General features: G+C 41.2%; 11 protein-coding genes across 15 annotated transcripts in view; 4 read left to right on the forward strand and 7 right to left on the reverse strand.

Moving 5' to 3' along the window:
- Nucleotides 1–6,736: 6,736 nt before the first annotated feature.
- Nucleotides 6,737–9,024, reverse strand: LOC125307472 (F-box/LRR-repeat protein 12-like). The gene is made up of 3 exons (XM_048263477.1): nt 8,866–9,024; nt 8,441–8,516; nt 6,737–8,031 (listed from the first exon to the last, which is right to left on the reverse strand). Exons 1-3 carry the CDS (start codon nt 8,964–8,966, stop codon nt 6,913–6,915), a joined length of 1,296 nt encoding a protein of 431 aa, XP_048119434.1. The 5' UTR covers nt 8,967–9,024; the 3' UTR covers nt 6,737–6,912.
- Nucleotides 9,025–9,239: 215 nt separating this feature from the next.
- On the forward strand, nt 9,240–14,708 carry cops6 (COP9 signalosome subunit 6). The gene is made up of 10 exons (XM_048263478.1): nt 9,240–9,346; nt 9,932–10,057; nt 10,328–10,459; nt 10,673–10,761; nt 11,465–11,527; nt 11,718–11,765; nt 12,038–12,152; nt 12,677–12,769; nt 13,120–13,220; nt 14,136–14,708. Exons 1-10 carry the CDS (start codon nt 9,304–9,306, stop codon nt 14,274–14,276), a joined length of 951 nt encoding a protein of 316 aa, XP_048119435.1. The 5' UTR covers nt 9,240–9,303; the 3' UTR covers nt 14,277–14,708.
- Nucleotides 14,709–15,592: 884 nt separating this feature from the next.
- LOC125307369 (extensin-like) lies at nt 15,593–18,159 on the reverse strand. Its single transcript, XM_048263308.1, has 5 exons — nt 18,132–18,159; nt 17,752–17,814; nt 17,586–17,630; nt 16,961–17,121; nt 15,593–16,651 (listed from the first exon to the last, which is right to left on the reverse strand). The coding sequence occupies exons 2-5, from the start codon at nt 17,801–17,803 to the stop codon at nt 15,914–15,916; spliced, it is 996 nt and encodes a 331-aa protein (XP_048119265.1). The 5' UTR covers nt 17,804–17,814; nt 18,132–18,159; the 3' UTR covers nt 15,593–15,913.
- Nucleotides 18,160–20,377: 2,218 nt separating this feature from the next.
- LOC125307574 (DNA replication licensing factor mcm7-like) lies at nt 20,378–32,783 on the reverse strand. The gene is given in 16 exon segments (XM_048263618.1): nt 20,378–20,623; nt 20,625–20,733; nt 22,122–22,231; nt 23,900–24,068; nt 24,299–24,564; nt 25,458–25,669; nt 26,218–26,301; nt 26,697–26,828; nt 27,205–27,319; nt 27,516–27,665; nt 28,301–28,438; nt 28,804–28,984; nt 29,233–29,357; nt 29,532–29,696; nt 29,873–29,952; nt 32,601–32,783. Coding segments are annotated over 16 exon segments (2,184 nt in total). The 5' UTR covers nt 32,632–32,783; the 3' UTR covers nt 20,378–20,506.
- Nucleotides 32,784–35,479: 2,696 nt separating this feature from the next.
- On the reverse strand, nt 35,480–51,120 carry LOC125307319 (V-type proton ATPase 116 kDa subunit a 3-like). The gene is made up of 20 exons (XM_048263233.1): nt 50,958–51,120; nt 50,064–50,186; nt 49,542–49,620; nt 49,275–49,423; nt 48,846–48,941; nt 48,369–48,557; nt 47,903–47,985; nt 47,676–47,769; nt 45,994–46,206; nt 45,670–45,820; nt 42,431–42,570; nt 42,031–42,188; nt 41,173–41,263; nt 40,184–40,302; nt 38,776–38,989; nt 38,308–38,421; nt 38,068–38,163; nt 37,506–37,626; nt 37,233–37,404; nt 35,480–36,535 (listed from the first exon to the last, which is right to left on the reverse strand). The coding sequence occupies exons 2-20, from the start codon at nt 50,178–50,180 to the stop codon at nt 36,451–36,453; spliced, it is 2,481 nt and encodes an 826-aa protein (XP_048119190.1). The 5' UTR covers nt 50,181–50,186; nt 50,958–51,120; the 3' UTR covers nt 35,480–36,450.
- A 290-nt stretch (nt 51,121–51,410) lies between these two features.
- Nucleotides 51,411–58,233, reverse strand: prpf19 (pre-mRNA processing factor 19). Its single transcript, XM_048262960.1, has 16 exons — nt 58,043–58,233; nt 57,434–57,583; nt 57,096–57,172; nt 56,480–56,621; nt 56,117–56,187; nt 55,703–55,768; nt 55,483–55,524; nt 55,094–55,168; nt 54,871–54,946; nt 54,520–54,629; nt 54,246–54,401; nt 53,616–53,685; nt 53,260–53,433; nt 53,064–53,146; nt 52,385–52,490; nt 51,411–52,118 (listed from the first exon to the last, which is right to left on the reverse strand). Exons 1-16 carry the CDS (start codon nt 58,059–58,061, stop codon nt 52,021–52,023), a joined length of 1,515 nt encoding a protein of 504 aa, XP_048118917.1. The 5' UTR covers nt 58,062–58,233; the 3' UTR covers nt 51,411–52,020.
- Nucleotides 58,234–58,490: 257 nt separating this feature from the next.
- On the reverse strand, nt 58,491–66,339 carry LOC125307657. The gene is made up of 6 exons (XM_048263717.1): nt 66,309–66,339; nt 62,161–62,469; nt 61,776–61,963; nt 61,379–61,468; nt 61,156–61,257; nt 58,491–60,918 (listed from the first exon to the last, which is right to left on the reverse strand). The coding sequence occupies exons 1-6, from the start codon at nt 66,337–66,339 to the stop codon at nt 60,712–60,714; spliced, it is 927 nt and encodes a 308-aa protein (XP_048119674.1). The 3' UTR covers nt 58,491–60,711.
- Nucleotides 66,340–66,803: 464 nt separating this feature from the next.
- Nucleotides 66,804–70,678, forward strand: LOC125307357 (TOG array regulator of axonemal microtubules protein 1-like). The gene is made up of 8 exons (XM_048263288.1): nt 66,804–67,068; nt 67,538–68,003; nt 68,185–68,389; nt 68,688–68,793; nt 68,983–69,215; nt 69,428–69,586; nt 70,209–70,334; nt 70,477–70,678. Exons 1-8 carry the CDS (start codon nt 66,949–66,951, stop codon nt 70,487–70,489), a joined length of 1,428 nt encoding a protein of 475 aa, XP_048119245.1. The 5' UTR covers nt 66,804–66,948; the 3' UTR covers nt 70,490–70,678.
- A 3,707-nt stretch (nt 70,679–74,385) lies between these two features.
- On the reverse strand, nt 74,386–81,610 carry LOC125307436. The gene is made up of 9 exons (XM_048263415.1): nt 81,475–81,610; nt 81,326–81,368; nt 78,930–79,075; nt 78,456–78,585; nt 78,071–78,328; nt 77,614–77,907; nt 77,091–77,239; nt 76,935–77,006; nt 74,386–75,554 (listed from the first exon to the last, which is right to left on the reverse strand). Exons 2-9 carry the CDS (start codon nt 81,366–81,368, stop codon nt 75,357–75,359), a joined length of 1,290 nt encoding a protein of 429 aa, XP_048119372.1. The 5' UTR covers nt 81,475–81,610; the 3' UTR covers nt 74,386–75,356.
- Nucleotides 81,611–81,693: 83 nt separating this feature from the next.
- Nucleotides 81,694–110,185, forward strand: LOC125307434. 5 transcript variants are annotated; one of them, XM_048263409.1, is made up of 13 exons: nt 81,694–81,873; nt 81,988–82,027; nt 94,522–94,536; nt 94,665–94,804; nt 100,782–100,917; nt 101,002–101,271; nt 104,970–105,266; nt 105,372–105,541; nt 106,867–106,917; nt 107,360–107,401; nt 107,762–107,788; nt 108,411–108,464; nt 109,360–110,185. In XM_048263409.1, the coding sequence occupies exons 2-13, from the start codon at nt 81,988–81,990 to the stop codon at nt 109,591–109,593; spliced, it is 1,476 nt and encodes a 491-aa protein (XP_048119366.1). In that variant the 5' UTR covers nt 81,694–81,873; the 3' UTR covers nt 109,594–110,185. The 5 variants fall into 5 exon arrangements, with proteins under 5 accessions (XP_048119366.1, XP_048119371.1, XP_048119367.1 ...); XM_048263414.1 differs by having other exon boundaries at nt 94,665–94,690; XM_048263410.1 differs by lacking the exon at nt 107,762–107,788.
- Nucleotides 110,186–142,021: 31,836 nt separating this feature from the next.
- The window catches only part of chrna5 (cholinergic receptor, nicotinic, alpha 5), a 17,288-nt gene continuing 16,506 nt past the window's right edge, over nt 142,022–142,803 (forward strand). The window contains exon 1 of the mRNA XM_048263039.1: nt 142,022–142,135. The gene's annotated coding sequence lies outside the window, so the exon portion shown is untranslated. The remainder of the gene's footprint in view (nt 142,136–142,803) is intronic.

Genomic DNA, 142,803 nt, shown 5'->3' on the forward strand with positions numbered 1-142,803 from the left:
GCCATGAAATATTGGTTCTGCTTTTTTATTTTTTTGCTTAGTTTGTTTTGCTGACAAACAGTTTCATACAACTGGTACATTATGTTCTTAGATTCTGTCTTTTTTTTCGTTATTTTGTTCAAAGCACATCTCATTTAGCATAACACACTTTAATTCTAACACAACCTTTTTATATCTAAGCAAACACATTTTATGTAAATATTAGCAAAACATTTTAAGTTTTATAAAAAACTCTCTTATTTGTTTAAAGGTGCCATGTGTAATATCCGCCAAAAAATCAATTCATACTCCACATTCCATAAAAGATGGAGGCAGTATACCTCCAGAAAGTGAGTTGGTCTACCCTAGAGTAACAACCGAGAAAACGTGTATTGCAGTTTGGCTCGGGTTATGTTGCCCGTGATACCGCCTCCCATGGCGGCTGGGATTATGACACCTGTCGGGCTGTGGCTAGTAATTTAGCATGCTAATTCTGGTTGATATCTCTGCAGCACTATACCTTGCCATTTTTTTAATGACATCATCACCCTTATTTCTTCTCATTCTTTTGATGCGTGTAGCTCATTTTTTGGATATTTTTACCTCAATTCTTACACATGGCACCTTTAAGCAGTTATATGACTAAAAATCTTTTAATAGTAAATCATGAGTCTGATTATTAATTATTATCACATCTTCATATTGTGAAGTCACGCTACAGTTGCCTCAGGCATACAGCTGGCCAGTGTGAGCGCACACTCTCCACACACACACACACACACACACACACACACACACACACACAGACATATTCACTCAACGCACGTCTGAACTGACACGATGGGAAACAAACACAACACAACAATACAACACACACATTACATAGTCATAATTTTAGGAACATTTTAGGAAAAAGGAATTAATTCAACCATCAGATACCAATCTAAACACCTACATTTGTACATGTACATTTGAAGTTGCTCACATAACAATCGGCTTTACACATCTTTTGGCATGAAGCTGCTAAAATTGCTCTGCACACATTTCCCATTCAAGCTACTTCCATTCTGTTTTGTGGATGTTTTGTCTTGATATATTTTTCAAATAAAGTTTGTGTAAACATTTGTGTGAACAGCTGCCCAGCTTGCACACACACACACACATACACACTCACTCAGTTACTTTCACACACACTCACTCCTAGTTTGGGCAAACAAATTACAGGAAAAGCTCCACCACGTGCACATGTTGACTGACAAAGACAAAATTAGATGTACCGCATAGCGGTACAAAATATGACCGCCGCTCAGTCCTGTACATCCGTTCTGCGAAAATAAATCACACTTCAATTTGTCTCCATATTTAACTCCATCCCCCACACATGAAACTTTTGTGTATGCTTGTTTGGCATGCCTGAGTGTGTGTGTGTGCGGCTGCACAGAAAGTAGCCTACTGGTGCTGAAAAGGTAAATAGATTGTAGAATAGCCAAAGAAGATGTAGCATTGTTATAAAACCTTTAAAATCTCTAAACAATCACAAGTAGGGCAGTTCATCACAGTTCATCCATTGCAACTGGACTGATGAAAGGTCACTTACACCTGTAGGCTACATTGTATTTGGGAAAAGCAAAAGGTATCAGCATAATGTTATTTATTTATTTATTTATTTATAAACAAAAACATCTCTGTCAGTTCCATGCCGTTTTCAACAGCTATCAAAAACAAAGGTCATTTTTGGATGGATGGATTTTTTGTGAATGTTTCTTCTTCTACATTCATGTAATACTTTATTGTCAATGCACAAATTAAGTAACAGTAGTCTGAAACGTTATTGTTAATGCACAAATTAAGTAACAGTAGTCTGAAACGAAATGCTGTTTTACATCTAACCAGTGGTGCAAATAACTGACATGTCCAAATGGGCCTTGATGAAATGCGTCGCTAGACTGTTCATATTTTAACGTGCCAAAGTTGAAGAGCTGTTGTCCGTTATTGTTCGTGCAAATATAGGGTGACTTATGTTCCCTTGCATTGTGTAACTGAGGTCCATGGCTAGTCTGGCTTTCACCAGACCAAGCTCAATCTTTTAAGAAATCAAAAAATAAATAGCGGGCAGATCAGGCTGGGTTCACCCAGCTTAGTCCATAGGCACCCGATATTGTTTAATTTTCCGATTGAGATATCCACGCTCTGGCTATTCTAAATGCAAAAATGCATCAGGGAGTTATGACAAAACTGTAACTAACAAACTAGATCCTAATAGAAAGCTGTTAGCTTCCATAAGCTACAGGTAGGCTTATAAGGTAGGCCTATTTACAACATAAATTGTCAATAGGCTATGCTGGCGACACAAATAAAATCTCCTTTGGAAACCAATGGCTTACGCCTTACAGTATCAAGCGGACTTAAACTGCCATATCGTGGCGAAAAGTTGTAATAAAATTCACGCAGCTCCATGAGTCAAGGTGGAAAGCGCGAATGAAGTAGCCACTTCTAAATGGGACCCACTACACAGTAGCTTAAGGTGTGTTACTAAAGCAGCCATAATGAAATGAAGGTGTCATTGTTTGGATACTTCACACACACATGCTTTTTAATTTCGACTACAACTACCAAGCTGGAATCAAAGCACATCGATTCCCCTCTCACACCCTGCACGCACTTAAAACAAAATAAACAGGCGTCTCAGTCTCACGCATGTATATGCAAAACTGTATCAGACCGGTGTAACGTTGGTAAATCTTCCATTGCACAGAATGATTTTTTGTAGCACGGCAACAAATGATAGTCGAAAAGATACAATTACAGTGCTGCTATCAATTTGTTGGTATAACCGCTGATTTATAGTTTTCTACAAATGCAATCAATCAAATTGGCCTCCATCACTCAACCAACGCTAACGGTAACATTACCTAGGTCCTTATTGATACTATAAGATTAACGTAGGCTACCTGCAGTAAAAACCAAGCATGTCCGATAAACATCCTCAGATTTCAAGAAGAAATGGGAATTACATTTCATGTGAACATCGTCCTATCCTTATTAGACGTTCTCTGCGGTAAACTAAGTCCTTGTAGGAAGCGTCCATTGTTTTTCCAACCCACTTTTAACTTCCAACAAAATTACGTCTCACTGCAACGACGCGCCATCTAGTGGACAAACGACTACTTATCGCCAATACTGGAAATGCAGCCATGATGATGATGATGATGAATATTTATTTTGGCTTTCTTTTAATCCTACTGAATTTGTAATTATGTATTGGCCGTTCTAATACCGATAGTATGTGGGTGCCTGTGTGTGTGTGCGTGTGTATATGTGTGCACCGCCATCTACAGGCCAATGAGTGTACAGTCACTAAATGTACACATAACCTAATTTTTTTTAGACCCCCCCATGGATGAAATTCTACGAAACTTGGCATACCCCCAGAGAATGCCAGGTCAATCATACACATAAAATATGGTGCAGTTCTGAACATCTTAACTGAAGATAGGGGCGATTAAAGCAGAATAATATTGCATTTTCATTTTTTACCGGGGGGGGGTGCAAATCACAAATGAGTGATTATGGGCCAGGTTGATGTGGGCCCTTGAGACCAACATACCATAAAAGATTCTTCATCCAACAAATTTTTCCGTAAAAGTCTAGTGGGGCTACATACCCACCAAATTTCATGTGCCCCGGTGGTTCGGTGTCCCGGGTATCGTTGACCAAAAATTCAGGAAGTAGATGACGGAAAAAAAAAAAAAAACTTTGACAATCCCTATATGACCGCTTTGCTAGCGGCGGTCATAATAATCACAAAACTTGATAATGGCATGTACAGATCAACTGTACTTTTAAATAGATATTTCTATTCCGGCATGCTTCAGGTGACATGAATGCAAAACAATCATGAGACACAAAGTATTTTTCCTTGATATTTGGAAATACAGAAGATATATGCATGATCACATCATACTTTCTCAGATATGGGTTATACTGTCTTGAAAATGATAGCCTAGCCTAGCTATGAAAAGCTCTTTTCCAAAAAGCTATAAATCTATTTTTGAAAACATTAATAAGTCATGTTATTGTGTATTTCATATCAATAAAAGTGCAGTTGTGTTGTTTTGATTGAGTAAATATAAATCGAATGACAACAACCCAATTACAGTTCCACTGAAATTACTTGAAAAAACAAAATTGAAAAAATACACAATGGAGGACATAGCGTGTTGGATCCAAACTCTTAATATATAGATGGCCCTTACAATGGCCAAGATAAGTAATAGTAAAATGACACTGAAAATAGCCTATAGGCCTTAAAGCACTAATACTGTATATGTGATGTTTTGCAGTGGGTAAATTTAAACAAAAAATAAATTTACTATTAATTTAAATACCCAATGTAACACAGTCACAGACTTAATATTGTGAAAGTGAAAATGGCATGGTGTCCCTGTTAATACTAATTCATTGAAGCCTTTTTAAGGTGTGATGAGATTTTTTCACTGCACGCTTTACCATACAACCCTGGGGCTAAGCCCCTCCCCTGTCTTACAATCCTAGTAACGCCCTTGTTTGTGAAGTCGAGTTTCCCATCTCTGCTGACCTCTATTGGATTAACTGTTTAACATTTCTTCACAGCTAATAGATATTGCTTGCAAAATTACCAACTTGTAATGTCAACAATTCATTAACCAAGAGATACCATCTGTGTGATCAGGTGGGGCCACATGCACAACCACTTACTACCCTGGGGAGCAAACCATGGCTGTCAACAAGCACCTGAAGATGAGTGCTTTATTTGTACCAAAACGTAAGAAATAGGCGACAATGTCTTAATGTCAGTGGCTCTAAGGAGCACTGCTGTGTGCCACTATGCTTCGGCTTAAAAGCGCATTATAAAAGCATTTTTCCTAAAAAAGCGTCAACATTTTTAAAAAGGATTTTCGCCAGCTTTGGTTAACAAGCATCTGCAGTGACTGCACAAAATAAGGAGGGAAGGATTTTCGGTGAGCACACGTTTTGGTTCAACTCAAGCATCTTCAGGTGCCTGTTGACAGCAATGTCAATGAACAGGAAACTGGTTTGCCGACTTCAAGTAAGCTAGTGAGCCCAACCTACACATTTGTGTGTGTGTGTGTTAAAGGCAAAATAAAAATAAAAAGGTCCTTCCTGCCAGCTGCCATAACACTGTTCAATATGCATGTATTATTTATTTTTTAGGTGCACCTCATTTTTTTTAAAACCTTCTATTAATTATAAATGTACATTTACAATTACAGCAGACTAATTTATTTTTTACAATATCTGTGCTCTGTATCAATGTACATTCCATGGTCATGGATGCAATGTGTGTGTGTGTTGTGGTGCTCTGATGATGCATAGCTGCTGAAACAAAGCAATTTCCTGTAAATGATTCAATATCAATCAATCAATCAATCAAAAATCCAGGATCTACAATCACGTGCAACAATGGCTGCGTTAACAAGTCTGTCTAGGTTAGCCATGCAAGGTCTGAAAGTAGAAGAGTTGTAATTGTTTCCATCCATTGTCAGGAAACCTTTCCAGTAGTGTGTTTTTTTTCATCCACCATTATTCTTGACCCCTTTGCCCACTTCTGTCCTTTGTGGGAATTTAAGCTGTTGACTTCCTAGCAGTCCCATACAAACTCCACTCTTCGTCCTTCTGAGATTCTCTTTGATGAGGGGTATAAAGATCTTGGAAAACTCATTAAACACCTGGCCAGAGCTCTTGAATCTTTCTTTAAGAAGGAAGGCTGCAGAAGTAGGCTATCCCTTTGGGTACACAAAAATAGCCAATTCTGCCTCTAAAGAGACTAAATGAAAGGTTACATGAAATTTTGAAAATTTCTGCATCTTTTCAGGTACCGCAATTGCATTGTAATCACGGCATCACTGAATATGAAACTTCTGCTGCATCAACAGAACTCCTTCATGAGAGGATACAGGTCTTAATGCATCGTCACTTTGCAACCTGTGAACACAAGTGTGCATTGCAACCCTTTGCCTGGGCACGGTGTACTGTTGGCACCGGGTCTTGTTATATACGGTCCCCCTGGTTCCACCTTCTTCTCCATAGCGATCTTCAACATCTGACCCCCTGTCCAGCCCCCTTTGCTCCTCCTCTTCTTCCTCTTTCTCTGCCACGCCATTTGTCACTTTCAACATTCAATATGTTGTCTATGTCCTTTTTGCAGTTAAATAGGTTTATGAGATTTGCATTTTGCTTTTATTTGCATTTTACACAACATCAACTTTTTCTGATTGGGGTTGTATTAGTTTTCTTGCCAAAGATTCTAGCATCACCGTGTTATCTTTGGTACTAATCCTCAATGTATCTTGCACGTCTTTGTCAGGAACTGAAATAAGTAACAGTCTCCTGTTTTTTTTTTTAAGTCTTGCTAGTAGGCTATAGCCGGAATTCGCAAAACCGGGATAAGGGCTTATTGGAGACTCTGAAATTGGGATATGTTTACATGCGCGAACGAAAAATCTAAAATTTTAGAATATTTAGATATTAAACAGGATACTCAATGTCCATGTACACGCAGTAACTGATGAAATCTGAGAACCACAAGTGTTCCGTTCAACAATGTCAGACAGATCAAAATAATCACTATAAAAGGACCATATAGGGTAAGAAAAAAAAAACTAGATTTGAAAAAGTCAACATTGAGAGCCATATGAAGTAAATGAAAAGAATTGAAAAGTTAAAACATTACAAAAAAGCAGCCTGGACACATCGCTGGGCAACCCTGTGAAATTTCACAGTTAATTTCTCAGAAATACTTTATTTCTCAGCATAACATCAGAGAGACAGAAATTCCTGTCCTTCATACAGAGGCGTTTGCACTTTGATAGTCATGACAACACATAAATGTGAAACTTCTGCTGCATCCACAGAACCCTTCATGAGAGGATACTAGTCATAACGCATCGTCACTTTGCAACCTGTGAACACTAGTGTGCACTGGGGCAAAAGCTTGGCCAGGGCACGGCGTATTGTTGGCACCGGGTCTGTCTCGTCATACGGCCCCCCTGGTTCCGCCACATGCTCGTGTCCTTCACCTTCTTCCCCTTCTCCGCCGTCGCGACCTTCGACATCTGGCTCCCTGTCCGGCCCCCTGTCCTCCTCCTCTTCCTCGCCCTCCGCTGCCCCACCTCCCCACTCGCCAGCCTCCCTGTCTGGCTGCCGCTGGTGCACCTGGAAGTCCACCTCGCAGAACTCCAGCCGCTTGAGGCCGCGTAGGATGCGGCAGCCGCGGAGCACCTGCATCTCACTGAGCGGACAGCCGCGCAGCCGCAGCCAATGCAGGTCGCGCAGGCGCCTTAGGCACAGGAGCCCCGGCCCCACCTCCCGACCCCCTAGACTGACCTCCTCCAGTCCGGGCCAGCCCACGCCGAGGCCCAGGGAGGCCATCTGCATCTGGGAGCCAGGCCGGCCGAAGTTGCCCATCTCGAGGCGCCGCAGACGGGAGAGGCCGCCGGTGGGGGTCTTGAGGACGAATTCTTTGGGCGCGCAGTTACGCACACCCGCTGCCGTGACGCGGATGACATCACGCAGCTCCAGTCGAGTCAGCTTCTCCCAGGAGCTCAGGCTCTGCAGGTGCTGGTCTGTGAAGGACGGCACGTTGTCCAGGACCAGTGTCTCAATGGCGATGCCTGACGCGGCAGAGCCTTGCCCTTTGCTCAGCTTGCCCTCATCTCCCTCAGCCGTTTTAACGCTGGCCGACGCTGCAGTCTCCCCCTCATCCCCCTCTGGGGGAGGCTGGGTGAAAAACCCAGGGGGCAGCTCGCATCCATGCAGCTCAAGCACCTGTATTGTCCGAGGCAGAAGGGAGCAGCTCCGTAAGCCCCTGAGGTCTGCGTGGAACAAGGACAGTCTGCGCAGACGAGGACACTTAGAGGCCAGAGCCTGTAGCCAGGACTCTGACAATAACTTCCCAGCCCTGGCAGACAGCAGCAGGCCTCGCAGACGCAAGCAACGTAGGCCACAGCCCAGATATTGGCGCAGCAGAACCCACAGCAAGTGCAACGTGATCTTGGAAACATGAGGAAGGGGAAAGATAAATGGAAAAGGTGGGACAACATGGGTTACTGTGACAACATGAATAGCCACATCTTTGTTGAAAGACCAAACATTTTGAATATATGAAATCCAGAAATGTCACTGCCCAGATAGCAAAATCAGATTTACAGATTCGGACTGCCAGTGACATGCCACTTCTTGTCCGCTGTTGGACCACCATCACCTAATTTAACTTATTGTGAATATTAAAAAGAAGAAAGAAAACAGGAAATATTTTTAAAATGCAAGAATAAGTAAAACTGAATAAATATATTTAAAAAGAAGTGTCTACCCTTGGTGGTCCACCAGCCTCTTGCTATCTGGGTGGATGAGGTGAGGGCTAACTGATGCAACTCAAGAGAGACAACTGGTGTTAGCATACCCCTTTCCATGTGGTGAGATCAACAGCACGCCATAGTCTTTGGTCTTTCACTAAACGTCTCCATCTCTTACACACCCTAAGTACATCAACATAAACAGAACTTTCAGTGGGTTATTAACAATAAAACATTTCAGCTGGGATCAAACAGGAAGCAGTACAATGGCATGAAAGAACAAAGCATGTGAAGTAGGCTACATAAGGAGACAGAACCGAGTGAGCATGACATTTTAAAACACGAAGTTGTGTTCCTTAAACAAAAATCTTTTGTGAAAACACAAAAAGGTAGAAAGCCGCCGAGCTCACATCATGCACGAATAGCCTACATATTCTAACAATTTCATCGTGAAATATCGCTAGGCTAAGCACAAAGAGAAACCTTTGAAGAAAACACATGGTGGTTAACAGTTCTGCTACCCATGAATTACCTGCCAGCGCGCACGAGCTCCCTAATGTTTAAATAAGATAAAATGTCAATTAAAATATTTTCAGGGAAGTAGTCCAATGTACAAGTTTTAATGTCAGCCATTTTGTAAACAATATGGCGAAGGAACCACTGTTGACTTGTCGGCAATGATCACACGGTCATTATATGCAGACGGACCAATTTTATATACGTGATTTTAGCCAAATAAAGTGCCTTAGATATCAGCCTTCTTTCAGCTACTGTAGTATTCTGTACTATGCTCTATATTAACATAAAAATTAACTTCTATGTTCATTCGGTTGTTTTTAGCTAAGCTGTAACAACAGTGTTGCAGAACTACTACTAAAGCGGTGTGGCCAGCAGATGGCACAATTTACCGTACCTTATTCTTTCGGCTTCACAAAACCATGCGCGCTTGCGCAGGTGTCAGTCAGACAAGATGGCGACAAGCAATGGTGGTGGAATGGAAGTGGACGGGGCAGGTAAGTGTATTTACATTTAAGAGCGAAATAGTGTCTTCCTCGAGAATATCAGACAGTCAGTCATTCTGCATTGCCTAACGGAATAACGACTTCGAGGCACTTGCACAGTTGTTTCATGAACGTTGTTCAATGCAATGGCTAGCTACCTAAGTTAGCTTAGCTGTTTAACTTACCCGATTGAATGGCAAATGGTTACTGTTAGCTTTATATTGCCATAGCATTTTTTAATGTAATTTATTTCTGCCACTAGATAACTACCGGTGCGTCCCTGTTTAGGTTACAACATGATTGAAATCGTTGGTTGGGCCTATTTGTCCAACTGCCCCATAGATCAGCAAAATCATCAATGACAACAAGCTAGCCACAGTCACACTGTCAACATAAACTCAGATCCATAGATTTGTATGCAAAGTTGTGCTTGTACCACCTCACGACGTTGTATAGAAGAGTCAGTGTTAGGAATGCTGCGCTACTTCTTTATAGTGCACTTCAGCGGAAAACGGGATAAACTTGTTGCGTCTTTAGGATGGGTTCACTATGTAAATGTATGGTAAATGACATCTCACTCACTTCATAATGACACAGCAAGCCCCAGCGTCATGGCCTCCGGAGTGACCGGGAGTGTGTCTGTTGCCCTGCACCCGCTGGTCATCCTCAACATCTCTGATCATTGGATACGCATTCGCTCCCAGGAGGGACGCCCAATGCAGGGTAAGTGGAGAATGGCCTAGGCACTCGCACGTCATGGTCAGTTCATCTTTCTGTGCCAAGTATGATGGAAAGTTTATGATTATTGTCTATTATGTCTACAGAATCTCATACAGTTTAACAAATGGTTCTGAGTGGAATGTGCGAAAACTTGCTCACCAGATAGTCTTTTTATTGATTTGATTTCAGACTAACATTAGTATATAAATTTTAGGTGTGAAGCCTGTTACAAGAACAGTAATGTGATGATTAGTGGTGTATATTCTTTTTCAGTGATCGGTGCCCTAATTGGAAAGCAAGAGGGTAGAAACATTGAGGTGATGAACTCCTTTGAGCTTCTGTCCCATACGGTGGATGACAGAGTACACATTGACAAAGAGTACTACTATACAAAAGAAGAACAATGTGAGTATGTGTACCTGTGTGTGTGTTTTGTATTTCTGTTTACGAATATGTGCACTATATGCATTATGTAACAGGTATGTGGGGATTTAACCCTACCCATATTAAGGTTGAATACATTTTATCTTGAGATTCAAATTAGAAGTAATGTAAACATGTCCATCATTCTGTCACTATTCTAAGACTGTTTGTCCCACACCACCTTTGTCCCTCTAGTTAAACAAGTTTTTAAGGAGATGGAGTTCTTGGGCTGGTACACAACAGGCGGGCCCCCTGACCAATCAGACATCCACATTCATAAGCAGGTGAGTGGATTAGATACAAGACAAGGGATTTTTTCTTTTGGTGCTTTGATGTGTGCAGATGCACAGAACTACACAGAGCAGTTAAGTCTGTTGTTGTAGAAATGTCACTTATATATTATATAAATAATACAATGCATATACTTTAGTTATCATGTTAGAGCAACATAATAGTTAAAGACAAATAACATCACTCAGGATTGGATAAAAGAAAATTAAATGTCTCAAGATGAGTTACAGAGGGCATCAACTTCAGCCACACACCCACAAGTGCCTTGAGTTTTCAGCAAACACTGGCAAACAGTTTGAGGAGGTAGTTTTCTGCAGACATGTAAGAAGTTGGATGAAGAGTTACCATGGAAGATGGAATGTTTACAGAAAATCTTTCAAATGTATCTGTTCATACAAACACGTTCCGCCGCAAATGTTCACCTCTGTTCAAGGAATTTGAACGCACCTCTGGGCTCATTTAATGTCCCTTTTTTTTTTTAAAGTATATTTTTTTTTACCTTTTTATGCCTTTAATGACAGGCCAGTGGAGAATGACATGAAGCGAGGGAGAGAGAGTCGGGGTGGGATCCATAAAGGACCACGGGGCGGGAATCGAACCCGGGTCGCCGGCGTACGGTGCAGGAGCCCCAGCCAGTTGCGCCACAGCCGGGGCTCATTTAATGTCTCTTTATTCTTTCCTCTGTCTCATGTGCAGGTGTGCGAGATCATTGAGAGTCCCCTCTTCCTCAAACTTAACCCCATGACAAAGCATACTGATGTGAGTAGCATTAGGGAGGATAGTATCTAAATGATAAATGAATACATGAATTGTTAGTTTGTGCGTAGTATGATAACAGTAATTTAACACTAATAATCTGTGTTAGTGAATTGGGACGTGTGGTGATGTGAAAAAGTCTGCTTCATTTTCTCAGTTTCTCTTTTCTTTTTTTGTCTTTTTCACCCCAAAGCTCCCTGTCAGTGTGTACGAATCTGTCATTGATATCATCAATGGAGAGGTAATTTACATCTTATGAGTACTTCATACAAAGATGTTAACATAGCCATTTATCACTTGTATTTGGGTTTTTTAGTCCAATCAGCATATGAAGATTAAAATATCCTCCAGAGCTTCATATCATGCACTAAGAATTTCTGATACTACCGGTAATTAGTAATAATAATAATAAATGTTATTTATAAAGTGCCTTTCAAGTCACCCAAGTTCGCTTCACAAATGAAATGTGTGTGCATTAAGTATCCCCCTCCCTCTGTATGCTCTGGGTCCTAGGCCACCATGCTGTTTGCGGAGCTCGGCTACACTCTGGCCACAGAGGAGGCAGAGCGGATAGGAGTGGACCACGTGGCACGCATGACTGCTACCGGAACGGGGGAGAACTCCACAGGTAACTACGCCCACAACTGATAAACAAACAAACAACTAAGTGTAATGAAACACTGAAGGAAGTGTTATTGTTAGTCTGAAAGTATTATGTGGTTGTTGATGAGTATTGTAAAGATATTTTTAAGCCTAGTCCATAGTCGTAATTGCATATATATTGCAATAGAACTACTCTGAGTAACATCATTTTGGTCCCCAAAGAAAGCTTACACTCACTACCATAGAAAAATAGACCCTGGGGGGGCCCTGGGTTTTAAGATAATGATTTTGGATCATGTGCCTGACCACACCTACTGGTTTTTTTAAATGACGCTCCTATGGGTGCAGTTCTGAATTGAACTGGAGTGCATGGCGAAAAATTTATCATTGCCTTGGGTGTAAGAGTGGAACAAGACTTGCGTTGAGCTTGGCGCCACGTTGCACCGGGTTTAAGTTTGGGCCCCCTATGTTATTTTTAGACCGGAGTTTTTCTTTAGGACTCTGCATTTTACCTATAATTGAAATAATGGCCCTTGGTCTGTTTTTTAGTGGCAGAGCACCTCATTGCCCAACACAGTGCAATCAAAATGCTCCACAGCCGGGTGAAGGTGATCCTAGAGTACGTCAAAGCAGTGGAAGCAGGTAGGCAGAATGGAGTATCTCCTCTCCTAACTCCTCTAACAACCCCACACACCTAACTTGCTCCTACCATATGCACTGGTACTTTCTATTGGTGCAGTTTTATGTGCAAATACAACCTTTTATTTTCCACTCACTGGTTGAGGGGAAATATGAAATGACAATTAGGAAACTTTCTGATCTTCGTGTATCTGACATAATCTATTGCTACACTATAGATAGAGGTGCAGTGTTCTAATTTACAAAAGAAGAAGGACTAAATCATTATATTTTTGCTCTGTTTGCCATTGATTAACATAGAGATTGTGGTAATAAACTGCATTTTCTCCTCTCTGCGGTGTGACCCTGCCCAGGTGAGGTGCCCTTTAACCATGAAATTCTGCGTGAGGCCAATGCTCTGTGCCACCGACTGCCTGTGCTCAGCACACTCAAGTTCAAGACTGACTTCTATGATGTGAGTTGCTGCCCCACCAAATGTCTCTTCTCAAACTCAACTCAGCATTTGCCATGTACACAGGGAAATGGAATTTCAGTTGAAGGAAAATTCCGGTTTTTAGCACTTTAAGAGAACTTTAACCGAGTGGTTAGTGGAGTTCGTTGACTATTAAAAGCAAATATATCGGCGCAATGTATGATTTCCAGCCGTCTTATTTGCTAGGCCTATTGTGGAACTATTTATTCAGACACCTCACAACCGTGTATAAACTTCCACTCAATATTTGAACCTGAAGCACAGACGGTGGCGCAGTAATATCAACGTGCAATGAGTCTTCCAACAGAAATCAATGGGATTTTACAAAATGCCAAATAAAACACGACAGAAACTGTATTTCGCTACGCTACTTGTTTTGGAACATCAACGAACACCACTAACCACTCGGTGAGTTGCACAGTTTTGAAAACGAATGTTAAGGGTTGTTTTAGGACATGTTTGAGTAGCCTACTACAGTATGCCTGTTGGCAGCCACCCTGAGCAGTCAAAGGCGATTCAAAACGAGTCAGAAAAGTCGAGACAGGACCAATCGTCAAAATTTCGGTGTCCACCACTCTAGTTCATCCAAAACCAGAAACCAGGGAAATGTATACATTTAAACGATATGTATCTAATTAAGACTAAGCACCACCCTATACACTCACTACACAATGATTATTTCCTGGTGCCTTCCTACTCTTGGTCTGGCTTCCTGTTCCTCTCTGTGTAGTGTTCCCAGGGCTAAACGTGAAGAATGCATTGTATATAGTGAATGTATGTGGTTAAACAAGACTTCTTTTCCTGGACACAGGTTTTATTTCACTTCGCCAGTGGATAAGCGTCTCTTTCTGTCTCTTTGTATATCCCTCTGAATCACTTTACCTTGTTCTATTCCAGCAATGCAATGATGTAGGTCTGATGGCCTACCTGGGCACCATCACAAAGACCTGCAACAGCATGAACCAGTTCATCAATAAATTCAACGTCCTCTATGACCGCCAAGGCATCGGTCGAAGAATGAGGGGCCTGTTCTTTTGAAGGAGGAACAAAAAAACTATTACATACCCCAAGGATGGGAGGCCTTTGACTATAGGAGAGAGAGGATTCAGAAGAGGCAGCATGCACTGCGGATCCTCATTTGCTCGCTGGTGTTCCTTCACTAACAGTTATTTAACAAAAAACAAAAAATCCGTGATTTAGTTGTCACAGTTATGGGGTGATGTAAAGCAGCCAAGCACAGCTAAAGACTGGATGAGTAGCTGTACCAAATACAACATAGGCAGGTCAATTGTAAACGTAATTGCACACAGACACACTCATCTTTTTTATGTGTTCGAGTGTGCATAATGTTGGCATCTGGTACACTTGAACTTACACAAACTTCCATTGTATCCTTTTGCTTCTTTCTTTTGTTGTTGCTGAAATTATTCTGTTTGTTCTTGAGAGAAAAATAAACGTCTACTGATTTTGTTTATGTGTTCTGATGTGAAATGTTTCTGGAGTTATTGAATAGTAAATAACAATTATAAGAAAGTGTTTATTCCAATAAACAGTCTACAGGCTCTTTTGGTAACCTTATGTAAGAATAGGTGCTCATTTTGGATGGGTCAGTGAAGTGTGTTGATATACACAGGCTATGCATAACTTGTGTATTCATAGCCATAACCTAAATTCTATATGTTTAGAATTTCCATCTTTCTTTACATCACTGGTATGACACTACTCTTCATATAGCACAGGAACTAACAACAGGCAGACCCTCTCTTGGGGGAACAGGAGGAACAAAACCCGTAATCATGAGAGCGTTCTTGTAAACCTCACCTGCTGCTATGTCAGCGGCTCTGCAGTCTACAGGCCCGTAGGTGAGAATGTGTTTGCAGTTACTGTTTCCTTTGAAGTCATTTAAGGGCTGTTGTAAGGTAAAGTGCCCTGTGTTCTTTGCAAGGCAGGGGGTAACGAATTACGAGCCACTGCTGGAAAATAGGAGATGGGTAGCCTTATTAACGCGGTACGAGTCAGCTTTTAGTTGGGCATTAAATGCAAAGGTGGCAGAAATTGACCCAAATCCCCTCCTAGGCTTTAGTTATTGCTCTGTTTTTAATAAGCGTCTCGCTTTTTATTTTTGTGCGGCTGTAGCTTGAAAACCTTTAAGACTTTAATATGACCTTACTGCTCCTAAATCACCATCTCGGGTTTAGAGCTTCCCGTTATAAACATTACAGTGGCAACAGTATATTTCATGGGGAAGTCAAAACGTATGGCTGTTGCTCAATTAAAAACATCAATGTTATAGAGTTGTCATATGTTGTAGTCACACAGTTATAAAGTTGTCATATTGTAGTCAGACACTGAAAGAGAGGAAATAAGTTGAATGTTTATTTCTGTTTCCTCAGAATACCTGTCAGAAAATCAGTGGTGGTTGACTAAGACGTAATGCAATTACAGTTGTAGGAGCTCTGGAAAGTTGGCCTAACAACGCCTAACAATTGTGCATAGTAATGTGGGCCCACAATGACTTTAAAATCTCAAAAGAACTTAGTTAATACCTTCATCTGAACTCACTGTGATCTGCATACAGTGTCCTCTTTAGACACTGGCGTTAAAGCTCTTACAGGCTTTCAGTACCATGTGGTCGTCTTCGTCCGCTTCTTCTTGCGGTTCAGTGGTGGCAGGCTCTACTCATTGTCTGGGTCTGGGCCTGGGTAGGAGTGAAGGTACGGGTCATACAGCTCGTGCTGGTAGGGGTAGGGGTAGGGATAATGGTATGGGTACGGGTGTTTTTTGGCCACTGGTGCTGGCGGTGGTGGCTCCTCTACCTCAGGCTCTTCCTCTTCCTCCTCGGGGGGTGGTGGGGGTGGAGGGGGCATAGCCTTGCCTTTGATTGGGCGCGGTGGGTGGTCAATCAAACAGTCGGGATCCCAGTAGGGGTCACAGTCGTACTCCATGCCCTTGTAGCGAATTGGCACGGGCGGAGGGAGGGGCTCCGACTTTTTGGGAGAAGGAGGAGGAGGAGGCAGGGGTGGCAAGGTGGGAGGTGGTACTTTGTGGAGTTTGCAGGATGGGTGGTAACGAGGGTCACAAAGCACTGGAACGGCCCCGGTGGGCAGGTAGACAATGTGGGGCTTGCACAGAGGGTCCTTGGCGTTGCACAGGTAGATCACATCAGCATCATGTGAGATGGGAGGTGGGGGAGGGTGCCCCTTCTGTGGGGCTGGAGGAGGGGGACCCTTCATGGGTGGTGGAGGTGGGCCCTTCTGGGGTGGGGGTACTAGGCACTTCTTGTCCTTCGATGGATCACACCTCAGGGTGGGCATCCCCAGCTTGTTCTGGTAATAGGAGGCATTGGGGCCGTACACATGCTCCAGGTGGCGCATCTGCTGGTACAGCATCCTGAGCCTATCAATCTCATAGAGCTGCAGTTTCAGAGGGAGGCAATGAAAGAGACCGAGAACAGGGAGGGGATGAAACAGAAAGAAGAGGCTCAAAGAATGAAGGAAGAGAGAAAGAGAGAGAGTTGAGACAATGACAGATGAGAGAATGAAAAAGAAGTCCTTTATTGACAATTACTTCACTAATCTGTGGAAGCATTATTAAAGACAATACAACCTTACGCTTTCTGTGCCACATCACACGCTAATGCAGAATTCTTGCTTTCATAACCATAGGCTAACTACAGTCCACTTACTCAACCCAGTCCCTCAGACCCAAGCCCTGCCTCTCACCCCCTCTGTGTGTCCGATGCTTGTGTAGTAGCGGTAGTAGGACTGGAAGTCTGGAGAGGCTCGGTACCAGCGTTGGTCCACGTTCCTCTTGGGTCGGGAGTGGTGGAGGAAGTCATTGGCCTTCTCCGAGTCAATACTCAATGCACTAGCAGGCAGGGTCTCTGGTATACGGAACAGTGGGAGATACATGTACATGCACACATTTTAAAAAGGTACGGTTGGGAAAACCCCTGAGTTTAATCATGGAAGTGAGATTTTTTGCCCAAATCTTTTGCCATGGAGTTTTGTCATGTCAGTTCATGACATTAAGGCAAAGAGGCTCTGTCCCACTGGATAATTAGATTTCAGATTCAGATTTGTTTTGTTCAGCCAACAGTCAAGAGGAAACAGTTTTAGGCTAATGGCATGTTGTTGTTTCGATACCACACCCAGTCCATGAAAACTCTTCATGAAATAATTCCGAGACAGATGGAAAAAAGATTTATGATCAATATTTAATCATACCACCTGTTTTTTTTTTTTTATCTGAACAACTGAGGACATTAAACAATCCCTCCCAAATTTTGTTTTCCCACATCATATTACTTGGAGACAAAAAAACAATCAAAAAACAATGACAAATTACCTTCTGGTTGAATAACGTTCAACAAAGACTTGGCATCAATCCACCCTGTAGTAAGAAGTATTACAATATTACAGTGATGTCTAAATATAGAACTTTGAATAGTTTGCAAAATGTACACTATATTCTCCAGAAATGTATTGTAAGAAACTGTTAGGATTTTGCCAACCTGGCAGTGCTGTGAGACAGCATGCTACCCCCACTAGCCACAGTAGGGACATCTTTGTACCACCTGCAAGTGGGAGGTAGTTATAGCAGGTTTGAACCACTCTCAGAACGCTGCCAATGTCACTATAAAAAAGCAAGGTCTGGCTACATTTATCACCATTATAACAATAAAAAACTAAACCTCAATCTAACAATTTATCGCATGTGATTAAACAACATGTAATGAAAATGTTTACAGCAACAGGTGAATAATCCTAAACAAACGGCAAGAAATTCAAAAGCGTATCATTACGCCGTAACTTTGATGTCTTTTAAACTATTGTTCAAAATATGAAGCATTACTATTCACTGCTCTACAGAATAAACCAGTCAACAACTCACCTGTGTGTATGATGCGAGGCCCCTTTGCCTTGAGCTGCAAACTCTGCACTCTTATACGTGCAGTATAATGTAAATTATTCTAACAAGCGGAGACATGGAAGGCGTTTGTCCAATAGGCTGCAGGTAATCCCCAGCCCTGCCTTCAGTCCCCTCCTTCTCGTCATAAAGAACCCGTACAGATGCCTCTGGTACCAATTAGGCCTACCAGTCTACGTGGAGCAGATACAGCCTAATGGCAAGCATACCAAAATGGACAGAAGTAGTAAAATATAATTAATATAATAGGCTACCTGCACACGCGTCAGATCAACTGACGCCTTGTCTTCCTGGCAACTATTGATGTAGATATGTCTGCTATTTTCTACAGATCATTACTACATGTGTTATAAGAAGTGCTTGTTACAATACGTTGCCAAAGTGGCCTCTCTTTAGGGAAGGACAAAACGTGGCTATGGGGTGACCTTTGGGACTCTTAACATTAACCAACTTATTGAGATTCCACTCAAGGCAAGTGCACGAGGGAAATGAAAGAGTAGGTTATGTATGGACAACATAAGTATGTGATATATTGTTACATTGGCTGTTAGACTGTACTTCATTATGTAGATACAGTACACTGGAAAAAGGACCCTGTAAAATAAAGTGTTATCAAGGAAAGGACACAATTACAAGCAAACCTACACATACCACTCTAGACTAGATCAGAGGTTCTCTCAACCTTTTTGGGGCACCAAAACACCCACTAATGGTTACTGATGATGATGCATGTCAAACACATTCATCTATACAGGCTGTTCATTTGTATACATTTCCCCTATAGTGTTTACAAACGGAGACCATGGCAAGCTCACATGATGTAGCCTGAGCTGTGTAATAAATCTGTAGCCTATTAGGCTATTTTATAACAACCAATGTATGACTACCTAAAACTGTTTAAGGTTAATTTAAGATCAGTCATTGATGCATTTAAAAATGTCCCTCTAGCCTATTTCATAAGCCTGTCACGGTACACCTCATTTGATTTTTCAGTTCGTGTATCAACATGCCCGCATGATGACACAGAAGTCAAGTTAAGCATGAGGGAGAACACTGCAATAAATTGTTGAAAGACATCAATTCTCATCTGATGGACATGTCAAAAATGCCAAAAATGTCATGCCCCAGTAAATGTCAAAACAAACTGAAAGATTGAATGTGTACTTAGGAAAAACAGGTGTTCCTGAGGCACGGGCAATGCAAGTGCAGAAATTATATTTTACTACATTTTCCAAGATCACCGCTCACTGCAGTCCTCTGATGAGCATCTCCTGTCAACCATCCATTAACACTGAGGTCACTCACAGTCAAGACTTTTTCCGTTGGTGGTTCCTGGTTGGAGGAAAGAGTTGCCGAGTGCTCTGCGTTCTTGTGGTAATTTCGGGACATAGCGTTTATAAAGACTCGGCCGTTGTGCCTGGTAGTTTGTATGTTTATGGTTTTTGTTTATGAAAACTAATTTTTCCCCATTGTTGACAATTGATAATAAAAAGTGCTGTGGCCCTCTGCTGATATTTACGGACATGCACGAAAAAAAAGCAGGATTCATTCGTCTAGACCGGACGCCACTTAGTCATTTCTTACACTTCTAATCCGACTCAGAACACATAAGAATGATCAAAAAACATGATTGAAATTCCACGACTGATTTATAGCAGTATTCATGGGCCTTGTAATTATCTGAACTGCACCAAATGGGGCCAGTTATACGTGAGTTAGTCCAGAAATGACAACGTACCGTGAAGGATTTTAACTACTGGCCCGCTGGTATCCGGTGTATGATGATACAGTATGAAGAGCACACCTACAGATAAATAACTGCTCACAAACACTGGCCTTTCAGCACAACTGCAAACCCAGTAGGTGGATATTAAACAACTAAATTCTCCAAAGGAAAATGGTATTAGATGGCATCATTATGGGTTTTTCAAGAAAAACACAAAACACTTCAGTTGTGTGTATACACAAAAGTTTATTTCATTACATAATTGAACATTTCTTTAAAAGTGAAACACTTTAGAAGCAAGCATAAATTCTTCCAGGCTGAAAGAGAAATCACTCATTGCAGACAGCGATAACTTAGAAAACCACAATCCCTTACAAGTCCACAGTTGTCCCAAGACCTACCCATTCCCATGTTGGCATATTCCAGCTACCAAATCCATTAAGAATTCTGTCAGCTTCAGCAAACAGACAAAAAAAATGGCCGCCTTAGTCCATTGATGATCTCCAAAATGGCGGCCCTGTACACTTCCAGTCCTCATAGCTCCTCCCCTTCCACAGTTTAGTCGTGTGTGTGTGTGTGTGTGTGTGTGTGTGATCGATCAGGTAGAGGTCCTTTACACAAAGGTGATGCGTGTATGAGCCTGATTGACCTGCCAGACGTTGAGCTCCTCGTACTCGTCCAGTGCAGACTGGAACTGTGCTGGGGTGAAGCCGCGCGTCACGCACCTCTGCTTCGGCCTCCCCGAGCTTCACCACGCCGCCGGTGCCACCTCGTCCGCCGACACCCTCGCCCGCCAGCTCGCGCACCAGGGAGAAGATCACGTCAGCAGGCCTCTGGGTCCTGCACAGACAAGACGGAGACAGAAAAAAAACATTAAGCATATGAGAAGATGGAGATATATCAGCTGTCAAACTATGTTATATAATTGCATGCCGCTGAAGATTTTTTTATTTTACACCGTCACTTGTTCTGTTGTCAACAATCCTCTTTGGCACTATTGCTATTTATTGGGGGAATACCGACAAAGAAACAGAGTACCAAGTTAGATAACCACATATGCCAAAAATCCATCCCAAGAGGGGGTGGTAGACTGGACTTTGTAAGCCATGGTGAATTCACAGGTGACAAACAACCACATGGGTGAAAAGCAGATTGAATTTCATTTTCCATTTCACCACCCCTCCTCATAGTGATCACTTAGATGTCCATATTGGAAGTGCACTTTGGACAGACAGATAGGTACTTTTATTCATCCCGAGGGAATTTTTTTTACATAAGACACAATGTGCTGGTAAAGCGTTATATATCCGCTCGGATAAAGTTGCATCGTCTGGTGTGAGGTGAGCGTCTGGAGAGGGCCATGGCTGCGAAGGACGGCGCTGGAGGGGCAGAGCAGACAGGCCCCAGCGTTTTACGGGCTCCATCACCTACGCCTCCTGTCGTGTGAGCCGAGTCGGCCGTAAAAACAACCTGGAATTTTAACACTTCCTCATCGGTCATTACTGAGCGCCCCTAGCACACGGGGAGGGGAGCCGTGGAAACGAGGGTGAAGGGAGATTTTTTGGGGGGCAACAGATCATAAACACATCTGTGAGGAGTCTAAGGACACCAGGTCCAAAGAGAAGGGACGACGGAGACAAGGCGACAGAGGGGAGGGGGTCCACTGGGAAAGAAACCCATTACAGACTAAATGTGGAAACAGGAGCCGAGTAGCCATGAGATGACCATCACACAAAGAGATCATAAAAACCAAGAAAAAAGGAAGGAAAAGCCTCCCTAACAAGGCACTCTACATTAAAATGTCTTCATTGAATGGACATGCCCTAAATGAACAGATTAAAAATGCCCATGCATAGTGGTGCATGCCTTCAGGACACGACAACACAAGTGGAGGAAGGTACATACCTGGTGCAGTTAAAACAAACATGTCCATTCAAAAAAGACAAAAGGTGCCTTTGTAGACTTTCCCTTTTGACCCTCTTCCCTTGACACCAAAACAGCAACTGATTAAACACAACAAACTGCTTTGCATAGTGGTCTTCTGCTTACAAAAAAAAAGAGGCAGATTTCCTTTGCCCAATCAGTATTAGACACCAAGCAGCTAGTGAATCTACCTCACAACACTGTGGGTTAATCCAGGACTAGGGCTTAATCCAAGTACGAGGCACTGTGCTTGTGGGTTTGACCCAAACTCCAACTATAGCCTCCACGCCAGTAGCGCATCTCACCTGGTTGTGGATGACTTGTCGGCCTGCAGGGAGTCCTTGGACATCTCCATGAGACGCATGGCCTCGTTCACATCCTCCTTCTCCACCATGTCCACCAGACGCAGACGAGCCTGCGGGGAGAACGTCACAAGAGGTCAAGACACGGCTCATGTCTCTACCTCACACACACACACACACACACACGAGCACTAAGATTGTCAGGCAAAAGTACTAGACCTTAACATGACCAGTTCAAAGACAATGTTACAGACAAAACTACTATAGTTTGCGAATGACATTGCACATTTCCTGGAAAAGCCTTGCAAAGCCCGGGGGGGGTTTTACATCTAATTAACAAATCAGCCATCCACCGCCGAACTGTGCCGGCACTGTCAGACCGAGACAAGTGCAATGCCCAATGAAATGGCCGGCAATTGCCCAAGTCTCCGCCTCTCAACACCAGCTAGACTCTCCACTGGCTGAAGTGTGACAAACAGTCTTCGCCGTGCTTGGTTTCCAAATCCTCCAAGACAGTCCTGCCATCTTCAGAAGGTGTCATCCTAACCTAGAGCACATTTCAACTTTGACACATACACGGCGGTATTGGTTGAACAGAGGTAGTCATGGGCACAGTCAGTTTTGCATGGGTTTGCACAGCGGCACCAACGCACTCAGGCTGACTGCCCACCCTGCAAAGCTGACTGGAGCCATGGCATGTGGACACACACACACACGATAACCTTCAGGCTATGGAAATTAAACAGCAGCTTTTTATGAAGGTGCATTCAAACTCCTGTACATGAGGCACAAAGTAAACTATGTTCCTGAGTCCTGGACAGGATGCTGGGGGCTTCCAGTGTGAGTAACCACACGCTGCCCCCCTGTGGTCAGTCAGTGTAGCATCTGGCACCAAGTGCGTTGTGAAGTGCTGCTTCTGCAGTAGGTATGTGAATCCTCTACCTGCACAAACAGCACTTTTAACACCCAGGGGCAGGATCTCACCACCTCGTCCATGGTTCTCATGCAGGTTTCCTCTCGGTAGGAAAAGCAGATAAAAGCAGGCATGTTATGCAATCATTTACCAGTTAAGAGACACAAAAACAAATATAATGCAAGAGTGAGTGCCTATGACAAGGAGACTGGGAACATTTAAATGGTTTTCACTGGACTCCATTAATATATTTAATTATTTCAATTATTTCCAACGTGATGTCAGTACTGTGCATTACGGCTGCATATGAAAGAAGTGCTCACACTGCGGTAGGCTGGGTATGGCCACTACCTGCACTGTAAGCACTTTACCACAGACAGCCTGCGGTTTCACCTCTTCTCACCCCACCCCAGTCCTCCAACTGCAGCCCAGAGGAGAAGCCCATCACTATCGGCACACCCGGCCACACCAGCAGCAGATGGGCCAGGCCCTCCAGCTGCGACCAACAAAATGTTGAGCTGTCCAACACTGGGAACCAGACACATAGTAGCCCCCAGAGGTGAGGTAGAGTGCAGGAAATGAAACACCTGAAGGTTGCCCTGAGTGCTGAGTTACATACAAGTCAGCACAATTACACCCATGTCATTTTCTATCTTCCTGAGGGTCTAGAAGCAATACTCATTTTTGACAATAAAAGTCTATATGGCATCACAAGTTGGATCACACATTTTTCAGCTGGTTCGGATCCAGCGATCCAATTGTCCCCACTGGGATAGAATCTCCCTTCCTCGCTCTGTTTATGAAAGAATGACGACAGTCTTATATTTTCAGCGTTTGTCAGTGGTTCTGGGTAATTTAGGGGTCTCACCAGAGCAGTGGAGAGGCGCAGGATGGAGAGCAGTGTACGGGCGGAGGTGAAGGTGGTGTCCTTGCTGACGCGAGCCTCCTTCCTCATCTCCACATACGCTGCTGTGATGTAATCAGCCAATGCCTCGGGGACCACTGGCTGCCGGTTCTTGCACTTGGAGATGTAACGCCTGGAGAACAGATGGGATTGGACAGTTGCTTACTTCTCAGAAGCACTAAGGCTACTTTCACAGAACTTTACATAGCTTCTCTTTAAAGATAAGATAAGATGGCCCGAACACACTGCTGTCCCCCCTTTATTCCTGTTCCATATAATATACCCATCCCTACCCCACCACTGACATGCCTGCTCCATATAATATACCCATCTCTACCCCACCACTAGCCCCTGGCTGCTCACCTCATGAGCTTCATGTCGATGGGGGTGAAGTGAGTGGGCGGCTGCCGGCAGTGCTGGTGCACGTAGGTGATGTGCTGAGCCAACCGCAGATCGGCATCAGCGTCGGGCTTGTCCTGGATCAGCCACAGCAGGTCAAAACGTGACAGCAGTGCTGCGGGGAGCTGGATGTTCTGCTCGATGGTCTTGCGGGGGTTGTAGCGCCCGTACGCAGGGTTGGCCGCTGCCAGGATGGAGCAGCGGGCATTCAGAGAGGTCATGATGCCAGCCTAGGGCACAAAGAAAGAGGGAGAAGCCAATTATAGTATATGGCAGAATCTCAATATGCCTCCTAAGGTCTGAGCCATGAACCCTCAAAGACTGACAAGTGATTGGAGTTGGAGAGGCTGTAAGGGCTCAAAATGCTAATAAAAGGACTGCGAAAGCACCCGTGACATATTAAGTTCATAACACCAAAAACATGTTGCAAACATGTTTCATGGCAGTTGTTTACTGATGTTCTCATGCTTCCAGCCTCCCTTTGGGTATAAGTAAGTGTATATATATATATATATATATATATATATATATATATATATATATATATATATACACACTCTTTTGATCCCGTGAGGGAAATTTGGTCTCTGCATTTATCCCAATCCGTGAATTAGTGAAACACACTCAGCACACAGTGAGGTGAAGCACACACTAATGAGCTGCCTGCAACAACAGCGGCGCTCGGGGAGCAGTGAGGGGTTAGGTGCCTTGCTCAAGGACACAGCTGTGCCTACTGGTCGGGGTTCGAACCGGCAACCCTCCGGTTACAAGTCCGAAGCGCTAACCAGTAGGCTGCCCCCATTAAATTGCTGCAGTGAGCAGGAATCGAACCCTGGTCTCCTGCATCATACTTGTTACTTACTGTGCTACATTCCTGTCAACAGGGTAACCCTGTGATCAAAGTCACAAAGATATGATTTGTTGGTAATTCCCTTGGGTAAAGTCTGCATAAACAGAGACTCAAGTGAGTAGTCATGCACTTCACAATTTCAGCGGGGCAGCCTTTGGAATTAATCGGGAACACCCGTAATCAAAGTCGCTCAGTATGTTAGTGTGGACATTAGGATTGAGCCTACGAGTCTAGGAAATCATGGAGACTGTTCCGTCATCTTCATCTGGTTACCTTGGCAATGGAGATGGTCTGCTGTTCCATGACCTCATGGATGGCTGTACGGTCGGCGTCGGCCATCTTGTCAAACTCATCAATGCAGCACACTCCCAGGTCAGCCAGCACCAGAGCGCCACCCTCTAGGGTCATCTCCCCGGTGATGGGGTCACGCATCACAGCGGCCGTGAGACCAACGCCAGAAGAGCCCCGTCCAGTCGTGTACTGACCTGAGAACAGGTGAGGAGGGAGAAGCTCATCATCAGCATTTCCTCCAATTCCCACCACACCACTGTCACTCAGAACTTGTAAATATGGGGCTGTGATAGTGTAGTGGCTAAGGAGCTGGGCTAGCGCTTGTGGCCTTGATCAAGGCACTTAACCCCCGAGTTGTTGAGGACAATGGCCCATGTAATATAATTATGTTTGGGAACGTACGCACATCAAATTAAGGTGCAGGAGCCAAAAGACAAAAGATCCAAAGTAAAAAAGAAGGTCGGCACACTTGTTCAGTTTGCTTTGATTTATTCGATCCCCAAAGTGACGTTTCGAGCACGTCGGCTCTTCATCAGACTTGTACAAAGACCAGGACCATTTTAAATAGGTCATAGGTCACCATATGTAAGTTCCTTTGGATTATTTACATCATTTGTAGTTAATAGTCGTTATACGACGAAGGTAATAACTCACATTAGTTAGAGAGCCTTTGCACACATACTTCCAAGCAAATACCCAAACAACAGTGCAGAGAGAGAGGGGGATTGAGCACTGTACTTACTGCGTGGAGCGAGGCGATCGATGTAGGACAGCAGCTGAGACTTGGCCACTCCAGGGTCTCCCATGAGGCAGATGTTGATGTTGCCTGAGACAGAAGCAGAGGAAACAAATGGATATGAACAAAAGGTAAACTCGCATAATGATTTCACATCAGATTAAAAAGGACTTGTGGGCAACACCGCACAATCACAAAACACCTCATAACACATCATGAACTAGTTATTAAATTGAAAGCATTTATAAAACACTGAAAGCAATACAAAACCTACTGCCCTAGTTTAGAATCCTTGCTAAAGGGCCGTTACCACCAAGAACGATAACTAGAACGATTACCGACAGTGAGAAATCGACGATATCGTTCATGTCATTATTATAGTTTGTGTGGACGTTGTCATTCATAGTAGCTAGAGCAATTCTGTTGTGCCGTTATCATTCTAGTTATCGTTCTGGGTGTGAACCAAGAGTGCATGTCCCCCTTACCTCTGATCTTCATGCCACGCGGGGCCTGTTGAACTCCTCCGACCAGCAGCAGCAGCAGCGCCTTCTTCACATCCTCATGCCCGTAGATCTCAGGGGCGATGGAGCCAGCTAGCTTCTCGTAGAAATCTTCCTCTGTACCAGATAGGGATGTGCCCATTTAGACCAATGATTGACACAGCACTGCCATTATAATGCCATCTTTTTCAGTTCAATTGTCCATACATAACCCATGTATTCATATTTTCCATGTTACATTTCCCGTCTCAGTGCACTGGATCAGATGCTTTTTTAATTCATATGTTGGTCTGTTTATGACTCCTATGTTTGTGTGTGGCTATTTTGTTTTGAATCTACGATCTTCCTTGTCACCAGTCATGTCTCCATTCCCCACTAGGGAACCACCCACGCCACACTTTGAGAACCACTGGTCTAGTGCGAGTGCTAAGCCTCAGATTGCTTCTGCATGCCCCAGTGCAGTGTTGGTTGACTATGGCCTGGGTTCCCTCACCTGTGATCTGGCGCAGCTCTTCCTCACTCAGGTCCTGCATCCCCAGCTCATCATCCTCAGTCTTGTTCATTAGAGTGATGCTGTGGGCCTCCAGGTAGGTCTCCGACAGCAGCCCCTGAGAGTGAGAGTAAGAGAACTGATTTAGCTAAGGACAGAGGGAATGCCTGTGTCTAGTCTATTCCAGTTACACTCTTTTCTGTTTAAAAGGTGCATCAAATCGACAATTTATCATCAGCCCCCCTCATCATTGATCAATCAGAGAAGTTCAGACTCGGCCACGCCACCCCCATCCCGCTGTAAGTGAAGCTCACCTGCACAGCCTGCCTGAAGCCGCTGCGGAGGAGCGGCAGGAATACTCCGGACACAGCCACGTGGTCTCCCGGCTGGGCCACCCTGGTGTTCTCTCCGCGGGCATAAATGGTCATGCTGCGGGGGATGTTCCCCACTGGCACCTGGTCACTCTGGAGGGGGAGGGGAACCACAGGTCAGGGTTAAACACCAATGGACAACACTATACACAGGTAAAAAAAAGTATTTAATAAGTTCCCAGTTTATAGCATTTTATAAGCAGTATGGTCATTTAAATCCCTGTTACATTTTGTGACTTCTCGGTCTACCATCCTATAATTTCCCCATTAATTTTCCTCATTCAATCAAATCTTTATATCACATCAAAAGGGTCCATAGCATTAATTTTGACATCAAAAGGGTCCATAGCGTTAAGAAAATGTATCAAGTGTATAAATACATATACACAGATCCCCACAATGTAATGCCTGACCATTTTACATGGAGTCATCATATTTGCCCAAAATGCACCCTTTAGAAATTTGTAGTTGTATGAGGAAAAGAGATGTGTTTTTACCCCAGAAAAACAAAGACCCTCTCAAGATAAGTGACTGACTAAAGAGATTTAAGGAAAAAAGTAAAGGAAAGTTCTGACAGCTGCGAATTAATTTGCACAAGGTTGTAGCTGCCAGGGGGCATGGCCAAGATGGCTGCTGAGTAGTGTGACTAGCCTATAAGAACTTTGGGAGGGATCCCTTTGATGCATCAAGGCAAACAACTGCACAAGTACTAGCATGAACAAACATACATGTTCCTGTATGCGGAGTTCCTGGAACTTGATGAACTTTGACCCCCTTGTCTGCAGGTAGAGGCGACCGCCGGACTTGTTGGTGACACACTCCTGGCTGGGGCACATGATGAGCGGCATGAAGGTGGGCGACTGGATCTGTTTCCAAACACAGCAGGGGGGAAAGGTCAGTCGGCCAGAGACAAAAACAAACACTCTTTCCGAGATTTGGAGCACACACACTATAGTACATCAGAACATGACCAGTAGGAACCTACAGAGTAAAACTAAATGCTAGATATAAACACTTTAGCTAAACATCTGGATGAAGAGACATTTTTATAAGCAATTACACAATTATATATGGCATAGATTTACTTGTTCCCCAATTACATTAACTAAATAGTTTCTTATCGCTTCAATTCACAGATAAAGCCCCAAGGTACATTATTAAAGATTACCCTAAATCTAGGTGTGGTTCATCACTACTACATGAGACCTAATGTGTCATTTGTCCTTCTTACCGGTTGGTAGGTCTCTGCACCACACTGGTCACAGGTGTAGGTGGCCACGGCCATCATGGGCTTGACCTCCGTGGCACGGGTCACAATACCCCTCACCATCACCAGTTGGCCGATGCTGTCTGCCTTCACGTCACGCACCACCTTGGGCTTGGCTGTGCCAGGGGGCCGGAAGTACAGCTCACTAGAGAGAGCCCAAACATCAATAAGTGTCAGTCAATAAAATGACTTTACTACAGTTACTCTAACGGTAATTACCAGCACTGACACATTAGTAGTACAATAATAGTAACATAATAACACATAGCCAAATACTGACATATTCCAAAAGGTGAAAGACTGTCCTTTGGCCTAAAGACTGTCTTTATACAAAAACAACGTACTTATCTAGAAAACATACAACTGATCAGCAAAAGTTAACGTCACACTCACAATCTCCTCATGAGCTCAGCGGGATACTGGTTCCTGGCGTCACGAGTGTCAGCAGGGTCGCGACCTCTCTGTTCCATCATCAGCCGATGCTCAATGTACACATCCAGGGCATCTTTGGCCACCACCTTCACATGGAATAAAAGCATGCACACACAGAAAGACTGAGCAACCCTTTTTGTGGCAGTACAGAAAGTTTGAAAATAAGTGAGGGAATAATCAGAGATAGAAGAGTGTGCGTGTTTGTGTGTACACAAGCATGAACGCACACACACACACGAGAAAATGAAATCACACACTACCTCTCTCTCCCTGTACTCTGGGAGCAGTTCATGGACAGAGTCTGCAAAGATGGCCGTGTATCGCTTGGCGTTCTCACAGATGCTCTCCACCAGTTCAGGGTCCTCCTCTGCAATGTCGTCGAGCTCCACCACCAGGGCCACCTGCTCTCTGTGAGCCAGGGCCACCTGAAGCAGGGGCAAAAACAAACATTCGCTAAGACCCACCCACGCAAACGAGCATTTTTCAAACAATTCTCTGCATTCTGTGGTGGATGACCATTTTGTTTACAAATTCAGGGTTTACCCAATCAAGGTTATGTAATTCCATGAGTAATGACAATACGATAATCACACTGTCTTACCAACTGGGCTCCATATTTGAAAACCTTCTTTCCATTGTCATCCTCACTGTAGAACTCCTGAAGAAATCGTTTGCACTTGTCTATAAAGAACATGGAAAGTAAAAGGTTAGTGAATGTGGTCACATTTAAAGATAAAAACGAATAGATAACAAATTAAGATGGCCTACATGTTAAAATTACCATGGTCATTGTTCTATGTATTTACACAACAAAATCAATTCACAATGGGCTTAAACACAAATACTGCTAAAGCATGAAAATGTGAATGGGTGTTGCTATGGCACCAAGACGTGCCAGTCTGATCACAGGTTTCTTCCTTGTCAATAATTACATTTCACTAGGTATATAAACCCCCCTCAGTCTCCCTAGCGGGTGTGCCATCATTATGTTTGACAAAAGCCAACAGCGCTGGAGAGCTGTCCACTCACAAACACTGGTCATGTGACCTAACCCCTCCTCCCAGAGGAAGTAACACCACAGTGTCATCAAGTCAAAGACTGATTTACGCCCTCCGAAAACAAACAAGAGGATTTTTCCCCCCCTTGTCTGTTTCCAGGAAAACAAAACAAAAGACACAGTATTCCAGTGCTTTACCAAAACCGTTTCTGTGAAAACATCAATTCAACAACAAAATGGCATTTAAAAAGAACACAACTTTAGATACATTTGCCACTTTTCTATCATAATATTGTCCATGTTGATAAAGTCTCGCTTTTAAGGCGTTTCGATCAAGAGCAGACTTGAATTGCTAGTGTTTGAATACATATACAACGCCATCACCGAGCCCATGGTCCATCTGCTCATTACACCAAATAAGACATTGTCCCTCTCCGACCTCTTTGTTGAGCAACATCGCAGCCGATAATCCCCATGACTCAGTCTTGTTTACAACAAAGCCATACATTGAATTATCAAGATCGTCATAGGCGGTCCACAACGTTCGCAGATGATTAGCCTTTGACAATAAACTGTGTATAAACAACGCAAAATTGATTCGAAACTAAAAATGACAATCGACTTCGCGAACAACGCGATTTCAATACAACCTTCGTTTGAGCTTTGCATACATACCATCAAATGCGCCTGGAAAAGTCCCATCGTGCACGCGACACTTCCCTCTACACTATTCATGTGTTCTTTCGCAGTTTCAGATGCGATTTATAAATGGTATCAACGACACAAGTTTGCGCTCTCTGCTGTTTTTGTAAACAAAGAAGCACATGGCTTTCGAGCCTGGCCACAACTGTACAGACTTACGCTATCCATGCGCATGCAAAATAGTCCCACGTTGTTGTTGTAGTACCTTCTGCAATAAACCAAATACCGCCTTGCTTTAATCCCCACTTGTATATAATAATGATTAAATGTAAACAAAAAAAAACCCTTCGATGCCGGTTCTCTCATTTACACCTGTATCGGACTACATCATAACATACTGAAAAGCGGATGTGAACAAGGCGTTTCAATGCAGCAGTTGCAGCAGCCCTTGGCGAACCACTCCGGACGTAGAGCGTCATTACCCACCCCATCTGCCTTGTCGGACCAACCTATCCCTATTTATTACCATTTTCATTAAAGCAACACAGTTGCAATGCGAGATCTGCCCAACTATTAGTTATGAATCAGATTAGTAAACACATCATTCAAACATAAACTAAAAACGGATCAGAAGTGTGACTTAATGTTAGTGACGCGTCATGGCAGATCGGAAAACAAAGGGTGAGCATGAACATACAAAACGAAAGTTGGCAGAGTTGAACAAGCGAAGCAAGTGCACACGTTTCTATACATTTACCAGACTTATGTAAGTTTAATATAACGAATCCCGGATTGGACATTCGTTTAAGCACTGGAAGGGTGTTTGAAAGAAGAAATTGTAATGTAAAACAACATCGTAAAGCATAACTTACATACCATACAATAACCGCTACTTTTAGGCCTAACCAATTTTATTGGGTGTACACAAAAAAATAGCGATTAACGTAACGTTAGGTCACATTGTTAGGATGGTCATTTAATATCCCTACACAGGAGTGCTAGATGAAACAGTGTGGCAAACACATGTGTAACTTAGTACAAATAAACACAATGTCCATGCATGACTTCAATATCATCCAACGACAACCAAACAGCAGCGAAATATCTTTAACGGTCACCAATTTTCACAGACAAGTTAACAGCGGTGGGTGCTGATGTAGAATGGCCCGACTCTACTCTTGAAAAGACCATGTGGTCTTCGCGCGGAATTCTTTGTCTGAGTTTTCCATCCGGGTATTTTGCACCGTAAAGAAACTTGTCCGAAGCGGTTAGCCAACCCGGCAACTTGTAGCTCCACATTAAGTCATCGTGTTATACCAAATAAGTTAATATGTGCAAGTTTACAAATGCAATGGCTAAATCCCATACAGTTCAAAAGTTCTACACAGTCAACATAAGGCAAGAAGTTATTGTCGATGCTGTGTGAACTTATGTACGTTAATAACTGAACCTTAACGTCAGTAGCCCATTGTTATAATGCACATTAACTTACGGTTTTATGTTTTCCAAGTCATCACGTACGAATTCTAGTAACCAGGCTTACTAACTCCACAACTAAAACAAACTGATTTCAGAGAGTTGAAAGTAGGTCATGGCATAGCTAGCCGAGTAACATTGACGCTAATGTTGCATCGGACTAGTGAGTTAACCTTAAAGCGAACTAGTTCTAATGAATAAAAAGGCCACAAACCCTTCTCAGCCACGTAGTCCTTGGGAGCCATGATTACAGATGAAAACTTGTCACCTCACACGGTTAATGCCTTCTAATGTAAAGTGTCGCAGCACTTCTATAAAGATAAAAGTTTTACAACAATTTGGTTATCCTGGCGATGGGCACACAGTAATTCTTCTTGAAAGAAAGCATGGACGCTGCAAAAACTGGCGCGAGTCTGACTAGCCTCTCAACCAATCATAGTAAGCCATTCGGCTACTATGGGCGCGGTCTCTCTGTGGCGCGAAATGTTGGGTAGTCACATGATCCCATCAACCAATAATATGAGTGTCGGTAACAGCGCGAAAAGTCTCAATGCATGACTGTGCCTTTCTTTTACTGTGCGCAAACACCGAATAATAACTTTAACGTCACTGGCTTATCTAGATGATCAACACTCAGGATAAGTATACGGCAAATATCAAAGCTTGCAATAAACATCTCAGCATATAGACAAGAACTTTCAGTTACTGCTATTTTAAATCGTCCGAGGATATGTGATAGTCTTCATTTACCATTTTCTCTTTATTAATGAACCAATGTTCGCTTGAAGTGGGAATGTAAAACACGGATGAACACTTTAAAGCTGATTAATCAAATTAGCGTTAGCCGAAGTAGGGTTGAATATCGCTGAGCGCTGCCTGTCCTGTACATGAATACTCAATTCTCCATGTCAACATAACAGATGACTAAAAGAGTTTGTTACGATAATTTGTCATCACAAATTTCACACACATTTTTTAGATTATTTTAGTGTTATATAAGATTGTATTGCTAAATAACATATTACTCCATTTTAATGCATTGATCATTTGGTGATAATAGTGCTTCAAGAAGAGGAGTTTCTGTATCACTGAAATTATTGTCCATCCTGTCGTATTGGGAAATTTGCCCCATCCCCTCAATATCAGGACATTTTCTTTTTTCTCTTCAGTGGTGGGAAATTCACCTGCTGAAGTTTGTGAGTAGTTGACCTTACTGACAAGCAATTTTGTTTTGTACACACTATCAAACAAAACGCCTTCATTTCACCTCTTGGAAATGACTTACTGTTTCCCTTAAAAGCCTTCTATAATGAAGTAGTTTCTAAGTAGAAATGTCCATAGATTAAGGTTGATTAAGAAGTTAAGTCCACTCTATCATCATCTGCCCTGTTGGAAATCAGACAGGTTGGACATTTACCTGACAGGGTGAATCTGAACTAGATGTACCGCAGAGCGGTACAAAATATGACCGCCGCCCAGTCCAGCACATTTTTTCCACAAAAATAAATCACGCTGAAAGGCCTATATGATTCTTACTGTCTCGCTAAATTGCATTATCCACACTCAATTCTCACTGGTATCTGCTAGACAACAAGTACCAAAACATGATTAGTTCATAGATTTCACATGTAAATTTCATTTTATACAACCCCACCCCCATCTTGCCTGTTCATAATTCTGAGAAATTATTGTGTGCATGTGTGCGTGTACATGTTTATGTTTATGTGTGTGTGTGTGTGTGTGTGTGTGCGTGCTTGTGTGTGTGCCTGTGTTTGTGCATGTGCATGCATGCGTACATATGTAGATAGATAGATAGATAGATAGATACTTTATTGATCCCCAGGGGAAATTCAAGGTCATTCAAATTCATGTCTACTGTGTGAGTATGTGTCATACGTATGATTACTGTGAATGTATGTGTGTGCGTCTGTTTATGCACATGGAATGGGTTAAGATGACCCCTGGAGGCAAACATACGGAAAAAATTGGTCATCCTAGGCCCTATGGTTCTCAAGATATTCACAGAAAACTGTGTCTGCCCTACCCTCCTTTCGGGGGGTCTAGTCCAGCTGGGGGGCTACAGATCAAAACGAAAAATGATGGTTCCATGCTATCCATGTGGGGTTACATGCCCACTAAGTTTCGTGTACCCCGGTCTTTCAGTGTCCGGGGAATCCTTGTTGGTGTACGGTCACTAAATGTACACATCAATTATTTTATTGTAAGGCCCCCCATGAACGAAAGTTCACAAAACTTGGCCTGCATTCGGAGGGTGTCATAATGATCCTACACTTTCAATTTTGTGCAGTTTTGACCATGTCAGCCAGAGATATTGTGATGAAAACACCTAATTTTTTGCTTTTTAATTTTCAACTAGGTGGCGCTATACATGAAATGAGTGGTTATGGAATGGGTTGACATAGCCCCTTGAGATCAACATACAAAAAAAATGGTCCTCCTAAACCCTACGGTTCTCGAGATATTCACAGAAAACTGTGTCTGCCCTACCCTCCTTTCGGGGGGGTCGAGTCCAGCGGGGGTCTACAGATCAAAACGATGGTTCCATGCTATCCATGTGGGGTTACATGCCCACCAAGTTTCGTGTACCCCGGTCTTACAAAGATCTGACTAAACCTATATCCGCCGCTTCGCTGCGGTCATAATAAGTGGGAGCTAAGCTAATACTCTATATTTCTACAACCTGAGTGTCTGCTAATTCATACATCAAACGAATAGAAAATTAAGACCAAACTATATAGCAATTGTGAGGGTTGAATGGCACTCACCAGTGATATTTACCTATAGTCTATTGCCACTTGGCTCAGTCTTGTATTATTTAATGCCATGGTGGAGACACTTTATAACACAACTTACATTTTACTCTTTTACAACCACTGTGTAATTCTTTGGCTAATTTATAAGTGTGGGTAATGCAGACTCTACATAAAGGGGGTGGAGATGGCAAATCTCCAAGTAATCTAAAAGTCAAGATATTAAAATTGCCAATAGATAAACTAATCAGACATTCACCCAATGTTATCCTAATGTTACAAACTTGTATAGGTTGGTTGACACTGGAAGGAGACAGCTATCTTGTTGAAAATATTCTCTATATATTTAATTTCACGGGCAAATTAGGATACAATCTGACATGTCATAGCCATGCAAAAAAAAATGGAATGTTGTTAATGCATTCATTATTGGGTTCATGCGTGTTAAAGTGGAATTTAACCACTGTAGTTTCAAGGAGAAATTCATGGGGCACATTCACATGATGTTTCTAAAGCGCTGTGGACACACTCTGCTTTCGACATTCGCTTACATTATTCTCAATACAACCCCGCACACTAGCGGAGGTGGCGGCAGAGTTCGACGCTGGTGTGTGGGGTTGTACTGAGAATAATGGGGTCAGAGTAATTGAATGACGAAAGCATAGTTTGCTGCACTCATGTCGCCGTCGGTCTCCGCAATGCTTTAATCAGCATACAAGCAGTTTGTAAAACACTGTCAAGTCAGTCTGCAATGGACATATAGGGTGAGGTACAAACATGTTTATAGGGACTAACAATGTCACTTTTGGTAACAGTTTAGGGATCAGCAACAACTTTCATAGAAATTGCAGTGGCAGGCCAAAGATGTCTTCTGTGAGCTGGCACACCACTTAGGTCAGTCTAAACTCTTTCTATGTTCTGTCAACGATATGGCTCATCATGGAACGAGGAAAGGATATGGCACCGAGAACAAATGCTCATGTCAGCCTTTCAGTCAGTCAGTCACAATCAATGTGCATGTAACAAAATTGGTCAGACAAATATTTTGGTTACGTAAATTATACAAGAATTTGAGAGGTGAATAGGAAATAACAGAGCACAGTATAACACGTCAAAGAATTAGTGCAATTTAAATGCAGAAAATCAAAGCAAACAAAAACAAAGCCAAAAAAAAGGGACTGCAAACTGGATCTTTATAATGGTGGGAGCCCTTAGTACAGACGAAATGCATGATTATGTCACATAATTCTTAGCCAATGTGTAATAGGCAAATCAACAAGTCAAATAATTCCCTTATGAAATGTTAATTAAGGATGTGAATGAGAACGGGTTGAACTTGTAGCCTGTCCCATTGTAGAATTTATTCTGAAACTCCACCCTGAGAGAAAAGGAAAAAGGGCAGCAAGAGATAGAAAGAAATATTATTATGGGTAGATGATGTTTTAAAAGTACATTCAATGTCTATTGACCACACTAACAACCAAAAGTGTTACAACAGTGAAAGCAAAACAACAGGCTAAGTACTGTTCAATGTCATGCATTATTGGAAGTTGCCACATTTGGACAAGAAGGTGTGTATCCATCACTTAAAGGGACACCAGGCAACGTTTTCGTGTTGATTAATCATCTTCGTAAGTTGGTATATGGTTAAATGACTCATTACGGGGCGAATGAAGGCTCTCTCGCCCGCCCCTACTGCTTGTAGGAAGAATATCCCACTTGCAAGTTCGGTGTATCCTACCCGCCCGACCCGAAGCAGGATCAGTTTACAGCACAGAGGCAGGCTAACTAAACGCTAGAGATTGTTGCAAACGTGTGTATAATGGCAGAGCCGTGAAGAAGCAGCTAAAACCCTTGGACGGAAGACGCAAAGAAAAGGAAAAGAGCTTCAGACCGAGCGAGGGGGAGTTTCATAGAGAAAAAGCATCAGGCTTGCCTGGGGTCCCTTTAAATCAGTTGGGCTGTTTTGTTATTATCAACAGGGTCCCATGACGGAGTCTTGTCTGAGCAATTATTGCACTTTTGTGGACACAAATAAAGAAGTAAAATGTGTGTGTGTGTGTTTTGTAGCTCACCAGTGCAACCTAAGTGCATGTAAGAAGGCAGAGAGTCCCTCCATGACCAACAGGATGGACACAGTGAGCACTGCAAAGGCTGCAAATATGGCTGCCATAATCACAGAGCCCACATATGGCTGGGACTTCAGCCCAATCCTCATCACCATGGTCCACAGGACCTCAGATAGCTCTGCAAGGGACAAAACACATCTTACACATGCACATATCTAAACTCTACTCTAACACACATATATTTGTACTTGTGCCTAGCAAAGTGTGTCTGACACTTACGTGCATGGGCCAAGCTAAGAGCCCACAGTCGTAGGTAGGACGCAGTGTTGGAGATGCAGCCAAGACAGTATTCTATGGTGTGGATAGCCTGGTGCATGAACTCGTTGGCCACGTCAAACTCCTAAAGACCAGAAGAGAAGTGCAAAGAACTGGATGAATGGTGGGACAGGCAACCATTCCATGCAACCAACTAATGCATAGTGAGATGGTGAAATACCAAGAAAACACATTAGGAGACAATGGAGTTCTTGGAAAGTCAGCTGACATTATTGGCATGCTAAGAAAATGCTAGCATTGCTAATGGGTGATTAGTGAACACACACACATACACAACAACTGTTCAGGACAGACAAAAAAGATTACAAAGGAGGCAGATCTACATACATATACTATTCTACTACTAGTATTATTAGTACTATTCTACACATCTATACTTACATGTCCTACTCTGACTGCGATGACTGAAATTGAGCAAGAAAAAGTTAAGTTATTACAGCCATCAATCGTCTCTGACCTTTCCTTCATCCTGCATAACTATTGTATTACACTCCTCTCTCCTCACCTCCTCATCCTTCTCTTCAGAATGACTGCTGCTCTCTACTTCCCCCTGCTGGGCATTTATGGAACCATTCTCAGACAGCAATGGCCGCCGGTCTCCCTGAAAACGACAGAATGTAATATTCAAACACACACAAGCAATTTAACAAAATGACCAAAAACACACGACCAACCTCTAAATACACCCAAGAGCAAGTTGTATGACGCAACCTGTTTAAAGAATAAAAGCATTTCTCACACACACCATGACATGGCGTCTCTTTTTCTTGTGCTGGACATACTGGTGAATGGGTTTCCCCAAGAGCAACACAGGAACAGCACAAAGAGCCACCACCACCAAAATCTTCTGCACAATCATCTGAAGAAAGACAGGGGGGCATAACCTTTTAGTCAGGACAGTCTATACCTTTGTGTTCTCTACTACACAGTTTAAAAGGTGTACTCTCTTTTCAAATTCAGCAGAGTGCTCCACCTGGATCTCTAGTCATCCATCAGCTTTTCACACATTGCGCCCTGGCTGCACAACTTTACTTGTTTCAAATGTACACAGAATGAATCATTAACCATTCCAGCCAATCAACATGTTACTTTAAGAGCACCTAGTAGGAGCATGTAAATGTATTGGCTTTTGGGTTTAAATATACACAACCATCACCCACAATCACAGACTCTAGTTTTAAGAGTAAAGAACACATTCATGTAATTGACCCACCTGTCCCTCATAAAGAGGAGCGTTCTCTTTGTTTTCAGCAAACAGGAACATGTCTATGAAGTGGATGAGAATACTGGGTGCTGTGTTCGAGTCGGCAGATCCGTACATCACCCACTTAAAAACCACCATGAACACCAGGTATCCAAATAAACCCAACAGGAACACCAGCTCTGGGATCAAGACCAAAAATATAGAGCTGAATTGCTTATAATGCCTAGAAGAAAAAACAGGGAGATAAAGAGAAGAGAATGTCACCCAATCCAGCAAAAAAGTAAGACTTTAAGTCAATGGCTGGACCAAAAACAGTTCCTCGCATACTGCTGTATATCAAAACTAAAATGGTACATCCCACTTCCAACACCATGTCTTGATCTTACACTGAGAAATACTAAGGTAGCAGGTAGTTTCTAAATAGATCAACTTTATTGGTGCTAACTAACCATGGTAGGTGTGTGACGGTCAAGACATGACCGCACAGGACTTGTGCCCTGTCGGCCCTCATCTTCCCTCCATGTCAGTGGTTATGTACCCACACATGCAGACACAACATTAATATTAACATTCATTTAGCAATGTTTTTTTTTTTTATATAACTGCTAGGGCATAGGTCACATCTGTATGCTTGTGAATCAGGGTCTGTCTTGTCTTTTATGTAGTAATTGATTGTTTATTGTTTCCCCATCTATGTGAATGGTGCTGGTCGCCAGGTATATGTACCCCTCTGTTTCATTTGATGTGAGTCTTGATGTTGTTGTGATGCGCAACGTGAGTGTTACGACCCTGTATTTGGAAAATAGTCACCGGTAAAATCTATCGGAATTTTTGAAGAATTATTGCTAGTTGTTTTTCTTTATTAGTTTGTTAATTTTTCTATGGACCCCTCTGCTTGTGTTGTATTCAAGCCACGTCATTCAATTTTTGGTCCATTCTCAACCACTGCCTCTGCTTCCTTGGCCACACCCACTTTGATTGAAGGTAACTCCGCTTGGTACCGTGACAAGGTGGTAGGTAGAACCGTTACTCTGAGGTACTGAGGTAGGTATCAGACACAGCCCAAGAACCCAGGTAGTGTTCCATAACAGTTTTTAAGGTCTGAATTTATACAAATGTTACAGTACTCAACAGGGTGCATTTAATATCTCAGTCTGGGCAGGGCAAAAAATGCTTCCATGATATTCTCATTTTTTGAAATGCACATGATATTCTGAAACTTGGTGGAAAGGTGTAGCCTGAGCCAAGGAAGAAGCCCCGTGCATTTTGAAAAAAGTGAAACTGGATTTGTGTAGACACCCAGTGAACGCCATATCTTGCAGCTATGTATTTGATACTAGTGTGGTGATCACATCTATCTGTATTGCGGTTTAATGTTGAATGCTCATATGTCTATGCAGATATGCCGAAGACTCACACATAGTTGAAGAAGGACAGACAGACTCCAAAGGACATGTGGATGACTCCAATGATTACAGACATCTTCATCTTGTATGAATTGAGGAATGTTAAGTGATTACTGGCCAGACCCCATATCTGTAGGGAACATCATCATCATCATCGGGTTAGCAAGAAAAGTTGCTAGGAAAATTAGCAACATGTGGAGATATGTAGATAAATTGCAGTTGGTGATGACCATTGACTGTATATAGACTTTACATTGACCATAGACTGTGTGTATGTGTATATTATATTATATATATATATATATATATATATATATATATATATATATAGATAGATAGATAGATAGATAGATAGATAGATAGATAGATAGATAGATAGATAGATAGATAGATAGATAGATAGATAGATAGAGAGAGAGAGAGAGAGAGAGAGAGAGAGAGAGAGAGAGAGAGAGAGAGAGAGAGAGAGAGAGAGAGAGAGAGAGAGAGAGAGAGAGAGAGAGAGAGAGAGAGAGAGAGAGAGAGAGAGAGAGAGAGAGTAGGGCAGCTGTGGCCTACTGAGGGGCAGCCATGGCCTACTGGTTAGGGCTTCGGGCTTGGAATCGAAGGGTTGCCGCTTCGATCCCCGACCAGTAGGAAAAATGTGGGCGGGGGAAGTGGTTGAGTACTGCTCTCCCACGAACACATCCACGGCTGAAGTGCCCTTGAGCAAGGCACCTAACCCCTCACTGCTCCCCAAGCGCCGCTAAAGCAAGGCAGCTCACTGCTCCGGGTTAGTATGTGCTTCACCTCACTGTGTGTTCTCTGTGTGTTCACTACTTCATGGATGGGATATATGCAGAGATCAAATTCCTTGTATACACAAGTATACTTGGCCTAGAAACCTGATTTACATTTATATGACTCTCAATACACTCAATGGTTATGACTTCAGTGTAGTTAGTTTAAAAAGAGGTTTTAGGAGGATGTTGAAGAATGTAATTTATATTATGAAACGTACTGGGTCGATGCCAAAAGGGTATGGTCCGGTGAACACTCCTGTGACAGTGGGGTCCAAAGTAAGGTATTGATTGTCATTTAGATCTTGGGACCTGAAACATTGGGAGAAAAATGGTGCCTTTTAAAGTTGCAGTTTGTAATATAGCTTCACTGAGAAGGAGTGAGGAACACTGACTGTAGGTTTAAGACACCCTCACATAGTGGAAGTGTTCAGAACAGAAAGCTGATATGGTGTGTGTATGGATCTATGCATGTGGTAAGGTTATCAGAGAGAGTGCCCTCAATGTAGTACGTCACATTTGTAGGACTTAATGTATGTGATGCAATATGCGAGAGTGAAAGTAAGAGAGAGAGAGAGAGATGTGTGTGTGTGTGTGTGTGTGGATGTGCATACTAAGTATAAGTATAAGTATATATACTCATTTGATCCTGTGAGGGAAATTTGGTCTCTGCTTTTAGGTGAGGTGAAGCACACACTAATCCCGGCGCAGTGAGCTGCCTGCATCAACAGCGGTGCTCGGGGAGCAGTGAGGGGTTAGGTGCCTTGCTCAAGGGCACTTCAGCCGTGCCTACTGGTCGGGGTTCGAACCGGCAACCCTCCGGTTACAGGTCCGAAGTGCTAACCAGTAGGCCACGGCTGACCCCAAAACTCTGTGTGACTTGGCAAACTCGCTTGTATTTGAATATGTGTGGGCCTTTTTGTGTGTAACAGTGAGAGTGAGTGTGACTGCACATGTATGTGGGAGTGTGTCCGTGTGTGAATTCTTGAGAGAAAGTGAGTGCATGACTGAGAGCACACATGTGCATCTCATATGTGTGTGTGTGTGTGTGTGTGTGTGTGTGTGTCTGTGATACACACGTCCAGTTGTAGTGCTGGGCCATGGGCTGAATGTGCCATCCGGAGGGGAAGGGGCTGAGTCCTCGGCTGAAGCACTCGTTGTAGATGGCTCCAGTGTAGACGGAGAACAGGCCCATCAGTAGGATCAGGTACCGCCCGCCAAACATCATGCGCCAGATCTGAGGATAGAGATAGAGAGATAGAGAGAGAGAAAGAAAGAGAGAGACAGAGAAAGAGAGAGAGGGGGAAAGTGATAGCGAGCGAGCGAGCAAGCGTGTGATAGAGCAAGAGAGAGAGAGCGAGAACAGTCATCTTATGAACAAAATTTGGAGCATGCATTAACAGTCCACTCTAGACTATGGTAATCCAGTCCAGTGGATTTATGTCCTCCAACTCATGCATGTGTGTGTGTGTGTACTACCTCATTAGTGTTGCTCCTCAGTTTGGGGTCATTCTCTTCTAAAACCATCCAAAGAGCAGCTAAGGCCATCAGGATACCATGACCCACGTCCCCAAACATGACAGCAAACAGGAAGGGGAACGTGATGATGGTGTACAATGCTGAGAGAACAGGAAGAGAGGGATAACCACACCGCTATTAGCCGCTATTCATACCAGGTAGAAACACTACCAGGGCTTTTGAATGTGTGACGGCCTGTTAGGCCTTCTGCCTATTGACTACTTGTTGTCAGGTGTGCTCAGGACTTAACGAGCTGCACCTGTACACTGGAGTCCTGATAAGAGGACTGCTTCTTCTCCCCTCAGAAGGGCCATTCTTGCTTTGGGTTTTGGACATGCAACACTGCACTCAGAGACATTGCAAACACACAACATCCATGCATTACTGATGACTGACTTTGACCCACCTGTTTGTTAGGGATGGGCAAAGCGAGGCTTAATGAAACACTGAAACGTTCGAAGCAATTGTGCCAAATTGTTCCGAAGCTTCGAAACAATTCCGACGCCTCAGAGCTGTTTAGGGTGAAACAAATCTTTTAAATGCTTCGTATTGGAGATGTAATCTTTTAAGTCCGTGGCGTTCGCTGTGTTACCTGTGTTCAGTCTTTGTCAAAAGCTAAGCAGTCATGCCCTTGGTCAATTACTGGATGGGAGACCACGTAAAGAGAATCTTATTTCTGCCACTAGTGTTCTCTAAATAACTTTCTTCTTATAAAAACTCTCGATTTTTGACCATTCTGAGAGTTTAGTTGAAACGGTGTGGTTAATGATGAATCAAGAAAACTTATAAACGATCTGAAACAATACCTTACAAATCAAACGGGGATCGAACCACATTTGGGCAGCCTGGGCTACCGTGCAAAAAACACCCTCACTAACCACTACACCATCATGGTTATTGCTTAAGAAAAGTCTACACTGTTAATTGAACGCGCGGAAATGCACCGAAGGTTCACTTAACTTTGGTCACATGACATGGGGATTTTGAACGATGTTTCGAAGCAGTGGTCACATGACATGGCTGTTTTGAACCTCGTTTCGAAGCAGTGTTTCGAAACACTCGACACAGCCTCGACACGTCGGTTTTGAAAGTCACACCCCTACTGTTTGTTTGTTTGTTATTTGGTTAGTAAATCCATATTTTAGTTAAAGATCCAACCTCTCGACTCCCTCTTTTGTTTTGGCCTTACCCCTAGGTCGTAACATGGGGGCTCATCTAAACAAACTTTTTTTCTGTTGTTAGTTTACATTTTAGTCGCACATTTGTTTTTCGTGCATGAGGTAGAGTGAATTTGAAGCCCAGAGTGTCTGGCATTTGGTGCATGTAGCACATTCGTTTGACAATCTGCATGTTTTCCTTTTGGTGTGGGAGTATAGTATGTTGGGATCACCTGGATGTGTCTGCTCAGGTGCAGAGCATCAGGTAGGCTAGCGCTGGAAATCCAAGTTTGTCCTTTGGCGCCGGTAGGTGCAATAATTTGGTTAGCAGTCGTAGCACTTGGTGTCTACTTGGGTGCAGGCCAGCAGGTGTGATTTGGTTGGACTGCTGCTCGCATAGTCGTTCGGTGTAGTGCCGTGGTCTAGTGCGAGTTTTTGGTCTTAGGTTCTCGCATATTAGGCTTTGAATACCATTTTGGAAATGCGAGATTTGTTCTTTGGTTTGCATTATTGGCTTGAATGCCATTGTGCAATAATGTTTATTTTGTCGGCTTTGTTGTTGCTTGTGTGTTTTAAATGTGCGACATGTTTTTCCGTGACTTGCCACAGGCTGGTCTATGGTCACTGGAGCCGTATTAACAAGTTTTGCCGACATTTGTCTCAATATTAACAGGTTTCATTGCCTGTGTTTTGGTGAGTGCGTTGCACTTCTTTGAAGGGGGGGCGAGAGAGGTTGGTTGGATACTTTGGATTTGTTTTGCTCAGGTTATTGGCTGAATTTGTCGGAGGTAAATGGCCTTTTGGCTTATGTCGGTCCTAGCCTTCGTAGTTTTGTGCCGTTGCTTAAAAACGTTGTTTGCCACTTTAATTTGCAATGCACTCTGTTCTCCCTGTTAGGCTTTAGTGGTGTTTCCCCTTTTAGATGCGTCAGGGGGGCTTGTGGTGTTGTGGCAATGCGGTGTCAATCGTTTTTGGATGATTTGTCTCGGGAGCACGTCCGGGGGAATTTGTGGGCTTGCCTATTGCAGGTCGCTTTGCAAACCCGCTGGTTTAAGGTGCGCAACAACCCACCGCAAATCCACATGACTGTAGGTAAGTTTAGCTAGCTTTGGGGATATAGTTAGTGGGGGAAACTCTTCATGCTAGTTAAAGTGGTGAACACTGCGTTATTTTGATTTATGATTTGTTGGTTTTCTTAGATTTGTTCTACATTTGGACTTTCATACTGGCCATTTGATTTGTTTTTTGATCCACATGTTTTGATTTGTTGAGCAAGGGTACATAATTCATTTTGCTGGGGTTAATATTTCCCTTAGTGATCGTCTGCCTGTTTCTTGCCATCTCCTTTTTGTTTTTGTGTTTCTCACCTGGGTACCAGGAGTGGGGAGTTCAGCTGGAAGCGCGCGTGCAGACTTGTGTACAGTTTTAACAATTGCATATTGTAATTTAATGTGTTGTCCATACTGGACGTTTTTTGGGCCCGATTGATTTAAAATTCAGAAACCTATGGTTTCTGTTTTATGGGGGAGGATGTGACGGCCTGTTAAGCCTTCTGCTTATTGACAACTTGTTGTTGTCAGGTGTGCTCAGGACTTAACAAGCTGATGAGCTGCACCTGTACACTGGAGTCCTGATAAGAGGACTGCTTCCTCTCCCCTTAGGAGTGGAAGCTTTGGGTTCTTGCTTTGGGTTTTGGACATGCAACACTGCACTCAGACACATTGCAAACACACAACATCCATGCATTACTGATGACTGACCCACCTCACACTGTTTGTTTGTTATTTGGTTAATAAATCCATATTTTAGTTAAAGATCCAACCTCTTGACTCCCTCTTTTGTTGTGGCCTTACCCCTAGGTCGTAACAAGTGCAACTCACTCAAATGAGATGATGAGGTGGTGATAATTAGTGATATCCATGCTCAAAGCCACTACAGCTAAACAAAACTTTGCTATTCATTACAATTACTACTGGTAAAATGTACAACACTTTCATGAGAAAGATGAGCAGAGAGAGTCTGATGATGGGGTGTGTGTATTACCTGGGTTGACCTCTCTGTAGCTGGCTATTCCATAAGCATCTACAATGCTCTGGAAGCCAACAGAGAAGGAGTTAGTGGGGAAGAGGGTGGGAGGGGGGGCCGTGGTGGGAAGCCTGTTGTAGAATGAGTCCACCGCACTACCACTCTTTCTCTGGAGAAAGAGAGAGATGGAGAGAAATACAAAACAAAAAAATACTCATGCTGAAAACATGATTGATTGAGAATGAAAATTAATTATGGAGTGAGTAAATAAATGTCTGATATCAAACACTACATAAAACAAAAATAAATAATACAAATAAATGCCATAACCCCCCCCCTTACCCCTCCCTCCCTGAGGGCACTCTGGAGAGCGGGCAGCTGGTTCACAGGGCACCAGGCCTCGGCGATGAGGCACTTCTCCGTCACGGACGGGCTGCACAGGTTGAGCACCATGTGCACGGCCTTGCACTTCTGCACACGCACCTTCCACTGGGGGAGCAGGGCCAGAGCCCTCACCAGCAGCTGCTGCAGGTACTGCTCCGTCTCGGACATTACCTGAGGAGGGGAGAGGGGTGAGGAGAGGAGAAGAAAAAAGCCAAAGAAAAAGAGGAAAGACTTAAGGTTGCCACTCTCCTTGATATTAAAGGGCTTAAAGCAAAGGATACTTTTGCTGAAATCTTGGTGGTCTAAATTTAAATAGCCACATGAAAGCAATAACTAAATCAGCTTTTTACCACCTCAAAAATATTGCCAAACTTAGAGGGCTAATGTCTAAACATGATCTAGAAAAACTTATTCATGCATTCATCTCCAGTAGGGTTGACTACTGCAATGGGCTTTTCACAGGCCTTCCTAAAAAGACTATCAAACAGCTTCAGATGATACAAAATGCAGCGGCTAGGGTTCTCACAAAAACTAAAAGAATTGACCACATTACTCCAATACTTTAGTCCCTGCATTGGCTTCCAGTAAGTCACATAATTGACTTTAAAGCGCTTCTGCTTGTTTATAAATCACTAAATGGAATGGGACCAAATTACCTAGCAGACATGCTTCAGCAGTACACACCTTCCAGACCTCTCAGGTCTCAGGAGAAATACTTGTTAGTAAAACCTACTGTTAGAACTAAACATGGTGAAGCAGCATTTAATTGCTATGCAGTTCAGCTCTGGAACCAACTTTCAGATGAGATCAAAGTTGCCCCAACTGAAGCCAGTTTCAAATCTAGACTTAAGACCAAACTTCTCAGATGCTTTCTGCTAACTGATTTAGCATAACTGACACTTATTTTTTACATTTCTAAATCTGGGAAAGTCTTTCAGCTAAAATGTTAATAGTTTCTTTTTTTTGTTATTATTACTTTTTAAACACTCTTAAAATTATTGCCCTTTTATGTACTATCACCTTGTGTGTTTTCTTCTTATTATTATTATTTTATTATTATTCTTTACTTTTTAAACTATTCTTTGACTATAGCCCTTCTATGCTTTTATCAACTATTCATGTTTGCTTTTGTTAATGTAAAGCACATCAAATGACCTCTGTGTATGAAATGCGCTATATAAATAAAGTTGACTTGACTTGAAAGAAAGAGAAGGAGACGAGAAGAGGAAGAGAAAGAAAAGAAAAAGGAACTGGTAGAGATAGTGGACAGGTGTTGGCCCATCCAATAGACCCTTTCAACAATAAAAACAAAAACAATGCTTGAACGTTCTATTTGGGCCCCAATCTACTTCCTCTGCATTAAGATAACATATGGAATGTTAAAAAGGAAGTCTTGTGGGGCCAACTATGATGCTGACAATGGAACTCTCTTGAAAAGGTCCATAGAGCGTAGGAGATCAAAAGACAAGAGAATGACAAAATGGAGTGTAAGAGATAAGAATCAAAGATAGAAAGCACAGAGTGGTGACATATGGTGATTTTTTTTTATTTCACACTAGGCCTCTGAAACACTGTAAATAGAACTTGAACTTGTTGAGTATCTGCTCAACCACAAGTCTCCACCTGACAGCCATACTCACTGACTTGATGTCTTCAATCCTTCCCCCCAATCCACTAAGAATCTCCTCTCTCTCAGCAGCAGTGTCCGGATATGGGAATGTCTGTGTGTGGAAGCTGTGAGCACAAACAAACAATATTAGCTAAATGTCCTTGTTCTTTATTTTTTTACTGTGGCACGATATGGTTACAATATTTATTCGATAGTAGACAGTGAGCATGAGGCACTGCAGCAAACAGTACTACTAACCAGTCACAGATCTTTTTCACTTTCTGGCCAATCTGGTCTCCCCAATAGGAGATGAGAAAGACTTTCCACTGGATCAACTCCCCCTGTGGTTTGAGATAGCAGAATACATACATACATTAATACATTTCAAATGTTAACCTCACTTCAGTGTAGCCCAGACATGCATTATTAACCAGGCAGGCCTGACATCGCACACTTCCTCTCTACTCAAAAACTTTACTTCTCACTTAACACAATAGCAGAGGAAATACATATACCTATATCTACAATGCCCCACTACTAGGCTGTGGGTGGCTTTGTGCGGTCAACAAAGCTTTTACTATGTGACCACAGTGGGCAACATTCATTTATCCAATTTCAGATATCCTGAAATAAATGCATGTAAACTTTAGTTTACCGGTATATTGTTATTATTGGACTTGACTACTAACTAACTAACTCACTCACACACATCTCGGTTCCTTACTGTGTCGGGATGCTCCAGTTGTTCCTCCATATCACAGAAGTTAACAATGATGTAACCGCGACATGCTCTCCACAGCAGCCGTTCAAAGGCCGGCACTTTCCAGGGGTGGACCACGCCGGCTACAAAGCTGAGGTGCACATCCTGCCGGTTCTCTATGAGGCCAGCGTTTTCAAAGGAGGGTGGTGGTGCCTGCTCAAAATGACAGTTGCAGTAAGATTTAAAGAAAATGGGGATGATGGAAATGGTTGAGTATACTGCTTCCTGCTTGAGATTTTGTACATAGCCATAGAAAATAGTGACAAAATGTCCATTACCAAACTGCTACAACTGGCATACTGTCATTGTGATGGCTGGGAGCACTTTTACTTGCAAAGCATGTCAGTCAGTGAGTGTGAGTGTGTCTGTGTGTGTGAGAGAGTATGAGTGAGTATGAGTGTGTGAGTAGAATAGGGTGGTGATAATCACTGTAGTCCTGACCTGTGATGCCATTATAGAGTGTGTCTGGTTGAGCACTCCCCTGTATTGGCACAGTTGGGTAAGCTGGGCACGGAGGCTATCTCTGTTCCTGGACACCTGTGGCATTAAACACACAAACAAACAAACAAACACACACAATACAATCAACCCAACACATATAGTGACCATGGCGTGTACCTACGTGAGCATTATGACATGTAGCAACTTTTACAACATAGAATATGGCACTCAGTATGCTTGTACCGGTGACTGTAAAACATTGTGCTTTTTACAGTGAATGGCTTGTACACTGTCCTGTACAGTAGACACAGAAAGGGTTGAGGCAGTTAGTAATCAAGGATCTTTGGTATACATATCTGTAGGTAAACAGAGGTCTCCTTCAGGACTGATTATCCTGATCATGGATACAATGTCTTTCCCAATAACTACCTCTTTGAGTTCACGGGCCTGCTTCTCACTCTCCTCCTCGATGGTGAGCAGCTCCCTGGGTTGGGGGGCGAGGGGGGTCGGCAGGGGCGGCTGTAGCGGGCTACGCAGAGTGGCAGACAGAGAGCGACCAATCTCCTGCTCCAGGAAGGCTGGAAGGAGAGGGGGGGCATATGATAAGACTGGGTCAGAAGAGACCGAGGGTAAGAGAGCTGTTGGGTGCATTTGTCTGCACACCGCAACGAGGTCAGCAGCACAACTGAAACTCACCGAAAGTTTTCTCCATTTCCTCACAGCGTCTTACCTCGCCCACAAATTTCCTCTGAAATGCATTTACGTTGGGATTTAACTGAAAACAAGAGAAACAAAGACAGAGAAGCAAAGAGTAAAGAGAGAGAGAGAGAGAGAGAGAAAAAGAAAGAAAGAAAGAAAAATAAAGAAAGAAAGAGAGATTTAACACTGCTGATTTGATTTAAAGCTGTCTCTTAGATCTTAGCACTACATATACAAAAGCCCTGATTCAACTTGCATGACCCTCATAATGCCAGCTTAGCAATATAAAGCACAGTTGATTTACATGGCACAGATGAACAGATGATTGCACTTTTTTAAAAAAGAAAAAAAGATCAGTGCTAGGACCTGATCCATCTCAGGGTTTATCTAGGGCAGGGGTGTGTTGGATTTGGGGCGGTATGAAACCTGCTAGTGGGCCCCCAAAAAAGGCTAAGATGAGAGTGTGTGAGTGAGTGCAATCTTTATGTGTAAAGTTTCCAAGGAGCAATTGATTCTCACATCTCTGAACTCCACTATTCCCAGCTCTCCCAGTTCACTGACACAGTTGTATGCAGCACTGGACTGAAGGAAGAGTTGCACCAGGCAAACTTCCTCACTCCGAAACAAAGACCCCATAGTCACCTGAGAGAGAGAGAGAGAGAGAGAGAGAGAGAGAGAGAGAGAGAGGAGGGAGGGTCATATGAAGTTTGTTACACTTACTACTGTGGTTGTTGTAATATACAGTATTTCACAAATGTACCCATCTTGGACTACCCCACTTCTATTAAAATCTGAACTGAAACTCGTGTCAAAAATTCCCATTTCGCAGATACGTGTAGCAGGACACCTAAGTGAAGATTTAACCTACTTTCAACTGGCCTAAGGTGATTTTATCCTCGATGTGATCGTCTGTTATCTCATGTTACATTACACATCAATACGTAACACATAATTACATATCAGTGAGCGTTTAGCCGGCTATAAAGCTAATAATGTATTAAGTTATATCCAATATTGAAAGTGAGTTGCGCTTGTCTTCCAACATTTACTCACTAGCACTATGGGGTTTCATGTTTAGCAGTATAACAAATAACAGTATAAAGTTGGGCTTACTTACTGACAGACAAGGGAAATGCAAATCAGAGCAAGTTAATGACAGTGACATGCTTTGAAGTTACAGTCGTGTAGCGTTACATCGCACTAACTTTTTTTTTATAATCTGAGTTAAGTATGAATTTAACAAACTGTTCTAAACACAGTTCATACGTTGACCTTGCAGTTTCTAAGCGAAACCTAAACTGGATACTTGACTCAGTGAAAACGGAGTCTCGAATAAGACAGGGATGTTACTATTGACACTTGGGTAAATTCAGCGAAAAACGTAAATGAAAGCATTTTAGATCCAAAACTTACCTCCTTTAAGTCTGGCGCCGCTGCCTTTGCCCGTCAAGTTAGCAGAATCGTTTGATTAACTTAGCAGCCACTACCAAGGTAAGTAAAAAAACAAAGCAAAACAAAAGCGATCGTGCCCTACTGAAGTTTTCTCATTTCAGAACACGACTGTAGTTCTCGAGAACCGCCGACATATGATCATGATTCACTCACTTCCCGTTTCTCCAAGGAGTCACGTTACTCCCGTATTCACGTGACGACAGGACGTGTGGTCCGCGACACAAGTTCAAATGTGTATTTTTGCCAGAACGTAAAATCAAACATTTTTAATGAAAGTCAAAATGTCCACCTCCCACATCTAGAATTACTGGTGATTTGGACAGTGTTTTTATGCTGATGTTTCTTTGTGGTGCAAGGGCCTTGACAAAACGATTTGGAGAGCCCTGGCATCTGTCAAAAACAGTGACCATGAAATACAGGAAAAAATGTCTTTATTGAGCTTGAATTCATATTGATATACCAGTCTACAGAAGTAACTATGGTAGAAGACAAAATATACAGGTCTATGAACTCACGCTGACAAAGAGGTTTAGAAGTTGAAAAAGGAAACAAAGGAAAAAAAATGGGACACATTTGAACTTGACAGTACTTTTCCTTGCTAATCATAAAATGGCAAGTACAGACACAAAATGCTTATTTCAAAAGCAGTTTAGTATCAGAGCTAATGAATCATAGACAAAGGGTCTGATAGCTGGACATGTAGGAGCGAATTTCAAACCCTTGCCTCCACAATTCCAAACATAAAAAAAAAGAAAGAAACCTACTTTAAATGCTTACTTAGCACACAGATGCAGTGGGTACCGACCAATATTTATGCAAATACAATTCTTATGATTGGTCACCAAAAATTATACAGAATTTTTTGATTCTGGCTGCTTCACGTCATTCCTGACACATGCTAAAATACAAAACGTGTTGTTGCTACCACTGGACACCTCAATTTCTCATTTCCCCTCATTCTCATTCCCCCCACACACACACACACACACACTTTCTTTCTCTCTCTCTAATCTATCTCTTCATCCTACAGACTGTAGAACTTGAGGCTTCTGTCCATTCCAGTGGAAGAGAGGAACTGTGCATGTTCTCCGAAAGCCACGCCGGTCACCAGTCCAGTATGATCTACAGAAAGAGATTAGAAAACGAGGAAGAAAGCAGACAATGAATGAACACAAGATGGCAGAAATCAGTGAAGAACAGAAGGTGAGAGGAAGTGAGAACAATAAATAAAAAAAAAAAAAAAAAAAAAAAAAAAACAGGAAATGGAAACAGGCACACATTGAGATGATTAAAATAGGGCTGATTCAAACTCATCATGGGAATAGTGAGACAGATGGTGGGAGGAACTGATCTGCGTGAACAAGCATAGAAGCAGGGCGTGGACTCACCGCCAAAGTTCAGGACCTCAGACCATTGCTTGCAGATGTAAACTCTGATGTCAGATCCACCCACGGCCAGGTAGGTACCACTCTGGTCAAACACTAGGGACTTCACCTGCGAGAGCGAGAAAGGATTATTAAATAAGGAAATATGGCTGGGCGTTATAGACTCAAATTTCGATATGTATGCTTTTCAAGGGAAAAGGCACAGGTATGGCAACTAAATGGCAGCTATTGCTGTACTCTTAACAGTACGACTAGGACGTACCTCCCATTGCACAGAAGTATCTTAAATTAGTAACTCATATTTCTCTATTATTGCAGATAGTGGTATTATTGCTTCTGCATTCCAAAATAATTTGCATCATCTCAGCGTGCATGTTTACTTGGACACATTAATACCCTACTATCTACTGTGGCAGTATTTAGCAGAATGCTGGCATAGTCAAAATCCTGTTTATGCTGTATACCATTTTTACCTTCCACCCAAAACTGGAAGGGATAAAACCAATATGGCTTAAGCATTACATTATAACAGGACAGAGAACATTTAAAAGGGCATTTACAAGAATGATGAAGATTGATCATAGTCTATAATAATAATCATTAAGATGAAAAACCTCATGACCGTTTGATTAAATATGTATGTTGTGTGTGTGTGTGTGTGTGTGTGTGTTTGGAGGCTAACCTCATAATTGTTATCCAGTGCAATAGTCTTGAAGTTCTTAAGTTTCCTCAGATCCCAAAGCTTAAGAGAGCTGTCCTGGGCACCTATACACGGAAAGCAATCACAACAGTTAAACCAACACAGTGTGTGCTCATCACTTCAGATGACTCATTACATAGAATTCCAAAACTGCATACATTGCTGGTGCCCAACTTACCTGTGGCCAGGTAATAACCATTCTCAGAGAAGGCAATGGCCGTGACTGGGCCAGAGTGTCCAGGGAAGTTGGCCACATTGGTGCGCTCCTTCAGATCCCAGATCTTGATCTGAGAGTCAGCAGTGCCAGTACCAAAGATCAGACCGTCAGGGTGGAACTGAGCACATGTCAAAGCTGATGGCAGAGGGGGACCACAAACAAGGTTACACTTGAACAGTGCTGATATATATATATATATATATATATATATATATATATATATATATCAACAAGGCAAATAATTATTCTACTAATTATTATTCTACTAATTATTCCTAGTTCTGCTGTAAATTTGCATTTCGCAAAGGCATACTCACCACATCCTGCGGTTTCGTCAGTCACTTTAGTCAGAACACGACCAGTCTGGACATCAGAGAAGGCCCAGTACTAAAACAGAACAGATATCAGTTTAGACAAATCTCTTAAATCACTCTGTCCATTTCCCAAAGTAAATGTTCAAAGTGACATACGTTTATGTCAACTGCTTTCCAAATGGTTTACAAGTGTACTAGTCTTCTACCAACAACTGTCTGGTTCCTTGTTCTGCACCTATTTTAATGATCCAGAACTACTGTAGAACTTGCTGTTCCAAGGATCAGAGGCTAGGGTCAATCCAATAGGGTCTGATTGATGCAAATTTCGTCATCGGAGGGTGTGTCCGTGTACGCAAAGTCGCTTTCCTTAAAGTCCGCCGACTGTGCATGAACTGTGGACCATACCAAGAGGACTAGGAAGAACAATAACTTCGACTCTGTGGTGTCCACAAGTGAGTGACAAAGGCCTTAGTCTGAGATAAGGCATCATGTCAAAATGAGATGTGTGTGTAAAAAAAAAAAAAAAAAAAAAAACACGACCCTAAGAACACATGATCAATTCAACTGGCACAGCGCAGAAGCCTGCACTCACTTTTGTAGTTGTGCTCTTTGTGCGTGTGTGTGTGTTTTTACCTGGTCCTCAGAGGAGCTGAGCAGGTAGTCTCCAGTGGCGTGCAGGGAGAGGCCAGTCACGCTCGCCTCATGAGCGCGCACCACCTGCACACAGTTGCCCCCGGTGACGGACCACACCCGGATGGTGGTGTCGGGAGAAGCTGAGAACACCACTGACTGAGGAAAAAAGAACACAAAATAATACATGAACATCACACAAATGACATATCCATTACGGTCATACCTAAGTGATTTATTAATGTTATGCAGTTGTGCGGTGTGGGGGAGGGATTACCTGAGAAGGATGGTAGATGACAGAGGAGACCTTTTTGGTGTGACCTTTGAGGGTGGCCACAATCTGCTCCTCCCGACGGTCAAACACCACCACGTTCTTATCAGCACCACCTAGAAATAACAGCACACAGGTAAGAGTTTATCAGAGGAAAATAAGAGGGGTGAGGGACTAGAGGTACATTTAGACAAAGGAAACAGACATAGCTATTTGAATGGCACTTGTTATTTGACAAAGTAGGTGCTGCTAAATTTTAAAAGTACAGTCTGGTCCACTTCAAATTACTACAGAAACTTCAACATCCATCCAAAAAATGAAATGAAAATGAAAAGAAAATAAATTGTGTGAGCCTACCAGTGAGTACTTTGTTGGTGTCTGAGGGACAGAGATCCAGACAGAGGATTCCTGGGATACTGGCACTATGCAGCCCCTGGGACAGGGAAACAGACATTATTAATTAAAACAAATCTAACACACGAACATACAGCCACAGGAATAGCCAAATGTGTCTACTGTCAATCCTACATCCTAAAATGTACTGCGTGTCATTTTCGTGTGTGTCTGTGTATACACTTACAACATGAGAAGCCACTTGTCTGTATTTGCCAAGATCCTCGGCTCGGACCAGTTCCTCTGGCACAGTCTTTCCCCTCTAACGGAGGAACAACGGGAGAGTTGGTGAGGGGAGAGGGCACAAAAGACAGCACTCAAGAGTCAGAAATGAGTAGGAGTGAGACTCGAGGGAATCCCCTTCCCCTCTGCGACTAATGTCCAGAAAGGATTTAAAAACACAATCAGGCACAACTCTATTAAAGTTGGATTAATTACTGCAGTCTAGACAACTCCAGGAGCTATCTACCCATGCTGAGTAAACACTTCTATTAAACACTTAAACTAGAGGAGAGTATATTTGGGGGATGAATCACACAAATATGTAATTCTATCAGTCTCTCATTCCCCCCTTACCTTCTTTCTCTCTGTTGTCAGCACAGTGGCCTTGTCTTGCAGCTAAAAACAAGAAAATATCAAGTTTAGAGACTAACTTTTCACACACACACAGCATATATTAAAAACAACTTTCATCTTCAAATGGTTGGAGTGCATAAAACATGCACAGACATGCATAATAGAACTATAGAATACATAAAAGGTGACACGACACTAAGGCACACGTAACGCGTCTTACCTTCTGTATGATGTCTGCTGTCATGCCAACCTGTTCGGTGACCTCCATAGGCTCCCCACCAGCACCCTAACAGGATGGAGATAGAGTGGAGGAAGAGCGGGGGAAACAGAGGGGGAAAGTATAGATTAAGACACTATATCACACACACCAGAGATATGTAACTGGGCAAGGCAGATAGGTTTACACTCACTAGTTCAGTTCCACAATTAAACACTTAATAAACATGTCAAATTTAAAAAAGCCACCACTATGGTTAGATTGGTTTGTTTAGATCCAGTGAAATTGCTGCCTTGAAAACGCTACTCTATTAAAACCCTTAACAGAGAGAATGGTACTGAGAACCTATGAGGAGAAACACAGGAAAAACATTGGAGAGGATTCTTAAAACGACACTGAGAACAACCAATTACATACCACGGCTGGCTGGGAAGCAGGAGCAGCCTGTGGAACCACCAATCCAGCTTGAGGTTTGAGTGTGGCAAGAGCTGTCAGGGGAAATCATGAGTGAGATGGGTTCCTTCTGATATTGTGGTAATAAAACTCAGAAAACCTGCTGCTGCCTAAACAGTTCAGAATTGTTAAGATTTTCTAGGGTTCCATGCAGGCACTCATGGTTTATGGATCACAATTAGCCAGTTGTCAATAAATCGACTAGAGTTTCAAATTTGGCTGATAATGTGAAGTGAAGCATGAGGCTGCCATGCTGCCATGTCTTATATCACGAGTAAAAGACAGATAAGGCCTAATGTATGTATGTGATGTGAAGTTGGCCCTTACCCTCTCTGGCTGCTGTGACCTCTTTGGTGAGGCGGGCGATGACTCTGCAGGCGGCGTCGTGCTGGTAGAGGGCGTGAGAGAGCTCCTGCCGTGTGGTCTGCAGCTGCTGGCGCAGAGTGAAACTGTGCAGCATCACTGCATCCTGAGATACAGAATGACGGAATGCAAGAAATAGAGGGAGAAGACAAGAACAGATGAAAGGCTGTAATATATTTGCTCAAATAATCAGATACATATAAAAATGGCCACACTGTCACAATTTCTTTGCCAGAGTTGTACAATGGACAATAAGAGTAGGTATGCATGTGCACGGAGGTAGGTCAACTTGTGGGTGAATTCTGTGATCACGGTAAGGTGACCTGCACCATACGATATCGGATTTTTAAAAAAGGCATTCAGAACATGTTTGATGATGGTGGCGGTTTAATTCCAAAGTTTATAACAATACCAGTGGTATTAAATGGTTCCTAGTGTTGATGAGTGTACATATTGTGAATAAACTTGAGAGGTGGATAAACTGTGTTTAGTTCCACTGCAGCCCTATGCATAAGTGTTCTCATAAGGCTACTCAAATTGCATGCATTTGTGATACTTAATGGGGTGGGCAAACACTCACCCATTCATCCTGTAGTGACTTGAGGATAGCTGGAATGCTAGTTGCAGATGGAGCCTTGGGGCGGATGGGATGCGAAACTGTGAACAAAACCAAAAGGTTGTTGTGTCACTTTAAAAGAAAAACATCATATTCATACAATTTACAATGACTCCCCCATTTGTGGCGTGAGAGGAGAATCATATTCTGCACAGAGACTTCATGTCCTAAGTTCTGTTTATGTTTCACTTGTGTGTATGTGTTGTCTATCAATTTTATAAACTGCTGTTGGAACACCATAGTTTCCCTTTGGGTATGATTAAAGTAATCTATCTATCTATTACCCTGTTTCAACTACTCACCCTTGATATCGATCAACTGCTCTTCGGACAGAGGTTGGCCGTTGATAGGGTCCGCTCCATTTTCAACAATGTATTTCTCAATCAGCCGGCGCTCGAACACTTGGTTGGACACCGGTGAAACGCAGGGATGCTCAGGAACCTCATTGGAAACTGTCAACATGTTGCAAACATTATACTGCGAAATTACATGCAATACATCTTACTTCACAAAATACGGTGTTGCGATGTTCTGGTTTATCTAACAAATACGTTTCTAATAACACATTATCAAAGCCGGAAGGTAAATAGTTCAGGTGAGTTAGCCACCTAACGTTTGCTAGCGAAAGAAAATAGCTAGCCTTCACATTAACATGGCAGTGATAACTAAAGTTAGCTACCAAAGCTATCAAAGTCAGTCAAATACCATGAACTCGTAATTATTGCAACTGATTAATCTAAAGATGCACAATGATGGACTTCATATAATTTCACATAGACTAGTTTATTAGCTAACAAAAACAGTCAAATAATTCGGCTATATTCATAAAGTTCGCTTTGAATGGACAGCTAGCTAGCGAAGCTAACTTGTACAGAAAGCTAATATGCAACTTCAACTACAGGTTGACTTACTTGCGCAAACCAAAGACATTATTCCCTTCGCTTGGTAGCCTTTTCTGTTGCGTTTAAGGTTAGTGTGGCGTTTAGGTTTTTGTGCAAGCTACCTAAAACGCAAATTAATCGATCGTGATTTCGTGAAGTTGGAGACTGTCCCTCCAAGTCATGCACGTTGTCCTCGCGCTACCGCTTCAAAAGCACTGCATTCTGGGATAGTATGGTCATCCAATGAGTTCTTTCGAATATCTCCACATGGTGGCGCTAAAGTCCGTAGGGTCTGTGTAGGCTTGGTAGCAATTTGGGAAACCTTTCACTTAGTGTTTTTCATGCCCGTCTCATTATGAAATTAGTTTTTTTTGCCAAGGTTTGTGGTTGTTTGTCTAAATAACGTAAACTGAAATGTCATTGTAAATCATCAAATGACAACATGGTAACAATCATTGTATTCAAGCAATACACATTATGAAATGATTAAGTCTGATGATCTTTTTTTAATGGTGAACAATTTTCACACATGTTAAAGAACACTGTGTAAGAGGTTAGTGCAGGTTTGTATGATTGAAAAAAAAAAAGGATATCTTAGAGAGAAACAAATCACCAGCACATAAATTATTCAACGTTTTTGAGCCTTCACATTTCTATGAAAAGCTTGACTGTAACACCACTGTTTTGTTTAATCTGTACATTTAAGATAAAGTTCACTATAAATCTAGATTTTTTTTTAATTCAATACCCAAAATATTCTGGTTCACATAGTGCTCACAACATCATTTTAGTTATCTTTTCCCCAATATGAGGCCTACCTCTCAGATGTTGAGAAAACCTACAGTAGCCTACTATATTCTTCCCACCTAACTTAAACATTTTCATAATAGGAATCTATTAAGTTGAGCACAAAGCAGCATCTCTCAGTGTTAATATCTCAATAACACAATTTCCTGTCTATGATTCTTACATACAATATATGAAGCATGATAGCAAACAATGTATGCTACATATTAAAGGAAACAGCATTTGCTATATTTGAGGCAGAGTCAGGTAACAGCTTACTAGATATGTCAGGTGAGGAGTTAGCTTTTATTTGGGATGGATGGGTTAGACGGGCACATGATGACATGCACATGCATTGTGATATACCCTAAATAACTTATTATTTACAGTAGCCTACAAGCACAAATGCCATCAAACCCCTTTGAGGTCTACACTGACAGCGGCACCATACAGGAAGGGCTCTTCACTGTATCCACTATCACATGTTAAGACTATATAACTCTGCAGGGTAAACCGGATTAGGGCTGATACTATTGCAATAAATGCACCGAGGTAGCCATTTAAGATAGCGAAAATGAATACAGCCAATAGCCATACAGTTGCTGAATGACGCAGTCGATGGTGAGACATGGGTTAGGAGTGTAGAGTATTGTTTTGTTATTGAAAATTGAAAATGAAGTGTAAATATGCTGTGATACAAACGGTAAAGCAATAAGTAACCCTAATTGAGGATGAATTCAATGATTAATACGATTCTTTGTTTTGTCTCCAAACCCATACCTAAGATCCTGTGATGTGCATAGGAATGCAGTTGAGGGATGACATTGAAGAATAAATGTGACACAAAGGATGAATTGACAGACCATGACCATAACCTATTTCTTCAGCATAAGTGGTGCCTCTAGGTATAAAGGCTGTAAAATGTCGGGGGAACACACACAAGTCATCTATATACCAAATTTGAATCAGTGTGTCAGTGACAATTGCCAACAAAAAGGTCAGCTCGAACCTAAGGAACACAGTCCTTGTGATGAGTCAGACATGCAGGAAGAGGAGTTGGGAGAACTTCCTGATCCAAGGAATGCAAGGCTGGAGAAGTGAGGATAGTCTGGAAAAGTCCACAATCCACAAAAATATGGACAACAGGTCTCAGTCAAACAACTCTAACCCCATGACAGCCCTTGTGGTGAATAAGACATGCCATGTAAGAGATGTGGGGAAACTTCCTGAAAAAAGGAACATAGGGAACTGCATGACCGGCCAAATAAAAAAGTTCCACAAGTAAAGCAACATCCACAATCCGCAGCACATTATGGACAAAAAGGCTGCAGTCCCAAGAGTATTTGTTCCTGGGAAAACCAGCAGCCCACTGTCCACTGCAGTCCCTCAGTTCACAAGTGATGAGCCTTTTTACAGGTGCACAGGGAGCTGAGCAGCTGATGTCAAGAACCCAACAATCTAATGAACAAGATCAAAAGTCATACTGTTGGCAGAACATTCTCACCTTGGAGAGGCACCTGGGATCAGACTATGTGATCTGAGGTCCATGTGATCTGGGTGTTCCAGCAATCCCATCAGATGAAGTATCCCTCATACTCATATTGACCTGCATCATTCTGCTTCTACTGTGACTGTTCAGCTTTCTCTGTCATATGTTCTGGAAAACATCTCGTAAAGTTTAAGAACAGCAAATAAGAGCTAATCAACCTCTACATTTTCTGTACCACACTATGCATCTTTCACTCTCCCATCTGTTAATAGAGGACAGGCACAATGGTGAGTCCAACCATTTTCGGATCCCTCACACAAACTTTATCTTTCCTTCTCAGATTTACACATCCCTCTCCTCTCTCTCTCCCTTCTCTGCCTCTCTTTCCCTTTCCACATATAGTATCTCCCTCACAGCTCCGATCCTAGTGGAAGTTCAGCTTGTCTGAGGTATACACACTGCAGATGTCAGACGTGTCCATGTCCAGTGGTAATGTGGAGAAATAGTCCTTCTTGCCGTCCTTGTTCCGGTTGACCTTGCTGAGGTCAAACTGAGCACAGTGCTCGGAGGAGTGGAGGCAGTCAGAGGCCCCGACCAGAGAGAAAGATGTCTTCCTCAGACTTTTTGATTCCTGAGGAGGGGATGAGAGAGAGATGGCAAATGTGAGGGAGGGTTTTATCTGTGTCTGTGGTATGTTTGTTTGTGTGTGTGTGTGTTCTAACATTTATATTACCTCATCGTAGTAGTGTGCACGTGGAAGTGTCTGTATGTGTCTGTATGTGTGTGTGTGTGTGTGTGTGTGTGTGTGTGTGTCCATGTGCATGGGAGTGCAAGCATGTGCATGTGAGTGAGTCCACATGTCCGCTACCTGGCTGAGTAGGTTCTGACTGGGATCCGTTCCTAGTATCTCTGTGCCTCTGACTGGCTCTGGGGAGTCTCCATAGGCTCTCTGAACAACAGGAGAGTAACCCTGCAACCACAGAGCCACACACACACACACACACACACACACACACTCAGACACTCACGGCAAAGAAAAAACGGCTGAGCAAGCACAAGCTATTGCAACCACAGTCCATACTGTAGCTTACACTGCGCGAGGGACTGGGGCTCCATTGTTTGGATGACCTGATTTTGTATGGGGAACTGGTGTAACTGGTGAGGTTGAGCTCACTGTAGTCCTGTGGACAACACAAAGACAGGATTACATTGGTGTCAAATAAATCACACAACTGCATAGACCATACAGAATAAACATGGAAAAAAAAAGAATGAGATGTACATTATAAAATGTCTTTTTTACAGATGTTCTTTTTAAATTGTACAAAGAACAGAACAAGTAGGTAGTGTAGGAAAAGACATCTTTTCAGTGCCATTTAATATAAAGTAGAAAATATTACACAAACACTCACTTGCATACATAATCACACACATATGCATACATGTACAGAAAAGCATACACAAATACACATACACACACACACACACCTCAATGTGTACTCTTGGGGGGACACCGGCAGTGGTGGCATTGCGACGATCTCTCAGGCCACTGAGTATCTTGGAGACACTGCAGCTGGGGTACCTCTTCAGGAAGAGGATGACACCAGCCAGAGACAGAAACATGCCCGAGGGAACCGAGATGGACTTCATCACAGCTCTCCATCGCATATGCTTATCTAGAGACACAGAGAGGGAATGAGAATGGGAAGTCCTTTATCACACAATAATTATACTATGTTATATACAGACTAATGAAAAGAACTAACACTTTACTGCTGTGCATTTTTTCACACTTTTGTCTTTTCAATTTTGCCTTTTCTAGCAAACACATATGAACACATGCCATCAAAAAAAGACAACGGGGGTAGCTTACCAACAACCCTCACAATGTTCGTCGACACAAGGTTCCCTTGGCCATCGTGCATTTCATAAATGCCATTGTCCTTCTCACTGAGACCTGCCATGACAAAGTAGAGGCCTGTGCGGTTCTGCTCCAATGAGAGTCGCCCGCGGTGCCACAGTCTCTCCTCCACGATCTCCCCATCCCGCAAAAGGGTGGTGGAAGAGTGGGAGCGGGAGGAGGAGTGGTCGGGCATGAGGCGCAGCTGGGCCTGCCTGAGCGGTGTGTACAGGCGGATGTAGAGGGATTCCTTGTTGAAAGCGGTGATATTGGACCAGTGGGCTGTGGAGGAGAGAGAAAGAAAGGAGGGATGAGAGAAGGAGGAAGAGAGGTGAAGAGACTACAAATAAACATAGAAGACATAAAGAGAAGCAAATCAGCATGAAAACTAACATGAAGTATCTACTCCTGTTTCTGCAAAACTAACCTGGCAACACTGAACACTTGGGTCTATTTAATGGCAACCACCACACTGAACAGTAGGCTGGCACATGAACTGAATGTGCATGGAGTATCAAACATCCTCTATGGCCATATCAAACATCCTCTATGGCCTTATCAAACACCCTCTATGGCCTTATCAAACACCCTCTATGGCCTTATCAAACATCCTCTATGGCCATATCAAACACCCTCTATGGCCTTATCAAACATCCTCTATGGCCTTATCAAACATCCTCTATGGCCGTATCAAACATCCTCTCTCATTCAGCAGTTCTCCCTCCTGCTCCTGAAGGTTCCCTGACCTTTGTATTTGTCACTGCTCAGAGCAGATATGCCAGACTAACGTCACTGTGATTATGATGTTCTTGAATAGCTTCGAGCAGTGAATGTGCAGCTAGCTAATCTGATTAGCTTAGTCAGCTTCGAGCTCAGAGCAGGGAGTGGTGGAAACAACATGGGGCTGGCTGGCTGGAGGAGCAGGACTGATACACATTCCTCTAAGCACAACTCAGTGCCTAGGCTCACTCTAAATAAAATTTTCTGACTCGTCAGGCTAGTCACCTTGTTGCTTTATTGAGTTATGTCAAAGTGTGTTTATATCTAATAAACCTGGAGTAAACTATAATATACATAAGGATTATTATAAGTAAACAGCACCAAAGCAACAGGAAATATCACTTGACTGGGTCAGCAAATCATTTTGTGTAGGTTTGAAAAGAGTTTTCCACCCTCATGCCCCTTTACAAGCAGAGTCTCTCTCTCTCTCTCTCTCTCTCTCTCTCTCTCTCTCTCTCTCTCTCTCTCTCTGGACTCTCTCTCTCTCTCTCTCTCTCTTTGATCTCTCTCTCTCTCTCTGGTCTCTAGTGTCTCTCTCTCTCTCCACTCACCCTCACCCCTGATCTCACCCCACCCTCACCCCACTCTCCCTCTGCCCCATGTGCTGTCTTTCACTGGTTGCCCTGGTCGCTAGTGTCGGTCCAGCCATGGACCAATGGCAGGATGGGAAATGGAGAAGTGGAGGAGGAGAGAGAAGGGGGAGGAGAGGGAGAGGAGGAGAGAGAAGGGGGAGGAGAGGGAGAGGCGGAGAGAGAAGTAGGAGGAGAGGGAGAGGAGAAGGGAGAAGGGGGAGAAGAGGGGGAGGGGGTCTGAGAAAGAGAAGCAGTATGGGATGAGGAGGGTGAGGGGGGCAGAGAGGTAGAGGAGGAGAGAAAGGAGGGGAGAGTGGAAGAGAGTGAGGGGTAAGAAGAAGAGAGAGATGGGGAAGGGGTAGATGAAGGGAAATAAAGGGGGCTGAGAGGGTTTAACTCCAGGCTTGCTCCATCAGCTGGGATGTCCAGTTTAAAGGTCTCGCCATATGTTTTATGGAACTTCCTGATGCATTCTGAAAGATGAGAATTGTATTATGCAGAAAGTGAGGGACACAAACAGACAGACAGAGACAAAACATAACATTCCATGACTTCACATGCAAGGCACACAGACCTGTAACAATAAGCTCAACCGTCTCAATGGTAAAGTCGTAGGATTTCACAGCATAGATGCCTTGATCTCGATGGGTGACGTCCCTCACCAGTAAAGTCTGGTCACGAGTCCATTCATATCTTGGATCCTTTACCTGATCACAAGTTAGTAATACATGAATCCACATCAACTGTCTTTCAAGGCCTTATTTGGTGCTCTGTTATGGGGTTGGTTACTCAGTGATCTGAACTGAATGTAAACAAAATTTGAGGATTCACAAGACACACACACAGGCACGTCTCACTTACAATATTATTCTCAAGCAATACCCTCTTTGGTTCAGGGGGTGAGCTAGGAGTGAATGTCACTATCCTCGACCTTGAGAAGACGGGTACTTGGAAATTCTTCCCTGAACACACAACCTTCCTGTCTTCGTTCCAGCCTGCAAAAGGAGTGAGACTAGTAAGTCTGGTTAATGAAGAGAAGGATGGGGAGGTTGAAGTGAATGTGAATGACTGTATTGGTTGTAGTGTAGACTAATACTGATGTATGAGATGGAACAGTCATGAGTTCATTGTAGCAATGAATTACTGAACTGAATGAGGTGGGGTGATTCAAAAAGAAAAACACAAAAACCGACAGTAAAGGGCTACTCATTTACAATGGTAACTACTGAGCAATGACGAACACGATGGGGTAACATGATGGTTTAACATTCATATTTGAAACATACACGTACCCAAAGAATACCCTACACAAGGAGAGAGAGAAAGAGGGGGAGGGATTGAGAGAGAGAGAGAGAGAGAGAGAAGAAGAAGACGACGATTAAATCGGCCTTGCTTTTCCAACAACGTTTAAAGTATGTCGTTTGCTCTGTCTGCTGTGCGTTCATTCATACACACACGCTGCACTAATAACAAGGGAATAAAGTAGATAATACGTAGGCCTACCCATGCAATGGTGGGTACTGAGTAACGTCAGTAGAAGCAATAGCATCTTCTGTGGAAGCACATTAGCACAACCAATTAGAACACAATCCATGCTCAACGGTGAGTTTATTTTTATTTGGTCGGCTCATCATCACATAGCCTTATGAAACCAATTTCAGAATGCTTCCTTCAAATAAAAGAAATGCGGACTATCCTACCTGCACAGCAAATAAACGACGTATCCAAATTAATATAGCATTCAACTCAGCAGATTTTGGTATCCATTTTTTTTTTTTTTGGTTTGTAGACCACCAATGCGTTGGGATGTGTCGTAAACAAACAGCAGCACACAGCACCACGCCGTCATTGTAGTAAGCCTACGTGCGACGTAAAGCGGGACTGGACAGCGAATTTCAAGAGGACTCCTCTCCAATGTGATTAGGAGACAGTCCTCTGGCCAACTAAGGGTACTGCAACTTAGTGATAGAAAAACAGATCATGAGTGGCTACTACCTGGTAATAATAATAATAATAATAATAATAAAAAACAGGTAAACAGGTCACCAGTTTGAGGTGGAAAATGGGGAGTGAATACATGAGACTGTGGGATGATTAGTAGACTGATAAGCCTGGTTGGGAATTTAGCCATGACCACAGTGAGTCAGGTATGGTATGCAGGTATGTTTTTCATCCAAAGAATGGCATCTCTTACACAGGGTTCTTGCAGGTTTTAGTAAGTCAAATTGAAAAAGCCTTAATTTAATTTAAGGATAAACCAATCACACTAACCTTCCACACCCAACGTCTACAACCCAACTGCATTTTGACATTGCTCACTCACTGGTATACTCAATCACGTGCCAAATGCCCTAAACCTTGAGTCCAAAATTAAAAGTATTATTTATATTAAATAAATAGGCTAAAACAAACTTGCCATCAAATAGAATAGATTTAATCAAGGAAGTCAAAAATGAGACTGGAGTTGAAACTGGGTGTGAAAGTGTGTTTTGGGTGGACATGCATCTCTCTGCACTACAACACACCGAACCAACGTTCTGAAGGCAGCGTTCTGCTGGTTTTGTTACAATTGTAGCAAAGACGTTAGAGCTCCGCTTTGCAGGCTTCGACTCAATACTTGCTACTTTACTTTGTAGCCTAATAACTTTCTGCGGCCAGCGTTTCTGGAAATTAACCATGGTAAAATAGTTTTTAGACCTGGCTAAATGAAATTTAAGACCTCGGATGAAAGTCTGGGCGTTTTTAAGACCTCGTGGGAACCTTGCTTACAGCACAGTGTCCCGTCACTGCACTGGGGCATTAGGATCGAATTTTGGGCAAAGGGAAGAGTAGCACCTAGCCACCCACCTGCGTCTAGATTTCTAGTTAGCCAAAAACACCATTTTCAGCAGAAAATTAGTTTCCGCCTTAACAATCTTTGATACTAAGATGTGTTAGGTTACGTTAATATTTGATGTAGTAGGCCTAAGAATATAGTAGTTGATTTTCATCTTGGGATTTAACAGGGAACCTGTGCCCACGTTGTTGGCTTAGTAGCCTACTTTACGAGCTGATGTCCGAGTCCCGTTGAGGCTGGACTGTCATTGGCTCATCAGCGTTCTAAGGATGGCGCTTAGCGACAGGTCAATTCTAAAGACTGGTCTTAACAAAGACCAACTTAGCAGTTAATAAGCAGTCGTAGCAAAGAGTTGGTGCAACCGGTGTCTGCTGTCTGTGCCCCTACGTCATAATGGTGAGGTCACCATTATGGGCGAAAATCGTCATTTCAGATCACTTGATGCATCTTCACCTTAGGACTCACCCGCTCGCTTCTCAGTAGCCTAGATATTTGGCTTTTGCTCAGTAGATTATATTTAAGTTCTATACAGTTTATTTTAAATTAGCTCCTGTCGGCGAAATTTGAAGTTCAATGGATTTTCAAAAGGAGTTCGGAAAACTCCATGCAGAAAATGAGGAGATGAAAAAAATTATGCTACAGCTCCTGATTTTACGGCAGGAGCAGAATCAGAAAACGATTTGTACCGCATGTGTGAGTTCCCTCAAACATCTAAGAGCCGGTGTACAGTTTTATATAGCCTAAATTATAACTAAATCTAATATTCAATGTTCCCTGCACTTCATTTGGCATCTATGCTGAAAGGGTAAAGGTCAATGTTTGTTTTGATGATGGGCATCTATGAAGTGACCTTTCCAGGTCAAAGTTGAAAGGATACAGCTTTGGTCAAATCTGACTATCAGTCACACTTTTTGGGTTAGTGGTTACCATAGAGGTATTAGAACAAATTATGATATTGTTCATATAGCTACTTTGTAATGTTATTATAATATAATATCATTAATAATGTAATAATATAATGATGCCTTAGTTATTTACTAAATAGTGCACTATAGTGAAACAGTGAAGATTTCAAACGCAGCATGGCGGTTGGGCAGTTGTGTGTCAGAGGGTGTAGATGGTGGCCATGTTTGATGACATGTTGCCTCTTGCCTCTCTGCAGCCTCATCTTCTGACCTTGCCCCACGATCCCACGTGTTGGGGCCCACCCCAGCCCTTGCATGCCAGTGCGGCACCTGGCCAACGGAAGCTGCTAGCCCCCATACCCCCTGCATCCCCCCACCACCAGCTGCAGCGGTCTGTGAGGTCTACGCTGAGACCCCTGAGCGCTCAGCAGGAGTGCCAGGCTCGCAAGGAACTCCTGCAGGAGGTCCTGGAACTCGCTGAGGAGATCAAACTTGCCAGTCTCAATGATGCTAAGGCCTCGGACCAGACAGGCTGCTCTGTGGGCAGCCTCAGTCCTGTGGATCGCAGGACCCCGCCGGTGCCCCGTACTCTGCCCTTCCTCAATTCGCCCATTGCCCCTGCTATTCCCGCCCCCCCAAAGACAACCAGCCACAGACAGTTCCAGAGTAGACTACCCCGTCTCAAGAACACCATATCACTCAATGGGGTCACTGCTGTGACAGGTGAGTACTCTCTCTTATACTCTCTCTCTCTCTCTCTCTTTCTCTCTCTCTCTCTCACACACACAGTCTTTATTAGCCTAATTAAATATCAGTGCAGATATCAATACAAATAACAAAGTTGTTTGCCAAGGCAAATGTAGACAGGATTTCAGACAAACATATTTGACCTTTGACCTCCCAGAGCAAAAGTCTGTTGAGTCTCTGGCAGGGAGGCAGGAAGAAACGAGGGAGCATAAGGAGGTGAAGAAGAGGAAAGTGACTGAGGCGAGGCATACAAGCAAGACCCAGCCGACCAAGAATCTGCCAGAGTTGGCCAAACTGCGCCCACTGTCCTGTCCTGAGCAGGCCCTCCTGCAGGCCTTTACGGTGCTCAGCGACGATGACTGGTGGGAGTATAGCTTAAATAGTCTAGGCTGATATATCAACAAATGAAAGGCTTTTTGCCAAGATAGGCTAAGCTATTACGCTATCCAGACAAATCGTAGGCTTTTAGCTAAGATAGATTAGACTATGTGATATTGATGTTAAAAGAACAGCATGCCTTTAGAGTAGATAGTCTAGGCTATGCTAACACATAGGATTTACATGGCAAGAGTTGGTAAGTAGCTGGAGATGGAATACTTGAACCAAGTCCATGTATTACCATGTTCCTCTGATGTGAGTGTGTTGTTGGTGCTGCTGCAGGGGGAAGAAGATCGAGGCCCTGATCTCCATCAGGTCTCTGGCTCAGCACCACGCCAACGTGCTGCTGCCCAGGCTGCATGATGTTTGTCTGGCCGTCAATCAAGAGGTGAGAGGCTCTCTGCTGGAAAACATTCTGGAGCACATGTTGTATCTTTTGTCCTGTTTCAAACTAGGCAATATCTATTGAAATGCTTTAATGATGCTACCAAAGAAATGATGTTACCTTTGTCAGTATTCTATACATGTCAAGTCAAAGTGGTGCAAGCTGTCATTCTAATTCCCTCCTCCCAACCAGGTGAAGAACCTGCGCTCAGTGGTGTCCCATGCTGCCATGGTGACGCTGGCCCACCTGTTTGCTCACCTGGGGCATGACATGGATGCGGAGGCCGAGGGCGCAGCCCGGACACTGCTGCTGAAGGCTGGAGAGTCCAGCAGCTTCATGAAGGACATGGATCTGGCCCTGGGGTACATGGTGTATAACACCAACCCCATCCGCAGCATGAACGCTCTCATCAACGGAGGGCTCAGGTTAGGGGGCAGAGAAAAAGAGAGCAGGGTTGTACTGGTTAATTGCTTTCTAGTGCTTCTCAACTTTCTCTGTGTTACCTGGCTATGTAGATGTCTGTATCAGTTGTTACTCACCTAGTTTGTCTGTTGTTTCTCTGTCTCAGCTGTCTCCCCTGGATCTCTGGCTTATCCATTCTCTTGGTGTGACTCATTGGTTCTCTGCTTCTTCTTAGTCACAAACATACAGCCGTGAGGAAGAGCACTGCACGGCACCTGGAGAAAGTGACGGAGGTCATAGGGGCAGCTCGTCTCCTCTCCGGCAAAAACAACCTGACTGCCCGCTTCATCCATACTGCCAGCTGCCTGGCCCTTGACAACACACTGGAAGTCAGGTCGGGAGCCCTATTTTTTCTATGTTTCCTTATCATTTACTGACTGGCTTTGTATAAAAATGTCAGTTAAAATCATAAAAGTAAAAGTTTCTAAATTAGCCAATCAGCAACAGTTTCTGTTCTATTATGAGGTATCCAAAAGTCATCTCATGTCATACAGCAATACTGAATGTAATTATCTGTCAGTGCATGGCATTGAAATAGTGTGTTTACAGCTAAAATATAGTGAACAATTTGTGATTTAATATTCACTTTCCAGTAGTGTCCACAAAAGTTATAGCCTGGCTGACACCTGACTGATTATCAAATCTCCATTGACTCATCTTTCCTGTTAACAAATGTTTTATATATAGTTGTTAACTCAATTCCAAAGTCTCTGAGAATCTGCTGAGTAAATTCAAACATAGATTTGGCAGGGTTCTCCTAGGCTACATAAGTTACATTACATACTATATGAGATCTTTTAGGAGGGCCAGAGGCAATGACAAACATGCCATTTTTCCAATTATAAGTCAGTGTACCATCAAAATGATGTTAAAGCCATAATACTTATATGCTTATACATCATAAACTAATGAATCAGTGAATCAATGGGTGCTGATGTATTTTGTGTCTGAAACAGGAATCAGGCCCGTAACATTCTGTCTGTAGTGGCCTCCCATCCCGACCTCATCAAGATGGTGGAAAGGTTCGCCCCTCTGAGTGATCAAATCCGCATGAAGGACTTTATTAACAAATGCCAGAAAAGGTGGACTGGAAACATCACCGGACACCATAAACACTAAACACTTTACATTTATTTATCAAAGTGACTAGCTATTCAGTATTGTTTAATCTGTGAACATACAGTGTAAATTGTCTTGGTAATGTGCTGTTTTTTCCCCCGCCAGACCTTTGCGTTGAAGTGGACATCAGAGCCAGGCCGAGACCGCACCCACAGGGTCACAGACACACACACAACACCACCATGTGTGACAAAACACACAGACACACACACACACACACACACACACACAGACACACACACACAGGGCAGTGCTGTAGAGATACGCTAATGCACATCCTTTTCACACATAAAATAAAGAAACAAAAATGAAAAAATATGTTTGTCTGCACTGATTCAACTTTATAAAACTTTGAAACAATAAACAGTAATGAAGACTCATTTTGATCAGCTGAAAATCAAGTGCAAAGAGGTCCAACCAAAATGTTTATTATTTTTAATAGCCGACATACTCGTGGTGACAAGAAAGCAAAGTCCTTGAAGTCATTGGTTAAGAAACAACCCAGGTTTGATGATGTTTTAGCATAATCAGTTGGAAACAATAAATTATTTACATTTTCTTGAAAAAGGATTACGGGAAACATAAGTTAGATTGCTTTCCCTCCTACTTTCCACACCAAATCTTATTACTCCATGTAAATGCCTTTATGAATTTTCAGGGGAATTTCACCTTTAGGAGGACCCTGCGGAACCTAACAACACTGCTGCCTTATGAAGAAGCAGAAGCTTGCATTTTCTAAAGCCACCACCTGACGATCTTCTGTTATTCTCTTCCCCCTCCTCAGGTCCTGCTACTGTGATCGTGGCCGAGGTAGGGGTGAGAGCTATACCTATAAACTACGCTGGTCTTAACTCAGCGTTTTAAGTCCAACCTGATATATCTATAATCCATGTGCACCATCTAGGCTTAAGCCATCCTCTCACTAAGACTGGGCGCAAATCTCAGCAGCAGGCTTAAGGTCAAAATGTAAGCACTGTGTAGCAATCTGCCCCCTTACATGGTCAAGTGTCTCCAGCTAAAACAAGTGCTAGCTTGCTAACTACAAACAAGAGAATGATAGCAATGTAGTTTGCACTGTAAACAACTGTGAGAATTTAAAGGGGGGTATCATTCATGGATAACACCTTTTGTTAACAGCTTATTGTACTTTCCTAATCAGATATACTTTGAAACACTTTGAATAACATTAGGTAACTAGCCCAATATGTTTGTGTGCATAATAACGCTAAGCTAATGTTACATTAGATATATAATTGCCTTTCTTCCTGTCACTGCATTCCTAGCATCAACATGGTTGGTTGATTAACGTTATTTGGGATTGTATCCCTTATTCCATTAGGGTTTTATAGCGCTTTCAGTCATACTTTACATAGCCGTTTACGTAGGTTAAGTAATTCACGAAGCATTTTAGACCTAAAAGTAGCACCTAAGTCTGGGACAGCTTAAAAGAAGTCGAGAGGACTAACTCACTATTTAAGACCTATTCACAAACAGCTTTTTTGTGCTTCGCGAGGGAACAATTTTGCATTGTAGGCATAAAAGGGATGCTATAACGCCACCAACAACAACTACTCATTGTCAACATGTAAATTAAATGTAACGTTTCATTGTGAATCAAATGAAAATGTTCTCCTCTTTGCAAACATAGGTATATGGTGACAGATTAATTTAATAATGTTGCAAAGATAGCCTAGCCTACTGCATCTATCCGTAGGCCTATTAGTCCATGAGCCACAGGGGGTCGTCACTACCACTTGGGGGTAAATTCTCACTATATTTTTCTGAAAGCTACATCTCTGTAGTATAAAATGGTATGATAGCAAGTTGAATCTTGTAGCTTTGTGGCTATACAGGCCTTCAAAGTTGACCTCTGATTTGAAAAAAAAATTAAAAAATTCCACCGATTGGGAGCCCAGAAAATAATCCAAATCTTATTACTGATGCACATGTGGTGTTTGATGTTGGCATACATATTTTGACTCATGAGATTTTGCTCTTCATTTTGGTTGATAAAATTCAAGATTTATGTGCAAAAAAAAACTAGTGGTAAGATAAAAGGCTTTGTGAATACAGCCCCAGATATACACCAATTCTGCATGACAATATATTTGTATTAATGTATTTTGGCAAGTCAAATTTAAACTGCTACAACAAAATTCACTGATATTCCATGACTTTGTCCCAAAAAGATAAAATTCCCTGGCTTTCCATCTCTGGAATAGACTTTCTAAAATTCCATGATATTCCAGAAATTCCATGACCCGTGGGAACCCTGCAACAATAAATAAAAACATACTGTTTTAAGTGTAGTATTTTTGGGGGGCTCTTATGCCTTTATTGCACATGCAGGACAATGAAGAGGCTGACAGAAAGTGAGCGGGAGAGAGAGATAGGGTGGGATCGGAAAATGACACGGTCGGACTCGATCCCAGATCCCAGTGGACACGTGGACTGAAATGTGGGATGCTGTAGCCAGTTGCACCAGTTTTAAACAATGAATTCAATACACAACAGTTATTGGTATGCACATTGACAAATCACTTTGAGACATGACATCTAACACTTAGCTAAACAGCCTATAAGGCACTGTAAAATTGACTTTGACTTGATTCTAACTGACATATGTGACATTTATGCCACAATCATTTACATTATATATATTTTTTTATCCAGATTGTCCTCCTGAGATATGGAGACATTTGACTTGTTGCGGAGCACCAAAGGCTGGGGTGAACCAGGGACACTTTATGTGCACCCATACATCAGAAGTCTTTGGCAAAATTTGGAAAATATTCTTAAAGGATTGGAGTCTTTTAACTAATGTCCATTCAAGCTTTACTCAAAAGACTACAATCTTTCAAGAATCTTTCCCAAATCTTGTCAGTCTTCTGGTGTAAGGATGGTTTAAGGGTCCTGTGTGGATGGCCAGACTGTACAGCTTAGAGTAATGTTTAAAATACAGAGCATAAACACAAACACATACACACAATGTTATTTAAACACACATAAATGCGTGAGGTAGGAGTAAACTGTTTTTGGTCATGCTTTTTTCTTTCAGAAAACAAGAAAGCTTCTTCTCCCGTTATCTTTACCTGTTGCTGCTGAATGTGCAGCCTGTTAGAAATGGTAAGTCTATATCTACAGCAATGGTCCCAACGGCTAAATGACCCATTGTAATTTTGTAAACCTGTACACAATTTACCCCAGACTAAGTATTGTTCAATGCAAGGCTTTTCTGACAGACAATAGACACAGACATAAATTAGACACAGCCCTTACAAAAAAGAACTATAATAGTCATAATAGGACTTACTTGACTCAAGATGCTACCCAACTTCTGGTTCAGGCAATAGTCATCTCACGACTCGACTACTGCAATGCCCTCCTGACAGGTCTCCCAGCCTGCACAGTGAAACCACTTCAGATGATCCAGAAGCTGGGCGGCCTGGTCTACAACCAACCCAAAAGGGCACGCGTTACCCCGCTGCTCATCCAGCTACACTGGCTACCTATGACAGCCCGCATCAAATTCAAGTCTCTAACGCTTGCCTACAAAGTAGTCTCGGTTCTGCTCCCACCTACTTGAATGCCCTCATACAGACTTACACTACCTCCAGACCGCTGCGGCTCCTCTGACGAATCCACGTCTAGCTCTACCACCGGTGCTCAAGCCAATCAAACTTTTCTCATCTGTTGTTCCTCGTTGGTGGAACACACTGCCAGTTCCTACAAAGGCAGGGACATCCTTTTCCACTTTCAAAAACTCCTGAAGACCCAGCTCTTTAGAGAACATCTACTCTCATAGCAACACTTACAACAAGTCTTACTGATCCTAGCACTCACCAGCCGTTAAACTGACAAGTAACTGTTAAAATACAGCACTCACCGACGCACTTATTCTTACTGTACTCTAATGTGTTTTTTTTTTAAACTGTCCTAAAATTGTGAGAATTGTTCTAAAACTTACTGTTTACCATGTTGTTAGTCGCTTTGGTTAAAAAAGCGTCAGCCAAATGTAATGTAATGTAATGTAATGTAATGTAATAATAGTGACTTTAATACCCTTGCCCTCCATGTTATATTCCTATAATAACAATAGTATTCACAAAGTCACAAGTTGCGCCAGCATAGTGGCTTAGGAGCTGTAGTATGCAGTAGCCTGAAACGTTGTGGGTTCAATTCCCTGCTTCCACTGTTGTGCCCTTGAGCAAATTAACAAATGGTTTTAACTAACTCTGCTGTCATGGTGTAATGTAACAGGCTAATGTAAAAGTTCGCTCTAAATAAAACATATCTTCAAAGAAAAACATACCATGACCTAAAGTCTAAAATTAACATTAAAATCACAAATTTCACCTGTATGGAAATATGATCCTTAAAAGGATATAAAACAGACACAAGGTGTAATACTAAATAACAAAGACCTCCTGAACCCTCTACCTCGAGCAGCGGAGAGAAATCTAGCAACAATTACCATGAAGTGGTTTCACACCTGTCTGAGGGAGATGCACTGAAATTCTCTTCAGATGCTTTTAGGAATATGGCTGAATTCCTTCTAAACAAGGGCAATATTTTTAGACTGTGAACAGCACTATAATGACACCACAGGGGAGAGAGACAGGGTGACAGCCACTCCAGTGAACTAAGGCATGTGGCTTCTACTCAACCCTGAAATAGACAGAACAGACTACCATCCACTCTGAGTGTTAAGATAGTAGAAAATAATGCCACTACTGGTTATGCCAAATAAAATATTTGACTATAGAGAGAACTGTACAAAGAGTATTCTTTGGGTGTGATTGCATTGGGAACAGAATACGTATCCATCTTGAACGATCTCCTGTGGACGTTAGCGGAACGTGATAAAACATTTGAAGTACATCCTCTGAAAACAGGCCCAGTGTAGGTTATTCCTTCACAAGTTGACACAGACAGCAGTCGGATGAAATCCTCTTGAAGTTGGGTTGACAAGGGCCCCCCCAATATCACCAGGTGAGCTTGTTTGATGAGTAGACAGACGTATCGCCGTTGGCAGCGGCGTTGTCCATACTGAGAGGGGAGGTGGTGAGGAAGTCACCTGCACTGCTGTCGAATCCCTTCAGCTGGTACTGGGGCTGGTGATCGGATGAAGAACCAAGAGCTGAAGGAGCAGAAGGGGCTGATGGCGTTGCCTCCGCTGGACCCTGCTCAAAGGAGAATAGAGGGGACACCTGTTAGTACTAGCATTATTATAATTTGATTAAAACAACAGTTCGGTCCGGTCAAAGTATTTATTCAGTAGTGATTGGACGAGACAAGCATTCCATGAGTCATCACGAGAGTCGATATCTCAGGACATTCCCTCCGGCCTCGTGTCTATGGCCGTGGCGTGGCAATATCTGCTACCAACACAACTCTCATTTGTGCCATACTGCTTCATCATGCAGATATGGTTGTTAATAAAAAAAGTTGTAAAAAAATAAGGGGCAATCCCCATTCTACTACAAAGATGATTTACTATAAATGTTTGTAAAGGTGGCCGTTTCAGTTGTGATCTTGTTTTCTGGGGCTCTGGTTCTTAACTGGTGTGCCGTGAGGCAAATTGAGGTGTGCCGTGGAAATTTGAGGAACCCAATGCATTTTTAATACAGGCTCATAGTCATGAAGTGATAGTTATAAAGTTGCCTAATATGCTATATATCTATTATGCAGCTCAGTCAACATCATGTGAGTATGCCGATAGCTGGGGTCTCAGCTTATGAAAGCTGTATAGAAAAAATATGTAAATGAACAGCCCAGTTATAGCCTCTTGTAATATATGTAACAGTAACCATAAATCGTTGTGCCTTGGCATTTTAATTTGACCTTTGGTGTGCCCCATCGCCCAAAAGGTTGAGCCTCTGGTCTGGGGGATAAGAAGTATTCATGATCATTGTGATTTAGTATTCATTCCCCTTACATTGGTTCCCATCAACTGAAAGATATATCATTCAATCAGTTGTTCTAGTCTGACTCAAAGTGTACCGGGACTGTCTTTTACAAACCCGTTCTAATTTGTCACAGCAATGAATGAATGTCCTGAGGAACTGTGTGTGTTTCTGGGCAATTTCACAGAAAATTGACTTTTTGTCACATCCATAACGCCAGTGAAATGCCTTGGCATTTGAATGATAATTCATTTTTTCTCATTTACATTCTTCAGCCAAAAATAGCAAATGCTGAAATTTCATATAATCATTCACATCATACCATACCATGACATTTTATTGGCGCTATGGATGTTACAAAAAATGTATTTTTCCATAGAATTGCCCTTCTCCATGCACGTCTCTTCCTTGCGGTGGCCGAGAAATGCAAAACAAATTTACATTTATGGGTGCATATTTACAAAGTCCGAGCACAAAATTACATTTGCAAATGTAAATTTGTTTTGCACTTCTCGACCACCGTACTTCCTTGTGTTACCACATGAACCACAAGGTGCAAGGTAAAGGCATGACCAATGCAAGGTAAATAGAGTAGGGCAATGAATATGCAATGGCTTGCACAGCAGTCCTGTTTAATATAAATTTAAAGACACATACCGTGTCAACAGGATGGGGTGTCACTGTCCTGTTGGTTGGCGCAGGTTCATCAATCTCAACAGCATTGTAAGGCTAAAACCACAACCACATTAAAGGTCAGGCAGACTGAAACAGACTGAAAATATTATTCTTGCCATTGGGCTCAAACAAACTCACCATGGGTTCAGAAGAGGCAGCTGCTGGGTTAGAGGTAGGGCTGCTTTTGGTGTTTTTACAGCAGCACTTCTTCACACAGACACTGAGCAGGATAACAAGCACTACAGGAATCAGTGCAAACAAATACACGTAGTAGGAGGTGGCAGAGTCTGTGGGGAGAGAAATGCACGGACAAAGAGGATAGGGTACAAGAGGTAAAGGGAGAGAGGCAGAAGTGCGTAAATACAGAGACTTGCTAATGAGGAGACACAGCACTCAAAGAATCCTGCATAGAAATGCATAGGGTTAATTCATAACGCCAACATGGCATTTCACTTGAATAGGATATTGGCTGCTTGGTAACTGGCCAAAGTGTGTTACCACCATGGCTGCCAAGACAGGAGGAATTGCCTACAAGGACTTTGGTAAATAGCCCAAAATACTATACAAACAAGTGCAATACATCAGCATTCAGTGTTCATATAGCAAGAAAGAAGTCAAAATTACGAATGTGATAACACAGATAGTATACTATAGAACATACATTGCCGTAGAAGCCACACAGCAAGCAGATTTCCTTGACCGTCAAAAATCTGGTATCTGCCTGCGTCACTCCTCTGCAAGTCGGTCACTGTAATGGCAGATCCTCCTGACCTGCTGGTCATCTTGATCCGACCATGAAAGTGGTCGGTTCCCTCTTCAGTGGCATACCCGTTGCTGATTACTGTGTATTTCTTGCCTTCTAGTGCGGTAAAATCCACCGACACTGAAGCCTTAGCTATTGGAACATAGATTTCAAGGTGATCTTCCTCATCCAAATTGAGATACTGTACATTAGCTGGACAGAGAATGCAGAAAAAGAAAGTTAAGATGAAAGAAAGGTAAAGAATGTGTCTTCATATCACTTAGTGTCCAACTATGCCCCTGACAATTGAGTTAATACATATATTAATTTATTCTACTACAACTGTATCTTAACTCTCCTGGTCCCTTCTCCTCACCTGTCACGATCACCTGTATTTTTGACAACTCTGCCAAATTCGTTTTACAGAATGTGTAAAATCCCCTGTCAGCATAGGTAATCTGTTGATACCAATAGGATTCCTGAATGTAACCCTTAGAAACATTGAATAAGGAGGAAGGCCATATTGTTGCTTTTCTCTGGTCAGATGCACGAACGAACTGTAGCATTACTGCCTCAGGGGGAACATTCAGTTTCAATTGGTTTCCAAAGACAACCACCTTTGGTTCAGCACAGTCTAAGAGAGGAAACAAATATATATTAGCAGTTTCACCTTACAGAATGAGGTCAAGAGAAACAAACTGAACACTATTCAAATTCAACATTTCCCATATTTAAAGGTCAAAAGCGATAGTTCACTTTACCTTTAATCACAAGTTTAAGGATAGTGTGGAATTTATTGTGATTTGACCAAGAGAAAATTCCTGTGTCTGACTCCCGCAGTTCGAAAATAAACAGTGTCTCATCCTTGAACATGTAATGAGAATCTGTTGGCTGGGTAAAAAATACAAGGGTCAACATCTGAGAAGATAACAAGCAGTATGTCTTCTGCTTTCCCTGGTCCTTTATTTAATTAACCTGTATGAGCCTACAAAATAATATGAACAGATAAGGTAATAACAAACTAGAAATCAAACAACAAATGCAGAAGGGTGAATAAAGGATACAAGAGAAAAAGGTAAAAAGGGAGATAAATGTAAGGTAAGAAAAGCCATCAACTCAATTCCTGTATCAGTATATACTGTAAGATCATTATTGTCACAGCCTACATCAATATACTGTACCTAAGTATACTAACTATAACAATACTAACACACTTGTGCTCACAGACAACTTACCTGTGTTTTGTTAAGAACCATCACCCTGGCTGAAGGACCAGACTGTGGGGTGAAGTATAAATCTGATGTTTTGGGATCATATTCAGGTGAGTGTGGTATATAGAAGGATGTTCCAGGGCACATTTCATATATTTGCATGGAAGCAGCTGCAGAATTCACAATTAAAAGTTGTTTAGGTCATTCAGGCCAAGTCACAAGGTATATGGACTGACCGGTGTTGTGTGCCTTCTGATCTGCACGTCCGACATTTACAAACAATTTATTTATTAAATATTGTAAGTGGCATTTCATATCACCGCCATGAGCATTAAACTGGATTTGACGCACAATAACAAAACCAATATAGTTTTGTAGTAATGCTATTTAGTTATCTGCATGAGCCATTACTCTCTGAACTACTTCATCTCTTCTTGAACAGCTATCCAATTTTAAGCCTACCAGAAATTAATATACAGGCAACACCCAGCAACCTGTTGTCCTGAGATATCTGAAATAAGTTGCCCTTGATCTGGGCGATGGATGGATGGATAGATGGATAGATAGATAGATAGATAGATAGTTTATTGATCCCCAAGGGGAAATTCAAGAATTGAACAGTGGTTAAAAGGTGCCATGTGTAAGAATTGAGGTAAAAATATCCAAAAAATGAGCTACACGCATCAAAAGAATGAGAAGAAATAAGGGCGATGAGGTCATAAAAAAAAATGACACGGTATAGTGCTGCAGAGATATCAACCTGAATTAGCATGCTAAATTACTAGCCACAGCCCGACAGGCATCATAATACCAGTTTCGGCCATGGGAGGCGGTATGCAGGCAACATAACCGCCAGCCAAACTGCAATACACGTTTGTCGGTTGTTACTCTAGGGTAGACCATTTCACTTTCTGGAGGTATACTTCCCCCATCTTTTATGGAATGTGGAGTATGAATTGATTTTTTGGCGGACATTACACATTTCACCTTTAAAGGGATATCGCCACCATTTGGGGAAATATGCCCATTTTCCACGTCCCCTCGAGTTAAACAATTGATTTTTTGCCTTTCTCCAGTTCATCCAGTCATTCTCTGAGTCTGGCGATACCACTTTTAGCTCCAGCCTATCATTGAATTGGATTAGACCATTAGCATTTCGCCCGCTATCATCATGCTTAAAAGTGACTAAACTAACAGTAATTTTTCGCTTTAAAACTTGTCTCATCTCAAGTTATGGCCACCTTACACCAAACAACTTTGAAAAGATTTGGGAAAGATTCTTAAAAGATTGTAGTCTTTTAACTAATGCCCCCCATTCAAGCTTTACTCAAGAGTCTTTGAAGAATCTTTCCCAAATCTTGTCAAAGTTGTTTGGTGTAAGGAGTTTTCACTTTCCTGAGCAATATGACAAGAGTAAAGTATATATATACACAATATATATTGTGATGTCTGACAACTCCTGCTGCTGTGGTGAGCACAACGCGTGCACGCGTAAGGAAACCAGTTGGTGTAGAAGCCGACAGGTGCAAACTGACTGACTGCATAATAAGAAAGCACATGCAAATTGACAATTTGAAAGTGAAATAGTTGGTGGCATAAGTCAGCGGCGTTAGTTTAACAGACATCCCAACCTGCAAAAAGCCATTTCAGGGAGGTACCCCCAAAAAAAAAAAAAAAAAATTATTAATAAAAATAATTACTTGTCTCTACTCAGCACACCAAATAAGGAAGGCCTATAGTTAGAAATTGTGATAATAAAGTAGATTTATGTAGCCTTGGCAAATAGCCATCTAGTAGGCTAGTCCTGAATAATATGCACATGAAATAACACTTGTTAAACTCACCTCAACATGTCTTTAGCAATCATTTAACCCGCCATGACAATGCTAAAGTCACTGTAGTCTGATGTGAAATGGGTCTTAAATGTTCCTATTTGGGGGACACTCTTCCTCTGCCATGACGCTCCTGCTCCTACTGAACTGAACTGAACTGAACTGAAACAGGCCAATCAGGATGCTCTCTGGCACACACGCACTACCTCTCTCTCTCTCTCCATCCCTGTCGTGTGCGCGCTACACTGAGATACACACACAATTTGAAGTTTCGGTCTTGTGTGCGTGCTCTTGATCGCTCGCTCTAGATTCCGGGAGATTTTATCTAATTTGCGGGCGTCAGGGAGCCGTTATCAATATGCGGGAGACTCCCGGAAGTTCCGGGAGACTTGGGATGTCTGGTTTAACCACATAATTAACATTTTGTTGACGTGTTGAATGGAAGTTAATGGGAGTCAATCGGTAAATAGCGGTGACCAAAGAATATTTCTCCGGCTAGCGAGACAGTGGTCTTTTGTAAGGGCGTTTCCGTCTCTGATAACAAAGATAATTTGTAACACAGGGAATGGTTGAAAGAGTTATACTTGCCGACACAGGCCACAGTGCAGATGAAGTGGAACAACCTGAACATCTGAAAAACATCAACAGACCACAGTGAATGCAGAGGCATGCAAGGCAGAACATAGAAATGGCTGTTATTTTCCCACACATAGAAAATAGAAAATAATGTTACTTACGATGATATGGTTCAAAGGCTAAAACGTTTGCTTTCAGATAGGTGCCCTTGAAAAAAAGTAGCCTAATTAAAAGTGAGCTATCGCCTGACTCCCTTGTATCCATAGGCTTCCAAGCATATCTCCTCCCTTGAGTTAGTCAACCAAATGTAGGATGCAGGATATTTCAGATCTTCTCCGCCCCTCAAACTAATGGGAGGAGTCGTTTGTCGAAGCGAAGAGGGAATGCCTGTAACCAAGAACGTGTTGGCGTAAACAGTTATCCGAATATTACTGAGTGCTCTGCTCTAAACAGCAGAATATATTAATTTATGTTATGGCGTGTTATGTTATGTTATGACTGTCGTCTATCTGCGCTTAGTACTTTATGCCGTGTAGCCATAGGCAACTCCAAACAGAACCGTGAGTAAGGTTTTAGTTTAATGTCACTACAGCTTAACCATTTATCTCTATAGGCCTAACATAATGCATTGCTGTCTTCTTAAAGTGTCTCCCCCTCTCTCTGGATATTTACAGATGATGTACGGCTTGCTTTCAGTCTTGGGTGTTCTATTGGGTGAGTAGCCTATAGTCAGAGAGGGTTAAAGCGGAGCTAGGATCTTTGCTATAGTATCCTAGGTAGAGTTGCGACAACTGCATTGACGCTAATGTTCCATTTTTCCCCAACAATGGCAGCTAATGGAAGCCTCAAATAGACCCCTTCGCAACTGCGGTGAAAACATAAACATTCGGGTGGGTGTGACGTCACTGGAGGCAGAAACAATCATTTGGATAGTGAGGCTGGCTATTTGAATAGTACTAGTGAGGCGGCTAAAATCAGACAGTAATCTAAAATCTTTTCTAAAATGTGTAACAATATAACACAGTATGTACATACACTCAGTGTACGTGATCGGGAGGATTATTTGAAAAAAAAAAATAAGGCTACATTATCAGATGGGACCATCCTGACAGACCTAATACCGTCAGTGATTGGAAAGAAGAGTGACAGGCATCAGTTGAATGGCCGGACATTATTGAAAAACCGAGTGTCTACAGTAAGGAGAAGCTGAGGGTGTATAAATCATTGAATGCATATAACTATCCCCTAAATGGTTATGTCCAAGACTTACAATAGACCTACAATGACGTATCGGATGAGTTTTGTGTTTGCTGAACCGACATTTTACCGAGCCAGTGCCAATGTCACAAGGCAAAGATGATCGCAAAAACGTGCTAATTACCGACCATTTCGTTTGAAAATTCTAAAACAACAATGTTTTTTAATACTTCAAAATAACATTTTATAAATGAACCTCACATTTTTCAGTAGCCATAGGTGTGTAGATTTGAAAAAAATCTAGTTTGTTTCTTACCGGGGCTGCCTGAAATACTGTCTAATTTTGTTTACCATGCTCGGAGTTTAGTGCTGGGCCTTACACAGTAGTAGTAGGCCTAGCTAGTAGCCTAATCAAGGATCTTTGGTTTAGCTCTTCGAGTCACGGTAAAATATAATTTTTGGTACATAGCTAATTTAGATACACTTATGGTGTGGGCGCTTGGGTTTCTTTAGGAATCCGCCGTCTTGGTTTGTATAGAAATGAATATTAAGTGACATATAGGCTACACGGCTTGGGTTATCGTGAGTCAAACGAACAACTACGTTCTCACTGGAAACTAGCCTACTTATTTCAAATTTAACCGATGACTTTTTCGGTTCTGGCACCCGACAGAACAGCAAAATCAGACCATGATAATCTTTAGCCTCCCAAATATGACTGTTGGTTTAGCTTCCCAGCTGAGGTGATGGTTTGTAGGGATGTGACGCTCGAAGCTGACGTTTCGAAACAGTGTCGAGCATCCGAAACGCAAGTGTTTCGAACAGTGTTTCGAAGTGTGGTTCAAAACGCCCATGTCACGTGACCATGGCTTAGTGAGGCTTCGTGGTGTTTCAATTTGGTTTGGACAGGTGGCACACTTGCTGCGCGAGCCAATTACCCGAGTAAACACCTGTTTGATCTAAATTACAAAGTCCCAGAATGCTTAAAAGTCATTCAAACACATCCTATCTTTGTGGGTTTTTTGTGAGGAGAGAGATTTTGAGAGATATAGCGACATAGAGACATATAAAGATATAGCGATTTATAGTGCACTTGTGATTGATAGGTTAGTGATATAGATTAATTGACAGGCTAGACAGACAGTGAGCGATAGTTTAGATAGATATAGTCTAGTGACGTTAATATTTAGATAGTAGCAGAAGTAAAAAAAATATATGACTGATGCCTTTATTTCAAGAACAGCTGACCCTTTGAAATACTGGCAGGAGAGGAGAGTGGTTTATCCAAACCTAACTGTGATGGCAAAAAAATATATTTGTGCATGCCAGCAACAAGTGTGCCTTGTGAAAGATTTTTTTCCAAGGCTGGGGAGGTTTATTCAAAAACAAGAAACAGATTAAATGCCAAGACGGCAGAACAACTGTTATAATAAAAATGTATGTTGACATACATTTTTTTCCCATGTTGTACCTGATTAGTCTAACCTGCTTCACATGTATCCTTTATTTCCCTACAACATGTTCCAAAAAAAAACCCTGGGCCATAAGCATAGCCTACATTTTAAAACCATTGTAGCATTTTCCTCTCCAGCATATTCCAAAGGATAATGTACTATGAAACTGAAATAACAAAACATCTAACTGGCAGATATAAAAATGTTCTAGTTACTGAACGCATATACTAGTCTGAAATTTCTAAGCACCAGCAGGGAGTCGAACACCGGCCGCTCCGGCCGAATGCAAGTGTGTTAACCACTGAACCACGTGGCTGTGAACGAAATCTTGCGTTCCATGTTGGCTATTTATATTCTTCGTCTGAAGCAGTTGTGCTTCACGGTCAAAATGTGATGTTAGCAAAACTGGCCACTAGATGTCACCATGGAGTTACGTGTGTCGGATTGTTTCGAAACCTCGACACATTCCGGCGCAATTGCTTCGAACGTTTCGTTGTTTCACAAAGCCTCGTTCTGCCCATCCCTAATGGTTTGTTTTGCCTCCAGTGAACGTAATGACGTAGGCTGAGAAGGTACCTTTAGTTCCCGGAAGTTAACAATTATTAACAGCAGTGCAGTTACTTAAGCAATATAGCACGAGTGAGAGTGGGGTTGGTCATGGATATTCCCACGGGTGTTGTTCGGCCGTAGCCACGAGGCCGAGGCCGAGTGGCAGGCAACAACAGCCGTGGGAATATCCATGACCAATCCCACGATCATGAGTGCTATATTGCTTTTATACAACAATTCTACCACAAACTAAATAATCTGAAAACACCCCAATATTGTTTACAAATGTTAATTTCGACATCGTTCTTACGCATCAAAAAACAGTTCCCTTTTCAATAGACAGCGTCTTGGTTGCTAGGTAACCAACATTCCAGATCCCTCTTTACGGGTCTTTGTGGTTTACGTGTCTTCTTGAAAGAAATGTTGAAAGTCGGGCTGAAATCACATTCATATCTAGCTTTGCTGCATGCATGTTACAAGGACACTGGGCCATGTTATGTAAGGGACATGGTACTGCAAAAAAACGGAAACATAGCCTACATTGCAGAATCACTCAACTTTATTAATTTATGGTGAATAAATGTTACACTACTGTGCACAGCCCCATATGTTTTTTCTGACACGATGCTAGCATCGTTAGCAGCGGTTAGCTAACTATGCTAACGTTAGTTATCTACAAGTCTCCTCCAAGTGACAATCATATTAAAGGCCCTACACAATGCTGGCAATGCTGAGAACAATTAGCATCCTCATTTATCTTACTTACATTGAGTGGACTGTGTAGCTTAATCCACAGATGTGGTGAAGCACTGTTTCGTTATGGTTTGCTAAGGAGTAACCCATTGCTTAAAATAGTGGAGAGCTGGGATGAGAACATTGTGTCAAATCTTCGTGATTGTATCGCTGGAGTGATTTATTATTAGCTGTGCAAAGTCTGAGTTGAAATGTCCAGGGATATTCCAACTCATGGAACGTCTCTCGGCCAATCAGAAACAAATAAATAGTTCCATAGAACCCAATTGTTGTATAAAGCAGTATAGACTGTTTGTAGCCAACATTTCAGACTCAGATTTACATTCCTTTGCCTCATCCGAATAATAATAATAATAATAATAATAATAACAGTAATAGTAGTAAAGTAGTATAGTAGGCTATCAATAGCCTAATTATAATAATAAACGATTTATGTATCGACTATGACTTCTGCTGCTCAGTCTTTATCTACTGAGCCCCAGATATGTCTTTGGGGAAAAAAAATAATAAATTGTGGCCACGAAATAGCAATTCGTTCCCACAAAATAATAAGTTGTGGCCACAAAATAGCAATTCGTTCCCACAAAGTAGCCTACTAATTTGTGGCCACGAAATATTAATTCGTTCCCACGAAATAGTAATTTGTGGCCACGAAATATGTAGCCTATTATCTAACGTGCACTGGACAGCTGGGTGAGCAAATCGAGCGCCAGTAGAAGCCTGTAGTGTCTTTTCTCATCACTCCCCACCAGCTCTCAATTCTCTGGTTTGCAGTAGGGTAGGCCTACAACCGGGACGATTGAAACGGGGGACGAATGAAACATTCTTGTTTTCTCCGAGTGCAACGATGATAGACAGACATCCTTTGGACAAAACATAGAGCATGTTAACCTCCGTTGATCAGCCAAATGCCTTCCTGTTACGTCCTGTTATCACGGAGTTACAGGCGATAAACGATTTCTGATGGTCACAAGTTTACTTCATTAGCGGTTTATTATTTTTTTGATTATTAAAAAGTGTTTTTCATTTAAAGGTTTGACTTCATGCTTATTCAGTAGAGCAGTTAGTGCTCTCCCCAATCCCAGACGTTCACATTGCATGTTTGTTTGTAATGGATGCAAAACAGCCTATAATGCTAAATATCTATGGGGGGACGATTGAAACGCCTATTTGTCCCGACCAGGCAGTAAACCCCATTTATTCTAAGTCAATGCACACATATCTGTGTTTATACTATATTTTATGCAGGTGAGACATGGAAAAACAGTTTTAGAAAGATGCAAATATATTTGGGGCTATCAGGTAGGGGGTCGAGTTTTGCCATGTTAACCTATGGAGACTGACGGCCTGTGGGTCATGAAGGGCACTTATGTGTGTGTGGATGGATGTGTGGTGGCTTTAACCACATAAAAACAGAGTGAAATAACATTTTGTACTATAGAAACATTATATAATTCGAAACATGCATTATTCTAGCTATATTAATGGCATAGTGCATGCTATTTCCATAACCGCGAAATACGCCCATCACCATGACGGCAATGTTAACAGACATGAACCAAGACATATAGCCCAGCAGCAATCTATCTAAAATAACACATACTTGAAGTACCATTCATGGTATGTTGTCAAATATTGAAGTTGTGGGAAGTTTACATAATTTAAGCTGTATGTTTCATTCGTCCCCCATGCTGTTTCATTTGTCCCAGCCAGGAGGGACGAATGAAACATAACGCACGTTCGACTTCTCAAATAACTAATAATAATAATAAGAGCTGTAAATGCAACTGTATTTGACAGAGGACAGATGTAGGTTGCTAGTGACAAAATATTAACTTTCAGTGTTTTACAATGTCTTTGTAAATTACGTTTCATTCAATTCATTCATTTCATTCAAGTGTTTCATTTGTCCCGGTTCTCCATCAGCCTCGGCGTTGCTCCTGACCGTCCATCTATCTCGCACAGGTCCTCGGGTCACGCACCTATGCGACGACACGACGTTTTACAAAAGATAGAAGTGCCCGATATATGATTTCATCAGCGGGTATTATGCAAATAATAACTAAGAAATGGAACAGTGATGGGTGTGTGGGTAGAAGGTGAGATGAGATGAGGATGGGGAAAAAGTGAGAGTGAGGGGAGGGGGGGAATGAAGATTCACCTCCAGCTATCTGATGCATGTTTTAATGGAAATGTTCACGTCGCCTTTATAAAAAAACACAAACAGAGAGACACGCGTTCAAGTCGTATTCACGGTGCAGCGACCTGGCTCTTAATAGTCTGTGGAGATGCCTCTCGCTAATAATGAATCCCTCCAATGCCAGGCTTTTCAAAATGTCTTTGTATTTCATTCCCAGCCTAAAATAGCACTCTACCATATCCCTGTTGTGTGACAGCGACTGTTCCTGTTTGAGGAGTTGCGCTTGATTTTCTCATCCAGCTGTCCAGTGCACAGCCTATAGGCCTACCTATTTCGTGGCCACAAATTACTATTTCGTGGGAACGAATTTATATTTCGTGGCCACAAATTACCTATTTCGTGGGAACGAATTAATATTTCGTGGACACAAATTAGTACTTTGTGGGAACGAATTGCTATTTTGTGGCCACAACTTATTATTTTGTGGGAACGAATTGCTATTTCGTGGCCACAACTTATTTTTTTTTCCCTCCATGACATATCCGGGGCTCCATATTTATCAGTTCCTCATCAAATAAATTAAAAGAGGCTAAAAGCCCAATAAATGTGCCACACGTAATAGCCGAATATAAGATAACCCTTTGCCTATCCCATTTCAATTAAGCAGCACTACACCACCACGAAGAGGTGGACGCAAATCTAACATGTGAACGCTTTATAACACATATATGTTCATTCGTTTTCAACTGCATCGGAGTTGAAGAAGAAATGAAAGTTGCTTAGCGTTGTGGCTCTGAGTGCGTTGGGAATGCGTCGACTATGCAAGCCCCCGCCCTCAACGCCGGTGACTGCTATGTTACGATCTAAACTTAAGTAACGGACAATCTAAGTGAAATGATTGAGGAAAAAGAGGACGCACAAATAACAAGTGAACGTTTTAAAACATTGTCATCCCGTGTCAATTTGTTTTCGCGATGTATACAGTTTTATATTGTTGAAACCTAGGTCTGTGGTAAGGCATGGAAGTTCCACAGTGAAACTGTATAACCTGAACAATATTTTGCCGTCTATCTGAAGTTGTCACATCATGGAAGTCTTCTTGCACTCTGTTAAACATATTAAAATGAATAATTAATAGACTAACAGACTGCAAGAAGTCATACATTTGTTAATTATTGATGTTATCGATGAGTAGGCCCCTACAGTCATTTTTATATAATAGCCTACATAATATTTCTACTATATACATAAATATAGTGTATATATAGAACATATGTTATTTATCATTTATCATCATTTTTATATAATAGCCTACATAATATTTCTACTATATACATAAATATATAGTGTATATAGAACATATGTTATTTATCATATGTTGATTTTTTAATGTTTAATTTTCAATAAATCGTGTGAAGTTTACAAGTGTTGTGCCTCCTCTTACTAGTATGATTTTTAGCATGCCTAATAAGGATAATACGATAGCATATCGGCCCAAAAAATCGGCAGGTCACATCGGCCATCGGCTGACTCCGACCGCTAAAAATCGGTATCGACATCGGCTTTAGAAAAACCCAAATCGGTCGGTCTCTAATCTGGACTCGTGACTACAACCTGACTACGCACAATAAATTTGGTGATGTTTCAGGAATGCATATGGGTGGGGGGTTATTGGGGTGTGTGGGAGAGGAGGTTAATCTGTGTATGTGTGTGTATGGGACAGGGGGTTAATTGGGTGTGTGTATAATGTAACAACATTGGGTTGCCATGACAACTCCTGCTCAACTGCTTGGCCCCCTCATTGCTGCTTGCAGCTATATTTAGTATTTAGTTTTGTTAGTTTTTCTTATCTCCTACTGTCTCTATTGTACAGTGGAGTTTGGTTATATGTTTATACTTATACTTATATTTACCATTTCTGCTGTAAGTGCATGTTGTGTGTGATGTCTGTATGCTACTGAGACCCCCTGAATTTCCCCTTGGGGATCAATAAAGTATCTATCTATCTATCTATCTATCTATTTTCATTTCTGAGCAAAGGAACTACTCATCCCATAAACCACCACGCCTCACTGAATTATAAGCAAGAATGAAACGGGCGAATATTGCCATTTGAATACCAGCAACAGCACGCAAACCCTTTCCTCCAAACAGTGATTTTTGTATAGTGAATGTGCAGTTAATCAAAGTTATTTCAGGAGTAATCGTGTAAATATAGTGTATTTTATATTGTGTGTGTGAAAGCGGTTAATGTTAATGTTAGCAACATGGTGCAGTGCTGTACCTGACTGTAGTGGTGTGCGATACTGTAAAATCTGGTTTCGATCCAATACCAATTAAATATAGGGCCAGTATTGCCGATACCGATACCAATACTGATATTTGTGACTAAAAGCAGTTTATATACTTTTATATAGGGGAGAACAGTGTGTCATGATTTATGACATGAATAAAACATCAATATACTAAATTTGAATAAATTTCTATGACTAATGATTTTATGATTTCCACTGTTAATAGTTTACAAACATTTCAGCAACATAACATTGCAAAGCGGGCATGCAAAATGTGAAAGGAATGGTGTTTGCATGACTGTAGACTAGCCCTTGGTGAAACAGGAACATTTTGAACAAATTAAGAGATATTGAAAGTGAACTAAAATTAAAGTATCGATCCCATCACGCTGGTATCGATCCGATACCAATACCAATGTTGGTATCGATACTATCGATATTTGGATCGATATGCCCACCCCTACCTGACTGTCATCCTATGCTGTACTGCTTAGTCGGGCTGATGCATGGACCGGTGCATGGTCTGCTCTTGGACCACCATATTCAGTTTATTAATTTGCCGTGAATTATTACACAAAATGTTCATTAAATGCACAAAGAAGTATTCCTAGGTTAATGATTGATATGAATCATACAGTATGAAGGCTACAGTAGCCTAGCTAATGTTATCTAGCAGCACGTTACCAATCTCCCTGCTTAACTCACCACAACTTTGTAGGTCTTGTCCCTCATGCTGGCCCTTACAAAACCCACAAGCTGACTCTCGGACACACAACAGTCAATAATGTGACCCGATTTAAAGTGGCTTTCACACCTTTGGACATTCACTAAAACATAATATATTTCATACCTGTGTTGCAGCATGTAGGCTAATGTTAGCTGACATACAATGTCGGAAATGCTAAAGGTTAGCTTGTCGGCTACCTGAAAAGTTTGAGTGTTTAAACTAACATTTACAGTGGTCTATTTGATAGTGTATTGGCCCTGACTAAGTTTGTGTGATGTATAAACCACAATCCTTGTTGATACCAATATTCGTCTAGAAAGTTTTTAATCACATTAAGATTCTCGCCATAGGCAGTAAAAGACTCTGCCATCTTTGTCAATAATTTTCGTTGAGAAAGTTTCAATCTATGACCATAACGGCCTTTCCACCAATCAGAGACATCACTGTGGGATTGTGGGATTGTTCAGGATTTTGGGTAATGAAGTACTTATCCAAGAGATCGCGATTAAAAGACATTTATCTAAAAACAAGGTTAGTGCCCCATGAACTTTTGGCGTCTATATGAGCATATACAATCACTTAGTACAGCCGGAGCTGGTTTTAAGTCTACCACGTGCAGTTAAGTTTTTATGGCTTATACCGCAATTGTCAATAGAGAAATTGCATTGAATTTTTACTTCTGGCATCGGCTGTGGGCGGGACTGTGATGCTGTATATTAGGGGTTTGCACGGCGTGTCATCAGATCTGGACATCGCCATATTGGAGATACTCGCCTCATTAGAAAGCATTAGGCACTGAAGTAAATCCCTAACATCGTCAAGGAAAATGGTTAATTATTGCCGTGTTTTAGGTTGTACCAATAGGTCAGACTGAGAAAAACATCTGGTGTAGGTATCGACTTCCAAAAGTTATTAAAAAACCAGGGAGAAGGGACAAGGGATCAGAGGAAGGGGGTCACGTATAACAGGTGGCCGTTATCCCTTACTTGTCAGAGTAATTACATTCAAAACCATACCTTCATATTACATTACAATTTATAAATGAACGAAGTTTAAAAAGAAAAACACAATATATCAGAGGGATTGCACAAATAATTAGTAAGAAAAAGCAAGATTTCTACCGTAATTTCCTGTTAAATTAAATATTTCATGGTGCTATTGCGCTGCACGGCCACCAGATGACGCCTTTTCCCTGCTTGCTTTTCCCAAAAAAGGCTCAAAAAATACCCTGGAAATCCAGAGTTCTCGCGAGAGCACAATGGAATCGTCTCTGCAAGACACTCTGGCAAAGAGCAATGATGCACGTTACTTTTTCCCCTTGCATTCCGGGGAACCAGCTAAACTGATAAAGACAGCGCTGCAACGTTGGAGGACAGTACACATTGGTCGTAGTGTTATCCGATTGCGTTGAAGTCCGAAATCATTCAGAGTAAACATGGTCTAGTGTTACCAATTGCATGCAGTGAGATTTTTTATTCTTGTTGCCGCCCCTCGAGTTGGGCCATTACATTGCTCTTTGCCAGACCCTTAATCTTTCTAGATTATCAGGGTCTGGCTTTTCCAGGCTACTCGAAAAAGGCAGTGTGCAGTGAAATGCCGCCATCTAGTGGCTTGAAATATGTAATGTGGCCCATTACATTTATTAGAGAAGAAGCGACCGTCGAATAATCTTGTACTTCCTTGTCAATTATTTGTGTAATCCATCTGATATATGTTGTTTTTCTTCGTTCCTTAATTAATTGTGGAGTATCACTAAGGTACGTTTTGAAATGTAATTACTCTCGACATTAAACGACCGCAAATTTAGGCAATGGGCACAGTCTAGGGGCTAACACTTTGCATAACATTTTTCCTCACTGCTTAAGCCAAATTCTGTTATTCCTGCTCTATAGATGTTGTACCAAAATGTAATTTATTATCAAAGTGAAATGGTTGCTGGCATAAGTCAGTGGCGTTAATTTAACCACATATTGACGTTTTGTTTAGCCTACATGTATTCAATGTAAGTCAATGGGAGGTGGAAATCGGCCAATAGCTGTGACCAAAGATTATTTCTCCGGATGACTTGACAATGGTCTAAGCGAGTAGGCTAGCTATATCAGAGACTTTCTAATAAGGAGACACAGCACTCAAAAAATCCTCCATAGAAATGCATGGGGCCGTTATCTACACATATCCCACCCCTTCCTCGGCAAAACGTCGACATGTGAATACATTGAGCCAATCATGTGGTGTGATGTGAATACATTGAGCCAATCATATGGTGTGTTGTGAAGACATCGTGGCAATCATTTGTTGTGAACTCGCTGCTGGAGCAAGATTGGTGTCGTGAAGCCTTGCGCACACACATTTCTGCCGAATAGGATGCCCGATGAGTGCCCAAAAAGCGTTGCAATATGGCCGCCAAGTGGAGGGACTTGCCTAAAAGGACTTTGGCTATATTAAGGGCCTATCACATTGTAGCCTACACGGTATGCGCTGCGCTCGCCGCTAGGTTGCCCTTGGTTGAGGTAATGTCCCAAAGAGGCTTCCTCCGATTCACTTGGCGAGTGCACGGCAGCTGTGCACACCTGTCAATTTTCATTTACGCACCCACACAGATCAGAGGATTGTCCGGATCGAGAGAGGTGTCTGAATGGACACTCCCAGATGCCACTCTAAATTTGATTCACTATCTCTGCCACTGATTTACTGATGATTGACATCTCATTGCGCGTCTGTTGAAAGAAGCGTGGAGAGGACATTAACAGTAGACTTTCCACTGCTGGGTAGCCTACGTTAGGCTACACTAATATGGGATTGTCAACGTTACTCAACGACATTACACTGACAACTAGTCTTCTTGTGCCTCTTCAAAAATAGTTTTTTATTAGCCTACGTTGAACCTACACATTTTCTCCATGTTTTCTTATGTAAGAGTGAATGGGGAAGGCAAACGATCACATGGGGTCTCACCCTGCTGCCACTTCCTATGTGTTCCTATGTGGCCTATGTGTTCCCAAACATTTGTGAGAATAGGCCTACTGAAAAGACCAATCAGCTATTACTATACTTATTAACGTTATGAATATTCAAAAAATATTTTGAATATCTGGGATTGTTTTTCATTTTGGATATCTGAAATTTTATGACTAGCAATAATTGGATCCTTGGTAATGGGAGTTGAAATGACAGTTGTCGATAGAAAGAATGATGCACTGGAAACTTAAAGACCCATACAAATGAACAGCAAAAGTGATTATTTACTGGATATCTCAAAAAATGAAAATTCTGTGTATGAAATAATGAAATCACTGAGTTGAACTGACCCAGCTGCTGGGTAGATAACACATCTGGTAAAGAAGACGAGGGGCCACTGTCCTCAATCACTAGCTCAGATGCTGGATAGCAGAAACCAACCCAACATGAATTCAAATGAGTAAATATAAATGACCCAAGCACCTCGAACAACATTTTTTTTATAGAGTGCAAGAGTAATGCTGTGGATATGTGCAATGTTCATTTTGACTAAGAGAAACTGAATTACTGCAATACACATCAGGTCCAGCTGCGTATGCTTGCCAAAGTGTGTTGGGCTTTCAATTTCACATATTATCGACGCTATCTTCCTCCATACTGTAGGTGTCATTTCAGATCAATGTAATTTAATGGAGAATTCTGGCAATTTTTCACATAGACCTCTGTTTCTCGAGGGTCCTGCGAGTACTGTCGCACGAAAAACAAAAAGTCAGTTTTACGTAGCTCGAGCTGCTAGGCAGCTACAGTGCTACACTCTGGAGGCATGAACATGGAGGCTCATTAACATGCTCCCAAAATGTAGCACTGTAGCTGGCTGGCCGCTCTAGCTGTTGGTAGAACTAATTGTTTTTTTCTTTTCGTGCCGACAGTACTTGGTGACCTATCTACAATACAGTTATTAACAATCATAATTTCATTTTCAGTATCCATAATGTCATTTTGATTGCCTGAACTGTGTTTAATTCGTCAGAATGTATGAATATACAATTTGTATTGTATTATTATAACTAGTATAAACAACACTAGTAAAAATGTTACAGTTCTCTTAAGATAATCTGATCTGTTTTACTCTACAGGAATTGCCCCAGGAGGTAAGGAACCAGTGGTTTCCCCCAGTCTGCTGACTTGGATAATCAAGAAGTATTTATAACTTATTTATTTGAGGTCTTATATGACAATAACACCATGAATCTCTTTTTCTACTTTCTTTCTCTTGCAGTGGACTGTCGCACAGAGGTGAAACAAGTATGTCCTGGATCGCCATTTTATTTTAAACTTGAAGATTCACTGAAAAGTCAGCACATAAACTTGTACTTCGTCCAAAACTGGTCGGAGAGGAAAATTGCAACGGGTACACAGGTAATAGGGGAGATGCAGGGTTTCCCTTTTCCCTATTTCACATTTACCAGTCTGTGGCGGGCCACCACAAGATCAACACGGGCCGCCACACAATAAATCTCTATGTTGTACTATTTAAATCAGATAAAATCCTTTAGCAGCACTTTTCAGGCACGCAGCCTTTCCTTGCCCCGCCCCACTCTCTCTCGTAAAGGACCCGCCACCCCTCCTCTACATGCACATTTAGCATAACATTAACAATTGTTCAAGGATTGTTGTTGGCACATAGAAGCATTGCATTGAAGACAACAGGTTAAATTGCTATTAATTCCACTTAGCATCATGACTATGGTTCTTGAATTTCCCCTGGGGATCAATAAAGTATCTATCTATCTATCTATCTATCTCTATCTATCTATCATGCTGCACACATTTGTTCAAAACTGCTGCATTCAAGTTAACTCTGCTAAGGTCTTATCACAACATAGTAAATTGTGGAGACCGAACTAAGTTAAGTTATGCAAGCAAGCCGTATGTCTAAGCAAACGTTAGAATATTGTTTGGATGTCGAGCTTAGCAAGCTTAGTTACAGCTGCTTGTCAATATCTCAATATCTCACTATGTCAATATCTCAATATTCATTTTCTTGATTCTGACACTGAATGTTTGCAAAATCCCAAAGTATTTTCTAAGACTCGAAAGGGCTTGTCCCAAGGAATAGAAGTACAAACCTTTATTTTAACTAATTCCATTTAAAAAAACATTAAGAATTGCATCCATACTGAGGGACTGTTAAAACGGCAAGCTTTCCTCCCTCACGAACGTCTTAAAGTGACAGGCACTCAATTAGACCTACACACCACCAAGATAGTGTTAAAGGGCCCTATTGTGACAGTCTAAAATGCATGGTCACTGGCGAAAAGCTTATTTAAATTTAGTGGGATGTCCAGTCCACATAGGAAGTGTTTTAATAATCAAACGTCGGGTGGATGGCGCAACAAGTCGTTCTTTGGTTTTTCAATCAGTCGTGGGTGTATTTTGGGCTTAACATAATTTAAACCAATGAGAATGACATCGGTCATTCCCTTTAACAGCTCAGTGCAATTTTAAACAGCTCATCGGTATTTTCATAGTCAGTGGCGCATTTGAAGGAATCTGCTTGCATGTTATGGTTATGGTTATGGATTTAGCAGACGCCTTTGTCCAAAGCAACATACAAATACAAAACAACATAATATTTAAAATTGAACAGGGAACAGATTAGAATGTTGGTCAAACTATAATAAGGAGAATAGTAATAATAAACAACAATATCAATTCAATCAACAGCCTAATAAAATAAGCAATGAAAAGTAGGGAAAAAGCAATTATAAAACAATAATGTCCATTCAATCAATAATATAAAAACAATGAGATGGTAAGACTACATAAAGGAGAATATCAATAATAAACAATGATGTCAAATTAATCAACAGCCTAATGAAAATAAAACAATATTATACAAACCATAACACATAAGAAGCGCTTAAACAACTAAGTGCATGTTTAACAGGAATGTCTTTAGACCCCTCTTAAACGACCCAAAACTACCACAGGAACGGAGAGCACTGGGCAACTCATTCCACCAACATGGAACCACAGAGGAATAGAGTCTTGCATGTGAGACCGTATTGAACAGTTATTCCACTAAAGCAGGGATTCCCAAACTGTGGTATGCGTACCACCGGTGGTCCAAGGGTGGTACGCGAGCTGCCACTAGGGGTTACACAAGATGAAAAGGGCAATGTCGGAAAGGTGTTAAAAATGATTAATTAATTAATAATCTAATTAATTCATAAATAATAAATAATTTTGAATCGGGTTATAATGATATGGAAACGCGAAATTAAAGGAAATCATTTGTAAACTATAATAGGCTATGTTTTCATAAAAAAATAAGCTACCAACAATGCACGTGATTTCCTGTGGGCAGCCAGAATATCTGGCGCGTAGAAGGCTACGCAATCATGGAAAACTGACTTAAAAACAGGGACACTGTCCAAAAGGCCTAAAGCGATTGAAGAGAAAAAGAGGGAGAGAAATAGAGCAGGAGGATGTACAAGGTGGTCCGCGGGAAAAAAAAGTTTGGGAACCGCTGCACTAAAGCATGCTTTACTAAAACCTAGTATCGTATAGACACACATTTGCACTATTATTTGAACTCATTGGCAAAGTGAAACTAACTTCACCCTGGTGTCAGTCAACAACAAAACAGTAAATACAAGTTAATTACTTTCACTATTGCCTGACAATGGGTTACCATAGAAAACATAGCCTTGGAAAATGCAACACTTACCCCAATAATGTTCGAACGACTGAATAAAAAATGCTTATCCTGCAGAGGAGTTGCTTACATCTCGTGACGGTGCGTACTGTGCTTCAATTTTGCCTCTCCGTCATTACAAATTTGCAAATGATGGTGAATAATTACTCATTATGAGATGAGTAATTATTCACCATCACCACAATTATTCCGTAATATCTTTATTCTAATTATGTTTCCCATTGTAATCATGTAATCTGTAATGTTTTGCATGGATGTGTGCATTTGTGGATGATAGAAGCACGGTGCGCACCTGTGCACCTGTCTATATCACTGTTGAATAAGGTTGCCAACCGTCACGAATTGTGCGGGACATCCCGTATTTTGGATGATTTTGATTTGTCCCGTCAGGGACAGCTCCAGTCCCGATTTTCAATCACAGCTCATCGGCCTTGTTAACTTGTCAATAGTAGGCTACTGTAAACGCACCTGGAACAAAGTGTCCAGTGCCGCCGCAACCACGCGCATCTCGCACTGTGCACACGGCACCTAGGGACAGAAGGGGCATCACAATTTAGCCAGAGAAGCTTTACTGCAAACTGCTTTTCACTCTTCTTAGATAAAGATTACAATGTAAAAATGCAGCAACAGCATCTTGCATAACGATGATACCTTTTGGGTCCTCTCAGTCTTCATTAGCCTATGCACCAGATCTAACTTGAACGTTATGCTACTCATTTTAATTGGGAACGAGAGGGTGCAAGTTTCCAGCTGGCTTGTCATTTTTTGATTTCACCTTTTTAATATAAGAAACTTTTAAAAGAAAATCATGAGAACAACAAAAACAATGTGAGGAGATTGCGGAGTTATCTGGTTCAGACTAGGCTACTGACCATTTATAAAATGTGAAGGCACTTTGACATAGGCTGGAGGCACTGTGATTTGGACTGTGATAAAATATGAAGAGTGGTCTTTGCCTTTGTGTAATGGAATTGAATTGGTGAGTCTTAATAATCCGTTTCCCTTAAGCCTTTACATGAATAGGCTTTGCGGCAAAGGGATGGATTACTGCACGGGCCTACCGGGCACAAGCCCAGGGGCCCAAGTGGTCAGGGGGCCCTGAAGCCCAAGCCTTTGCATGGAATCATTGCCTCAATATCAACAAATCAGGATGTACTGTAGGCTATAAATCCGATTGAATTTAGTATTGGCCATCCCCAAAATGCACCAGAATACAGAAAATCACATCAAACAAATTAAACATTTTCTGGGGGAGGACACCCCAAACCCCCCTCCCACATATACGACAATTAGTGGGGGACCCTTAATACATCTGGGCCCAGGGGCCCGAAAGTTCATAATCCGCCCAGGGCTTTGCCAATTGAAACACTTTCCACTCAGATAGCTAGGTGACTATCGGTTCATAATTCACTTTTAATTGCAAACAGAAAATATCAAGCTAGCATCATTACATGCTTCTATTTCCACAGGAATGAAGTTTGTTTACACCAACTTAATATACTTATCATTGTCAATATTGTGCTATAGGCCTAAATGTGGCACAATGTTAAGTGTCCCTCATTTGGGGTTGAGGAAGTTGGCAACTCTACTGTTGATAATGCACTAGACTCAATCTCAATTCTCTGTTTTATCCCTTCCCCTACACTTTCATCTTACCCCTAGCCCTTGTCACTCAAAACCGAGTGGCAAGACATGGGGTGAAAATATTCTCTTTGGAAATGAGACACCACTAGCCATAAGGAAGAGCTGGGATGATTGAAACACTTGAATAAAAGTAATTTACAGAAATCGTACCACACTGACAACTATTTTGTCACTAGCAACCTACATCTGTCTTCTGTCAAATAGGCTACCATTGCATTTTCAGCTCTGAATAAAACCGTTCTGGAATTATTTCAACAAAAGTGGATCGTGCCTGTTCGTTCGTAGGCTACCTGCTGGTCCAAATGAATGAAACAGGGATGGGGGACAAAATAAACATGCAGTTTGCTATGTAAACGTCCCACAACTTCTTCAACTATTTTACAACATATCCAAATGGTCGTTAGCCTACTTGACATCAGAAGCAATCGCTACCTTCTGGGAGGCTTTGGAGACCTACATGAGCATTACCAATGGACTTGAGCCGTAGTAGCCTACAGGCCAATGTAGGCTATTTGCTGTTAAAATTAATAAATGGATAAACTGATAAATTAGGCTCACTGTTGTGTCTTCGTTTAGCCTAATGAAACTTAGTCTAGCGTAAAGTGTTAAATAAGCAAAAATGCCATGTCAAACAGTGCTTGGGGTAGCCTGTATAGCCTAGACTGACGTCGATGGCAAAGCATTCTGCTGTGGGGAATTATTTGCTATGGTAGCCTATGGCATGGCCATTGTATTCAAATATACTGTAGATATGTTCAACATAGGCTGAAAGTTGTTTTACGTGCCTTCTCCCAAAAATCGGCAAAGTTTTAGTTATTAATCTCTAAAGTAATGAGTCAAAATCACAAACAACTTCAGGCAGCGCTCTCTTCCACCATATAGCCTGGCCCAGGTAGATGGTGTTCTCCCCCCCGGTGCTCGTGGTTCAGTTCAGCCACAAGCGCAAAAAAGGAAAATTAGAAAATTGACGCATCATTTAAATTTTTAACTTCTGAACAGAAACTGTTCTCTGTGCTCAATTGAAACTGTGCTCAATTGAAAATCAAAATAAGCAACAATAACCCATTTACTGTGACGTCCTAAAGAATGGATAACGGATTTTTAAGCCTATTTTTATATTTTTTAATGTGAATTCTGCAAATAGAACATAGCACTGCAAAGCGTTACACGGACCAATTAGACCTACTCACCACCGATTTTTAATGTGACAGGACAGTGAAGAATGACAGGAAGCGAGTGGGAGAGAGAGTCGGGGTGGGATCCAGAGAGGACCACGGGGCGGTAATCGAACCCGAGTCGCCGGCTTATAGTGCAGGTGCCCTAGCCAGTTGTGCCACAGCTGGGGCTCTCGCCACCAATATTGACATCAAAGAATGGTGAAATGGTTTAGCTCCATATGGCCTATGCTATTAAGCACTATTTGAACTCATAGGCAAAGTAAAACTAACTGCCTGAAAAAGCAGAAGAGTTGTTTGGGACTGGTTGCTAAAGGCTGCTTACATCTCGTGATAGTGCGACTTTAGCTGTGCTTTATATGCACCTTTTGCTATAGATAGTGATAATAATGATCTTTAGAGGGTGTAAGATATTGATTTTTGGATCATGCGCCAGACCACACCTTATGTCGTTAATTACCAGACCCCTGGGCGCAAGGTTTACTAAAAGTGGAGCATATGGCGAGAAATTCATCAATTTATTGGGTGTAAGATCAGAACAAGCCTTGCGTCGAGCTTTGCGCCGGGTGTATGATAGGGCCCTCAGTGTTACTGTAAAACAGTATACATTGATGGGAAAAAAAACAGGATATCTGCCCACTACATGATTGACAAAAAGTGTATTAAGTAATAGCTCCATCACATTTAAATGCAATGTAAGGATTTATCTTAATAATGTTTCTATATGTTCAGTTGTTGATGTATGATGCAATATTATTGATTTATTTTTAAATCTTTGTATGTTTTGGCCACACATGACAAAGAATTTAGGGGGGGGGGCATCAGTGACAAATGGAGTATGTTTCTTTTCTTCCAGAGTTTAGACCCCCAGTATCCATTTAAGGACAATGAACCGTATATACCCGAGGTAATGAAAAGGCATGAAGGGGAATATTATTGGGCAGTAAGGAATGTACGTTTGAAGCTTAATCACATCAGATTAATTGTTAAAGGTGAGTATATTGTAACACCATTGTTGTTGTTGTTATGGTTGTTGTAATTATTATATAATTAGTATATGTATCTATCTCTATTAGACTGCAGCTCTCATAAAGATTTGGATTATGGTGACGAAATCAAACTGGATGTGCCGTCGGACGCATCTGTGTTGGAGTTCGACCCTCACCTCTCAGACAAACGCTTGGTCTTGTGGAGCCGGATAAATGCCAAGAATGAGAAGGGTGCCAGGGGCACAGTTGCGCTTGGCTACTGGAGAGCACAGAGGATGACCCAGGCTGATCAGGGCAGATACGTTTTTCTCAGGGAAAGTGGAGGTCATATCACTGATACAGTGGTCACTGTTCAAGGTAAGAGCAATGAAGCATCTGCTGAGAATATGGAGCAGAGTATGGCTAGAGAGGTAAAACAAGACAAGGTGTTACCATATTTCTTATTTTTAAGGAACTTCACACAGCACAATGCAGTTATTTCAACCTTAAAGCTGCAGTTGGCAAGTTTGACAGATTGAGGGGACTTAGCCAAAATTGTTAATTGTAGTGGCCGTTTGTTAACAAAATAAAATTAAACTTAAATCAAACGACAACTTCTGGCACCCTGGGCAGGTAATGTATGCAGGCAAGAAATAAAATCAATTCCAGGCTGGATTCGGGTTTTTGGCTGGTTTATTTAGTTCCAGCTGCAGCAAACAATACACGGCATCTCTCGCGCTGGTAAAAAACCATGTGCCCACCACCCAGGTGCATACAGGCCTCCTGCTACTTCCTACCTATATTCACCTTTACCTGTGCCCACTACTGCCCCCAGGTGTCTAAACCAAATATTTTAGTAAACTAACCAAAAATAAAGACTACACATATTAATCAAAACAATTAACTAAACAAATAATGAGCAAAAGAATATCACCAAAATATATATTACCAATGTGAGCAAAATCATAATAAACAAATTAACTAACAAAACTACTGAAAGCAACAACTCTCATGCCCCTCCCCCACTACCACCGAGCACCCTCTTATTGAGTTTGTGCTCGTCAATGCACACCAGACTGCACCAGACTTGACTGCACCTTATGATTCAGTCAAATCTCACACAGCCCTGCTCTGATTGGACCAGAAGAACCGGGAGCTGTGGATTTTTGCAAAACAAATAACAGGCTCTAGGTGGAGGTAGACGTGCAGGTTTTTTTTTAAAACCGGCTGATTTATGTTGTTCTGTCGGAGCATAGTGTCAGTTTCAGTAAATATGATTAAAAATATCTTGCCAACTGCAGCTTTAAAATAAAGGCTTCAAACTCATTCTGATGCGATACTGACTTATAATTATGGAGAATGAAGTCTCTGATATTGGCAATGCATGCTTGGAACGCTTGATATTACATTATGTAACGTTGTTGATTGGGTGGGATCATGACCCTTTTAGTCGGGTTTTGAGTACTGTCGTAGTGCTAAAAGCTGTTGAATATTGATGCCAAGGCCATAGGTATAAATTCTTCCATGGTGTTGCATAAACAAAATATCTAGTTTGATATCTCAAATACAAAGGAATTGCTTCACTATTATGTAATATAATTCCTTATAATTTAATATATTCTTGGCCTGGGTAGGAATTTCACGGCGGCCATGGCCGTCGTAGCCCCTTGCGTTGGCCGAGATGCCCCTTTGAAAATCAGAGGTTTACAGGCCACTGTGGCCTTGGTGCCCCCTTCTCTCAATATTCTGGTTTGCGTCGGACTAATAGCGTATTTTATTAGCCTATGGCCTGACAAAATAATCTTTCACAGCGCAAATTATTGTAGCATTTTACGCAGTGGAAAAGTGACAGTGCACGGCAAGAAAGTAAGTGCGTCCAGATTCCCATTCTTCTCAGTTGAACTACTTGCGAAGTAGCCTACTCGTCATACAGGCATCACAAGTATCACATCACATGAAAGAGCTTTTTCTCAGCTTTTAAAAGATGTTAGCCATTTGGTGAACAGTTCGCGAGACAAATAAATACTATGATTAAATTGAATCATAAATTCTAGGATCTAGATGTTTCATGTTTTTGTAATGTTCCATACAGTGATGCAGGTCTATTGAATAGGCTAAATACAATTTCAATCATTTTTATAGCCTACTGTATCTATACAGTAGGCTATAAAAATGATTGAAATAGTTAACTTTGCCCTTGGTGCCCTGACATGTGGCCTTTGTGCCCCCCACCAAATATGCCCAACTGAAGGCCAAGTGGCCTTTCCCCCAAAATGGTGAAATTACAAGCCTGTTCTTGGCTTTTAACACAACGCAATGGCCTGACAGAAATTACATTACATTACATTTGGCTGACGCAAATTAGGTCCCTTTTCCTGAGACCTGTCCCCTGCCCTGATTTGACTTGTCTCGGTGTTTACTACCCATCTCAACTGTTACTTCTGCACTAACTGACTCTCTCACAGCACCATCTTAACTAATATAGCTACAGTCAGCAGAGATTAGAGGAGAGCTGTAGCTAATACGGTGCTGTTCAATTTCTCCTCTGGACAAACCCTTTTACGCCTTTGAAAATAGTTTTACATTTTCATCGGGATATTTCATTATGTCCTTGTTAATGAATTAATAGTAGCCTAATGTATCCACGAGTAGCTGTTATTGACGAGCAGCTAACCTCCAACAACTCTAACTTTATAACTTAATCTATTTTAAATGTTGTATCAGCGATAGCGGGGATACGTCACTTCTGTTGTAGCCTGGCCTTGCCTTCCTACGTACTTCCGCTCGATTTTCATCTCCCTCTGTCTGGGATTCCGGCCATTGGCTTCGCTCGCAACGAACAATTTGACCCCGAGCCAATCAGCGAGCAGGAGGCGGGAGTTGTGAGAGACGACGTCGAGATTCTGCTCTGTCTTCGAATTGCAGTCCTGGAGGAGTTGGCAATGGCGGAAGTTAATGAAGCAATTCAATGATCACATCTATGATGATATGATATCTTCAACCTTACTGTCGAATAGTAATCTGCTATTTGCTATTCTTCCACTAATTCTTAAATTTGTATCGCAAAGCCGGCATCTGTCATTTACATCCATCTTGTTCACTCTGTCTTGGTGGTGGGGAATGGTTGTTGTGTACAGCGCACGCAATTTCTGGTGAGCGTCATAGCGTAGCTTACTTCACGATCGAGCAGGCGCGTAACATACGTCACGGCCAAACGTTAGCGATTGGGTGAAATCAGATCCAATCGTTTCAAACTTCTACAGAGTCCACGCCTCCAGCTTGCAATCGTAGCTGAGATGCCAGACCCTTGACGAAGCGAAGCGTAGACCAAGGGGATGGCCATTGGCCAGGCTACTTCTGTTGATGTTCAAACAAAACAGAGAGCTAGCTCGCTACTCCCTCCCTCCCGTGCAATTGAAACTCTCCTAAACACGCATCTCGTGGGTTATTGGTTGAAACACTTTATTTTGCTTTTGAGTGGTTGCCAACCCTTGTTGGTAGCAATTGTTTTTGTGTACAGATCCTAGGCTGCCTACAGAGACGCGTTTTTTTGACGGACTGTTTATGGGGCAGGCAGCTAGCGGATCGTTAGGAAAGATTAAATGAATGTGATCATTTATGTTTGGGCCTTTTTTGGGCCTGAAATCGCTGATACAACCTTTAAGAGTTTGGTCTCCGCCATTGACTTCATTGTGATAAGAACAGACTTTAAGTGAGTTTATTTGGAAGTGTTTTGAACAAATTTGTGCTGCGAATTGATGATGATGCTAACCTTTAGTGAACACCACACTGATCTTCAGGAAGTGTCAAAACTGCAGTTTTCTGAGTATCAAAACTAGAGGAATTACTAGACCTTTTGGTGAGAGGTCACAGTGTGGTGAGAGGTCACAGTGTGATGAGAGGTCACACTTGCCTTAAAGTTGAAGTTGAAACCTATACATTTGGCCACAGCCATGAAACACTGTCTGGTGATAGTATCTGAATAACACATGTTGTATTAATTTCCTGATTGCTTTGTAACCACGATTTGTCATCTATCTTCCTGTCTTCTGTGTATTGTCTCTGTGCAACGTCAGCAAAAACAAAACACGCTCATGTGGCTGATGAAGACATCAAAGATATCTGGCAAACCTTTGTTGACATCCCTAGACATGAGGTTGTCATTACTTACTTCACGCCTCATGGGGAGGAGTATACGCTCTTCCAGAACGACGTGGAAACCGATAAGGCTTTCAGCCTTTTCAGGGGTCGCTTAACACTGACCACTGGGTGGTTCAGCATTTTGAAAGTGCAGCCACGTGACGCAGGACGATACGAGATCCGCGACAAGAATGGACATCTGGCCATGTCCATGTATCTAAAGAGAGACCCTGGTCAGTAGCGTACCTTGTATTACTGTTATGTCATGCAGTTAATATCCGACATGAATCCCTATCTGTGCATGTGAGCATTTCTCTCTCCCTTATTCTCTCTCAAAGAGTTCGATTGGAAGAGTTTAATTATGCCCCTGGGTATATCTGCTGGTGTCATGGCGGGGCTGTTGTGTTGTTGCTGGTGCTGTTGCAAGGTCTGTAGTGACAGTGACGACAGTGACAAAGCCGAATCTACGGCTGTTTCGCCAGACACTGAACCACCTGTTCATTTCCATGTGAGTATTGTGTTCATTGGCTTTTGGGGTGGAATAGGAAGAGAGGTTTAGTGGTTTCAGTATGTGACCTTCACGCTTTGGGACAACTGTGTTCATGTGGAGTCTTTATTGATCCTGAGGGACATTTAGGTATCCAGGTGCCTGAACACATACAAAAAAGCAACAATACATACAGGAACAAAAACAGCACTGAGAATGATTTTCTAGCCCTTACAACCCCTTGAGTGAGCTGTCACTATGATAGTGTGTGAAGGTGGAGGTAGTGTAAACTTAAATTGAATAACAGTGAATCTAACTGTTGGTAATAATGTAAACAACAGCAATTATTGGAAATAATATAAAATATACTAAGTAGAGATAAAAAAAAAAAAACAGGGCGCTCCTGCTGTAAAGCCTTTTTATCTTTGTGTTTTTTTTTTTTATTATTATTATTATGGCCAAATTCCACATCCATGGGCCAGTTGACTATATGCTCAACTAAAATATAAATGGAAAGTATTGCTCCCATTTTTGAAAGATGTCAGATTCCTTATATGAACTGATTAGCTATTCACAATATGATTATTTGAAGTTAAATTGATCAAATTATATATCTAGCTATATTAGATCTCTCTGGTCCTTCATGTGATGTAAATCTGCTCAAAGTCAGTTGTCATATAATATTAAAGAAATGTATATATACACTAATGTGTAAGCCGGGAGGCACAGAAGCAAAGATCTTTGGCAGAGCCAGACTGGGCAAGGTTTTTCTGTCTTTTTTTCATAGTCGCAAAGGTATGTTATCACAACTACCTTATTGGTCAGTTGCATAGATGACTTTAACAAACTTGAATATGATGTTGTAGGAACAACAGCAAAATGATTAAATCAGATGTGCAATTTAGGGCTTGTGTCCACCAATCACGTTTTTGTGATGGCGGCTATTTTCTATACAATCCTATTAAGTTTAGTGTTCACAGCCCTCGGTGGAAAACCTGACCTTTTTTTTTTCCGCAGCACTAAAAGTTGAAATCTGTTCAACTTTTAGAACAGCGTTGGGCTCGTCAATGTCACTTCTCTCTCGATGACCAATCAAAACTTCATAACCAAGCAACAATAAACACTTGACTGAAGCGCTCTAAAAATGAGGTTGGGGGTGTTAGCTCAAAAAAACACGATTGATGGACACTGAGGCCCTGACTGACTGACTGACAGAATGAATAAATGAATGAAAATGTTATTGGTCTAAGGTAATTTGTCCTGTACAGCATGAGCTATGAGATTAAAACATGACCAGAAAAGAGAGGTATGGTACCTGATGTTACCAAGTTTCTATTCTGTTACAGGATCCCATTACTTTATCTGGACCAGACGACCCCTTGCAACCTCCATCATCGGTGAGAGACCTGACCAATGCTTTGGCTTATACTTTTAAAATATATATACTGTGTGTAAATTTTGCATTCCCTTGCCATACTTTTGTGTTGCCTCTCAATACTTTTGACTTTGGGAGGGAATGCAATAGTATTGGGAGGAAACACAAAAGGGGCTCTAAAAATGAATTCCTACCTGTAAAGAGATAATTCCCACCATGGTCCTTCGTGGGACATATTTAAATGTACGACTTTTTAAACATACATACGAATTCTTTTCTTTCCTAAAGTGGTTACAGTTCCTGTAAGGTGGGTAGAGTCAGTAGCATCCATAATTAAAGAGATGCAATGGTCTTGATGTCAACCCTATACTGTAGCAGGCAGAGGCAAAACAGACACACATAAAAATGCTCCCTGTGTGAAAAAAAATTAGTAAAATCCTGTCACTTTTGCTCTTTGTTCACAGTCCTCAGGCAACACCCCTAACCCCTGGGAGAGCAGTCCACCTGTAAGCTCAAGCACCAGCACTCATTCCTCTCACATTTATGATTATTCCGTCTTCCTTAGCAATCTTCTTATCAATCTCATTGCAACAAACTATCATTTCCACTTCCATGTACACTGACATTTTTCTTGGACAAAAGTCCAAAGCGACTTTTCTTTTAGAGTAAGGCAGTTCCAGATAAGGGCTGATGCATGTACGGAATAAGACAGATTGAAATAATTTTCAGTCTGCATCCACTACTTCCCCATTCCATGCACTCTTAATTCATTTTGCTATGATGTCTTGACATTTTGGTGTTATGTTTGTAGATGCTCATTTTTGCTGGTTTCTTCTTGACTTTGTTTTATGGTTTTCTGTTTTCAGCCGTACAGCACAGTGGCCCAGTATGAGGTTTGCAAGCTCGCAAATATTGCAAATTCATGTCCCTCTTCACATTGGTCTATATACACTTCAGAGTGATGCCATAGAAGAACCTGTTTGTAGTGCTTCAAAGAACCCTCATGGCTATTCTTTAAAGAAAATAAGTTATTTATGTTATTAAGTTAAGAAAATATTTAAGAAAAGATATTATCTATAATATCAATGTATTAATAGTCTTTCTAAAGAACCATTTACAATGTGAACACTTTCACTTTTGCTTGATATAAAGGTTCAACACAGTCATGGTTCTTTATGGAACCATATAGTGATGAATAGAGGCATGTAAGCACCTTTATCTTTTAGAGTCTCCTTTGATATTGCTTTCAGTTCATTCATTCTATTATTTATATTTACCTGAATGAATCACCTTGCTAATTGTGTCCTGAGGATAGATGACAAGAATATGTCAGGAGAAAGTATAAATTATAATGTGAGGTCATTATAGGACATTATAGGGCAACCAAACCTACACATCTCATATTACTTGAATTAATGTTGCTGTTGTGTCATGTTGTGCTGTTGTAATGCTAACCTTTGTGTTTGTAGAACTATATTTATCTCCTCCAGGTTGATTGTGTTTGTGTCTTTTCAGCTATATGTTCCTGACATTGCTCCCAGTCCAGTGGCTCCTGTTGCTCCAACCGAGGTTTGTCCTCTTTTCTGTAGAGTGCTACACACAACAAAGTAGTGACCTGCAGAATTATGTGACCAGTTGTTACGGCCAGGCACACTGACCAAACATAAATGACGAAGAGTCAACATGGCTTATGTCTAGGCGATGTAATAAATCCTAAAACAAGAATAGCACTCTTAAAATGGATGCGTTGAAAACAACACAACTTGCGTTGTTGTTAACACATATCTATGTCCAGATAGGGACAACACAGTTTGTGTTGTTTCCAACACATTTGTTTTAAGAGTGTGGAAAATAAGGAAAAAAGTGTAAAGAAAATGGCAATGCCGAAAACGGGTGGAAACTAGTCATTTCCAAAGCTCTTGGTTTTTATTAACCCACCCGCAATAAGTCTCATCTCTAACAATAAAAACAGAAGAGAACTCAACCATTTACATTCTGCCCAGCACCCAACATCCAAAAAGAGGAAAACAGCACCACCAACAGGTAGTGGAAGGATATAACACCAGTCCATTGATTTTCATACCTTCCTGTGAAATTGTTATCAGATGAGTTTTATCAGCCAGTTAGAAAATTAGTTCAGCTAATTGAGAATAAGAAATTGCATCACATGTTGGGACAGGCCTTGTTATATTGTTATTTAATGTGTCTTCAGACTTATGTTCCCAACTGTTCTCAGTCTATACTGTACAGTCGTTCCCATTGCTCCTTCTGAAGTATTGTGCTTTTGACTGTTTTACACACACAAATGCTGCATTTACTTGCTCACTAATCAGCCAACTTGAAGTGGTCTTTTATATAGGGAAGTGTGTACATTTTAGTATGTTATCTAGGGAGAAAAACATATCCAAACTGGAAATAGGAAAATAATGGCACAGCCATCCTGTCTCTCTTTATCCTCTAACAGGCTCCAGATGAAGGAGAAGGAGCTGGAGGTGGAGCTGGTGGAGGAGCAAGAGGAGGAGGAGGTGGTGATGGTGTTGCTCACACTGCCCCTAGTGCACCCCTTGACCCTGGGTTGCAGTACCAGCCGAGAGCCTGGGGTAATGGCCTGGATGACTTCCTGTCCAACGCTCCTCTCTTCTCAGACTCCACCGCTGCTGACAGCAGCACCTACATTTCGGCCAAGCTCAACTTCTAGACTGATTTCTGTTAAGAACAAAACACCATGGCCCCAGCCGGCGACACCGGGTTCGATTCCCGCCCCGTCGTCCTTTCCGGATCCCACCCTGACTCTCTCTCCCACTCACTTCCTGTCATTCTCCAAAAAAAAGAACAAAACACCATTCCTCCATGTAGTTAGAGCTTAGATCGGGCCCAAAAAATCAAGCCCGACCCTACCCGAGCCCGTGCATGTTGTGCCCAAGCCTGACCCGGCCCGACACATTAACTGTAGTTGAGCCCAGCCCGATTTGAACCCGTCATTTTTTAAATACGTGGGCCATTATAACTAACTGACGTTCTCAACTACAATTCTGAGTTGTTTGAGCTACAGAAATCTTTTTAGAATTATCTTAATGAATAATGCAACGGAGGATGAAGCATGTAATATGTTTGTTTATTCAGGATGGAATAGACCGCAAATGAATCTGTAATGACGTCACTCGTCAGGACCAATGAGGGAACTGGGAGTGGTCGAAGGAAATCGTGAAGCTGTCCGCGCGCTGTTGGAAATATATCAATTGATTATAAACCTCTGTTAAACCTAATAAATCTGACTCTGCTCAATATTAGAAAAGTTTCGGTTCATTGTAACATTGTTATCCTTAGTGGGTTGATACGCCCACAATGCATATTGTTAATGAGAATGCCTAACTCATTTTCTTGTGACACGCGCTCAAGTTTAGGAATATATACTGTAGGTCTCCTCCATCTGCCGATTAATTCGGGCGGTTCCTAAACATAACACGTATTGGTCTGGAAGTGGTCAGAGGTTACATGCTGATCCGGACTGCTATACTCATCAGCGTGTTAGACAGTCAAGCAAATTCCTATGCTACAGGGGGTCAGGCTGTGCTAGGTTTTCGCGACCAATCTAGGCCCACCGCTGTGTAATGCTCGGTTATTTCATAATAACATGCCAGCTCCCAGGTGATTTAGTTTCTACGGCGGCGATAACTAATCCCAACCGTCCATTATGCTAGTAACGTTACCTAAACTGCTACTCTGGACTACAAGTACAATAGAAAGGCTATGCGGGTCAGAACATAACAATTTATTTGTCAGACACAAGCTATTCATCCAATACATTATAGAAGGTACATCTAAATGAATAATGTGAAAGCTACGAAAACAGGTTAAAGGAACATTTAGGAAACCATATGAAGCAGAGTATGAACATACCAGCTCAGAGGATGATGACTACACACCTTAGTGGTGCGGGAGATTCTGACTACAGAATGGCTCCTAGAATGCTGTGTGAACTTCACTTAAATAGTTTACCTAGTTTGTGGTTGGTTACATTGAAATGGATCACATGATTGGAGGTCAGCTGATTTTGGGTCACATGAGAAGTACTTTGATGAGACTTGAGACCATTGTTGTAGTGAGAGTGCATTAATCAAGACATGACAATGTACACATTAATTACATTTCCTGCTTCCTTGTTAGTTTCTCCTGTGAAAAAGGCAAAGGTTAGAGATATAATCAAAAGTTGTTGTAGCAGCAATATGTGACAATGGGCCCACCATGAGGTCATACCATCATGTGGTAGGGTATTTAATCAGCAGTTCACATGATCAGGAGTTTGATTAGTATAGAAACATTAGGACTCCTTACAGAAACGTAAGCCACTTACAACGTAAAATTATGTCCCTTCAGCAAAACTCAACGCATTTCTCTGTGAGGGCTTGCCTCACTCTCAGGTATATGCTTGGAGAAGTGACAAAAGAGGACATTGAAGGCTGACTATCATTATTTCTGCCATGGCAAGCCTGCTTCATGTGTCTGTTCATTTAGTCTTTTTGCTGTCATAGGCGAACATCGTGCACACTTAATGCACGCAACAAAGCATACCTGTCAAATGCATACCTCAGACTTTCCTCCAAACAAGTTATTTCTCCTGTTTTTATTTTTTCTTTACATCTTCAAGCTTCACGTTGCACTTAAGCTATACAACACAGCAGGCCCAGTGTGATGCGAGTGGAGAAGCTGCGTAACACATGTTGCGCAGATGACATTACATACGACATTTTGTAGCCTAACTTGTATAACTTTGTACACATTTGTTACTTAGGCCTACTTTGTTAAATATATAATATTTCTGACTATGGCATAGCTTTAGCTCCTCACCCAAGTAGGCTGATGATCAAGCATTTTTTATTTATTTTTTTTATCAAGGACCCGGCCCGAGGATAGCGGCTGGAAATATCGGCCCGCGGGTCGGGTCGGGTTAAGTTCGGGCTCGGCCAGAAAATCTAAACTCTACATGTAGAACACTCTCATTTGACTTCTACACTAAGGGCAGGCCTGCCAACCTAGATATATTTTGATATAAAATACATCTTTTATGCAATTCATCAGTTTTAAATGATGCACATAGCTAGTAAAGCTTTATGAGTTTGGCCAGCGAATTTCAAGATGGCGCATGGATATTAGGCCATTACATATTTGGGTAATCCTGTTTACAGACAAACCACTGGAAGCATAATCTCCTTAGCAGAAGTAGTCATGATCATTCCACCCGTAGTTGAAAGGAAGACAAGTTTATTAGCCGCATAAATGTGTATCGACAGTGATGGCTATGCCTTATCTCAAGACTGGTCCACCATGCATAGTCTGCAGTACCACAGTTAAGCCTCTTGGAGGTGTTGTGGGTCTAATTCAATGAAATACAGATGAAGGAAAGAAGTTCCCCCCCCACAAAAGTTGCTTTTTTAGTGATTTGGTTTTTGATAATGGAAAATAGGCTTGCTTGTTGATTGGCCGCTGTGTAATATCCCCTACCTATAGCACTTGGAATTTAAAATCTCTCCTGTGTGTATTTGAAAAATGAAAAGAAAATAGACATCAAATATCAGAAGGTAATAACGTAACATTGAATGATATGTGTTTTATAGCGATGTGTGAAAGCAAGTGTTAAGAGGGTTACCCAAAACCTTCCATTAAGGTTGGCAGGTCTGACACTGATTTATATGTCTAATGTTAACACTTCAAAACCTGTGTGCACTGCCTTCTTTGTTTCTGCGCTGGAGCTGATTTGCAAATACCACAGACTAATTGTTACTAGTTGTGTTTTTTTTTGTTTAAAACATTCAAAAATAGCAACAGAATGTGAAGAAAGAAGCATTCTGATGTAATATCAAAAATGCCTGTGTTCAGTGTTTCCAAGATGGCCACCAAAGTTAGCATGCTAAACTGGTAGCTCATAGCACCCTGTTCAGACTGTCCTGTATATCCACTTTGTATATTAATGCAATACAATGCAAATCAATGGAAGAATGCCACTATGAATGTAATGGTGCATTCAGACAACTTAAATTCTACACACAGTCTCTTTCAATTATATCCAAAGGTCCAATCTTTTTTACTGACTTGTTACTCTGTGTCTGTTGTCTTTAGGTGTGTTATTTGGTTATTGTTATTGTGGCAAAATGAGTTGGTCAAGTTGGTCTGTGGCAGAATATGTACAGTATATGAATCTTTTCACAGGATTGCATTTTTTTTGGTTTTGTAGTTTTATGCAGTGTAATCATACCAGATTTACTTTTCAACTCCTTTTTTAACATGTTTGAATATCAACAGGTAATTTTAGTTGCAACAAGAGTATACCCATATAAGGCCTTAGAAGATGTTTACTTCTCTCTGTAACACTGAAATCCTGTTTTACACATTTATTTACATGTAAGGCATTACCTAAAGTGCCACAGATTATTGCAATGCAAACAAAGATTCATCTCTGGGAAACAAAAACTGCCATTGTCTCTGATGTTTCTGGTTGTAGAACTCGTGGTTTGGTTTTCACTCTGACATACACTATCAACTGTGAGACCTTATATAAAGAGGTGTGCCTTTCCTAATAATGTCCAGTGAATTGATTTAGGCACAGGTGGACTCCAATCAAGTTGTAAAAGCATCTCAAGGACCATTAAGAGCTCAGTTACAAGTGTCATAACAAAGGGTCTGAATACTTATGTAAATGGAATATTTCAGTCTTATTTTTTTTTAAATTTACAAAACACTCCAAGTGTTGGAGTATTGTGTGTAGATTGATGAGAAAAAATTTACATTAATTGTATCCATTTTAAGATGAATCTGAAACACAACAGAATGTGGAAAAAGTGATGTGAACACTTTCCCTATGCAATGTATTTTAACATAAGACCAAATGAAACGCCAGAGAGGTTTCTCGCCTCTCCCTTCAGTATTTCCAGAGGAACTCCACACAGGGTTTCATTGTTGATTAGGGGAGAGGCTACCCCCACTGTGTTTCCAATTTTCAGAGTCTGGGCTGCCTACAGAGACCACAGTTTTGTTTTTTTTTGCAGTGTACTTACCGAATGGGCAACTTGTGGTCTTAAAGAGATGATTGCTGAATGCAACAAAAATATTATGGGCTTGAAATCGCATAAAATCCCTGACTGCTCCATTAACTTTAATTTCACTGCTGGTTACACCCCTGGAAGTCATAAGTCAATTAAGCCTTTCCAGACCCACTCTCAATCTCACTTGAGAGATATGTGGTCTGGTGTCAACCAGGCTAGCCTACAGCACTTGTCACCAGCATAAAGCAAAGTAACATGTTGTTACATTACCATGACATTTGCCATCTTATGCCAGGCGCTGCAATCCAGACAGATCAGGACCTGAAGTAAGAACAGACAGCAGGGGCAAGGAAAATGATCATATTTATGTTAAAAACACTCCAGCTATATATTATACGCCCACCCACGTGAGAGTTTCTTCTGCAGGCGGTCCTAAAATAGCAGACCACCTGAAGTTCTATGTACTTGAGCCGGAAGTCTAAACCACTTGCGTATGCTACTTGACATGATAACAATGACTGTCCAGTTTATTCTCTGTGAGTATACCTTTCTAAAAATCCTGAATTTAGAAATTATAAGTTGCATATGCTTGGGTAAATAAAATTAATAATATTTTTTTTTAAATTACAGTGCTTGCAGTTGTTGTGAATGTGTCTTTTCAGACTGGTACGGTCAGTTCAATAGCACTTTCTGTCTAAAATTATTTACATTGTTGTTGTCATTGCCATTGTTCTTGTTCTTATATTCTGTGTTTTGCGGATTTAGCGGATGTTAATCCAGCATGTATTTATGGAACCCAGACCCAAGCATTGGAGGGAGAAGATGTGAAATTCAAGTGCACACTTTCTGACTTGAAAAAAAACAAGGCCCATTCAATCATGTATCTGTGCAAAAATGGAATCGGGATGTACATAGAAGAATTCTGTCTTGGTGAAGTAGAAGTCTCCTTCAAACTTCTACACGTTAATGTATCTTACACTGGCAATTACAGCTGTGTGTACTCAAAGACCAAACACGACCCAAAACATGTCTCTTCAACAGACAAGAACATCACCGTCATCACTTTAGGTAACGTAGCCAGTTTTATTGGTCAACTTTCTTATGATCATGGAATCCAGGCATGCACCTGGAGAAAATAATTATTCTGAATAATAATTATGACAATATTATGAGTTTCATTTGATTTATTTGCAGTTGTTACATCTAAGCCTAGGCCTACATCAATGTTGAAGGAAGCTGTGCAGGCAGCCAACTCAAGTCTCAACACAAGTCTCTTTCTGTTACTTCTTCTTCTACCACTAGGGTGTTTGATAATGGTGGTTTGGTACTACTGGTACATTCTGAAGATATGTGAGTTGCCCCTGATTCTGTCTATTATGTCTAGCATGTCTATTAGGGGCTACTATAGGGTTACTAGTTATTGTAGTACTAGTAGGAATTGTGTTGTCAAGTTTTCATTGGACTCAGTTGTAACTCACTAGAATTGCATTTCTGCTCTGTTGTGTCCATCATTTTAGCTTTGTTAGTGCGGTGGTAACATGACAAGAAATATGCAGAGTATGCCATATGCCTGAGGCTAATAAAGATATAGATCTTCAAACGGATTTCTTTTAAATGGTTCCGACATCTTCAGTTGGGCCGTAAAGGAGAATTCTGGCGATTTTTCACATAGATCTGTTTCTTGAGATCACCGAGTACCGTTGGTTCGGAAAAAAACGAAAACAATAGGTTCTACCTAGCTCGAGTTGCTGCAGCCAACAGCTAGAGAATTTTCATGACATGCCGTTTTTCTTCCCGTACTGGCAGTACTCTGTGACCTCGAGAAACCGAGATCTATGTGAAAAATCATCAGAATTCTTGATTAAGGGCCAACATAAGTTGGCCCAACTGATGTTAAGCAAGTTGCAATTCAGCAACCTCTCCACTAGAGGCTGGAGGCTGTACACACTGTAGCTTTAGACACAAGAGGCCCTCCCTAGAGCTAGTGTTTTGGTTTGTTCTTTCTGTGCTACAAGATGGTGGCACAACATAGCACAACATAGCATGGTCCAAGGAGGGGGACCAGCTAAAAATGAGGCGTCATTTTAAGCTAGGCTAATGAAAACACAATAATTCATATGTATGGGTAGTTACATTAACTGCTTTTTCTCTCGTTTGACTGTAGGGTTTTATCGAAGGTACACAAAGCGGACCAGGTAGCTTCATCTCTTTTAATCATTACACATAATAATCAACGCCATTTGAGCTCACTGATGAACTCTCCTCCTCTTTTGTGCTCTTTCTTTTCCTCTCATCTTTTCTCTCACACACTCTTTGTACCTATCTGTCTCTCTTTCTCTCTCTCGTCATTTCCTCTTTTCCCCTTGCTTTTGTCTATGCATCTCTTTCTCTCGTCTTCTCTCTTCTTTCTATCTCTTGTTCTGTCTCTCTGTATAACACCAGAATTTATCGAGGCAATCGTGCCTCCCGTATAACCAGCCCATCAATTTCAGGTATATATTACAATTTTATCAAAACAATTAAGACCACATTATCTTCACTGTCTCACTGCACTATTGTGCAGCTAGCAAATTTTATTTAAATTAAAAGTGTTTCAAATGTATAAAAATATGAACTTCACTACAGCGAGAACTCCACCTCCAAACTCTCCAATAAGGTATAGTACACTCGCATTGTTTTTTAAATGCCGTTATTTTTAAATGCCGTTATACTGTACCATGTATTCTTATTTTGTAGCAATGAAGAATGTGACAACGGATTTGTATACGGTATGCACACACGTCTATGTTTTTTACTTTGACTTTGACTTGAATTTATTATGCTCTCTTGGTTATTCTAGTGAGCAGGTCTCTGCAAACTGTCTTCATCATGGTCACACAGAGTGGTTCCCACAAATATAGCCCTTTCGTCCACTGCACCTCCATGCACCACAACCATTTGCTAGAAGCTGAACCAGACCAATTATTCTTCTGTCAGTCATCTAATTTTGGTGTTGTGTATTTGTTTCACACAGCTAATGTCAAAGTAGAGCAGGCGCCTGAAGAGTCTACCTATGAAAACACGAGGAGCGACTGAGCCATATTCCAACCAATCAACATGTTTCCCCAGGAAGTGAGGGGTGTACTTTAATTGGCTGTTCAGCTGAAATGTCAACAACATTTTGCAGAATTGCAGACTGTAAACAGTGACAGGACAGGTGTGCAAGCTTTCCTGTCCTGTTTCATGTCATAGCGCCTGGTCACCTTTTTACAGAATGTGAAAGTGAAAGGAATGTTGAAAGACGGCTAAAATGACCAGAATCAGCACTTACTGAGACCTTGAAATTATTTTTGCTCATACTGTTTTCCTTTATGAAAAAATGTCTTTATATTTTGCCAGAGTTAAGCACTGTAATGTTTTTTATCTGAATAGACCTTATGCCCGGAAGGCTCTTTAGCCAGCTCATTTATTTCCGGTGGAGCATTAGCGGTGTTGTAATGGTTGTAACTTTTGTTATATTATGTTCCTTACATGTTCACTACGGCACTGAATATCTTGTTTGCCAAATAATAAAAAAAATAACACACACATAAATCTTTCTACATCGTAACATGCTGATTCACTAGGTGCAACACCCAACCGTGTCCGTGTAGATACTAATTACATTAACAATAGTGGTGGCTACAACACACCTGGCTCCACTGGAAACAAATAAGTTGCCTGAAGAGCCTTCTGTGCATCCAGATTTTGATAGATAGATAGATGGATAAATCGATCGATCACTCGATAGATAGATAGATTAATAGATAGATAGATAGATGTCCCCAGAGGGATACTCATATGGCAGAGTGGTTGTGGGTGTAAAACCAGGCAAAGAAACTGGAAATGGATCTAGGGGAAGTTGATTTGTAAGCGATATAAACAGTGGTATGCAATATATGTTTTGGATTATAATTCAAAAGTGCCATTTGTCTGTGTCAAATGAGTGAAATCAAATGGATTTCAAAAATCAAGATGGATTTTAGTTTAGTTTAAGTTTGTAAACCAAATGTTTAGGTCTAAATTTATTAACTGCTAGGCCTATTGTATTTTAAAGTTTTTTTAAATATAGGATGAAGGTGTTTTCTCAATCAGCTCTCATGACATTAAGATGATGAAAGTACTTTGATGGCTTGTTTCAACACATTATAACACTGCATTGTGTAATAATTTGACAAAATGTGGTAACTCCCACAGTTATAATAAGTTGTCCCACAATTGTAATAATCTGCCATATTTTGAAATAAACTGCTTGAACATGATATTAAAAAAAATGTGGGGAAATTTGTTACATAAGTTATTATATTTTGAGGTGGCTAATACAAAATGTGTTGCAAAAATAATCTGGTGCATTATGTAATAACCAACCAAAATTGCTCATTCTGTGAGTAGACGGTAAAAAAAGGCCTCTGTAGGCGGCCTAGGCTTCGTTTGTTTTCAGAAAGCTGGAAACAAGCAAAGTGGGGGCAGCCTGTCCCCCAAACAAAAACAAAAGTGTGGAGTTTCTCTGGAAATACTGAAGGGAGGGGTGAGCAACCTCTATCACCTGCCTCAGTCATTACAAGTGCCTCTTGATTGATTGATTCATCACCACTATGTGGATACTGTTTTTTAGAATTGATTTAGATTAAGTGTTAGTATAATTTGCATTTAGTATATTCTTTATCTTCTACTGTCCTTATTGCTTAGTTGTGTTTTTATATTATATACTTTAATTACTTTTTCTGCTGTTAGTGAATGTGTGTGTGTTGTCTGTATGCTACTGAGACCTTGAATTTCCCCTGGGGATCAATAAAGTATCTATCTATCTATCTATCTATCTATTGTGTTTCATTTGGTCTTGGTCTGGGTTAAAATATAATGTATGTTGTTAAGCGTCTGATAATAAATTGAAACAATCGCTGACTGTGCCTTTAAGAATTAGTGTTACCATACAATATATATTTAATGGAACATTTCATATTTAATTATGGTTATGTTTATGGGATTTGGTAGACGCTTTTGTCCAAAGCGACATACAGATACAAAAAACAATATAATATTTAAAATTTAACAGGGAACAGATTAGAATGTTGGTCAAACTATAAGGAGAATAGCAATAATAAACAACTTTGTCAATTCAATCAATAGCCTAATAAAATAAGCAATGAAAATGAGCATGTTGATACTTCTTTCACTGTTGCTTTAACCACATACACCTCAACACATAGGCGTTTTTATTTGTCTTTGCTCTTTGTACTGCACGTCACTCATCGTTATTTTTGTAGAGCAGAGATGAGGGTAGGTTTGGTCTAAGTCTGGTCTATTGTCTTCACATCATACTTATACTCAAACTAATCACCATGTCAGCGATAGTGCTCATGTATATTATAATGGGTGAGTATTCCTTATTCACTGTTTTGGATTTCTATTTGTGAGCTTAGTAGTTTAGTGTTGTATGTGCTGTTGTTATTACAGTGCATGAAAATCTTCTTATTCTAACCAAAATTTCTGTGTCTAATTCAGCTTCAACAGTTTAACATAGAAACTTTGTTCAAACATTGTAACTTAAGTCTTGAAAAGGACACTTGAGCAATGTATTTTTCATTTTTGTAAACTTTATACTTTTTGAGATATTAACAGAAAACCAGCTTATTTTCCCACATAGACTTTGCATTGGCACTATGACATCACAATGGGCTAATTAAATTGATTTGCACCTGTATCAACTGCCAGCTGCTCAACTGATTGCACCTGTATCAACTGCTTTCTAGGCCAATTGTCTCTGTGCCTCTCCATTCTACAAGGATATAAGGCACATTCCATCCAACTTTTTATCCATCCATCTTCAAACCATTCACTCATCCACCCATTAAACTATCTATCAACATCCATTAAACAATCTGCCTATCAACAGCCAATAAACTTTCTGTCTATCAACATCCATTACAGTATCTACATTTAAACCTACCAACTCTGTCTCAGGCTTTAAGCATACAATCTGGCTCTCTTAAGATTACAGATCTCTACAACTGTTTCCTCTGCCCACAACTGTTTCAAAATAACAGTCTGCACTACAACAACTACCTATTAAATAATTTAACCATTTAAACTACTTAACTTTTTAAATTGTTCAACCATTCCAACTGTCAGTTATCATCAACTATGATTCCCGCCAACTGTTTCCTCTGCCGACAACTGTTTCAAAATAAGTCCTCACTAGCTAGTTAACATTGTTAGCATAGTTAGCATAACTGCTAGCAAACATTAGCTAAATTAGCTAAGTAACATGTTAGCATAGTTAGCATAACTACTAGCAAACATTGCCTAAGTTAGCTAAGTAATACTGTTAGCATATTTAGCTTGTTTACATTGTTAGCATAGTTAGCTTTGTAGCTAAGTTAACTTTCATAACACTGTTAGCACACTGTTTGCATAGTTAGCTAATTAGCAACATTAATTAAAAATATAGCTGCAAGCAGCAATGTGGGGGCCAAGCAGTGCGCTATAGCAGGAATGGCGTTGCCATGACATGAAAAAGCACTAACAGCAAGTTTGATTGCAATTAGATAAAGAACGGCTGAGAAATAAGCTCATTTACTTTGTTACAGTGCCCCTAGAGGCGAAAATTACACCAATGTCCTTGTGCGTTCTCACAATCAGCTACCATGTCCCTGGACTTCATACACCAAAGAGTTGCTGAGATGTGAGCTCAATTTGTGTATTACAGCACCCCTAGAGGCCAAATGAGACCACTTTCCTTGCATGTCCTCACAATCAGCTACTTTGTCTCTGTATTAAGTTTGGACTTCATACATCAAAGCGTTGCTGAGATACAAGCTCACTTCCTGTATTGCAGTGCCCCCTATAGAGGCCAAGTGATGCCAATTTCCTATTGAGTCATCACAATCAGATACCAAGTCCCTGTACCAAGTCTGGACTTCATACATCAAAGTGTTGCTGAGATACAAGCTCACTTCCTGTATTGCAGCGTCCCCTGTAGAGGCCAAATAATGCCAATTTTCCTAGTGCGTCCCCATAATCAGGTACCAAGTCTCTATACCAAGTTTGGACTTCATACATCAAAGCGTTGCTGAGATACGAGTTCACTTCCTGTATTGCAGCGCCCCCTATAGAGGCCAAATGATGCCAATTTCCTTGTGCGTCATCACAATATGGTAACAGGTCCTTATACCAAGTTTGGACTTTGTACATCAAAGCGTTGCTGAGATACATGCTCACTTCCTGTATTGCAGCGCCCCCTATAGAGGCCAAATGATGCCAATTTCCTAGTGCGTCCTCACAATCAGATACCAAATCCCTGTACCAAGTTTGGACTTCATACATTAAAGCGTAGCTGAGATGTTAGCCCACTTCCTGTTAGGTGGCATCATAGCCATGTGTGATTGGCTATCACGGGCAACTAAACTTAAAATTAAAAAAATTGACAAGTATCGTTTGTCAGAAGATCATCTCCACCAAGTTCCTTGAAAATCGGAAGAAATTTGTAACCGCTGAAACTTTTCATAGAGTTTGTATTAAATCCAATATGGCGGAGATCCAATATGGCGGAAAGTGACTGGATAGGAGTTGATGAACTCTGGATGGTCCAAGGATTCAGATGCTACCTCAATTGTGAAAATCAGACAAAAGAGTCAAGGATCACGCGCATGAACGCATGTCCAGCATTGAACTGGTGGTGGCGCTAGACTGTTCAATGTATATGCATAAAAATTGCTGTGAGTGATTGGGACAGTGTCCTGACTAATGGTATCGAGTTTTGTTATGTCAACTCAAGGTACCACGGAGATGTTAGTCCACTTTCTGTTTGGCGGCTTCATCGCCATATTTGATTGGCTGTCACGGGCAAACAAAAATGAAATTGAAAAATCTGACAAGTATCTTTTGTGCGGCCCGGGCAGAAGATCATCTCCGCCAAGTTCCTTGAAAATCGGATGAAATTTGTAACCGCTGAAACTTTTCGTAGAGTTTGGACTAAATCCAATATGGCGGAGGTCCAATATGGCGGAAAGTGACTGGATAGGAGTTGATGAACTCGGGATGGTCCAAGGATTCAGATGCTACCTCAATTGTGAAAATCAGACAAAAGAGTCAAGGATCACGCCAAGATGAACGATGTCCAGCATTGAACTGGTGGTGGCACTAGACTGTTCAATGTATATGCATAAAAATTGCTGTGAGTGATTGGGACAGTGTCCTGACTAATGGTATCGAGTTTTGTTATGTTAACTCAAGGTACCACGGAGATGTTAGTCCACTTCCTGTTTGGCGGCTTCATCGCCATATTTGATTGGCTGTCACGGGCAAACAAAAATGAAATTGAAAAATCTGACAAGTATCTTTTGTGCGGCCCGGGCAGAAGATCATCTCCGCCAAGTTCTGTGAAAATCGGATGAAATTTCTGACCGCTGAAACTTTTCGTAGAGTTTGGACTAAATCCAATATGGCAGAGGTCCAATATGGCGGAAAGTGACGTAATAGGGGTCATTGAACTTAGGTCGGCCCAGGGATTCCAACGGTGCCTGATATGTGAAACTCGGACGCACCGTTCAATGGTCACATGCGTGAATGCAATCCAGGTTCGACCCATTGGTGGCGCTAGAGTGTTGGGCATAGAGTTCTGGAAATTGGTGACAGTGATGATGGGACAGTGTTGAATCAATGTGCCAAATTTCATAACTTTAGACCCAGCGGTTCAATTTTCGGCCAGATTTTGACCTGTTGGTGGCGCTAGATGGCTGGGTTTAGAGGTCCGCAAATGAGTGTGAGTGGTCAGTGGAGTGTCCCAAAACTTTCTGCCAAAAAATCTGCACTTTTTAGCCAGGCATTCTATGGGCTGCCATAGACTCCAATGGCAGAAGTGTAATAATAGGAAAAGCTAGTAACTCAATGGGTGCCTTCGCAGCTTCGCTGCTTGGCCCCCAAATATTAACTTCAGCCATTACATTTTATGTCACTTACTGCAAACATCACCTAACCAACCGCTAGCTGTCTGTGTCCTGAATACACTGTAAAAAAACGGATCTCTGTGGACAGCCCAAGCTCCAAAAACGGCAACAAAAACAATCTCAGCAAACCTAGCCCATAAAAACATCACAAACTGTTCCAGCAAATCACAGACGAGATGCGCGTTTAGGAGAGTTTCAATTAAATGGGAGCAGCACGGGAGGGAGGGGAAGGAAGTAGCGAGCTAGCTCTCTGTTTTGTTTGAATGTCAACAGAAGTGACATTACCCAGCATCGCTTAGAGCACCTTTTCCATTATGTTAGGCTACCTATGGATATAACTAGCCTGGATTCGCCCTCCTACGTACTTCCGCTCAATTTTCCCTTCAGTAAGTCGTCTGGGTCTGCAGACTGGTCTGGTCTCGATTGTTTTAAACTTCAACAGAGAGTACTTGCCTTCAAGGAAGTTAACGCTTGGCAATTGAAAAAGTGGCCAGACTCTGTACATTCTGAAATGTTCGAGAGTCTGGTAGGATCAGGCTAGGATATAACATCAAGCTGGTGAAAAATTAGTAGCCTACCTGCAGTAAAAAACAAGCATTTCCGATAAACATTCTCAGGTTTATTTAGGCTTCAAGAAGAAATAGGAATCACATTTTACCTGAAAATCATCCTATGAACACACAAGTCACAGTGAAACGGGAGTAGCATGGGATGGAGGGGGAGGATGTACAGTAGCGAGCTAGCTCTCTGTGTACTGTATATATTATGGTTTTATATGAAAAAATCATGAAACAGGTTCCCCTGCTTGAATACTAATTTTTATTTACATTTCTCCCACTATAGCAAATAGATGCCCATCAAATGTGTCATTTCAAAGAGGTATGTCAATAACACCACATTTGCTTTTGCTGTGGAGTGAATGCTACCAGGCTGAATCATTTAACTCTTTGTTTTTATTCCAGTAAACACTGCCGGTTTTCAACCAGCAAACATAACCATGAGGAAAACTACTGTATATGATGGGGATGCTTTGGAGTTGACCTGCAATATTCCAGCCTCTATAAAACCTGCTTTCCAGAAACAAATGTACCTTTGCAGGAATGGAGTTGCCTTTAAAATGACTTTATTGACCTCTGATAAAGCTCATTTTGAAATTCCCCATGTTAAAAGAAATGACTCTGGCTTCTATAGTTGTGTGTTCTCAAAAAGGAAAATCGATGTCAGCAAGGTGATATCAACAAGCAAAAAATCGATCTATATCCATGTTGATGGTAAATATTGAAATTCTAATGTTTCAATGTTGTTCAATTTGTACTGTATAAAGCTAAGTAGTTTTCTGTTTATTAGGAGTCCAAGCAAAATCTGCTGAATCCCTAATGCATTTTGTAAAGAGTATAGTTGTTTTTCGTTTCCTGCCAGTTGGGCAGCAAAAATTGTCCCACAGGCATCAAACTTGGGCTACATCCTCACTACTCTGTTTTCCTTTTAAAACATTGTTTCTTTTTTAAATACACTCTCTGTCCACATTTTCAACCTATGGTGGGACACCTGAAGCGCCAATCACATGACCAATCACGCAATTCTCAGCAATGTAAAATGCATAATTTAACTGCACTACAGATACTACCATGTAAACAGCAAGAATTGTAGATCTTGGATTTCGGTCTCCATGTTTCACTCGCCACTGGCAGACTAGTAGTGGAGGCCGAAGTGAGTCTTAGAGACACATTAGACTGACAAGGTGTTTGCGAATTCACTGTCCGCACGAAAATGCAAAGCTTGCGTTTTTAAATTTTCATGGCAAATGCAGCCCTTTCAAATCGTTCTGTTTCAGGAGCTCGAAAATGTCGGAGTGTGGATGATAGATGTAAACTAAACAAAAATCTTTCGATTCAAATAAAAACGTAATAGTGTGGAAGTAGTCTTGATAAATGGGTTCTTAGCCATGCAAGGATCTGGCAAATTGTCAAATTACCTTGCCACAGCCCTGGGGGGCAAAAAAAGCACATTTATGTCAGAGCCATATAGAGAGTTTGGCCAACTCAAAATCATGGGCCCCATGTTGGGGACCACTGTCAGATGATGACAGCGTAACCCTATGGGGCGAATATGCTATGATGAAATAAATTGCTTATTTTCACCATGCAGGCATATAAATGTTATTATCAACGTTTGTCTATATGTAAAAGGCCCTTACAGAAATATTTCAGTGTATATTTACCTTATATATCTTAAATTGGCTTGTAAAATCCCCATTGAGTGACGCCATCGCCTAATCAGTCTTGGAGCAGTGTTTACTTTCCAAGTATATTCAGTTTCCTGACGTAACATTTCGTAGTTCATCCATCGCCGAGGACAGGTAAAGCGTACTCGATGGTAAATTGTAACTGTAATTCTTATTGCATTGTTAGTAACGTTAAGCTATTATCATTATTATTAACAGACATTGATAAACCCTCCCCATAACATAGACTAAGACGTTATGTGATTCTGATGATCTGATTGTTATTTGTAAGACCTAGGCCAACAAGCATGGTATACAACTAGATGTACCGCATAGCGGTACAAAATATGACCGCCGCTCAGTCCTGTACATCCGTTCCGCGAAAATAAATCACACTTCAATTTGTCTCCATATTTTACTCCATCCCCCACTCTTGAAACTTTTGTGTATGTTTGTTTGGCATGCCTGAGTGTGTGTGTGCGGCTGCACAGAAAGTAGCCTACTGGTGCTGAAAAGGTGAATAGATTGTAGAATAGCCAAAGAAGATGTAGCATTGTTATAAAACCTTTAAAATCTCTAAACAATCACAAGTAGGGCAGTTCATCACAGTTCATCCATTGCAACTGGATTGATGAAAGGTCACTTACACCTGTAGGCTACATTGTATTTGGGAAAAGCAAAAGGTATCAGCATAATGTTATTTATTTATTTATTTTTATGTATTTATAAACAAAAACATCTCTGTCAGTTCCATGCCGTTTTCAACAGCTATCAAAAACAAAGGTCATTTTGGATGGATGGATTTTTTGTGAATGTTTTCTTCTTCTACATAAGATTTTAGTCATCTTTGGTTCATGTAATACTTTATTGTCAATGCACAAATTAAGTAACAGTAGTCTGAAACGTTATTGTTAATGCACAAATTAAGTAACAGTAGTCTGAAACGAAATGCTGTTTTACATCTAACCAGTGGTGCAAATAACTGACATGTCCAAATGGGCCTTGATGAAATGCGCCGCTAGACTGTTCATACACATTTTAACGGGCCAAAGTTGAAGAGCTTTTGTCCGTTATTGTTAGGTAAATATAAGCTGATTCATGTTCCCTTGCATTGTGTAACTGAGGTCCATGGCTAGTCTAGCTTTCATCAGACCAAGCTCAATCTTTTAAGAAATCAAAAAATAAATAGCGGGCAGATCAGGCTGGGTTCACCCAGCCTAGTCCATAGGCACCCGATATTGTTTAATTTTCCGATTGAGATATACACGCTCTGGCTATTCTAAATGCAAAAATGCATCAGGAGTTATGACAAAACTGTAACTAACAAACTAGATCCTAATAGAAAGCTGTTAGCTTCCTAAGCTACAGGTAGGATTATAAGGTAGGCCTATTTACAACATAAATTGTCAATAGGCTATGCTGGCGACACAAATAAAATCTCCTTTGAAACCAATGGCTTCGCCTTTACAGTATCAAGCGGACTTAAACTGCCATATCAGTGGCTTAAAAGTTGTAATAAAATTCACGCGAGCTCCATGAGTCAAGGAAAGCGAATGAAGTAGCCACTTCTAAATTGGACCCACTACACAGTAGCTTAAGGTGTGTTGCTAAAGCAGCCATAATGAAATGATGGCGTCATTGTTTGGATACTTCACACACACGTGCTTTTTAATTTCACAGACTACAACTACCAAGCTGGAATCAAAGCACATCGATTCCCCTCTCACACCCTGCACGCACTTAAAACAAAATAAACAGGCGTCTCAGTCTCACGCATGTATAGGCAAAACTGTATCAGACCGGTGTAAGTTGGTAAATCTTCCATTGCACAGAATGATTTTGTAGCACGTGCAATAAATGACAGTCAAAAGATACAAACAGTGCTGCTATCAATTTGCTTGGTATAACCGCATTTATAGTTTTCTACAAATGCAATCAATCAAATTGGCCTCCATCACTCAACCAACGCTAACGGTAACATTACCTAGGTCCTTATTGATATTACAAGATTAACATACCTGCAGTAAAAACCAAGCATGTCCGATAAACATCCTCAGATTTATTTCGGCTTCAAGAAGAAATGGGAATTACACTTCATGTGAACATGGTCCTATCCTTATTAGATTTTCGCTGCAGTAAATTACAGTCCTTGTAGGAAGCATCCATTGTTTTTCCAACCCACTTTTAACTTCCAACAAAATTATGTCTCACTGCAACGATGCGCCATCTAGTGGACAAACGACTACTAATCGCCAAAACTGAAAATGCAGCCATGATGATGATGAATATTTATTTTGGCTTTCTTTTAATCCTAGTGAATTTGTAATTATGTATCGGCCGTTCTAATACCGATAGTATGTGGGTGCCTGTGTGTGTGTGCATGTGTATATGTGTGCACCGCCATCTACAGGCCAATGAGTGTAGGCCTACAGTCACTAAATGTACACATAACCTAATTTTTTTAGACCCCCCCATGGATGAAATTCTACGAAACTTGGCATACCCCCAGAGAATGCCAGGTCAATCATACACATAAAATTTGGTGCAGTTCTGAACATCTTAACTGAAGATAGGGGCGATTAAAGCAGAGTAATATTGCATTTTCATGGGGGGGGGGTGCAAATCACAAATGAGTGATTATGGGCCAGGTTGATGTGGGCCCTTGAGACCAACATACCATAAAAGATTCTTCATCCTCAGTGCCACGGTTCAGGTAGTTATTTAGGAAAAACTGTTTTTTTTGCGGTTCGGGGGGCCCAGCAGGGGTGGTAACGAAATTTTTCCGTAAAAGTCTAGTGGGGCTACATACCCACCAAATTTCATGTACCCCGGTGGTTCGGTGTCCCGGGTATCGTTGACCAAAAATTCAGGAAGTAGATGACGGGAAAAATTCTTGAATTGTGTGCATGTGTGCGTGTACAAGTTTATGTTTATGTGTGTGGGTGTGTGTGTGTGTGTATGTGCGTGCTTGTGTGTTTGCCTGCGTATGTGTGTTTGTGCATGTGCATGCATGCGTACATATGTCTACTGTGTGAGTATGTGTCATACATTGATGATTACTGTAAATGTATGTGTGTGCGTGTGTATCTGTTTATGCACATGTGTGCACATGGAATGGGTTAACATGACCCCTGGAGGCAAACATACGGAAAAAATTGGTCATCCTAGGCCCTACGGTTCTCAAGATATTCACAGAAAACTGTGTCTGCCCTACCCTCCTTTCGGGGTGTCCAGTACAGCGGGGGGGCTACAGATCAAAACGAAAACCGATGGTTCCATGCTATCCATGTCTTTCAGTGTCCCGGGAATCCTTGACGGAAATTTGGACATGCGAAAAAGACAAAAAAGGAAAAAAAAAAAATCTGACTAAACCTATATGACCGCGCCGGCCGGTCTTGTGGCGGTCATAATAATGATAGTATTACTATATATTTTCCTATGTAATTTATTATCATAAGTCGAAGAGAAAATGTTTTTCTACTTTTTGGGTCATGAGGGAACTTGTGCAATTGTTTCCCGCTTCCTGGTCTTGCACTGCAAGCCAAATGCGCAAAAGTTGAGCATTTCGTTAATAATTTATGTTATTTTTGTAATAATTTAGCATATTTTTCCACTATTCATTGCACTATGTCAATGAGGATCTGATGAAAGCCAAATGCGCAAAAGTTGAGCATTTCGTTAATAATTTATGTTATTTTTGTAATAATTTAGCATATTTTTCCACTATTCATTGCACTATGTCAATGAGGATCTGATGAATGTTGGTGTCTAACATGGCGTCCACAAACCACATGACCACCTCAGAACCAATTGCATAACAGGATATCTCAGACCATTCTGTTTCCTAGTTGGCCAAATTCTCTCTATATATGGCTCTGATATATGTTTTGGGTCATCAATTTTTGAAAAATTCTTCTTTTCCCTCTATGTCCTTGGAAGTACCTGAATCAAATCTCAAAATTTGGTACACATCATTTATAGACCATGTCAACAAAAAAACATATTTGTTTGACTGGTTGAGCAGTTTTCAAGGATTATGGTTATTAGGGTATGCCCCATAATGATTTATTGCTAATATCTTCAGATTTATTTTAACCAAACTAGGTAGCCACTTCAACATTCTGTGGATGCACACATTTCTTCCGTCCATAGAGGGTGCTGCTACAACTGCCACATGTCAATATCTCATGAACCGCTCAACATAATAACGTAAAATTTGGCACACTTATACATGGCCTCGTTTGAAAACATTTCTTGAATTGCCAGTTGGCTCACGATAAAATCACAGCCAACAGCCATTCAAATTTTACCAGTCGATATCTGCCATCAGTGGTGGTACTGAAACTCTGTACTTAAAGGGGTGGTTCAGGATTTGGACATAGGACCTAATTTCCAAGTTAGCAAGTGTGATATTTATCAGTGGAGACCGTTTTCAGCATGTTTCATCCAGTCCTTCTAGTTGTAGAGTTGGCAGGTGCTAGACTAACGCAAGTCATCAGTATGTGTTAGCCTGCCACTAAAAACAGTCTTACCCACTCCACAGTAGCTACACTCGAGGCAAATAAATAATAACGCCAGAATATCGATGTAAATGTCTGGAAGGGGATGCTACAATGCTACAAAAACACATGTCAATATCTCAAGAACTGCTTCACCTGCAAATGTAAAATTAGGAGTGCTTATCCCATATCACATTTCCTAAACTGCAGATACCTTTTATCAAAAGTTGTACTTGTCAAATAGTTGAGAACCTCTGATATAAAGTGCCATTTGTTGGTGTCAAATTAGTCAAATGCTAAATAAAAATACCTTTCATCACGTGTTGAACTTGTCAAATAGTTCAACCATTTTCCTCTCGGGGCCACTTCATCCAAACTGCTTGGACCCCATTGATTGCTGCCAGAGGCTATTTGATTAACCTGCTTGTCACATTTACCAAAGCATTCATTCCCATTCAATACTCTGCTTATGCTTCATGCCTCTTTAGCCTCCCCACTGAAGAAGCTAATTTTATTTTCTTTGGCGTTTCTGGTTGACTTCTTGGTGCTGTTGACATTAGTTGGACTGTGTTTCTACAAAATAGCCCTGACCAGAGGTAAGTTCTTCACAGGCTTTTACTGCATTTGTATCATATTACAGAAATGAAATGAATGACAGCACACTTAAAATAATGTTTTTGCTATATCACAGGAAAGCAGGACAATTTCAGAAAAAGGTAAAATGAAACAAAATCAAAATTTTATTTCAGTGACTTGAGAAACAATGCATGATATAAAAGACTCTTACTTGAACTGAATTTACATAATTATTAACTTCCCCATGTTTTCTTCACAGCACAAGTCAAGAAGTAACTTACTGTGAAATAAATTTCCCAGGTATTTTCGATACTACTCTTACTGTGTATTTATTTCCACCATATTGAGTTCAAAGTGTGTTGCTCTTTCCCCCTCAACATTTTAACATCTTTCTCTTTGTAGATAAAAAACCATCAAATGTTCATGTGTGAGTATTGTAAGTGTAAACATCTGGCTGTCTTGCTAATCACTGCACTATACAACAATATACTTTTTCACATACAACATTTTATTTTTACTGACATCATGTACACTATTAATTTTAACAGCAGAGAAAGCAGAGTTCTCTACAGCAGTATAAAAGTCAGAGGTGAGTTTAGGTACTTTTGACCTTTACGGTGAAAGGGTTTGTCAGCTATATCTATAGATTTAGGCCTTGTGGTGATACAATTCAGGTCAGGCCAGGAAGTGGAACATCTAATGCTCAGTTTCACTTTCACCATACACAATTGGTCTGAGTATAGGCATGGTTTACATATGACTACCAAGAATACGTTTGAATTTTAAGACTATTATTCATGATATGAATTTTATTTTGTAAACTTTTTTTGAACAATAATACAGTTGAAAAAGGGGGAGGAATCTGCACAATGTCTGACAAGTGGCAGAAGACAGCATGGGTTATTTCTGAACTATGTTAACTGAAAGCAAACAAACAAAAAATAATGTTTACTGTATGGATCTCTCCAATGCACACTCCCTAATCCAGGTCCTAGGAGGCACAGCAAGAAATCAAGACAAGATCTATGGATATAAGATTAGACTGAATTGTTTGAAGAAGCTTCACATGCTTCTTCACATATCTTCTGCAACTACAGTATAAGAGATATAGTTTGGATCAGGAAATGTTTATTTTGGTTTGCTTGCTTATTTGTTTATCTTTCCATTGATGCATCATTTAAGTAATTAACATATTAAGTGTATATTTGTATTACGCTTCCTACTGTTTCTAAATAAGATCGATGAGCTTCTTGGATATATGGTTTGTATAATGTAATAATATAATAAACAATGACTTCTCATCGACATGAAATAAAACTTTGCCTGTCAAGTTTTTCAGACAAATAAGGTGCACAGAAACACAACAGATAGCAAGTATAGAATTCAGGTGGCAAATTTTCTTCATATTGAAGTAAACGTATGCTTTTACCCAAAGAAACACAGACTCGCAACGGTGGGCTTGGGAATCAGACCCAAGCAAACTGATTGTCAGGTAGCAATGTTACTGCAGCCCCATCACACCCACAGATTTATAAAACATCTTGATATTATAGAACTGTAAAACAGAAGACAGAACATGGATGGTTATCAACATGGTTATCTTCATGCCAATGTCCTCATCTCACTCAATGTTGGAGAATGTATGCTCAAAGAGTCATCTCTTTACAGTCCTTATTTGGGGAAATAAAATGAAAGAAATAGCACCATAATATAACTACAAAAGATGCATAAAATCACTTCTAGGACACTAGTAAGATATATACAGTATGAACACCAAAAATCACACATTTACAAATTAATACATATTATTAATATATATATGTGTGTGTAAAATAGTGTTAATCCAGCTATATTTGAATTATTTTTGACATGACTTGAAATTAACAGTCTAAACAATCTAAACCACTTTCAATGAGTTGTTTGTTTTCCTCAATTTAAATAAATATCTGGTTAAAGAAAGGATAGCACACAGTAAAGGCATTAGTTTGAGAGTGTCAGGTGTCTTTTTGGGCAATTTGACTGAACAGTGAATACATTTTCTATCAAGGGAGCTACACACATCTATTTTCTTTCTCTCTCCTAATGTAACTAGCAGCTAGCTCGCTTTCTCTGTATTGCTGTCTGTCCCTCCCTCCCTCTCTCCGCCCCCCCTCTCCCTTTTTGTCTCAATGACAACCTCACAATCTTACTCTCTATCTTTATTTCTCTTTCGATGTGGTCAAGTAAAACAGTACACATATGCCATATGTGACAATGTGTTTGTCATTGTCTTCACTAAATGAACTGTCTGAAGGACGAAACATAAAACATAAGTTTCAACTCTACTGCAGCCTATCTGTCTATAGTTGTGTAAGCCACTAGTCTATTCTGATGGATTACATTTTTGTCACTTGTCTAGTCACTTAGCGATTCTGAGCAACTGTGTGTGTCTCAATTTGTATGTAGCCACACACACAGACCACATATGATGCAGGTGGCTAAATTTGGCCGGGGCTGTCCAGGGCTCAGCTCCGGCACATAAGGCTACATTTTGTCTGGTGCTGAGCGCTTCTGTACTTAGCAGGATGCAGCCATTCACACATCTTCAGCAATGTGGGTTTCTCATTCTTATTAATGTCAAATGGAATGTTCTTTGCAGCTTAGTTTTAGAAGAATATGCTAATGCGAGTGGAACTTGGGAACATTAGAACTTACATAGGGTTTTCTTTTTTCTGTCAGTAGGTTAAAGCTATGTCAGCTGCTTGAGAGAATGCAGAGTGAGAAACTGATAGATTTACTGATACATTTACATTCTGCTTAAAACAATGTTATGAATATCACCTTGGTTCTCTGAAAGAAAAGACTCCAATTGGGTGAATGTGAGCCTCCCCTTAAAGTACATAAGGACAGAAACATGTTTGACACAAACAGGTTTCATTTTTAAAGCAGAATGTGACCACATAGGCGACTATAATTATTAAAAACGTGGATTCTTTTTAAAAAAAAAAAAAAAAAAAAATCTGCAACAGCTCAACTTTCTGATGACATTCATGCTGAGAAAACATTTAGCCTGTGTGGTGTGACAGAAAATACCTTTTGTGTGAACCTGTTTCTAGAAACACAACAGTCTTTGTTTGGTGAACTGAGGTAATAATAATAATAATAATAATACATTTTATTTATAATGCACTTTTCATCATAGATCTCAAAGTGCTACAGGTTAAAAACAAAAAAATATGAGCAGTTTAAGGAAAAAGAAAAAAAACATCTAAAGGGGACCAAAAGCTTTGCTAAAAAGAAATGTCTTAATACCTTTCTTAAAACAGTCAGTGGATTGTGGTGCCCTCAAGGTGTCCGGGAGGGCATGCCACAGACGTGGGGAAGCAGCACAGAAAGCCCTATCTCCCAGGTTTGAGTGAGTTGAGCGGATGGAGCGTGTTGTTTTGTGGGTTGATAATTTCTTTGAGGTGTGGGGGGGGCATGTCCATGGATGCATTGGTGAGTGAGGAGGGAAACCTTGAACTCAATCCTGGTGGAGATGGGAAGCCAGTGGAGTGAGTGGAGAATGGAGGTAATGTGCTCATGTTTCCGCACTCACATCAGGATCCTAGCTGCAGAGTTTTGGATGTACTGAAGCCTCTGCAGACTCTTGCTAGGGATCCCAATGAGAAGTGCGTTACAGTGGTCCAGTCTGGAGGAGACAAAGGCATGAACCAGCTTTTCAGCATCTGAGAGAGAAAGAATGGGGCGGAGTTTGGAAATGTTACGGAGGTGGTAGAATGAGGTCTTGCAGAGGTGATTTATATGGGCTTCAAAAGTGAGTTGGGAGTCCATTTTTCCACCAAGATTTGTGACTGTTGATGAGAGGGGAATGTTGGAGCCAGAAAAGGTGATGCTGGTTATGGATAATAATTTGGTCTGGTGAGGAGTGCCAATCAGTATGGCTTTGGTTTTAGAGCTGTTTAGTTGGAGGAAGTTGTGCTCCATCCACACCTTTATCTCCTCCAGACAGGTGGTGAGTTTTGATGGGGATGACTGTGAGGATGGGGTTGCAGCTGTGGCATTTACACAGAGCTGTGTGTCATCAGCATAGCACTGGAATGAAATTTTGTGACGGCTGATGATTTGGCCAAGGGGTGTGAGGTAGAGGATGAAGAGGAGGGGGCCAAGGACTTACCCCTGGGGGACACCGCAGGTGACTGTGTGTGGATTTGATTTAGAGTGACCCAGGGAGATGTATTCTGTCCGGTTTGTGAGGTATGAAGTACATATCATCTCCCTTGAGGCCGGCTACAGACCGCGTTCCACATAAATCGTAGTGTAGCCTAGGCTATCACTACTTGTAAGCTCATATCTGATATCAGTTTACAAATGTATGATTTATGTTGTAAGGGAAAATAAAACAAATAAGTAACAGAAAAATGTACACACAATTTAAATAGTTTAAACTATGGTGATCAGAGTCAGAAAGCACATACTTTCACTCAGTTTCATTGTCATTATCATTGCAAGAAAATACTTTGTTTGAGGTGCCCTCAAGTTGGATATTTTCCAAAATATTGCAACCTTGGCTTAGGCTTCTCCATCAAATTGCTACTACAAGCAGACACACAAGTCTAGACAGCAGTGTACACTAACCTTTGCCGGATATCCACTTGCCTTCTGCGTGACAGCTTGGTTATCATTCATCTGGAGTATAGTTCGAGTCCAACAAATGGCAGCTGTTGATTGTGCAGAAAGTTGCAGAGAGTACATTTTGTCCAGTTCACCTATAAGCCGAGGTGGATCAGTTGTAATTGTAACAGGGACAGTGCACAAAAAACATTATTAGATGTCTTGTGCTAGGTTGTTGCAAATTGCTAGTTTCCGCTCGTAGTCCCTGGGCAGGTAGATGGTGCAATAAAATACAGACAGTATTTACAGTATACAGTACAGATACAAAAAGTCATACAAATCTACAGATATTATTGTCCCCCTATCCCACTAGCCTGGAAAATCCAGACCCTGGTAATCTAGAAAGATTAAGGGTCTGTAATGGCCCAACTCCCGGGGCGGCACCAAGCATGCATTTGAAAATCTCACTGCATACAATTGGATAACACTAGACCAATGTTTACTCTGAATCACTACACTACGGCCAATGTTTACTGACCTCCAACGTTGCAGCGCTGTCGTCATCAGTTTAGCTCGCCTCTGAATGTGATAGCTAAAATGTGATGGATTCTTTTCTTTTCAAAATCATTCAGAAAATGACCCCTAACAATATCGTTCTTCATTTTTTTAGTTATAGTTTATATTTTCTAGATACAGAAAGACAACCATCAGTGCAGCTCAATGCCTGGTTTCTTCCACACATGCCGCTGGTAATTGTGGCCATGCAATAAGTTCGTTCAATTTTCGTTTCATCAGACCATAGGATTTTACATGGTCTGAGGGTCAATCAGATGCTTTTTGGCAAACTCCAGGCAAAAAATGGCTTCTGTCTGGCCACTTTACCATAAAGGCCTGGTTTTTGGAGTGCTGCACTGATGGTTGTCCTTCAGTACGCTTCTTTCATCTTCACAAAGGAACTCGAGATCTCATTCATAGTGACCATTGGGTCCTCGGTTACTGTCTGATCAAGGCCATCTGTCCATGGATTACTCAGTTTGACTGGGCAGCCAGATCAAGAAGGCTGTTGGTTGTTCCAAATCTTTTCCAATTGAGAACCCCATGCTCAATTGGGCACTTTCAATGCTGCAGAAATGTTCTTTTACCCTTCCCCAGATCTGTCTTGATACAATCCTGTCTCGTAGGTCTAAGGACAGTTCTCTCAACCTTGTGGTTTGTTTTTTTACTCTAAATAGACCCTCATCTGCACCACCTTTTTAAAGCGTTTTGTTTTTAACTTGTGGTAGGGACAACGCGTCACTACTGATAGAGGATCATACACCGCCAACATTGCATCTGAAACGATGATCTGCCCACAAAGCAGAAGTGTCTGGGACTAGTGAGCAGAAGCCATGCAGATATCACTTCTTTTCTTCTGCATATGTGAGTAAAATAAATAGTTTGCATGATTAATAAGGGCTGCTAATCACAAATCAGATTATTTAAACTGAAAAAAAAAAGTCTTATTCAAATGCATGAAATGCAGTGTTCTCAAATCTACTTAAATTGTGACTTGTCATTTGTAAATTCCCTGTAAATACTTGTGCATACCATTACTTATGTTAGACACAGGGCCGGCTGAAGGCAATCCTGCGCCCTGGGCGAAATAGGAATATGTCGCACCCATGTTCATAGATTGTGTGCCACGTTCGACTGTGTGCTACCTTCGCATAAGTCCCTGGCTGCAGCATGCAGATTGGGGCTGGTTTTATTGTCGTCCCTCTGCTACGTTCCACTGCTAGCAACCTGACGATTCAGGCTGAAGATCAGTTTTTCCACCTGTGCACTTTTCTGTATTCTGCACCACTAGGCTTTGAACGTCTCATTCATGACTGTTATTAACCGATATCACTGAAAATGAATTACTTGCTGCTCCCGCATTTAAACCGTCTATGTCATTATTTGACAATTAATGTGTTTTCAATGTTACTATAGCTCGCCACGCTGTGGCGCCCCTGGCAGTTTGGCGCCCTGGGCAATTGCCCAGAATGCCCATGCCTTCCGCCGGCCCTGATTAGACACACTGGTTTTTAAATACGCCTACAAGAAATATTCCAGCAGACCATATTTAGAAGCTATAACAAAATATAGAACATAATACTGTAGATATCTCAGAAATATAATAACTTGAGAGATGCAAAACATTTTATCAGACAGCAACTAAAACTTACAACTACACTCCTCTATTTCCTCCATGAACCAGGCGTGTGTGGACTAGATATGTCTGCATCATCAGGTAGGCCTACTGTCTGTTAGGCTATATTTACTACTAATTCCTCGGCACTTGTCTTCATCTCATCTGCATCAACTGCTTTCACACATTTTCTATTCATTCTGGTTTTGGTCAAATGCAATTACAGCATTTTCTCCCAATGAAACAGATGTCCACGCTGGGGATATTTCCTCTGAAACCACTGAAGTTTCTGTGGGGGACACAGTGGTGCTGCATTGTAACATTTCACACAACAAGGCAGAAGTAATCATGACCTTTTGTAAGGATGGAGCTGGAGTTGAAACCCATCAGGTCTGCAGAGGATGCCTTCTTTAACCTTACAAATGCAAAAGCAGAAGAATCTGGCAACTACAGCTGTGTGTACAGGTACAGCACGAGCCAAAAGCTAACAGCCAATGAAAGTTGTTCCAAGGATGTATCCAGTGAAAAGACCTTTGAAATCCAGATTTACGGTAATGTGGTCTCTCAATGGAAAGCGCATCATGTCTTTCCAGATGACACATATGTTTTTAAAATCTCTGTTAAACTCATTATAAAATACAAAACTATGAACTGTATTTTACTCATCAGAAAATGACACAACTGGTAACAAAGGGCTCTGGGCTTTGTTGGTGCTTTTGCCGATGATCTTGCTGGCACTGTTTGGAGCCTGCAGCAGTGGCATAATAGCCAAGTACTGTGAGTACAGCCACTCATTTTCTCCTTCAACTTTACTTCAAGTGGTTGTGTACTTACAATTTTGCCTTTGCATTTTGATGCCATTTTTCATTTAAGTCTATATAAGACTTATATTACTATGTTTGAAATATGTAGTTAAAACGTTGAAAATGTACAGCTTACACAGAACAGAGAACCCTTGTTTCTGAATAAATGGGTGTTGGAGTGGACTAGGTGATGAATAAAGTCAGTTGGTAATGCTCAAACATTTTGTTTCATCAGGTTCAAAAGAAATTCACAGGTAAAGAAATACTGTATTCATACGCACTATAAACATTTTTCAAGCACTCTGATGAACTCAGATTGGAGGAATCTGATACATAAAACAATTATTTCACATGCCTTCAATCTCTCTCTCTCTCTCTCTCTCTCTCTCTCTCTCTCTGTCTCTCGTTCTCTTTCTGTTTCTTTCTAGAGAAACTCAGGATGAGGTGGCAACCTATATGCTGATATGAACTGTGCTAAAGGTATGCACTTCACAACACAATATTGGTCCTAGCAGCAGTGTTACTGTAGGTCCACTTATCCTAATTATACAGTCAGTGGTATGCTGAAATATTTATTATGCCACCGCAATGCACGTTTGAGGTGGTAACGCCGCCAAAACAACTAGAACAAGTTTGTACTGTAGGTGTGCAATTAGCAGCAAAAATAATTGACATTCTAAACACTGCATCACAAGGAATTCAACCAAGCAGTGATATACTGTAAGTAGCTTTAATCTGTTAATATCTCGAGCTGTGTTGGCCCTGAGCTAAATAAGGGTCTGATGTAGCCCTCACATCATACAAAGAATATGTTGCAGGAGAGAATTTTTCACAGAGTGACACTGAAATATTTTTCTACAGCAGGTTCAAGAGAGAACCAACATCAGAGGTAAAGTAGAATATTACTATGTTCATATGCACCACTCAGACATCATGATGAGATGAGAGAGGAATAATGCTGAGCAAAACTAATTTACAGCTTTGGGAAACATTCTGGTAACATATGCCCCGCCCCCCATTCTTTCTTACAGAAACCCAGGAAATGGAAACCTATGCTGACGTCAGTTATGTCAAAGGTATGCAGAAACAGGAAATAAAGTGCAGATCAACTGGAATGTTAGGATGGATAAATATATTGTCATGGGGTTTCTAAACAGTGATTTCCATAATATTCTTCATTTGTAACAACTGAACAGAATAAATGACTTTACTTGATAGTTAAAAACATAAGTGACTTTACTTAAAGTTAAAAACATTTTTGTTCATAATTTCTGTGAACAAAAATATGTAATTTTATTATTTAATTCTTTATATTTCATAATGAGCTGCGACCAGGAGACAAGTCTAGTCACTGCATAGTGTTTTATGTTTTTCTTCACCAGGTTCAAAACCAAAACCCAGCAAAAGAGTGAGGTACTGTAACATGATTGGGATTCATCTAGATTCATTGGTATGTTTTGACGTGAATAAAATGGGTTTGGATCTTTCTCTCTTCCTTTCTCTCTCTTAAAGGGAGGTTAAAGAGACAGAAGTCACCTACGCTGCCGTACACATCCCCGGTAATGCATTGCACACCTCTCCAATTGTAACTCCATGGTGTATCAATTGAACATTTGACATTTTCCAGCCAACACAACTAATCAATGTCTCATTGTGCTTTTAGCTCAAAAGGACAGAGCCAGTAGAATGGGTGTGAGTATAATTTGATCATCAGTTACAAATCCACATTTTGAACTGAGGACACCACCAGCAATTCTACATTAATCAGAACCATTGTACTGTAGATCACAAACTATTGCAGTATAGCGACTTTTACTCTTTACCCAGATCCCTACATGTATTGGCAGAGGGTTATAAGAACTCTTCCTGCATCTTAACTTCACAAAAGCATAAGCATGTTCTATGAATAACAGCCCAAAAATATAATAAAATGAAACAGAACCCCTTTGAGAAGCCTGGAAACAAACATTTATATTTTCTTGACAGCACTGACGGTATTGTGGTCTATATTTAACTCAAAAACTGAGGTAGGTAGCATTTCTGCTGTTACTTTTGCAAGAAAACCTCATAGTGTATGCGAGGCATGATGTAAAATAACAGTGAATTTATGTCAGAGAGGAGATTGTTTGATCCACTTTTAGCGAGGGCGGTCACAATGCACAGATGCAGCTTAGGCTACATTAGAAGATGTTACACCAGTGACCACAAGGTTTAATGCCGTCAGGTTGTGTGTCTGTGTTTGCTAAATACATGTATGTGTGTGGTTTTGACTGTTAGACCCATGTAGCCTGAAGAGGAGGTGAGTCAATTGTGAGGAACATGAAGGAAGAAGATTGTAAATGTGCATTGGATATATGTCAACAAACTTTGACTTGTGACTGCTTTGAATTTAAAAATGGAAGTTTGCCAGCACATTTTAATGCTCTCCTTCAACCAAAAGTATGGATTTCAACATAATCAAAAACTTTGATTATCAATGTGAATGCAAATACAGTATATGTATATGAAAGATTTATTTTATAGGTCTTTTTTTTATCTCTTTCTATATTCTTTGTAGTGTAGTGCTCTTTGTGTAGTGAATGAGTGGAACAACCCTTTCTAGAAATACCAAATCCATGAACTTGAGATTTTTTCATTGCTGGATTATTTTGTGATTGGGGCAAACTTCTCGCGGACTTGTCCCTCCCTAAAATGCCAAGATTGTGACAGAAGTTAGGCAGAAGAAAAACTTTCTAGAAACAATCATGCTCTTCACACCTCTTACTCACCCAGTCAGTCCATAGTATTTGAACTTTTGAACTGTACTTTTGCCATATCTGTATAGCTGTGTCGATTTTATTTTAAAAAGGTATTTGTATTTTCTTTAATACAAAAGCAGGCGCGTGCACACACACACACACACACACACACACACACACACACACACACACACACACACACACACACACACACACACACACACACACGTCATGTGGTATATTATCAGCTTGATAATTTCTTTAAAATGTATTGATTTTATTCTATAATTGTATTGTTTTATTGTGTTAAGCCTGTATAGCTTTATATTGTATTGCTTTACACATCTAATTGTTTTATTTTGAAAATGTGCCACTTTTTAATGTCTGTTTATTTTTGCTGCCTTTGTACAGCACTACATAACTTGGTAAGTGCTATATAAATAAAGAATAAAGTCTCATTCAGACTGCAGATGCCTTTCATGTTTCATTCCCTCCAATTAGCTGACTTGCCTTCTCTACGTTACCATACAGTGCAACAGGAAAGTTTTCAGACCATCGCAAAAGGGTATCTAAATTATCTCTGTACTGAAAATGACAATGCACAGTGACTCGAAGTAAACAGTGTTGTAATACTTTATGCACAAACCGCATGCAGACAATTGGAATTTTGATTTTGAGAACAAGAATTCTTTGTCTGACGTTCATTTGTTCCGCTCTAACGTTTGTCCTCCAACATTTTCTGTGGTAGTTCCCCACTGATCTGAGCAAATGTGCTGATTCCCCAATGTAGTAGGGATCTCTTGAGGATAACGAATTTGTCTGAATTTGACTTTCAATTCACCACCACATATGAATGTCCCTCGTAGCACCTTGAAGGACAGAGTGAGTAGGGAACAGGAAAACACAGTACCAAACTAAGAGTGTGGTAAACATAATGGGGTAATTAGGCAATACATGTATAAATAAATCATAAATGCAAAAGCAGCCTCTCCTTTCCTAATGCAAATGTGATATTCTATTTTTATTCAAGCAACAGGCTACAAAAATACAAAACAGGTTAGTTGCACATCACCAATGGCATTATTTTTCAATGAAATCAGTTTATTTGTAGCCTAGTCTTGTTTGCAAATAAGCATAATTATGAGAAAAATTCAATTATGATTTTTCACGTTTTCTCTTGTCTTAAAGGGAAAAATAGAGAAACATTGGATCTTTCTCTCTAGTTTCATACAGAGATAATAATACAAATACATACATAAATACATAATAATGATAATGTAAGGATAATAAAACACTGATTGTTGTTGTTGCTGTGATTTTCATTATTATTAGAGTAGCCTAGGGATAGGCGCAGGTCTAGGGAGCTGCCTCGCTGCAATGGAGAATCTCAACAGCAGGGAAAAAGGCGGGAGAAGGGGGCAGGGCTTTGCCTCTGGAGGAGGAGGAGGAGTGTGTGTGTGTGTGTGTGTGTGTACACGCACACTGGTGTGTGTGTGTGTGTGTGTGTGTGTGTGTGTGTGTGTGCATGCTCATTAGGAGACAGCTGGGGAACAGGCAGCATCGTGCTGAAGCAGCTCTGCATAGAATGGTGGATCTGAGCATCACGTCTCCTCTCCCATCCCACTGTCAAGGTAAGATAAGAACAAAAAAAAAAGACAGACATAAAGAAAGAAAGGAGACGGACAGATGGAGGCAGAGGAAACAGGAGAAGGAGAGAAGGAGAAAAATGGAGATGAGTGATGATGAAAGAGGGCTGAGAAAAAACCTCAAGAGCTGGGATGGAAGGGTAGCACTGATCTGATTCAGTGCTACTAACGTGTATAGTGAATAGTGTGGCGTGTGTGCATGTGATCAGTAGACAGGCAGCATTTCTTTGAGACTTACATGAGACTTATGTGCTCCTTTGCAAGAATATGTGTCCTGGTCAGAGGCATTGCAGAATGGCATGCACCACGAGAAAACACCAGTGGATGTTCCTGAATCAGTTATTCTAATTAAATAGCATGACAGTGTCTTATTGATTACAAATGTGTTAATGTGTGTGTGTGTGTGTGTGTGTGTGTGTGTGTGTGTGTGTGTGTGCTTCTGTCATCCATATCAAAGCCGACTTTCATTTACTAGACATTAGTATTGCAGGAGAAATGTATTCATGTTCACGTCATCCAACTGCTCAGGCTTTTTTACCTGGGAGGCTGATTGCTAGATTGCTGTTGTAGTGGGGGTTAATGTGTATATGTGTGTGTGTGTTTGTGTGTGTGTGTGTGTGTGTGTGTGTGTGTGTACATGTGTGTGTGTGTGT

Source organism: Alosa alosa, chromosome 14 (genome assembly GCF_017589495.1).
Source record: "Alosa alosa isolate M-15738 ecotype Scorff River chromosome 14, AALO_Geno_1.1, whole genome shotgun sequence".
Taxonomy (NCBI): Eukaryota; Metazoa; Chordata; class Actinopteri; order Clupeiformes; family Clupeidae; genus Alosa; species Alosa alosa.

Coding starts and splice junctions, on each gene's coding strand:
- LOC125307472 (XM_048263477.1), bottom strand. CDS start 8,966: ATGGCTGACATTAAAACTTGTACATTGGACTACTTCCCTGAAAATATT. Junction 8,517..8,865: donor GAGCTCGTGCGCGCTGGCAG/GTAATTCATGGG, acceptor TGATGTACTTAG/GGTGTGTAAGAGATGGAGAC. Junction 8,032..8,440: donor ATCTCACCACATGGAAAGGG/GTATGCTAACAC, acceptor CATGTTTCCAAG/ATCACGTTGCACTTGCTGTG.
- cops6 (XM_048263478.1), top strand. CDS start 9,304: ATGGCGACAAGCAATGGTGGTGGAATGGAAGTGGACGGGGCAG. Junction 11,528..11,717: donor CCATGACAAAGCATACTGAT/GTGAGTAGCATT, acceptor TTCACCCCAAAG/CTCCCTGTCAGTGTGTACGA. Junction 12,770..13,119: donor CGTCAAAGCAGTGGAAGCAG/GTAGGCAGAATG, acceptor GACCCTGCCCAG/GTGAGGTGCCCTTTAACCAT.
- LOC125307369 (XM_048263308.1), bottom strand. CDS start 17,803: ATGTCCCTACTGTGGCTAGTGGGGGTAGCATGCTGTCTCACAGCACTG. Junction 17,631..17,751: donor CTGTCTCACAGCACTGCCAG/GTTGGCAAAATC, acceptor TTCTTACTACAG/GGTGGATTGATGCCAAGTCT. Junction 17,122..17,585: donor GAACGTTATTCAACCAGAAG/GTAATTTGTCAT, acceptor TCCGTATACCAG/AGACCCTGCCTGCTAGTGCA.
- LOC125307319 (XM_048263233.1), bottom strand. CDS start 50,180: ATGGGGTCTTTGTTTCGGAGTGAGGAAGTTTGCCTGGTGCAACTCTTC. Junction 47,986..48,368: donor AACTGGAGCATCCCGACACA/GTAAGGAACCGA, acceptor CTCAAACCACAG/GGGGAGTTGATCCAGTGGAA. Junction 42,571..45,669: donor CTACAGAGAGGTCAACCCAG/GTAATACACACA, acceptor CTGTTCTCTCAG/CATTGTACACCATCATCACG.
- prpf19 (XM_048262960.1), bottom strand. Junction 56,622..57,095: donor AGTCACTACAGGATGAATGG/GTGAGTGTTTGC, acceptor TCTGTATCTCAG/GATGCAGTGATGCTGCACAG. Junction 53,434..53,615: donor TGACGAAACCGCAGGATGTG/GTGAGTATGCCT, acceptor CTCTGCCATCAG/CTTTGACATGTGCTCAGTTC.
- LOC125307657 (XM_048263717.1), bottom strand. CDS start 66,339: ATGCCCCAGTGCAGTGACGGGACACTGTGCT. Junction 61,469..61,775: donor CCCCAAGAGTACACATTGAG/GTGTGTGTGTGT, acceptor TGTTGTCCACAG/GACTACAGTGAGCTCAACCT. Junction 60,919..61,155: donor GTCAGAACCTACTCAGCCAG/GTAGCGGACATG, acceptor TCCCCTCCTCAG/GAATCAAAAAGTCTGAGGAA.
- LOC125307357 (XM_048263288.1), top strand. CDS start 66,949: ATGGATTTTCAAAAGGAGTTCGGAAAACTCCATGCAGAAAATGAGGAG. Junction 67,069..67,537: donor AAACGATTTGTACCGCATGT/GTGAGTTCCCTC, acceptor GCCTCTCTGCAG/CCTCATCTTCTGACCTTGCC. Junction 68,390..68,687: donor GTGCTCAGCGACGATGACTG/GTGGGAGTATAG, acceptor GTGCTGCTGCAG/GGGGAAGAAGATCGAGGCCC.
- LOC125307436 (XM_048263415.1), bottom strand. CDS start 81,368: ATGTTCAGGTTGTTCCACTTCATCTGCACTGTGGCCTGTGTCG. Junction 78,586..78,929: donor TGGTTCTTAACAAAACACAG/GTAAGTTGTCTG, acceptor TTTTTTACCCAG/CCAACAGATTCTCATTACAT. Junction 77,007..77,090: donor CTGCCTCTTCTGAACCCATG/GTGAGTTTGTTT, acceptor TTGTGGTTTTAG/CCTTACAATGCTGTTGAGAT.
- LOC125307434 (XM_048263409.1), top strand. CDS start 81,988: ATGATGTACGGCTTGCTTTCAGTCTTGGGTGTTCTATTGG. Junction 105,542..106,866: donor AACCACCTGTTCATTTCCAT/GTGAGTATTGTG, acceptor ATTCTGTTACAG/GATCCCATTACTTTATCTGG. Junction 106,918..107,359: donor CCTTGCAACCTCCATCATCG/GTGAGAGACCTG, acceptor CTTTGTTCACAG/TCCTCAGGCAACACCCCTAA.